The sequence below is a fragment of the Ixodes scapularis genome, unplaced genomic scaffold (assembly GCF_016920785.2).
Source record: "Ixodes scapularis isolate PalLabHiFi unplaced genomic scaffold, ASM1692078v2 PGA_scaffold9__187_contigs__length_104089568, whole genome shotgun sequence".
Lineage (NCBI taxonomy): Eukaryota > Metazoa > Arthropoda > Arachnida > Ixodida > Ixodidae > Ixodes > Ixodes scapularis.
Genome location: NW_024609884.1, coordinates 21,722,427 through 21,864,977, shown reverse-complemented (window position 1 = coordinate 21,864,977; position 142,551 = coordinate 21,722,427). Strand labels below are relative to the sequence as shown.

General features: G+C 45.9%; 8 protein-coding genes and 1 long non-coding RNA gene across 15 annotated transcripts in view; 7 read left to right on the top strand and 2 right to left on the bottom strand.

The window, feature by feature from the left end:
• Positions 1 to 7,701, top strand: part of LOC115331720 — a 35,950-nt gene extending 28,249 nt beyond the window's left edge. Inside the window, exons 2-3 of the mRNA XM_029993947.4 lie at positions 5,618 to 5,766; positions 7,253 to 7,701. Of these exons, the coding sequence (XP_029849807.2) occupies positions 5,618 to 5,766; positions 7,253 to 7,444 (341 nt within the window). The 3' untranslated portion in view covers positions 7,445 to 7,701. The remainder of the gene's footprint in view (positions 1 to 5,617; positions 5,767 to 7,252) is intronic.
• Positions 7,702 to 29,417: 21,716 nt separating this feature from the next.
• Positions 29,418 to 60,534, bottom strand: LOC8053274 (mitochondrial inner membrane protein OXA1L). 2 transcript variants are annotated; one of them, XM_029993937.4, is made up of 9 exons: positions 60,316 to 60,534; positions 54,781 to 54,930; positions 50,654 to 50,870; positions 50,252 to 50,395; positions 46,599 to 46,684; positions 35,006 to 35,170; positions 30,931 to 31,035; positions 30,445 to 30,610; positions 29,418 to 29,683 (listed from the first exon to the last, which is right to left on the bottom strand). In XM_029993937.4, exons 1-9 carry the CDS (start codon positions 60,397 to 60,399, stop codon positions 29,517 to 29,519), a joined length of 1,284 nt encoding a protein of 427 aa, XP_029849797.3. In that variant the 5' UTR covers positions 60,400 to 60,534; the 3' UTR covers positions 29,418 to 29,516. The 2 variants fall into 2 exon arrangements, with proteins under 2 accessions (XP_029849797.3, XP_029849798.3); XM_029993938.4 differs by having other exon boundaries at positions 54,781 to 54,922; positions 60,316 to 60,510.
• Positions 60,535 to 60,716: 182 nt separating this feature from the next.
• On the top strand, positions 60,717 to 64,427 carry LOC8052402 (probable RNA polymerase II nuclear localization protein SLC7A6OS). The gene is made up of 7 exons (XM_002434377.4): positions 60,717 to 60,831; positions 61,004 to 61,196; positions 61,394 to 61,693; positions 62,199 to 62,350; positions 63,066 to 63,211; positions 64,049 to 64,132; positions 64,258 to 64,427. Exons 2-7 carry the CDS (start codon positions 61,056 to 61,058, stop codon positions 64,281 to 64,283), a joined length of 849 nt encoding a protein of 282 aa, XP_002434422.2. The 5' UTR covers positions 60,717 to 60,831; positions 61,004 to 61,055; the 3' UTR covers positions 64,284 to 64,427.
• Positions 64,428 to 64,956: 529 nt separating this feature from the next.
• LOC8052403 lies at positions 64,957 to 96,314 on the bottom strand. Of its 4 annotated transcripts, none has more exons than XR_006076896.1 (3): positions 95,859 to 96,313; positions 81,265 to 81,412; positions 64,957 to 65,045 (listed from the first exon to the last, which is right to left on the bottom strand). It is a non-coding gene; the product is annotated as an uncharacterized LOC8052403 (long non-coding RNA). The 4 variants fall into 4 exon arrangements; XR_006076895.1 differs by lacking the exon at positions 64,957 to 65,045 and adding an exon at positions 75,065 to 75,678 and having other exon boundaries at positions 95,859 to 96,314; XR_006076898.1 differs by lacking the exon at positions 64,957 to 65,045 and adding an exon at positions 75,071 to 75,314 and having other exon boundaries at positions 95,859 to 96,314.
• A 1,166-nt stretch (positions 96,315 to 97,480) lies between these two features.
• LOC120838011 lies at positions 97,481 to 99,219 on the top strand (the record flags this gene model as incomplete). The annotated part of the gene is made up of 1 exon (XM_042287549.1): positions 97,481 to 99,219. A coding segment is annotated over one exon (1,728 nt), but the record flags the coding sequence as incomplete, so codon positions are not given.
• A 2,664-nt stretch (positions 99,220 to 101,883) lies between these two features.
• On the top strand, positions 101,884 to 115,643 carry LOC8052404 (putative sodium-coupled neutral amino acid transporter 7). Of its 3 annotated transcripts, none has more exons than XM_002434379.5 (10): positions 101,884 to 102,172; positions 104,337 to 104,697; positions 107,683 to 107,804; positions 110,806 to 111,004; positions 111,135 to 111,270; positions 111,362 to 111,454; positions 111,525 to 111,582; positions 112,126 to 112,388; positions 114,491 to 114,690; positions 115,265 to 115,643. In XM_002434379.5, exons 2-10 carry the CDS (start codon positions 104,364 to 104,366, stop codon positions 115,444 to 115,446), a joined length of 1,587 nt encoding a protein of 528 aa, XP_002434424.1. In that variant the 5' UTR covers positions 101,884 to 102,172; positions 104,337 to 104,363; the 3' UTR covers positions 115,447 to 115,643. The 3 variants fall into 3 exon arrangements, with proteins under 3 accessions (XP_002434424.1, XP_029849794.1, XP_029849795.1); XM_029993934.3 differs by having other exon boundaries at positions 104,330 to 104,697; XM_029993935.2 differs by lacking the exon at positions 101,884 to 102,172 and adding an exon at positions 103,814 to 103,832 and having other exon boundaries at positions 104,330 to 104,697.
• A 1,749-nt stretch (positions 115,644 to 117,392) lies between these two features.
• Positions 117,393 to 121,004, top strand: LOC115331719 (sentrin-specific protease 1-like). Its single transcript, XM_040207733.1, has 2 exons — positions 117,393 to 117,480; positions 120,568 to 121,004. Exons 1-2 carry the CDS (start codon positions 117,393 to 117,395, stop codon positions 121,002 to 121,004), a joined length of 525 nt encoding a protein of 174 aa, XP_040063667.1.
• A 3,749-nt stretch (positions 121,005 to 124,753) lies between these two features.
• On the top strand, positions 124,754 to 125,644 carry LOC115331718 (sentrin-specific protease 1-like). The gene is given in 3 exon segments (XM_002412559.4): positions 124,754 to 124,825; positions 124,827 to 125,269; positions 125,271 to 125,644. Coding segments are annotated over 3 exon segments (813 nt in total). The 3' UTR covers positions 125,569 to 125,644.
• A 14,587-nt stretch (positions 125,645 to 140,231) lies between these two features.
• Positions 140,232 to 142,551, top strand: part of LOC8052405 (putative sodium-coupled neutral amino acid transporter 7) — a 5,604-nt gene continuing 3,284 nt past the window's right edge. Inside the window, exons 1-6 of the mRNA XM_029993948.2 lie at positions 140,232 to 140,295; positions 140,585 to 140,736; positions 140,796 to 140,994; positions 141,089 to 141,224; positions 141,301 to 141,393; positions 141,458 to 141,515. Coding sequence (XP_029849808.2) covers positions 140,232 to 140,295; positions 140,585 to 140,736; positions 140,796 to 140,994; positions 141,089 to 141,224; positions 141,301 to 141,393; positions 141,458 to 141,515 — 702 coding nt within the window. The remainder of the gene's footprint in view (positions 140,296 to 140,584; positions 140,737 to 140,795; positions 140,995 to 141,088; positions 141,225 to 141,300; positions 141,394 to 141,457; positions 141,516 to 142,551) is intronic.

The following is a 142,551-nucleotide window of genomic DNA, read 5'->3' as shown; positions in this document are numbered from 1 at the left end:
CTCTCTCTCTCTCTCTCTCGAGGATACCAGTTGTTTTGCCACAAGGTTCCGATCGATTGAATGCGGTTTCCTCCTGTCGTTGCAGTGCCTCGCTTGGATAGCTGCAAACAAAATTCTGGCAGCTGTTACGTGTCTGTTAGGGTGCACTAGAATGGGGAGGTGTGCCGTTCAGCGTCCGTGAGAGCGTCGCAAAATGTGCAAGAACGCCGGTGAGGGCGCTGTGGGGCAGAGCGTGGTAGAGTTCCTGTATATGCTACCTACGCTCCCCCTTCGGGGGAGCTATAGAGGAACTCTAGAGCGAGGCCATCCGCGCAGACAGAGGCCTGGCGGTCGCAGCAGAGATGCTTTATTCGGAGTTAAAATGGTCGTTTTCTTTGTTCTTTGTCTTCTCGGTTGTGAGTAAGAATAAGTTCCATCCTATCGCACACCTCCGTGAAAAAGCACGACTTGGGCGAGAGGCAGAAGCTTATATTCAAAGCGCGAATGCCGTTTGAGAGCGATCAGTTGCTTACATTGTGTCGCTTCTTTATTTATTATTTTTGCTCGTTTTGCGGTTATAGAATAATAATTGTTTATCTCGCCTTACATACAAGCACCAGGAATGCGAAGTTTGAGTATGATATGATATAAGATGCTTTCCTCTCCACTTTAGTGCCAAAGCTCTTCTAGTTATTTTGCGAAGTAGATAGTAAAAAGAAATTGCCTCCTTGTGCCTACCCCCCCCCCCCCCCCCCACCTTCCCAGGCCCTTGGAGATTTAGACCCCCCCCCCCCCCTTTTTTTTAATTCCTGGGGAAACCCCTGCACCTCCCAGTTCTAGTCAGACTTGTACGTAACGCGTTACAAGTAATGGATTACTTGTAATCGATTACATTTTACTGTAATTTTGTAACGCTTCAATTACTTCCCTTAAGGAGTAACTATCCTGTAATTGAATTACTTTTTGCTGTAATCGATTACAAAATTACCCATTACAATTTCCGCAATTAATTTTTTTATTTATCTTCTTTTTTGTTTTGGTGGGGGGGGAGGGGGGTTAGGTGTGCTGGAGCTACGCAGCTGTAAGCAACGGTCAATTTTTTTTTTTTTTTATTTTTTATTTTTTGTTTTTGAAACCACCGTAAGCACGGGATCTCGAGGATTAGTAGGCCACTTCACCAGGCTTCGTTTCCTGGGTACATCTTTTTTTTTTTTTTTTGGTACACCGGAGACTAGGCCCGGGTATGAAAAATGGCCTTATCCAGCCTCTTGTGAGTAATGTAATGGGGTTTGGCATTTCAGGAGGGGGGAGGGGGGGGGGGGGGGGTCGCCCCCGAACCCCCCCGCCGCCTACGCCACTGCTTGCATGTTTAGACAACCTTGAAGTTGGTACGCCTCAACGGGTGACCTGTCTCTTAGCTGTAGATGAGAAATTTAGCCACTGCAGTACAACCGCTAACCTGGGGTCTTTAACGTGCACCACGCAGTAGTGATTACACGAACGCGTGCCTGTACGAAGCTCATCCAGATCGAAACGGGCGGAGGGTGGGGATCGAACACAGGAGGTTCTGCAGCGCAAGCTTTTTCTCCACATTCCGAGCTGACATGCGTTAGCCCATGCAGAAAGAAAACACGTGGCTTGACATATATTTAGAGACAAGAACGAACACAAAGCGACGAGAGAAATATCAAAGTCGTAGTAGAGATTAGCTTGTTTTCTCCCGGACCTCGATGGGCAACCTGGAGGGGTCTACCATCGGGGAGCCGGAGAGGAGGGGGAGGAGGAGGGGGGGGGGGGGGTTCGTGGGTAGGATGCCGGTTGCTCATTGGACTCGTTGAAGAAGACTTCTCTCTTCTTTTTCTTGTGACGACAACAAAAAATCAATCAACTTTTTTTTTTAACCGCATTTTATTATGATTTATACCTTTGGCTTCGTGGCCTCACTTGGTGTGGACAGTAGGGGAAGCGCCGGGAGGCCAAAAGGTCAGGCCCTATACGGCTTAGAAGTTAAACATTGCCGCGGTTTGTTTACGAGCCGGGGAAAAAAATATACCGATTCCAACACAATCTCGGCGAGAATCGCCAAAACGTGCTTCGCCAGGGGCTCTAATCTGGACGCTTGGCGACAAAGTGTCCGTGATTGGCAAGCGCCGCGCTTGACCTTGGCGCCGACTGATCACGGCGATCGAATTCCTCGCCGACTTTTTCGCCAAGTGTCCAGATTAGAGTCCCAGGAGTCTTCCTCTCGGGCCAGAGATAGTGGACGGAACCATTGAACGATGCGCCAGGCACAAGGCACGTGTAGGCGTATCGTGAACTCGAGCGTCGCGGAGGACCTATGGACCCGTGTATTCTTTCGGCGTTCCGGGAATCGGAAAGCAACTTCGCGGAGATTCTCACGATGCCGATGTGCATGCATGGAGAATGGCACATAAACATCAGTGGCGCTCAAAGCTGCTAGTGTCTCGAACCCCCTGAAACTTGATCCGAGGTTTTCGAAGATGCCGAGCTCGAGCTCGGTCGCGTACGAAAACGGCCTGCCGTCGTTGACAGGAAGAGCACTTCGGGGCTCTGCTGGCCACGTGGATTCACGTGCCTGAAAACTCTCCATCGCCCTCGGGTTGGGAGAAGATCTGTAGCCACGACCCTCCGCGGGAGACATATATACCTCCGTTCGTGGTGGAAAAAGCAATGTTCAGCACGTACAAAACGCCGTCTCGACGGTGTTCGAAAATGCGACCACTTCTACAGTCGTTTCGTGTTTTTCCAGCGCTGTTGGCACCAGCCCATACCCACCTGCACGGAATGAGTGAAGTGCAGACGAGCGGCACCCTCGAGCGAGTAAATTTCAGCTCGGCCAATCAGCGCAACTTCCACCACAACACGAGGCAGTCTCCCATAGAGTTTTTCAGGCCTCGGGGGACAGCTCTGGTGGCGCACTTGGCAGCGGCCGAGTTCCCCTGTGTTAGCCGCCAGTACTCCGGATATGATCGGCCTGAGACACTGCCAAGCAGGCGCGGAGAAAAAGAACGAGGAGGAGCGGCAACGACCTTTCCAAGGCATTCGCCGGCGAGAACATATGAAGTCCCGCGCCCGTCAATGACTCGGCCAGTAGTGGGACAGACGTTCTGCCGTGCGCCAAGAAATATACGTTCAGTTTTGCCGCCTCACTTTTGCACCCAGCAGTCCCAGGGGCGGATCCAGGCACGTATCCAGGAAGAGGGGGGGGGGGGGGGGGGGCGCCATGGGGCCCGGACTTCCCCCCCCCCCCCCCGAAATCTTCCATTTTGCTGGGACCTCCTCTCCCCCCCTCCCCCTCATACAGCATTTTGTCATAGGCCAGCCCCCATGGGATCCGCCCAAGCTACGTGCCTGGGCGGATCCAAGGGGGAAAGGGGTGGCCGCCCTCCCCCCCCAAAGAAAAAAAAAAAGTCGACCTTTACTTTCCTTTCTTCTCGGAAGGCAATTTGACAAGGGTGGAGCCCCCGGTGCTCACGAAAGAATGGGAGAATAGTATCCTTACAAATTTTCCGCCCCCCAAAACGGAGTTCTGGATCCGCCCCTGAGCAGTCCGCAATGTCGCAGATGGGACTCGGTGCCACGTAGCGCTTTAGTCGCGCTTCTTCGCTTGATGTCACCAGGCAAGGTGACATGGATTACTTTAACTGCAAATGAAGACCATTTTACTCCGAAAGTAGTTAATTACAAACGGGAATTACTCTAGTGCGCAGGAAGTAATTACTAAATGTTAAAGATTTGTGCTACAAAGTAATGCAATCGATTTGTTACTTTTAGGCAACCGCGTGAATTACATTTCGAACCACCAAAGGAAGTAACCAAATTACAGTAATTAAATTACTACTCGCGCCTTTAGTCAGAACGCGACTGGAACACACAAGACCAAACCAATCTATATTTGCTCAAGAAATTATGAACAGACCATATGTATGACGCAATGTCTTCCGGTCCTTTTATGATGAATAATGTCATGCGGGTTACCCCAGTGTTTAGGTCACTGAGGAACTCTTTCTTTCTCGTATCAAACAAGGCATATCTTATATTGTGCATATGAATGCATGATATATCTTCCTTCCGTATGATCCATCATAAGGAAGCAATGCGGGAAAAAGTGGGCCATAAAAAAAGCTACACTCTAAGAAATGCCTGCACGTCTACTTACCCGCAAAGCACTCAAAGAGCCAATCTCTGCGATCTACGAAATGTGCTCAGCCAATGATGAGGCGGAACATCCGTTTAGACCGAAAAATGACGTCTGCACTGTGGCATTGCGTAATACGAAGCGTCATGCTTGCATTGCCTAATGCCACAGCGCAGACTAAATTTTGAGGTCGAAACAGATGTTCCGCCTCATCATTCGCTGAGCCGATTTCATAGATCGCAATGATTGGCTCTTTGAGTGTTTTGCGGGTAAGTAGACGCGCAGGCATTTTTTAGAGCGTATAATTTAAAAGGAATATTGTGGGGTATGAACGTTTTCCGCTTGCACTTGAAAGCGTACATAGAAGTTAAAACGCTACCATACGTCGTCTCACAAGTTGTGGGCTGCACTCTCAAACACGGGAGCGTGAGAAAGGTGAAAGTTTGTTTTTTAGTCACTCGGCAAAGGGGGGGGGGGGGGGGGGGGGGAAGGGAAAACATTTTCTAAAGTCACGAAAATCGCCCGTGCCTCCCACAACTCTCGATATGTGTCAAGTCCTTTAGTGCAACTAATCTCCGCTAAGTTCTTTTTTATATATATTTTAAGTCAGTGTTGGACAAAATACTCGATAAAAGTATTTAAGTTAAGTTACTAAATACCTGCTTCATAAAGTATTTAAAATACTACTCAAGTTACTTTCATTGTAAAGTATCTTGAGCAGAGTACAAATACTTAGAAATGTAATTCTATTACTTTCGAAGACACTTCCGCATCGCGTAATTTGTATCGACGTCAGTGACAACGACAATTATACAGCGTCGCAAATCTGGGTTACCAGGATGGTTTATTAGCAGGCAACAACACAAAACAGAAAACAAAATAACGTAGCTCTAATTTATGCCGTCCGACTATAAGAAGCAAAATGAGATCGTAAACATTTTTTTTTTTTTTTTTTCAGTCATCTCGGTCTAAAACGACAGTACAGTTGCCCTTGTCGGCTGGATGGAGCACAATCTCGTCATCTTCTCGAAACGCTCCAAGTGCTTTTACTTCTCCTTTTGGTAGGTTGTGTAACTTGTGTTGTTGATGTTGCGGTATCTTAGACAAGATGCCGATCATTTTTTGTCGGGTTCGTTCGCAAGAGCTTAGATTCATGTGCTCAAAGCCGTCTTCAAAGACTGCGACCGTTTTTGGCAAAGGCGGCCTCGGTGTGGTCATGTTAAACCCATGACTAATCTCTCACAAGGAGAGAGTAGCCTGGACGAGAGATCTGCGACAAAATTGGGGGTGTTGGTGCTGTGTTTTGTTATATGTCTGTTCTCCAGTCTCAAAAACGTTTTGCCTTGAGACACTTGCTTATTTTCAGCAGCAGTGGAGGCAACACTTTCGGCGAAAGACTGTAAGGATGGGAATACGTCTGGAATGCTGTGTTTTAGCTGCCGTCGAGTGAAAAACAGGTCCAGTTTCTTTTTCTTTAAGGTGGATTGGCACTCGTGGATTCGAGCTTTAACCAGACGGCTCTCAGCCTGCTCGAGGACCTTGTGTCCTTCCGGCGTATGTACGAGTCGCTTAATGCGAAGGCTTTGGGGAACCACGAGGGAGTCCCGGCAGGCCACCGTAAAGTCCAGGTGAGTCATAAACATAAGAGATGCTGCGAGCAACATTCACATACCGTTTAGTGAGCTGCGCTGTCTCCTCTCCGAAGTCAATGCGTAAAGACCTAAAAGTAAACATTTGACAGAGATCTAATATGTACAGAGATAAATATTTGACAGAGATCTAGTATTTACAGAGAGAAATATTTACAACCAACCATTCACACGGCAATGACCTCTCCAGCCAATGAGAGATGTAAGCACCTTGTAAGCACGGGGCTGGGCTTAGCCCCGGGCTGCAACCTCCGCCTTCTGCATCTAAATTGCCTCTAACGGCGTAGATATTGCGCGAAAGCTTTTCTCTTCGTGGAAAAATTATTTTGAAAATACGTGTCCCTTTTATGAGATTTAAAAAAAAAAATGTTTTTTTTCTTTGCAGTGTCCCTTTAAAAAGACAATGCAAGAAAAAAAATGTTTTGCAAAATCTTTCGACAGAGTCTAGCACCGGAAAGTACTAGATAAATTTATACGGGTACTAAACATTATTGTCTTTTACGATGAATTGATTCTTACCTTACGAATCGTCAGTAGTATGTTACTGTGGGTAATGCGGAATCTATAGAATTGCACGTTCTTTCAGGAGTACCCCAAGGCTGGGTACTCGGTCCTTGGCCTTTTTTGTGTGTGTTTATTAATTGTCTGCGGGTTGATAAACCGTCCGTACAATGTCGTTTTTTTTTTTTTTTTTTGCTGACGATAGTTTTGTTTTTCAAAATATCATGTCCTACCGATCAGAAATGTTTAGTCGATAGCCTTTATATGGTATTCCCCTGGTGCCAAGAGCCAGGCAAATTAATTTAAATATCAAGAAATGTGTGTAAATGACAGTATAACGCTGAAAAGATGTCCACTTTTTTATGCTATCAAATTTGTGCCTTTAGAAATCGTCATTTCATATAAATATCTAGGTGTGATCATTACGTCCAATTTAAACTGGCCTGTTCATATTGAAAACATTATATCTATTGCGTCCCGTAAACTCTGGTCTTTACGCAGGACAATGCGTCATTGTACTTCTGAAACGAAGCTCGTGGCATACACGCCTTCGATTCGTCATTTACTGGAATATGTGGACATTCTATGGGATCCACATTCCCAATTATTTATTGATCGCTCGAAAGGCGTTCAAAAAAAAAAAAAAAAAAAAAAAAGGCACTACAATTTATTTTTAATGCTTACGGCATGGAAATATCTGTATCATCCTTGTACTACACCGCCCCCAATCTGGGTTACCCCAGTTATCTACTGGCAGAAAAGTGAAGCCTTTAAAAAGTTTTGCACAACACAACACAAGATAAGATTGCCTTAAAGTTTGAGGACTATCTGAGGTACTATAACAACCAACAGCCGTGACACAAGGCAAAAACGTGATAAGCTAACCCTTGAGTTCCAATGCAAAAAAAAATAAAAATAAAAAAAATACATTTTTAAATATTCGTATTTTTTTGTTTTTTCCCAGGTCCGTTCGGTGGCGCCCTCTTCTGGTTTCCTTTCCCGACGTCACGACGACGACATCTGCCTCGCCGTGATTGGCAGGATTTGCCACGCTGCGAACCGGCGATTGGGCATGCATTATAAGAAACTGGGAGATTATCACAGGGCGCCAGGGTCACGCGACGAGTTTGAGCGCACCTCCGAATCGTCGCGTTGAGCACCAATACAGTTCCGTCAGATCTTCGCCTTCGCGCAGTGGTGCCAACGTTCTGGAATGAGACAACACTGGTGTGTCATCCTTTCTTTCACATACGTTTGACCTGGAATTTATACCGCGACGACCTAGCAAGTTTCCAGTGACAAATCGTTTAAGAATCCAGAAGAACCAACCAATCTATATAATTGCCTAAGAAATTACGAAGAAAATAAAACAAAATGTATCGGGCGATTGTCCTTTTATGATCAATAATGTCACGCGGGTTGTTTAGGTCATTGAACAACTCTTTCTTTCTCGTATAAAGCAGCGCTTATCTCATACTGCGCATATGAATGATATCTCCCTTCCTGTCGACATGACATAAGGAAGCAATGCGCAAAAAAAGTGCGCAGTAGAAAAAAAAAAAAAAAACCTGTAATGTAACAGGAATATTGTGGGGTATGAACGTCTTCCGCTAGCACCTGAAAGCGTGCATGGAAGTTAGAACGCTACAATACGTCGTCTCACACGTTGTGGGCTGCGCTCTCAAACACGCAGGCGTGACAGCGGTGAAAGATGCGTTGTTTTTCCAGTCACTCGGCAGAGGGAAAACATTTTCTAAAGCCACGCAAATCGCGTGTGCCTCCCACAACTCTCGATACGACAAAGTCCTTTAGTACAACTAGTCTCCGCTAAGTTCTTTATTATATATAACTTAATCCACCTGGCCGTTTTTTTTTTGTTTTTTGGTGGCGCTGCTGTCGGGACGCTTTGCACGGCGCATGCGCAGACGGTTCCGTGAGTCTGCTTTGTGCTTGCGCGCAGCAGAGCCCGGTGTGGGCAAACGCCGCCCCGGTGTAAACAGCTGGCCCCGACAACGGCGTCGACCGCTCCTTGCGGTGCAGCGGGCAATCAGAGCGAAACGCCGAGACGTTCCGTGACCGGCGGCAGCCCGCCCGCGTGTACCTGGGCTCTGCGATGTTTCGGCGGTCGAAGTCATTGAGCGCAACGAGGTCGTTTACCTGCTCCGGGGCTGCGACATCGCAAATAGCAGAAACGGCAACAGCGAGCGTTTCCCCCTCCCCGCTGGACTTCCCCGCAAAGATCGCAGCTCGGAGGCTCAAAGAGTAAAAATAAACAAGGCCACCCCGCGCACGATTCGGGCGGGCGAGGCTTTTCCGACAAAGGAGTCTCGCCGGGACCCCGCGTGCTTGTCGTACAGCTGCGCAGTTCGGGACCTTGTCATCGAGCGACGCATCAATCAGGGATGCCCAACGGCGCGCAGAGTTTGAAAACAACGGCCAAAACTGTGCCAAGTCGAAACAACACCCGAGGCTTACAGGGAGCCAGCAGTTGTACTCAACACGAGGCCTATTTATTACGTGTACATACGTAGATATACCTTCGAAGGAAGCTGAATATACACCCAGGATACATCCCGCACAGAAGGAGAAATGAGAGAGTTTCGCAACAAATATGAGCTGTATAGGGACGGGATAACAACGGCAGGGAGGCCTTTCAGTTGTACCGCTTCGAGCGCGAGCTCATCGAGTACATTTCGGCGTCTCGCGAAGGTGCAGCCAAAGCACGGTGGAAGGCTACGATCGAGGGCGTGCTGGAGGCTGGGAATCCCAAAGAAACTGCCTGCGCTTGTCTTGTCCTGGCCAATCTGGTACTGCGTTTGAAATAAACGTTTGGGGAAGTGTTCCTAAGAAATTCATTGCGTAACAACATGAAGGCCAAACACACCCCGTACGCCCCCCCCCCCCCCCCCCCTTTAAAATAAAAAAAAAGTACCGTTTTTTTTTTTGTTTATTGCAAAAATAAATAAATAACGTCTTGTAATTTTTATAAACACTCAAACAACAGGCGAGCTGGTGAAAATTCATCTTTGAAAAACCTCGAGAATGAGGGGGAAAAAAAGGGGGGGGGGGGGGGGGGACGCAGCATACACAGAGTCTCAGAATGTAATTTTTTTTTAACACCCTGTACACCAGAGTAACGCAGTAGTACTGACAATAGAGCTGATCCACCGTTGACTGCGTTATTTCCGCGCTGTGTTGCATGCAACGACATTTCACTTCTGCGAATGGCGCACACTATACACAGAGCGCACACCATAACCATGCAAAGCAAGTTTTATTTCTGCGGGCAAGAGAGGCACACCATTATACAAGGGCGGCGCACAGAGGTAGACGCGCATATGGCTGCTGACGTCACTGGTCTAATAAGCGGAAATGATCCATCAAACAGCGTAAAAAAAAAAAAAAAAAAAAGAAGACGAAGGTCAAGGTGTGCGTTTTATGTTCGCGTTCTGGACGCTATAGGCCGGGTCGCTGCTTCGAGCTTCTCTCTTGAGAAGCTGGAAATTTCGGGCGACTTCGAGCAATGCCACCTGAAGAAAAGGCCTTCGTCAACACAAATTGTTCACATGTCGGAGACAAGGCCTTCAACGTGGTGTAAGAAAAGCTCCGAACTTTAGAGTTCAATAAGCTGAGCATCAGCTTTGTGGTATGCTACTATACTGTTAATAATACAAATCTCGCAGTGTATGTTTACCTGCATCGATCGCCCTGCAAAATATGTTTTGGAAGTTGGAGTATACTCGAGAGGTAGAAAAAAGCAACAAGTTTAGAGGCATAGCGCATACGCGACGCAAAAGAATACACGATTTGACTTTCAAGTGCAAAACCGGTCTTTTTTGTTTGTTTTTTGTTTTGTTTTTACGCTTGAAACGTGTACGTTTTTTAATAAATAACAAGTAAGTAATCTGAAATGCGGACACAAATAACTTAGCTCACCGGACGCTTAAGACTGCAGTCGTGAACGTGTTTTTTTTGTTTGAGACCTTCAAATATGGTGCCTGCCGATGACCCGGAGTTGAGCTCGTGATTTGTGAAGAGAAGAAGGAAGACTGTGTCAAATTAAGTCATTGTTGTGCTAGTTCTGAGATGGTGTTGTTTTTGTCCTTTTTAGCTCCTTGTCTCTGGGTTTTTCTACTATGATGGTCTTTTTATGTGTTTTTTTTTTCTTTCTTGGCAAACAAAGCATTTTGCAGAGCTGCTGTTGACAGCGCCGAGATGGAGTGAAACCATTGAAACAGCTATAGCCATTATACGGTCTTGATGAGCCTCGCGACTGAAGTTTAGTTCCAAGCTCGGTCTTCTGCTTGCACTTCAAATGAACGATTCTGGTTTGGCTGGCTTCCAAGGAGCTGTCATTTATAAAATACCACCCCTCCCCGCTCCCTCACATCCGACATTGAAGGGACTAGTGAAACGAGATCACAAAGTACTCCGCACCTCCCGCGACACCTGCGATGGCCGACAGCTTTCGATTGAAAACAGGCACGCACATGTGTTCACGAGAAACACTGCGATTCGATTTTTTTCTTCTTCTCCTAACTATCGCGACTAGAACACGTTTAATGGAAGACTACGTATAAAAAAGATAAGGAAATTTGCAAGGACACAACAACAAAAAGTCAAATTGGGTCAAATGTAAATTACATTTTTTTTTTTAAATTCTTGTCAACGCTATACGCGGCGACGGTGTAGGACAAAATGGTACCGGACAAAAAGGCCCCAGACGAAATGGCCCCAGACGAAATGGCCCCGGACAAAATGGCCCCGGACGAAATGGCCCCAGACGAAATGGCCCCGGACGAAATGGTCCCGGCCAAAATGGTCCCGGACAAAATGGTCCAGAGTGATTTTTTTTTTTGTCACTTAGGGCGCTCTTTGATGGTTTTAGTTAACTTGTATTCTGAGGCTTTACTCAAAACATATGTAATACACATTTGACTGTATTCAAGCTGTTCATTATACATTTTAGGAAACAATTAAAGGAGCCCAAAAGTTTAATCTCGGCTCTAAGTAAGAGCAATGGTACAAAGCTGGAGCCTGAAAGTCATGACACACATACATACAGACGAAAAGCGCAAGGTCTCGACGCACGCACTCTCTGACCTTGGTTGAACTAACCGGTTACATCATACACGAAAAAGTCGACGTACGTCACTCGTACGTTTTGTTTTCAGTACTGCTTGCTCGGTCAGCGTCGGCCGTGCTCTGCCGTTTGTGAAACGCTCGTAGTGTGGGCTGAAAATAATCACAACTTGTGAAAGCATTTGCTTAAATTTCGAATAAGCGTAATGGAGCTCCGACTAGCAAAACGTACGCTTTGCAAACGGGAGCTCGTGCCAGTCGCTTTGAAGCATGGACTGAGCACGCGACCGCTGAGCTCGATCTCCGCAGCGAACGATCTATTGAGCCTAGTTTTAGCAGATCGTACGCTGCGGAGAGCGGGCCCAGCGGGCGTGTGTTCAGTTCATGCTTCGAAGTGATGGCAAGATTTCCTGCTTGCAAAGCGTTGCTCTAGAATACGGTCTACTAAAAAGCCCCTACTCTTTTCATCCGCGTTTTCAAGCCAGAGACTTGTCGTTAGGGTGTTATCGGGGTTTATTTTTCTTCAAATACGAAATTGTTTTTTCGGGATTTTTTTTTTTCTCCCAATAAATTCGGACGTTGTTCGATGTGAATGTTTGGCGTCGGACAAAGAATCGGCGTTTATTGGGGCTTATGTCGGAGCAAACAGGGCAAGGGATCTCGAAGCTCCAGTGAACATGCGCGTGATCCGAATGCTTGGAAAACATTCCGGTGCGGATAAGAGAAGGGCACGAGATAAGGAATCCCGAGGAAAGAAGCAGCCTCGCGGACAGTTGCGTTCTCTGGGCGCTGTGTTACGGGTCGACAGAAGCCCTACCTGAAGATTATTTCCAGCGAAGCTTGTGTCTTTCGTATTCAAGGACGCTTCCAATAGACCTTTCCGGGCGGCGGAGAAAAGCTCACAGGAGAAAAGCTTACCGCGAAACTGTCCGATGCGGAGAAAAGCTCACCTACGAATCTACGAATCGAGCGTTCACTCAAGTGAAATACGTTTACTCAACTGAAGTATGCTGGGATACCTTATGCGCATGCGGTCATTCTGCACTTCACTAGTAAAACTTATACAAAAAATAAATAAAAAGTAAAAACATTATGTAACAGGCCAGGCGTTGCTCGAAGAAAAGAAATATATATATTTTTTTAGAATAATTAAAAGATAACGGGGGCAATTATAGCTTGAGTAGTTTCTGGGTATTTATTTATAAAATTTCCTTTTATTCAGTATACCGACACCACATTTCCAAATCTCCGCATTTCACCATGAAGCAGTGGTTTGAATTCTTACCTCATTCGAACGGAAAATAAAAAAAAAAAAGGTAGTATTTCTTCTATCCCGGTTACGTCAGAAATAAATATGGTAACACTCACGCGAAATGGGTTGATAGAAAAGCGGAACGCGACATACAGTCAGTGTGGGGAATAAAACAAAATCAAGGGGACAATCAGACCGGTTTTACTGGAATGATTGAAATCGAACCTTTCCAGCCAAAATAATCCCAAAATTGTTTCTTTTTATTTACCGCTTGTTTATCACTTTACATTTTCACCATGCGCATATGTTCTGTATTTCAATCAAAGAATCACAAGAAAGATTTATATCAGACTGAACAGGAGCAAAAAGCAGAGGTGTTCGGAGAAAATCGATGCGCTGAGCTTTATTTCTACCTCCCACTTTATTCGTTAGTTACGTCACCTCTTTTTGCAATAAAATTAGAACGCGAAAGATAGAAACGAAAACTGGAATGGTAATGTCGTAATAAGAGAAAATCAGACCGCGAAAAAAAAAATACAGCTTTGTCGTTAAAAACAACAACTAAATACTAAACTGTTTTCGGCCAAGTATGGCGGGAATTTTATTAACAAAAAATTGTTAAAACTGCAGCTGTTATTTTTTCCGCATTGTTTTCAGTGATCGGAAGAATTGATAAAACAATATGCCGTGTTTCAAGATGCATAAAGTGATAAATAATCAATCTTTTCTAGCTTTAAATCAAATCAAATTAAATCAAGATATCCAATACGGCAGAGCGACCTGGTGAGAAGTGTGTACGCTGCGTGACACTGTCAACACAAAAAGCGAGGGACATTTTTTTCTTTCTTTCTTTCTTACATTTTAGTGTAAGAAAGAATTTTACAGTCAAACCTACTGTGGGGTGGAAATTGCCTATTCAGGGTACAAACTTATTCGATAAATGTTTGACGCTGGTAAAGTAATATCTAAGTAATATTCTCTAAGTAATATTCGAAAATTCGCTTCGTGCTTAATGTGATGCAGCGTGTGGCGCCTGCGTAAAAGGCGCCTAAGGCCTCGGTAGCACTAGTGCCATTAAATGATAACGACCACTTTCCATAAAACTGTTATTCGAGGTGAGCTTTTCTCCGGGTCTGTCAAAAGACGGGTGAGCTTTCCTCTGGACAAGCACAAAAGTGGGCGAGCTTTCCTCCGGCGAGCTTTTCTCCGGCGAGCCTTTTCTCCGCGGGATTCGACCTTTCCGGAAATATGTGGCGTACCCAGCACCTGCTCGACGTATTGTGACGTTCCGATGAATGGCACGAGAGACGATTCAGGAATTGAAGACGAAGCCTCGTTATAGTTTAACCATAGCCTTTATGGTTTAATATTTCCTGATTTCAGAACGCGGAGAAGGCAGAAGGAAAGCAAAACGGAGTATGTAAGCACCACGCCTTGTGTTAGCTTTATTATTTTGTGCGTTCTGAGTTCCTGTTGATAAGAGAAAATGAATCAATGCCGCTCGTGCCGAGTCGAATGCTGTTCCGATGTAGGCGTACATCGGGACAGTCCCACAATTCCCCTCGTCGCGACGCCGTCTGAGATTTTCCACAAGGGTATAATTTGGGGTTCTTCAGTTTTTTTCCCGATTTCGATAAAACGGACCCGAGGGCTATACTTTTGGGAGTTTATCGGTATTTACCAAGAACACGGAACCATACTTATCGTGTATCTCTCGCTAATCGGGATGCAAATTCGCCCCGAAATGCTTCATGCAAGCTCGGTATTTCTAAGGGGCTTTCGTTTTAATCAACTTCGGTTTCAAACGAACGCGACATTTTGCACGCGTCGGTGAGGTTTGCATTCCCGACGCCTGTACTCAAATGGCGAAAACACTCTCGGCTGCGGATTGTCCCCGCGACCGCGCGCGTCTAGAAAACAGGTGGAAAGGTGTAATCGGTAGGCGCACGACAGACTGTCACATCTCGAGCTCCGACGAGGCAGTACAGCGTGCAAACATTTCGCGTTTGAGGACACTGCAATCTCCCTCCACGCTATCGAAGCCCTCGCCGTTACTCCATATAACTCGGCGACTGCCCTTCACGCTTGGAGGAATTTGGATTCTTCTCCCTTTTTACGAGGGAAAGAGAGAAGAGAGGGCGCAGCACTGCTCTTATAGTCAACGAGAACGCTTTTAGTATGCAAACTGAAGCCAAACCGGCAAAAACAAGAGAGAGAGAGAGAGAGAAAGAGAGAGAGAGAGAGAGAGAGAAAAAAAATAGAAAACTCATTCGCAACTCTAGACCGCAAACAAGAGTACCAAAGGACAAAATTTAAAACTGGATTTCGCTCTTGCAAACGCCCTTCTCGATAGAGTATGCAGACTGCAGCGCGTACACACTGCGGTGAGGGGGCTTACACAAGCTGAGCGTGACTGCTTTGCTAATGCAAACAAAAAAAAAAAAAAAAAAAAAAAAAAAAAAAAGGAAGGAAGAGAAAACGAAGGGGAGGTGGTACAAAACACCCCCGGACGGACACCGTGCTTGGTTTTCTGCACTCAGCTCGCTTGAAGTGGCGTCGCGTCATTAAGCAGGCCTATTTCCGCCCGGCAAAATATATGTGTACCAGACTCGTCGGAAATGAGTAAATTCAATTCGCTCAGTTCGATAAAGTAATTAAGTTTTAATGATCGATCTCAGATGCACAGTTATGGTATATGCAAATTTCATTTCACTGGTACGGGGACGTCGCGTCGAGTCGAGATCGTGACCTATGTCCACATATGTGTGCAAGTTTGTTATGCACGTGTCGGTTGGTTTCCTCGAGGACGCGAGTGCCAATAGATGGACGTGGCGTGGCGCCCACGTTTGCGGCAGGCATAATCCGATACCAAATGAAGCAACGTTTGAACACATAGGGCACTATTTCGTCGGTAAACGAACAATTGTGTTGCGTGATGTTTGGACAGACGGTGTCTATGAGAAATTTAGCCAGTGCAGCACAAACGGTATAGTCTGGGGTCCTTAAAGTGCATCGAGCAGTACCGCACGCCGGTATGCGATGCTCATTCAGATCAAAGCAGGCACGGGTGGATCCGTAAATGAGGAAATTTTCCATGGTTTTGCACATGTTACAGCACAAGCACTCGGGCGGTAAGTGCATACTTTTCCCGTAGAAAAGACGTGCCGTGTTCAGGTTCCAGCTGAACGCTGTGGCACTTGTCGATGGGTTCCGTAGACCCGTTTTGGCAGCACATTGACATCAGTGAAAAACAAATAGTATGAAGATGTACAGTAAACGTATACCGCGTAAGACGATATACGACTCCATTATTTAAAAACCTACAGATAATCGCTGTTCTTTTTACGTGATTACAGAGCCGCTGTTATGTTGCCTAAAAATTAGTGACTAACACACTATTACCGTCAAGCACATATTCTCGGTATCGGGCAAAATCACTAGAAATGGGCTGTTGCACAATTTGAACATTTAATTATCTCGCAATGTGTACGGACAACGAATGATACACTGTACGGACACACAATGGAACTCTCTAAGCATGAGAAAGTGAAACATTAATTAGAACACTTAAACAGTTTTATGTAAATACAACGAATAAGACATTGCCATTATTTGTACGACACAAGCATGGGTGCTAGGAAACGCTCGCATTCATAATTATATGTTTACTTTCGAATGGGTCCAAGACTAACCAAATAAGCTACAAATGCGTTATGCAGTGTTTCTTTTTTATGTTGAAAAGTGAATGAAATGGATTGATTAATTCATTGATTATAATTTTATAGGTTTTGGCACGCTTAGTTAAACAAATAGACCTGACAGCCTATGTGAAACCGAGGTTACGCCCTGGTCTTCGAAATGATCTTGGACCCGAACCCCGGGGGTTCCAGACCCTTCGACTCTTTGGAGCACGGGATGCGTATAACCTTGGTACCCTTGTGACGTCAAACCCCTATATATTCCCAACAAATCGTGCCGCCTGCATATGTTGACAGCACACTGACCGTCCCTTAGATAGCAGGGTGTTATTGTCACGCGATTGTAAGTTCGTAGCTGCCCACTTGGGGACGAGCTGGCCACTTCCGTTCCCATCCGGGGAAATTGAATACGGCACTCCGCCAATATTCAATGACCCCTGTTGGGATAAACATATCGATACACTTGATACAAATCACGCGCACACTTAAGTACAAGTGACCGTATACGCTTAAAGGAGCACATCACAAAGCCGCAGCGTCGTGCTCGAATCCAACGAAATGGCCCTTGGTTTCCCCCCCAACCGCCTCCTTTCTCTCCGACAGAAACAATATCAAAGAGAGCCATGAATATGATCGGAAGGCCCTACGTGCATCGCTTGTCGCGCTGGGTTGAAATGAGAAGGTAAAAACGAGAAGGTAGAAATGCGAACGGGTTCAAATGTGAACCACCCTGTCGAGGTTTCCGAGAGCACGCCGTTCAAAATCACGACTCCGAGATGCTTTCGGTAAACACGCTCATCAGATATAAATGTACAGTCTTATGTCTTGACCCCGCTGCGCGTAGAACTGGGTTGAAAATAGTCCATCTGGATCCAGTCTAGACCAAATGATAACGGAAAGGAAATAATTAATCCCAGTTCTTCCTGCTTCGACGGCCGAAACCATTAATGTACCCGCCTGGCCAAACAAGTCGAGAGACGATTTCCTCGTTTCCACACGCTCCGGCCGGTGAAAACGCAAACACAGCCCTTGGAAGCGCAGGACCGGACATAGCCGAGGGATGGTGTGTTGCGTCAAAAAAGAGTCGCGACGACACGATTTGAATAAACGCGTAATTTGCCAATCGCAAAAAAGAAACACACGATAGAATCGCATAAAACCGAATTTAACAAAGTGATGCACTATTTCTGAGCCGAGTCAGACGAAAAGCGCGAACAGAATGTTGTAGTAGGTCTTCGTGCGCGCGTCACAGTCTCTGGCGCGCGTGCACACTCGCGACGCAGACGGCGCGAACACAGCGTCAGCGGGGTTTCGAATGTTGCTTAGGTAGATAGCTGACCGACACCGAATGTTACTGCTTGCTACCCAACGTTAATTAAGCACATTCCAGCGCACTCGTAAACTTCATTGCAGCCTTTCAGCTATAGTTTATATATATATATATATAAACGGACATATGCAGATGAATGAACCGTACTTAATCCAATGAATCAAAGAATCAGATATTTTTACGAACCGCCGAAAGCCAGAATAAACGGCGGAGCCAGGATCTGCGCAGGTGTAAAACTTCTCTAATGACTTCAAGTTTATAAGGTTGGGGGGGGGGGACGACTTTTAACTCTCGACCCCCCCCCCCCCCCCCCCCCTTCCCGATTAGTCGATCCTACATGCATGGCGCCATCCTTCACGCCAACCTCCCCCGCCCTCCCCCCCCCCCCCCCCCCAACCCCTCACACACACGCACACACACATTTGCAAAAGAAAAAAAAAAAAAATCTGGCTGCACAACAAAAATTTTCAAGACGTTCCCTGATGCCCCTCTGTATGAAGTCTCCCACACTTTCTGTACATCCAGCGCCATCTAGCGCGGAACGCACGAGGTGTCCGACAGAGCGGGAAACGCAGCGGGCCAGGAGGCTGCGCGCCACGCCAACAGGCCATGCGCCGCAGACGACGCACGCCTGACGCCATTTTGAGAGCACTGCTTTTGAGCGTCAACTTTGAACTTTGAACAGCTCTCGAGCTTGGCGGGAGGAAGGCATCTTGCACGTGTCAGCTAGGCCTCGGCGCGCCTAAGCTTGAGATAACAGCCGATAATCTATTTCTGGAGAGAAGAAACCGGCTATCGTGTTCAGAAAGGAAAAATACCAAAGCACCTAAAGGAGCTGCATGAAAGATGGAGGGGGTTTTAAAACTCCGTACAAAACCAGACCTAAACTAGCAGCGTCTTCGTAGGTAACCAAAGCTATGTAACTAGAATACAAAATGTTACGGGGTCGATTCACGTATAATCATGCACGCGAGTCTGGTGGAAAAGTTTGTTTTCGTTCATATTGTTACATGTTGCTTTCCAATGTGTGGAGAAGTAATCAACAAAAAGATTTTGCAAGTAACAAATTTAAAAACATAACGGCATCGGCAACCTTTTCTCTCTTTTTTTTTTTTTTTTTTTCAGTCTTGGCAAGTATGACAGTTTCATAAGAACGTCTATCGATGACATATAATGTATTCCTCTATAATGTAAATTTCGAAATCTGCGTTGTTCGGAACATGCTTAAAAGGGAAGATGTTAAATACATTCAAGGTGCAATTAAAAAAAAAAAAACACACAAAAAAAAACACACCTTGAATGTTATTTAAATACAAAGAAATTGCTCACTACCATATCCTTGCGTTGATATCCATTAGAAACATCGGGCATAATTTTGTCTCCCTCAAAGGTACAGCGCTTCAAAATAAACACCTCCCACGCCGACCTTTTTGGCCAAGGCCACATTCCAGATGATGTATCGCCCCGCCCTGTATTTGGTAAATCATGTTCTGAAATGTGGTGTTTGCTATTCGGGCGCACGTCCAAATATGATGCTTACCACTACATATATTGCACCAGTACGCGTGACTCCAAGGGCGGCTGTCAGCAGGGCAACCGTTCAAAGCATCAGCTGCGCAATGTCGCGTGACAAGAATGGAACTCAACGCCTGTTTCACAGGTGGGAAGCGCGTATGAAACAACACACCCATCGCCAACTGCACCTCTTCGGCTGCTCCTCAGACGATCGGGCCTGGTTGAGTTGCCGATGTCTACTGTTCTTGTTGGTTACGGAGCCCCGCAGGGCACATTGGCTCCTTCTTGGTGCCTCGTCAGGCATCCGAATGACCGAAAAAAAAATAAACAAAAATAAAGCCCGCAAACGTTATCTCAATTAAAGATTGCGTTTTTTTTTTTTTCTTGTTTAATTTTAAGTTAAGATTGGCTGTTCTGCGGGCGTTACCTCTGCTTAGAATTTCGTGTTTTCAGAAATTCTTACAATACAATTTTACGTTTCCTATTGTTAAAACTTATATATGAAATTTTCTAGAAGCTTAGTTTGAATATGTTATTTCATATTTATAATAAAAATAAATAAGATCCAAGCACATGCCAGCAAAACGCAGAAAGTAATTGCGACTGAGAGTAAGATTTACTACAAATCGGCGAAAAAAAAAAATTACTGCTCAGTTGTCTTTGTAAGAAACACATATGTGGCCTATACTTCGTTTCATGATATGGCCGAGCGCAGCTCGAAGGCACGAACAGATAAGACAACCACCACGAACCCACATACTAAAAGCGTAAGTCACAGCAACTCCCCGTGCACGATTGGCTTGACGAAAATGGAACACGTGACGAGCACCATGACGTTGCGCTTTTGACGATGTTTGTTCACATCGGTCCGTTAGCGTCGGCTGCGCCCGGCTAGAAAACTCGGACGCTCGACTGATTTTTGTTCTCACCCAAAATTAACAGCAAAACTGACCTAGTCGTCAGGCGCGTAGCAGAGGGGGGGGGGGGGGGGGGGGGGGGTGCCCCCCCCCCCCCCCCGGAATCTTTTATTTTGCTGGGACCTCTCTCTCTCTCTCTCTCTCTCCCCCCCCCCGAAACAAAATCCTGGCTACGTGCCTGCCAGTCGTCTTGGACGGAAAGCACTCGCACTAATTTTTTGTTGTAAATTTATAACGTATAGCCTAGTTTTTTTTTTCCTTTAAATTAAACTGCTTTAACATATTCAATTGACGCCAGAAAAAAAAAAAAAAAAACGAAATCATGCATTTTTGACGTTTTCGTGACATATATGGAGCCTCGTATCATATAATAAATTATACATTTTGTTTATTAAATACTATACCCATGTAGGCCAATACCTGTCCTATGGAGTGGTGCTACTCTAGTTTAATTTATTTTCAAAAATAATTTACCTCAATTTTTAAATTTCGCCAAAAAAATTAATTTAGCCATAATTTGAACTTGCTTTGGCCATTTTTTATTTTTCCCATTGTTCACAATAATGTTAACTTTCTGTGAGCATAATCAATGCCCACAGAAATCGGGCATTGATTGCGTGCGTCGAGTTGTGGCTCAATGTGCGTTAAGATTTTGTCAAGTCGTTGCTCAGTCGGGAGAGATTAAAGCTTCCGATACCCACTTCTCTCAGCGCTATGGTAATTCCAGATTAATTCCCAAAACATCGAAATACCTGCTGTGAAAATGGACACAACTGCAGACTCATTTTGGTGCGTGAAAATTGTGACATTTTCACCGTACGGGGAAGGTTAGCGTCTAGGTATTGAACTTGGCCACTGAGTGCTGCACAGGACGATCTTCATTGTTCTATTCAAATTCCAAACATGAAACATGCTGTGAAAGTAAATAATGATTGCAAGAATGATTGTCACTAGGAATAAACGGGATAAGGTATATTTGGGAGACTTATTTATGTTTCTGAAAGCCAAAACGGATATATGCACCCTGACTATAGTGTCCTAACTTAACTAATAATAATGATAATAACAAGAATAATAATATAAATGCATGTGCTGCCAGTAACGTTAGCACGGCGGAGGGGTAGGGGCAGACATTTTTTTTTTCATAATGGGGGCACGTCCACATAACCCTCTTTTCGCCCTCCTCTCCACCACCATTAAATGACAGACCGAGGACGCTAGACGAGTGGGCCCAACCCAAAGGCTCATCAGAACACAAGCCACCCTCAATTTAGTGGTGGATTAGATAAAATCTGGTACCCATCCCCTCATCTAGTCTTGACGTAATCAGCTACCCACCCCTATCTCTTTTGTCTCAGGATAACTCGACCAAGGCAGGCGACTCTTTGATAAAAATAAATATATCCTTTAGCTCACTCACTCAGTCGCCCTTTTATCTGCAAAACACGTCCGACTCCCCTGCCCTTATCATTTTAAAGGTAAAACATTTTGCAGTGAAGCCAACTTGCGAGATTACCCTTTTGCCCTTTCGGGAGCATGCACTTCTAAAAAAAATTCAAAAAAAAAGAAAAAAAAAAGAAGAGAAGGGGTGTTTTGATTACATGCACAGAAAGTTAACATTATTAGGAACAATATAAAAATAAAGAAGAAATAAAAAATACTTTTTAATGAAGCGGATTATAATCATGGCTAAATTTATTGTTTGACGAAATTCAGAAATGCATATAAATTATTTCGTGACAATAAATTAAACTACAATCGTACCAGTCGATTTGAAATGTATCGGCCTACATGCGTATGGTATTTTAATAACCAAAATCTATTATGAATCCCAACACACAAGGCCTAAATATGCCACCAAAATGTCAAAGATGCGATATGTTTGGCATTTTCTATTTCTGACATACGCCAAAGCGTTTAGTTTAAAGGAAAAGATAGGCCATGCGTCACACATTTACAAGAAAAATTACTGCGAGTGTTTTCGTTTTTACCTATTTACAACAACCGATAGAACTGGGTACAGAAATCAAGTAGCCTAAATGTAGCATTTCATCTTGCTTCACTTCAAAATTTTGTGGAGAATTTTGTTTAATATGTTAAAAAAGTTGTTTGCTTTATTACGGGAATGGGGCTAAATAGATATACATTTTTTAGGCAAATTAAAATACCACCCCGACACGCGTGTTAATTTCAAATGAAACCACCCATCTACAGTCGAAACTCCCTACCATATCTATACCATCTAATCAACACTGTCTGTTCATTGCAAAATGCATCGTCTCTGCGCTCTGCGTAGTGCGGGTACAGGGGAAGAACAGCACTACCTTTCATCGAGGTGTAAAAAATCATGATAAAATATATTTATTTATATCACTTTATCTACAAGACAGTGTTTTTTGTCACTAGGTGTATTTTAAACCAATTCTTTAATCCCCTCGATCAGTGAATACTGTAGAAAGAATATTCATTGTAGATTTAAATATATAGTAAAGTACGTTCGCTTCCGCCCAGAAAGGTTGTTTAAAAAAACACAGGGAAAAGTGTGTTATACCCGTGCCACACGGGCAACTCGAATCACATTTACAACGAATGACATTTGAAGGATCGGCCAATCAGCGCGCGACACTCCGAGCGTGGGGCTTTCCACGGGCGACAGATCGCGAGCCGAATGTCATTCGTTGTAAATGGCATTCGAGTTGTCCGTGTGGCACGGGTATTACATGTATTTCAAGTATAGTCTGCAAGATTCTCTTTTGATTGTGGGTTGTGCTATATAGTTCAAACGAAGCGTTGTATTAATGATAGACTAGGTGAACATAAACGTTGTGTAAAAAACAAGGATCGGTATTCTGAGGTATCCAAGCATATTCAGGAGTGTAGGAATTGCGTGCCTTTATGGAACTCTACAACCACAATTGTAACAGAAAAAAAACAAAACGGCCACAAGCGCCTGCTGCAAGAGTTAATCGCGATAATGAAGCACGGGAATGCAGTGAACAAGCCTTCCTTGTCTTTAAAAGCGGCATGGAAGCGATTTCTAAATCTCTAATGGTATTGTTAACATTATTTCCTTTTTTTCCCCCTTTTTTTGTATGTGTGTGTCTGTGTGTGCTGTCTTATAGCTGACTTTCTCAGTGAAAGGTCCAGTGCGATCTGCAGATTTCCCAGCGTGCTTTTTCTTTTTTTTTTTTTTAATGACGTGTCATCTTTGAGCTTTCAATTATTTTGTTGGTTTGACCCCATTGTTAGAGGTCCGGTGTCGTGTCTTTTGTGGAGAGAGGTGATGTGTAGAAGGGCTTCCTTTCCTTCCTTCTGTTTTCAACCCTATACAAAGGGTTCTTTCTTCAATAAATGTTTAGCTGTGTTTGAGACGTTCTCCTTCTCTTCCTTGTCGTCCTCTGTCTTCACCTCAGTCTCGGGTTTTTCACTAAAATGTTTGGTAAAGTACAGCTTAGTTAATGACGTCTTACTCTTAATGTAACCACAGCATGCTACAACAAAAACAGTCTGATTTTTTTTAACCAATCAAAACATCATTAACTTTTAAGTTTACATATACAGGGTGCTTCTCGAAACGCTGGCCAAATCTCATGCAAAAAATACGCATCGCCCCAAAAAAAAAAACAAAAAAAAAAAAAAACCTAGTAGTTTTTTGTCAAAGGAAAATTCAGAAAAATTAAGGACGTTGGCTATAATTAGGTTCTTAATTACTTTTTAAGGAATTAGCTTTTGAAATATTAAATTTAAAGGCGTGGTTTCAATTACAAACTTTCTGGGCACCCTCGAAAACCGATACATCAGCACAAAAAGTAAGGGCGCAAACGAGCTGGTGTACATTGCACATGGTTGAAAAAACCCCGAGACTGCGGGTAAACGACACAACACTAAAAAGTCTCTAAAATAGAGACTTTTTAGTGTTGTGTCGTTTACCCGCAGTCTCGGGGTTTTTTCAACCATGTGCAACATCAGCACACTTTACAAACATATCAGGCACGGGCAACATTTTACGGCGTTCCAAAAAAAAAAGAAAAAAAGAACGCTCAATTTGGACGCGGTTTGTAGTTCCAGTTTCCTATCAAAAGACATCCCCACGCCAGCAGTCCTATCCCCCGTGGCCAAAGCGCGCAACTAACTTATGTCGCCACGCATTCTTCGCATAGCGGAAATGAACCCAAGAACCAAGGTGTCGTCTTTTTGCAGTGTCATTTGAACAGCTCCTCGTCTCATTTTGCCGGCTCGGCTCGTGCCACACTTCTTTCTCTCTTATGAGGGAGGCGAGGCGGTAGCTGTGCGCTTTGGCCACGGGTAACTGCTGGCGCGGAGATGCGCTCAGAAACCGAAACCTGGAATTGTGCGTTTTTCCGGAAACGTCGCAAATTCCTGCGCGCGCCTTCTATTTCTGTAAGGTACACCGATTTAGTGGTTTTCGATGACGCCAAGAAAGTTTCCAACTGAAACCGTGCCTTCAAATGTACCAGTTAAGACTATTCACAATCGATAACCCAATTATATCGAACGTTCATAATTGTTCTAAATAAGCCTTTTGGTAAAGACCCATAGAACAGCAAAAACATTTTTTTTTCTTTTTCTGTACGATGCATACTTTTGGCAAGGAAAATTTGTGCTAAACTTAAAAAAAAAGCCTTCTTTGCTTTTTCACTTCTGTGTACCCGTATATGGTAAGGTGGAGAGAGGTTTGGGATAGCAAGTTTGTTACGCTCAAACACTCAACTAGCTATTTAGTTCTACTGAAAAGCACCAGCCAACCAATAACGTTGTAACAAAGCCTTATTGTTTGGTTGAAACAATGCCAATGCAACAGCCACTTTTGAAACTCATGTTAAATGTTGAACAAAGGGGCAACAAAACTCCTCCTCCTCCTCCCCCGGAAAAATGGTCTACGCCGTTGTTAAAGGGCACAGCATGGACACATGTCAATGCTTATTTTGGCTGTATCGAAAGCAATTCCACTAAAATGTTAGTAATAACATCCAATAACTTTGAGAACCCAATGGAACAATTTTCTATCTGAAAAAAAAAATGGCAATTCTTAATCAAGAACAAAGCTTTTGTCACACGTAGAACCCGTTTATTATTCAAACGCTTCCATTTGTCCAATGCTAAAGTTCCTTTAGCTTTGCACTTAACCGACTGCGCCTTGTTACAGTTGCAGGCTCGAAAGAGGCAACTGTACGAGGACTTTGGCACAGCCATGGAAAGTATCTCTTCGAGGTCATTTAGAAATCTCAACTTTCTGCGGCATTTTCGAAGAGAGACGTGCGCGCGCCCAGCTGTTAATCGGCGCCCAAGCACGCCTGCTCGCGTACCTTTGACTGCAGCCGCAGGAGGTTGTCCCCGCGGGTGAAGTCACCGACAGAATAAGGGCAGGGAGCTTTTTTTCTTCGATGCCCGGATTTTAGCACGCGCTAGGTGCCTTCCGTCGTACTTCGATGGAAGAATCGACCGACTGTGCGAGAATGTCAGGGAGGAGTATCACTTGTCTGACTTTCAGCGAGCGCCCCCTGCTTTCGATAACGCTTTGCCATCTGGTGGTCGTGCTAAAAGCCGGGCGTTAAAAAGAAAAAAAAAATCACCTTTTGTCACCTTGTCAGCGACTATATACACCATTCCAATGTCTACAAATGTACAGCCCGGCGTGCGATCTCGCACAGCCCAGCACGCGCAAGTTTGTCGCTTCGGAAGGCGAGCAAAGCGCGCAACGCACACTGCAAAGGCAGCCGGCCAGAAGCCCCTTTTCGGAGTGGTCTACAGGAAGAGCTTCATGTGGGCATTCACAAAGTTCCTTCGTTTTTGTTTTCGAATGACCGACGCGTGCGCCTGCACGAATACCGCATCGGAGTAGTGCCTTTTCCCTTAGCACACGGTTGCACTGCGGCAAAGCGAACTACGCAAAATTGCAGTGTCTACTCCGCAAGTGTGGCTTCTCTGCAGTGAATAGGTGCGCGGTAAGAAGCGCAGTCAACAGAGTTAACTAACCCCAAGCAACGAACGAGAGAAATATTGCGGAACTTCCGCATGCTTTCAGTGTGCGACACACGGATTAAATCGTATCGAATAGTACGATATTCCAACTTCCAAATGATAACCTAAAGTTTTCGAAATTCGCCAAAGCCTTCCATAACGATCTGACAGTTTAGTTGGGTCGGAATTATTCTTTTTAGTATTAAGACTCGCGTCTCGGTGAAATGCACCGGGATGTAGCAGGGTAAGTGATCGCACTAAAGAAACCGGTGAAAGTAACGGGTGTTCGGGAGAAAAGATGGGTCTTATCTCATTACAAAAACAAGCCACGCGTCGCAAAACGCTCAGTCCTTGTCCAAATGCAGCGCTAGCAGTTGGCAGCAGGTGCCAAAGTTTCAGAACTTAGTCATCCGATTCAAAAGTTATAAGCGACATTTGGAAATTTTCCACGAGGAAACGGCATGCCAACGTAATACACGGAGACAAATGGCGTCTGCTATTGGGAACGGACTCCATTTTCTCATTGACACTTTCCGAAAATGGCTTATAATAAGTTAGGACCTAACTAGGATACGAATAATAAGTTTTAAGACTTTGGCGTGTGGTGCCAACCATTAGCGCTATGCCTGGGAGACTGAGCGTTCGGTGAAGCATAGTTTATGTTTGCGGTGAAAAGAAAGAAGAAAAAAAAAACTTGGTAAATTGTTTCACAAACACCATGTATAACAACTGGTGTCATTTGCATTAGCTGAATTCATAATGTTAGCTACAAACATGCCACCTTTGCAGCAAGTGCCCGTCATCCACAACGCAGAACCGTCACGAATGACAATGTCATTAGCTGGGCAGCGTGAATATCAATATTATTTCTTTTTTTGCAACGTCGTTGTTCTGGATGTTAGTTGCGACTCGGTGACTAAAAATCTTTGTTCCACTTTTTTTTTTTTTTCTTTTTAATAAAACTGTTGCGACTGCGATACCAAGTTTCACTCCTGCTAGTACAAAAGAAAATATTTTAAAGCTTTGCTTTTTAAAGACAAAATAGGCTTGTACGTGCAAACACAGAGGACGAACACAAAGGAGCGGACAATGACAAGCACACGTCCCTGTCCACTCCTTACTGTTCGCCTTCAGTGTTCGCGCATACAAGTTTATTCAGTACCACGAACCAACTAGCCCAACAAGTCTTGCTAAGGTACGTCTTGAAGCGCTGCACTCTCGCGATCCACATGAAGATGAACGCGTGACCGCAGAGCGTAGCATGGCAGGCGCGACATGAGGCACGCACACCGCCACGGCTGCTGCTGTGACACCGTCAGAACGGAGCAGACCTTCATATGGAGTGGACTGCGACTGAACCTTTGACGGAGACAAAATGATAACATGTTTTCGATGGCTAAACACAGGCGCATGGCGGAGTAATTTTTTGTTGTATTTGAAGAAAATCAGATGGTTTGTTTTCTTCTTTTTAATTGCACCTGAAGTTGATAGACTTACTTTTGACATATGTTCGGAACACAGATGATTTACATACCGTAATATCGCGATAGCGCAACTAAAATCGAGAGCAAATAGGGTGAAAAAGAAAAAAAAAAGGAGTGGGCTAACTTTCAATGTACAATAATAAAAAAAAAGTAAAAAAGAAAAACAAAAATACTATTTTTAGATTATAGTACAGCGGAGTTGTTAAGAGCTGGTTTCCCCAGTTTCGTGTCCGGTACCAAACAAATGTCGACACAAAACTCTGGATAGCTACCGCCATCTATGAGCGACAGCGGCAACCAGACAACCAGTCTGGTTGCCGCTGTCGCTCATAGATGGCGGCAACCTTTCAAGCTATCATAGAAGAATGGATAGTTGGGCGAGTTGGTGGGAATTCATCCTAGGAATCAGTGCGCAAAACAGACGAGGACGAAGAAGAAACGCAGGGGACGAGCATGCAGCTTCGCTGGTCTTCCTTCTTCACCAGAGCGGAAAGGCTGAAAGTTTTTTTTTTTTTCCTGCCAAACTTGTTTAAAAGAAAATAGCACATCAAGCAAAAAATAGGAGTGGGGTATCTCAGGATATTACAGTACCAGAGGAATAAACTACATTTCATTTGATAGAACTTCTAAGAAAAATGCGAGATGCCTAAATGTTGCAACTTAAAAGCGTTGCGAGATGACTCACAAATATAGGGCCAAAATGTCAAAGTAGCCAAGTTTGTGAACATCTGACTGTGCTACGTAATGTATATTTACACAAGTTTATATTTACATTAAGTTTCAACACAAACATATTTCAGCTCTGTGATTTTCGTTTTTGTCTTATAAGCCGTTCAACTTGACAAGAATGACAGCACGCAAAAACGGGGTTGCCGTCTTGACGCAGCCGTGACCTTTTCCTCTCCAAAATATTTTCTCACAAAAACTTTTCTTTAGATATTGGGAAGTAACAAAGAAACGATGCCGAAATCGCTGCTGTCGCTACGTCGCTTCTCAACTAAATGCATTAGCATTTAGAGCAGGTGTTCCGAATCGGTGAAGGATGGGAATTCCAACCTCGCAACAGTTAGTATTCTGTTGTCCTTGAAGAGCAATCTTTACTTCCCGGTGTCTGGCAGTTTCGCGCAAACGGCGAAGTCGGTGGGCCTCAGTTTTACGTTGTTGCATACGTTGTCCCACCGTCACAGCCGCTCTATCCCCTCCTCTCCCACTCCCGTGGCACGTCATTAGAAGCGTGCTAGAAGACTCTTTCCCTGCTGTAGGAGGAAAGGTGGATGCAACAAGCGAAGGAACGAAGCAAAAGAAACCAGTCCAGTCCAGTCCATTTCCAAAACTACGACTGTCCAAACAAAAGACGGCTGCAAGCACCAGGGCAATAAATATTAACACATTTACAAATATTCGCAGAGAGCAAAATGTTCACATAGTCTTACACCAACAAACCCTACATACTGCTTTCACTCTGGCAAAAATGGAGTTTGTGCTGCTTCCAGTGTGAAACACTCCTGTCCAGATTGGCAGTGACACCCGACCTGGAAAGTTTATAACGTAACTTCGAGGTGGCTGCAGTGCGCCGTGTCCCAGCATACATCCTCAAACTCCGAGTGTTGTGGCCAGGTGCAAAGCAAGGCAGGGAGGCTAACGGAGCTTTAGCATCCCTGAAATGTAGTGGACCCTGTATGGCCCTATTCTTTGCCAGACTCATTCCCCGGCATCAAAAGTAAGATTACCGGCTATGCCACTTTTTGTTGCCGATGTCACAATAGCCATGGCAATGGGAACAAAACTGCAGGAGAATCTCAGCAGCTGCCACTTGATAGGTCCTGCATGCCAAGACCCCGGGAGCAACAAACTGCACTGGCAAAAAACTGAGAGTCATCAATGATTTATTTACAAACAGCTACAGCGAGGTACCAGAGGAGGACTCAATAAAACTATAGCAGCGCTAGCAGCTACTGCCGCACTGCGTTAATCGTTTATCTTGCGGCCGTCCTGAGCCCCTTTGGCAAAGGCCTGCTTGGTGGGGTTGTAAGGGTACGTTTTCACCACTGGTCCCATCCCAGCCCTTTTGAATTGCATCTCGTCAGCTCGCACCCGGTCCTCCAGCTCACGAGTTATCCGAGCATTTGTGAATGCTGCATAAATCGTAGAAAGTGCCAGGGCTCAGTGCCAGGCAAGCAAGAACAACTCCTAAGAAACAACAACACCCATTATGTTAGAGATGTTTGAGACTTCCCTGAAAACTTACAATTCTATGCATTCAGATTAACTAAATTGCACTACACCCTAGGAAAAACAATGGTGAATGCTTCACATTACTCTGTCTCACCCATAGGCGTGCGCAGAGAGGGGGGGGGGGGGGGGGGGAATTCGCTATGGCCTACCCCAATGACTCTAGAAAGGCACAAAGTAAGGTTCTATATTTGTTGTGTACAGTGCCCCTCAAACTTAACGCCGCCACTCGGTTGCGGAAATATTGATCTATTGCATGCTAGCCAAAAATAAATTGGTTGCTGCAGCTGCTGGAATACCTCCCACTGGTTGGGTTTTCATAGGGGACGCAAATCTTCACCAAATAGTTCGACCGCTAGGTTCAGGAATAGCTCAAAAAATGAAAAAAAAACCAGACCATCTCGTGGCGGTGTTAATTGTGGGGCGCACCACACCTTCGGTAAGGGCTGTGACGTGCTTTGCCTTTGTCGCTCTGATTGGCTCCAAGGGGCCGAACGTTGACTCTTTGCAAAGCTATGGTCAAACGAAATGCACTGTTTAGCAATATAAACAAGCTAAATTCCTCGGTAAAACACTCTCCATCATTCCGAGACTCTTTGGACAGGTTTCAAGCATGCAGTCCCAGTGTCCAGATGATTAGAGATAGATATGCCAGAAAACTCACAATCTTTCACTCCTTCCATGAAGCTCTTTTTGGACAAGACCAAGTCACTTTTCTTGTGCTTGACCAAGGTTGGCATATTCAGTGCCTCACGAACAGCACCCACACGCAGCAGGCCCACTTGGGCTAATGTAAACATGTTGCTCGTAGCCCAGTAGCATAAGAGGGCCTGCAAAACATGCTACACATAAATATGACAGAGCAAAAACAAATTCAACCACCTGACAGTTTCTAGCATAAAAAACAATGCAAACCTCTAATACATGCTGGTCTACTCAAAGAAATATTTGCTAAAAAAAAACAAAAAAAAAACACTGAAAGTATGTTGAAAGAGTTATGGGATTTGATCCACTTAAGTGGATATAATCCCATGGCATTTTCAGTTATATAGCAAATAGCGAAGTTATATCAAAACTACAGAGCAAATCCGAGCAACCTTTTCCATTTTATACTTGAGGCAACAACAAATTGGGTCAAAACCACACTCACCGCAGGAAAGTTCATTGTGAAGGGAAAGATGACGATAGGCATTGCTCGGAAGACGTAACGTGTCCACTGAAGGTTGTCTGCCCTCACCCCACTCTCAGCTCCTAGCTATAAAGGGAAGACACAGCAGAGAAAAGTTCACGTAACTTGATGTGTCCCATTTCACTATTAAGTGAGACCGTGGTCCGTGTTTATGAGGCCGTGACTACAGCTGGTCGAAAGCCTGCCGAATGCAGAAATGGAAAGCGGGACGTGCCTCATTAAAGGCTCTGTTATACTCTGCCGTCAATCATAGCAAACGCGGCGTAGCGCAGCGCACATGGATACTGATTGGTCGCAGATATCGAATTCCTGCTCGCCGCCCAATGAAAGGTGCACGTTCTGTGCGACGCTACGTTCACTGTGCTCATCATCGGAGTATAACAGACCCTTAAAGGACACATGCAAAGGAAAAAAAACATTTTTTTTAAACAGCTTAGATGGAAAAAGGATATCATAAAACAACTTTACAACCAAGAAAAAAAATTTTTAGAACTATATTTACGGTGCTATACGAATTTGTAGTTGGCACTGGCGGGCGCCGCGGAAAAGTGGCCCTTGACGGGCCCATATTTGTCATCTGGTGCTTGCACTCTTTCGGAAGCTTCCTATGGCCTCTAAAAGTAACTTATTCATCTTTGTTTGAAGTATAAGAAAAAACTAAGATGAATAAGTAACTTTTAGAGCCCAAAGGAAACTCCTGAAAAAGCGCAAGCAGACGTGATAGACCTGTGCGCCGGTCAGACGATGGCGGCGGCGCCCCATGGCAGACGAACTTGTGCGGCGGTGGTGACGGCGGTGTGGAGAAACGCGTTGAAGCGGCGTTCGCACAACGCTCAGCGTGCAGCGGCGACGCAGCACGGCGGCGCGCGGGCCTACCACGTGACCAACGGCGGCTCCCGCGAGCGCAAACTACAAATTCATATAGCACCGTAAATATAGCTCTAAAATTTTTTTTCTTCGTTGTAAAATAGTTTTATGACATCCTTTTTCCATCTAAGCTGTCTAAAAAAAATGTTTTTTTCCTTTGCATGTGTCTTTTAAGAAATCTTTAGGGAACTCCCGAATTGAATTGAAACAAAGACACAAGATGGAGATAAAATTCAAGATGATTTAAATCACGATTTTAATTAAATATAGCCAGTTGTACTATGACAATCTATGTCAAACCTTTCTTGCAAAAATAATTGCGAAAAAAGTTTTTCTTTACCATTGGTTTATCATTCCACTGGTCTGTCATTTGATGCCTTCTATGTGCATTTATTCTGTATTTATATCAAACATTCAACAAACAAGACTTGTATTAGGCTCAACAACATGCTGCACCCATGACACACCTACAACTGACGATTTAGAACAGATTTGTGGGAAAGTTAGTCTTGATATTTTTGATGAAGAGCGTAAATTTCGAAAGTGTGTTGAGACTATTGTTTTGCCCTAACGTTTCGTTTTTATCCCGTTTAAAATTTTACTACTAATTGATTCATTGATAAGTGCACCACAAAGGAGGCATTAAGCTGCTGCTCAAAATAAAAACAAAATAAATAAAAATAAGCACAAGCAAACCGGATCATTGAGCTTTCTTTCTACCCTCCACTTCATTTGTCAGTTACGTAACGTCCTATTGCAAGCAAATCTGAACATAAAAGAAAGGAACAAAAACTAGAAAAAGTAATATCTTATTGCGAGCAAATCAGAGTGCAAGAAAAGCTAAAAAAAATAATCAAGCTGTTTCTGTTCCACAGGGTGAGTAGAAGGGATCGACGGCTGCTTTAAGGGATGGCATAAATCGGTTACTGAATGTGTCGCACTAAGATTTTTCACAGAGGTGGCTGAAGAACGCGCATTAAGGGTGTAAAAATGTCACTGAACAAACTTATCCGAATATATAAAGTTAGAAACGAAAAATAAATCTCCACCTACGGTGGCCATGTGCTAACCAAAGGCGTCCGATTTACACAACAGCCGACAGATGTCGGCAGTGCTCTCCGTGTCAACAAGTGGGGGGTCGGCAGTGAAGGCATCGCGGATCCCGCATTTTTCAGCGTCAACTTCGGTGATGACACCGCTGCTGTTAGTGGCTTGTTTTGGAGGTTTCCCTCCTCATTGAGGCACACCTCACCCAGCGTACAATTGTAAGGGAGCTTAGAGGTCGCAGCTGAAACTCCGCACAAAAACCTTCGCTCGCTCGTTGGGAGCTCAGCACACCATGAACATGACTTACACCCCAAAACAGCAGGGATGAAAGTTGCAGACAAGAAAAATGACGAGGTAATAACCAGAGAGTGCAAAGCAGACGGCGACATGTAGCCAAAAAATAATTGCCGAAAAAAAAAAAAATATGAGACAACAAATCTTTTTTTTTGCTCTCATTTTTTTTATCTTAAGTTTTTTTAATGTTTTATTCGTAAAATAAAATAATTGTGCACCAACAATTCGTGCAGAAGAAGAATGTGTCGTTTCTGGCTCAGAGTCGTCGTCTGCTATTGCCGAGGTCGAGGACACAAGGAAGAAACACCTCTCGGACAGTCTGAAGGCCGTCTTTCGAATGATGCATCAGGAATGCGACCACGGCCCAAGAGCACGCCACCGAAACATCTCGTTGTCAATATCCCCGGAATCCCAAGGGGAGGCAGGTGGCCCCTGACACCGCTACTACACGGCTCAAGCGTACTGCCATCTCTCAGCTGTTGTGCCAATCACTTGCCCTTCTTTAGCGGATGGGCGCCAAAGGTAGGGATTTCTCATTTTCTTGTTTCTAACTTTTCCATCGGTTTTAAGTTTGTTTATTTTAGATTTTATACCCTTAAAGGGGTACTCCGGCGATTTTTTAAGCTACCCCAACCAACTATATATTTCAGAATCGTCGGCCTTTACCTTTTCCGGTATGCTATTTAGTGTCACAAAATTACCTAAGAATAGTTATTGTTAAATTGGCAAGTGAAAATGATGCCAAAATCAACATTCAAATATACCCACACTTTTCAGTGCAGTGGTCAGGGCAAGGCAGGCTTGCACGTCAGACTTTGTTCCCAACTGTAGACTTTGTTCCCAACTGTTTACAAGCAGTTTCATGGTGTCATATGAATGCTTTGGAAGCTAATGCTCCCCATAATCCATTTCGGACTGCCAGCTTGCACGTCAAGCTGGCAGTCCGAAATGGATTATGGGGAGCATTAGCTTCCAAAGCATTCATATGACACCATGAAACTGCTTGTAAACAGTTGGGAACAAAGTCTACAGTGCAAAAAGCAAACCCCTGCCTTCGGCTGACTTCACTTTTATTGTTGCCAGTAGAGACTTTCACCTTGAAAAACATGGCGAAGACCAAAATTGTAAATTCAATAACTTTGCGAATAAAATTTATTTGGGCCCAATATTTACGTTAATATTCCAGCGATGCTTGTTGGTATGTTTAGCAAATTTTTAGAAAATTTGGAGACTTCAAGAAAACGCCGGAGTACCCTTTTAAATGCATATTCTTTGGCCACCTCTCTCAAATATTTTAGCTCGAAACATTCACAAATCGATTTATGCAGTCCCTTCAAAAAGCCATCGATCCCTTTGACTCGCACTCTGTAGTATGGCTGGGGTTACATCAATAAAAAGTAGTTCATTAAACTGCACTTTAAATTTACAACAATTCTTTCTTCTGCATTGTTATCAGTCATCAAATGGATGGATCGGTAAATGTGCCAAGTTTAAAAATACATGTAGTAATAAAGGGTCACTATTTTCTAGCTACAGTGATTTAAACCAAATAATTGAGATTAAAATGAACAAATTGTATTTAAATAAAAAAAAACGATTGATTTAAAAACAAAGAAAATCATGACTTTTTTTTTTCACCCAGTAAAAACAAGATAAAGAAAAAACCCGTTCATAATGTCTCAAACCCTGTCGCTGGGCCCTAGAAGCACAAAATTAAACCAGTCAAGAGCAGAAACTTTGCTCCTCAGTCTCATCGTACAGTTGATTAAAGGTTATCAGACACGACCTTCTCGTCGCTACAAAACGAGAATAAAAAAGGGTCACACACTTCTATTGTGAAGAAGAGTGTGGCACTTGTTATGAGCGGCAGCAGACAGTAGGGGTCTGGGATGGTCAGGTCTGTGAACCACAGCATGCCGCCAGTCTTGAAGCTCTCCATTGGAAGGTTGGCCATGCCACGCAGAGCAAAGAAAAAGCTGATGAAAACTGGGGCCTGAAAAACATGCGGGTGTCACCACAAACTGTCCTTAAAGGAACCAGCTAGCGCAAATAATTCAGCCATCCGAAAGTGTAACCGGAAGTATGTACTCTAAAGGTGTCTGCAAAAATCAATGGCAAGATATAGCCCATTCTAATCACTCTCCTTCTTGCAAGCAGTGTTGGGTAAAGTACATCCAAAAAGTACTCGAAGTACAAAGCAAATGAGAAGTGATGGACTTGAAGTAAAGTAGTAAGTACACTGGGTGCAATGAATGTGAAGCAAAGTACTATGAATAGAATGTAATTTCGAAGTATACACTTAAAAAAAAAACTTTCACGATGCCCTTTCTTTCTCCTGTACAGTGATATTTTAACTGGTATATGCATTGCCCCAGCAGTAATCGGGGGTGCGTCGCGTGTTTTCCCAAATGGTGGTAAATTCAGAAGTCCGACTTCTGAATTTGGCACCACATGTACTGGCTTGTTGCACCGAAAGGGGTTAAACGTTCTAGGAGAGAGTGCGACGTAGGCCCTGTAGCTTCCGCAAGCAATCCTCTCGTAGAAAAGTGTACGCTCCTTACCTTTTTCCTGGCCACGGCAAAATCGGCAATTTTCAAAGGATCTGTAGAACTGCTCTTATTTTCCTAATTTGCGAGTGCATAAATATGACACATCAAAATGTGGCCAATTAGTTGTTCTTTTGAAAGAAGCAAAGGTTGGTATAATGTGGAACAGAGATCTTAAAACATAACTTCTTAAAAATACAATGTGTATGCCACAGGCGTAAAAACCTTAAAACTTCTACAGCTATGTTAAATCAAAAAATAAAAAAAATTCAGAACATACAAAACATGCCCCACACCTACGGCTAATACCTCTCAAAGTTAGTGTACTCTAACTGACGTTGTCTATTTCTGATTCGTCGGAGAGTTAGACTCTGTAACACGCATGCATTTCAATGAAGGAATGGCCACATTGGTGAAACACAGATAGTACACCTTGCAACCCCAGCAGAATGCTTTCTTTGTGTTTTACCTTCCTTTTGTCATAGCCTTGATTACAGTTCCTTTGTATTTAGCATTTTTGTTCGCCTTGTCGGGAACAAAAAAAAAGAGCACGCCGGCTCAGGACACCATTGAAAATTGAAGTGATGCTTACCAACAGTCATCCGTTATGCGAAGCATATAACATCATTTAAAGTGCCCCTAGGGCTCTTAAGGTCTAAAGAATATGTCACAATACAGTTAAATTATGTAAATATTGCCATCTTTGTTATGAAGACTGATGCAAGCAGTTAGCCATGTTAGGGAGGTGCAACTACCATTCCCAGGACTTTTTGACAGCTCACCAGCTTGTCATCACGCTGAAACCTACCTTGAAACCGAAATTACAGGTCTTCTGCTATCCACGAGAAATTGTAACATAATTCTCTGCAGTAAATTAAATTTTTTGACGGCGCTTGGAAACCATCAATCACCGGTGATCGATAGCCTATGGGCGCGGTCAGGAAAGAGTTAACGAAAGAACAATGAGTGTGTAGGCAAGCTGGTGGTAATTAGTCATAATTTGACACCAGGGACTGTTGCGGAAAAATTAAGAAACTTTCAAGTCGAAGGAAAAGAAAACGTAGGAGAATGACTCAAAACATTGAGACGCTCTCCTCTGTTGTCCCTTTCTTCGACTTAAAATTTTCTTTGTTTTCTGCACCACAGTCTCAGGTCTTACATCATGATTATTTGTTTTCTCCTGATATTCTCGCTTGTGCTGACCAAGCGAGAAGTAGCGGGTCTGCCAAGCTACGGGAAAGCCGCCCCCAGAACAAACGGAGTGATGCGTCGTCTGCTCGTGTTTCTGGTGAGAGTTGAATATCTCTCCCAGTATTTCTTCAGAGTTGACAAAGCATCATTTTGTGACGCAAATTTAACGACACCTAATTTGGGGAACGTGCTTTGCAGTCGGGAGTTGTACTTTCCTCAGAAGGCGCTACCTTTGGGCGGAGAATGAGCGTTCGGCAATGCCTAGTTTATTTTTGCGGTAAAAAAGACCGTGTAAATTTTCTTTTGTGACACCATGTACTTTAAGTACAACCCCCCTACTTCCCAACACTGCTTGCAAGGCATACTATTGTACTAAAATTCCAAGCCTTCATCAACCGTAACATAAGAATTATTTCCTCGTTCAACTAATGGTGCCCATTTTATTTTTTCCTGTGTTGAAATTATTGGGTGATTTCAGATAAGATTGACCAAAGGTTGGCAGTCGACATTTTTAAATCAACTGATGTTTTTATATGCCATTGTCTAATGTCCGGTATAAACAAATTCACACTTAGTTCTGACCAGAAAAAGAAACTGGGGGTCAGGAAAGGTTGTAAGGCATGAAGAGGTGGACTGTTGCATGGAGGGGGCATGTTTGAAAGTGAATAACTAAAACAATAAAATTAGATAATTCTCATACTTTTTAAAACAAACTATGGGTACAGCTTCCTTGTAATATATAGTAATAATATTTATTCACATTACATTTCTTTTTCTAAAAATAGCCAAACATGCCTGCTCGAACGACAAATGGCAAAATTTGGAGGCCTGTATCTCATGAAATAATTTAATCCCCATAATATACTTTTTAGACAGTATTCTTCTTATATATGGCTATTATTTAATATATATATATATATATATATATTAGCAGTCTTGAGTAGTAACGCGTTACTAGTAACGCATTACTGTAACTTTGTTACTTTTTCGGTAACTTGTAACTGTAACGAGTTACATTTTTAAGAATGTAACTTGTAACTGTAGTTCTATTACTTTTTTCTAAGGTAACGATGAAAGTAACGAAGTTACTTTTGTCGTTACTTTTCAGTTCTTTGTGAATAATATATCATTAAACGAGTATAATCTAGCTATTCCTTGCACTTTCCAAAGTGTCTGTTTCGTCATTTTGAGTGTCAGTTGGCCTTGCACAAACTTGAGAATACGTTCTTTCTCGCAGGTCACTATCCGAATATAGCCACGTGTAGATTTTATGAAGAAAAAAAAGAAGAATGTAGTTATCTTTACGCACTTGCTTGTACTTTGTGACTGAACACTTACATCTTAGTATATTGAAGCACTACCTCTGTTGCGGTTTTCTCTTTTCTGCGCACGCATTTTAATCGGGTGAATCAACCGTGAAACAACAATACACGCGGAGGGAACTTCGTATGTTTCGTATTTTGATTAGCGCCACTACTCCGCACTGTGCATGTTTCGTATTTTGATTTGCGCCACTACTCCGGCGTGGTTTCAACGGTGGAGGCAAAATTTACTGTTGTTTGCGCAGGGCTTGTTTCTGGTTTGCCGGGTACGAACTGAAATATATCAAAGGAGTCCACGAACACAGCGCAACCGTCAACGAGCGAGCAATGTGCTAGTGCTACAAGGATAGGGATGTTGAAGAGAACAGAACGAAGAACATGGCCGGCGTACAGAGTATTTTTCTGTGGTGAAGTTGGTTGCTAACTATTTGACCGCAGTATGCAAACTTTGCAACAAGGAGTACTCCGACAACAAGTCTTCGCGTTCAAATCTGAGAAAACACATCCAGTTCAATTTTAGAGCGCAGCTCTTAGGGGCCCGTTCCCGGCTTGAGCGGCGTCGCCGTCGCCGTCGGCGTAACCAAGGTCATCCCAAGGTCACGTGACCCCTCCAGGTCACGTGACCCCTCCCAAGGTCATCTCAAGGTCACGTGACCCCACGTGACTTCCAAGGTCACGTGGCCCCTCGAGGTCACGTGACCCCTCCCAAGGTCATCTCAAGGTCACGTGACCCCAAGACCCCACGTGACCCTTTGAAGGTCACGTGACCCCCAAGTCACGTGACCCCTGAGGTCACGTGACCCCTCCCAAGGTCATCTCAAGGTCACGTGACCCCAAGGTGACCCCCACGTCACGTGACCCCTCTGAGGTCACGTGACCCCTCTGAGGTCACGTGACCCCCCGAGGTCACGTGACCCCCCTCCCCGAAGTCACGTGACACCCCCCCCCCCCCCCCCCGAGGTCACGTGACCGCCCCCCCCCCCGGAGCATATTAAAGAATGAGGGGAGGAGGAGGGGTCTACCCTCCCCTCAGTACCCTTCACTCCTCCTCCTCAAGAGCTGCGCTCCAATTCGGCGTTACAGGGATTTGTAAACGGCTTTCACTTTTTTGTCTTTATTCTTTTCATAATATTGACTAATTTTCCAGCTAAATTATTAAGTTTGAATTTACTGCTATGGTGAAAGCCCGATTGATTCGTGTCTATATTTTTTTTCTTTCAAACATTAGTTTTTCCTTAATTTTTGTGTTATAGAAATGTAACTGAAAAGTAACGTCGTTACTTTTTGAAAGTAACTGTAACTGTAACGAGTTACTTTTTTGTTGCGGTAACAGTAACGGTAACTTCGTTACTTTTTTGTGAAAGTAACTGTAACTGTAACGAATTACTTTTTAAAAGTAACTTACCCATGACTGTATATTAGATATCTTAGTGATACGGTAGTCGTGATCAGGGGCAGATGCAGGAATTTCCTGAGGGGGGGGTCAGGTGTTGGTCAGCGTACCATATGTCTAGAAACCCCCTCCCCCTCTCCTTTGTTTTACGCCCTAAAATTTACACAAGCAGAAATCAAGAGGGGGGTCAGGACATCCGGACCCCCCCTCTAAATCCGCCCCTGGTCGTGATATATTTAGCCAAACATGGGGAAAAAATCAAACAACGAAAAAATCCGAAGCAAATAAAAAAAAACACCACTTTCGATTTTTTCTTAAATTTGGGTACCCTGTCATACTCTATTTCGGCCATTTTTATGAAATACATGTTGCATTATATGACTGAGAAAGAAGACGTAACTCTCCAAAATAGGGTCCTTTTTCAAAGCCTACACTTAGCAGTGCCCTATTCGAGAAGCGACTCCGAGTTCCAGTTTCATGAAACTAGCACACATCTTTTATATACTTTTATTCAAATGAGGTCATTCATAACTAGAGCAATCAGTCACACAGTAAAAGTGAGGAGAAATTATTGCATACAAAGAGGTATCATATTACGGACTAGTGATGCAAGAAAAGATCATGCAGCCATCGGCCACTGGGAACCTTGCTTACTTTATTGACCTGAAACACTATATGCTACTCCTCTTCCCCTCCTATCTCCATCTCTCTCTCATATATATCCCCGACTTATATCTAGAATAAGAACATATTTAAGCATTCCCTTTCTGCGTGATAGTGTTGTGTGGCTAGCAACAATCGTTTCCTTGCAAAGATCACGATTATGGCGCAATATATGCTGGAAGTAGCAGACGACACTCCTCGCTAGTTCTGGCAAAACGGCCAACATAATGTTTTTTCCCATTTCCCCGTTCGCTGTCAACGATAAGGGGGTTTGCTTCAACCAGAAAAATATGGCTGCCAACGTCTGTTTACTGAGCAGTTATGCCTGTCCCCATCCCACTCGCTGGCGTCACTGGTGATAATATCAGGCACAAAGGGGCACACCGACAGACAGCAGAATCCCCAAATACTCGAGCCCCACGTAAATAAAATAGAGCGTAAACACTGTCGCCCCATTAACCTAGTAAGTCCCCCCCCCCCCCCCCCCTTTCCCACCGGGGGACTGCAGTACGCGACGGCGCTTCCCGGTGTTGTGTATGCCCATCTGCAAGGATTTCAGGCACATAGTCAAGATAAGACGGTTCTCTGCGGCAAAAGCAATAGTATCACAAAAGCTTAAAGGCGGCGGCGATGCATGTGCGGTGAACGTTTGTAGTTTTGGTGTTGACAGGGTGTGTGTGTTTTCGTTACTGACACCAGCTGGCAATAAGGCACTACAGGCGGTAGCTTAGGACAGCAAAGGCTAATCTGAGGGGCCATCAACATAACCCGACTGCCAGCCCTCCACAAACTAGGCGACGGCATGGTTCAGGCAGTGGCATGAACCACGTAGTAGAAGCTAGGGTGCCTTCATATGAGCGTGTCGATAGTGGTGACGGTACAATTCCGGAGAGTCTTTTCCGAAGGCCACTGACAAGCATTTTCTGTCTGGAGACTTTCCCTTTCTTCCTTTGACGTGGATCAAGCTTTGCTGACTGCCTCAGTTGTGACCTCTCTTTTCAAACGTATGTTTGCAGTGGGTGAGCTCCTCAGCCTTAGACTTGTCACTTGTACACCCTTTTTCAGTGTCTGTTTCATTTGGCAATTATATGCCATCAGTTTGAGTTTTATTTCTATTATTCATGAGTATGTTATGAAGACGTTCTGGAGCTCCGAACTAGTGTTTTGTGCAGATTACTTAAGCACAAAAACAGGATACCAAAGCAGCAGAATTTTCCAAGCGTTGGAGAACTGAACCTAAACTCTTTGAAGCAAATTCTTCCACCTGACTGTTCCACCAAAGTGAGTGCGACGGACTACCTGTGCTACAATTGCTTCAAGCCCATCACTAAGGAGATCTCTATGCAAAGCTTAGAGCCATGCCCTGACATGTTTGCGCCACCCGAAGAAGCAATTGAAGATCTAAATCGAAGCATACTACCTACGGATGTGTCGCCGCTAAGACAACCAAGCGTCGTAAGAAGTCAGGAGAGGCCTGCCTATGTCAAAAGGAAGCAGACAGAACTGGAGCAGGTTGCTGTCAAGAATGTAAGTTCAAGGCTACGTGTTGCGTATGACAGAGATACACTATCGGGGTCGTCCGAACCAACATGCTCCACAAGCACTGAGAGGGTGGACAACTTTCGGCATGCCTTTAAAAAAGCCACGTCTCACCGGGAACGTTGTCAACTGCTCACGCTCCTGCCGTCAACAACGACGAAGAAAAAGGTTCAGAAGATGATTCCACAAACATCAATGTGCCTCATAAGTAAATCCCAGAAACTCAAGGAAAAGCATGGCGTGTGGTATGAGCTGGTTCCTTACACGAGGTGCAAGGGGAGCCCTGAGAATGTGTCTGCTGCCCTAGACTACTACACGAAAGAGGAGCTAAAATGTTAGTGCCAAAGTCCCAACCAGGAGGACGTCATCTCTGTCATGCTGGACGGGGAGAAAATATTCTTGCCAAAGCGCTTCATGACACGCTCAGTTCGAGAGGCTTTTCGTGTATACAAAGACAAGCATTCTGATTCCAGTGTTGGGCTAACGAAATTTTATTCGTTGTGCCCTAGATGAGTCAACTGTATTCCACACCAGGAAGTGTGCGTTTGTGAGCGCTGCGCCAATTATTACCATTTTGTTGCCGCTCTAGAGAACGTTAGAGGCTCAACATTTAACACTGATGAAATGAACTCAGCATTTCTGTGCGACCCACTAACAGGTCTGCGTCTTCAAGGAGACTGTGATCACTGCCCAAAAGGCCGGTCTCTTACACTCGAGGAACTTCACATCCCGGTGGATGAAAAGACTGAGCCTGCAACATGGGAGTCCGGCGACCTTGTGAAAAAAAACATTGGATCCTGAGACTTTCCTAAAAGTCAATCAAGTGACGGGTGGAAGTTGGTTATTTCACAACCACATCCGACAAACGCAACAAATTTCGTCTGCATGTTGTCTGCTTCCTTTTGCTAGTCGGCTGCGCCTTCGAACGCTGCTCCCGACGCCATCTATCAATATGAACGCCAAACACACCCCGCTACTGAACTTGGTCGTCTGCGTCACCGCCCGCCGCAGACCCTGGCAAGTTTCTTGGCCCTATTTTTTACAGAAAGAGAGCTACTCTTTGTAATTTTACAAGAAAAAACCGACCTGTGAAATACACCTTTGACGAAAAGCTTATATTGCTACGTGCAGGCATAGATTTTTACGGTCCATTTTAGATCGAGCCTGGCGACTTGGGTCACCCCTATATATTAAATAATAGCCATATATAAGTAGAATACTGTCTGAAAAGTATATAATGGTGATTAAATTATTTCATGAGATACTACAAGTCTCCAAATTTTGCCATTTGTTGTTCGAGCAGCCATGTTTGACAATTTTTCGAAAAATAAATATAATGTGTTACGATATATTACAAGCAAGCTGGACCCATACTTTGTTTCTAAAATGTATTAGAATTCTCCTAATGCTATCGTTTTAGTTATTCACTCTCAAACGTGCCCCCTCCATCAGTGCTCGTTAATGCAACTGTCCACCTCTTCATGCCTTACGATTTTTCCTGGCCCCAAATTTTTTTTTTATGGTCAAAACTAAGTGTGGATTTGTTTATACCGGACACTAGACAATGGCATATAAAAACATCAGTTGATTTAAAAATGGAGACCAGCCACCCTTTGGTCGATCTTATCTGAAATTACCCTACTATACAATGTGACTTTTATGTGAATCCTGCTGCATCGCACGATTTTCAGTGTTTATCTCTGCATAATTTTATTGTCTATTTTTTTTTTTATTTCCTTACTCCCTTACAATGTGTTTATCTTTGTATATTTCATTGTCTTTTTTTTTTTTTTTTTTATTTCCTTACTTCCTTACAATGGTGCCCAGGACTAGGCAATGTAGGTACCAGAATAAATAGAAAATAAATAAATTAGACATTACAGTCGCCGACCGATTATTCGGACTTCGCTGGGACCGAAAAAACATCCGAACAATAGAGCAGTCCGAAAAATCAGCAGATTGAAAAACTTGCCTTTATTACTTCCAAGTGAGCTTAAAAAAGCCGTAAATAGTGCCTTGTTTCAGGTTACGCCTGCGTGCCTTGTTTTAGCTTACGCCTCTGTTTCCGTTCGGCAACTTTCTGTTAGCCTGAGAATCGCTGCCATCTTTTCTAGCGTTATGGTCGAGTAGCAGAACAACAGATGGGACCACGACGTACAAGCCAGCGTTGTCCGAAAGAAACCAGAGGCGCAAATCCACAAGTGACGAGATGTATTAGGTGCACATAAAATAAACCCCACTGCTGACTCTGTTCATGCGGTACCTGCAACCCTCAAATTGCTAATCCCTAAATTTCACATCCCTGAAAACAAGCTATTTTATAGCAAGATATGATTTTGATTTCGCTAATCCTGGGGCTGTGGAGGAGGGTCCCAGACTATCCATTAAAACCAATGGGGGGTTACAGACCCCCTGAGACCCCCCAGACTTTAAGCCCTCCTCACACGAACACCAAATGTGTCTGATTACGTCCATGGTTCATTCCGACCACGTTCGGCGGTGAAACAATTACGCTGATGCACAGGAAGGATTACTATTATCAACGGCCGTACCTGTGGACACTAGTTTCCAGAAAAATAAATAAATAAGGAGCAGGACAAGCTCCGCTTCCAGCCGCTCCAGCAGGCGCTCGTTGCCTGCTGCCGTGCTTTGGCTGCGCGTGCACCGAGTGGTACGGCAGTTAGATAGCTCGCGCTCAAGTCAGAAATTATATCTGCTCATCTTATATTGCAACAAACTATAATGCATGAGTGCTTAGCGAAGATGCAGGTTAACAACATGATCAACAATGTGCTGAATCACGAAGAACAGATGAACGGACAAGTTTACTGCTCGACGTTTGGTTTTTGTGCACCAAGTTTTTATAAACTTCGCACTAGAAAAGTCTTTTATAAATACGTAGAGAATATACAAAAGAAGTAATATTGTCTCGTCCTGTTTCATTAAAAAAGAAATAAGTTAGAGAAATATTTCTATAGATCACCTAGGCTGACTAAAAAATTTCTTGAACTAAAGTACTCATTAACAACATTTCACAATATTGGCTTTATGAAATAAACTATTTGTTGCATGTATGGACATTTGCTTACGACGTTCTCAAGGTATAAGATAAGTGACTTGCCCTCAAATGTAGTCTGAAATTCATATCGCATAAAATTTCCCAAAGAAAATTAAAAGACGCAAAAAAGTGATATATAGAAAGTTTGGCTGAAGTCGAGCGCCAGGCGCCACGCGATGCATGGACCTATGCAGAGAGCTCTTTACTGGTTTGAGCAGACACGCTTTGTAGATTTTGGCGTCGCCAGCCGTCAGCCGCCAGTAAATCCCTATTCGCCGTCGACAACGTTGCATTCGGGCGATTTTCATGCAGACAAATTCTTTTTGGTGTCACATTTTGTGTCCCCCATGCACTCTCAAGCTGTCTGTAACAGTTCCTCACAAGGGGAGTCGCAATGTTTTTTTAAATTTAATAACTGAAATGAACTGTGTGGTTATCATTTAGGCAATTAAAAGGCGTATGGAACCAAGCACGGTATACAGTTTCTTGGAATTCATATATAAACCGATCAAGCGAAAATTTATATCGCAAAGACGATTAAGAACGTCAGACAGATGTAGGTGATATTGTAAAGAAATTGTCCGATGTTGACGTACCATTATTTATAGAATAAAAAAAATCCAAATGAAACGTTCATACTCTATCTTGTCCACGAGTTCCCCCACATACCGTAATCAAGAGAAACTGTTTTTGCTCTGTTATAAATACAAAACACAATGCTTTCAAGAAACGCACGAGATTATTTTTGCTGAGTAATTTTGTCCCCTTCCTTGAGATCCTAAATGCACTATCATATATATACTTACCGTATTCTTCCTATTACAAATGTTCCGCCACTATTAGTTAGCAAACCTGAGTTTTCATAGGTTACTGACTTTTGAGTCCTCGTGCTCTTTTAGAGTCATACATGTATTCAGTGTGCGTGAGCGGCAACGCTGATTCATGTGAGACGGTAAAAATGGTCAAATTTTGTTACAAAACTAACTGCAAAAGTTGTGCACATAATGATGTAATGCAATCACATGGTAAATATAAGTATCAGACAACACTTTCCGGAGTAAGGTAAGAAAGGCGGTGAAATGCGACGATAAACACAAATTTAATGCATCTCCCAAGGCGCGGAGTAGCGTGGAGGGGAGAGCGGAGCAACAAGTTTAAGCAACCTAATGGCGGCCGCATCACGTGATTCCAAGATGGCAGCGCCCATGTGGCGGAGGGTGAAAAGGTCTATACTCTATTTCTATGGGGTAAGTCACGGTTCCGCCTTTAGGTCCGAAATATCAAACAAGTCCGAATTATTGGAGTCCGAAAAAACGGTCGGCGACTGTATTACATCCAATATGATAACAGCTAACCAGAGTACAATTATAGGAGCACATGCAGTTATTCACCTACAAGAAGACAAGTCATCTTCCTCAGCAGCCTAAGGAAGATGACTGCATCTCACTGGGGCAGTGAGATGCATCTTCGGGAAGGATCACCGGGTGCTACACTGTCTTTACCTTGCAAAGGAGATTTTCGGGCGTAGGCTCTCCTTAGCAACAAATGACAGTTATCCAGGTAAATGTAAGAACCAACCAAGCTCACCACAAAGGGCATATAGTTTACAACCTAGCCCTTAGTGACCTCAGCAAATGTGATGGGCCCTTTTCCTCTGGTCAATCAGACAACAGCTGGAGCAACGTTAGGACTCAAATGGTCACACCAACCTGAACCATTGGTATAATCATGTTCTTGAGAGGGTTGATCTGCTTCTCCTTCATGAAGAGCATCAGCTCATTGGCATACCGGGCAGCTGCAAAACAAAAGTGTGAGATGTTACAAAAAAAAAAAGAAACTGTTTTTTCTTTTTTTACGTTACCGTGCAGTGATAACACACAATGTGATGCAGTGCCAAGATAGATGTGATCGCAGTGCTGTCGTTTCTGCCGCAACAAGAACTCCGGGAACGAGACATACCGGAACGGAAAAAAACAGAAAGAGTCGTGCCATGCGGCTTCCCCGTGGACTGTTCAATCCAAAAAATGCACAGAAGTCGTGGAAGAAGAAAAACAAGAAATCTTACCTGTATCAACAAAATGCACCCTTTGCTACCCCCTTCCCCTCTTTCCCCGTCTCAAAACGGAATCTGTAGCACCAATAACCAACAAACTAACTGATCAACTTGCCCGTTTTGACTGACTGTCGAAGGGCGGCACTGTAATTGAATCTTGCTGGTAGTGGCTGGGTTTTGGTGGACGCAAGGGGTCAGTGTTTCGAGGGACACGAGTTCCCTAGCTCAGCTGTTCTAGCAACATTGACGCGAGCGAAGCCGTAGCAACGAGCACAAGCATGTTGCCCCGAATGATGCCTGCACTGCATGAGTGCGCGTGCTTGGCAGGGATGCTGAAAGCCCCGAGCTAGCATTTTAAGCGTATGCTTCGCTCGCATTTAAAGTGAAATGGAGTAGAGTGTCGCTCTATGTTTAGGACATGATCTGACTCGTCGCAGGAGTGTGAAACTGGATACAGTTAAATGCCAGCCCTACAACCCATTCCGTATTAAAGAATCATACATTTTAACTAAAGCCTGCTTGCACCGTTGAAATGCAATAATGAACTGAAGGATGTGCCTGGGGCACAAAACAATTTTAGTAATTACACTCTCACAAAACAGCTCCAATTTTGAAAAAGTGAGGAAGTGCTCGTCTGTGGTTTGTGCCTTTTGTTTGGTCCTCATTTTCGTGCACTTCTCTACACACGAAAGAGGGCCATCAGTGGAACCCATGTTGGCAGCCTTCCAAATGATGTCATTCACCTGTTGCCACAATGCACTTAAGCTAGTTACGCTATCCCATGAACGGGGTAGCAATCATCACTAGCAGTAAAACATGTCAAAGCACAACAGTCCCAAACCACTGTCCCTATTATCATTGTAAAATCAGGCTAGAAACTACACAACAAAATGGTTTCAGTGAGCTACAATGGGAGTCAGACACTTTTGGTCCAAACAGCAAATACATGTCTAGTGTTTCCTACTTGAAGAAGAAACTCCATTTGTGGGTAACCTTTAGTCAAGATAGTAAGTGCATCACTTCCGGACAGTGAAGCAGTTTCATTTCTAGCTCACAAGGGCTGTTACTGTCACAAAATGTAGGTACCCAACTGAAAAGTGTGACATCTTTTGCAGGTCTGACTGCATAAAGCTTTATATCTAATAGGCAGGTAAGAGAAACCACCCACTGAAACATGTACAACTGCACACTGGCACTTTTCAGTTACTCCGATGTATAAGTAGGTGTGCCAACAAGAAATTTTGCCTGCATCCATGCCTAACTGTGCCTTAAAAAACTACCAGAGTACACGGTCAGTACTCTATTTTCCCTAGGTAACCTAATGAAAGCATCTAAACTGATCAACAGCAATCATTATGGCAGTCCATTCTGAAATGCAGTAAACAGCACTTGTGCATCAAATTGAATTACCTCGAGAATAATATACAGAAAAATACCATTATACATGATGTGATGAAACCCATTCTTTCTCAAACATAGATTACAACTGGCTTGGCCACATCAGGACATTCAACTGCAAGATAATGCTGTCAGTCTGAATTTTACTGGATTTAAAACTTTTTTTTCTTGAATCAACCAAAAAGGACCAGAGACTAAAGAGGCAAAGCCTAATGAAGGTTTATGTCCACTCTGCAAATCTTACAGACAATAGTGGAGGGAACATCCCACTCCCACATAATATGCAATTCAAGGGTAAAAAACACAGTCAAGGACAAACACCGATTTGTAATAACAAACGAAAAGGAACACATTCGAGTTGTACCATATAAATACTGGATGCAAATAATGAAAAAGTCATAAGGCTACAATTTATTCCAATTCAAGGAAACACAACTCCTTCCTAAATCTACAAATAAGAGTAATTGAAATCTACTAAGTCACTTGATATTCTTTTGTTTACTTATCATAGTTTTTCCAAATTTGTGGAGGCTGCCTGATGTGCACAGAAAAGTATATTTGTGCAATATGTCACATGCATTTGTCTTCCTGTCATAAATTTAATAACCCGTATGTTTTTTTTTTTTAAAGAGTGTTTCAGCAGTCAGATTCTGTGCTGAAGCGTGTTGAAGAATCCTTCAACACGCCTCTGGTCAGAAAACTTGCGCTGAAGATTGCTATCGGGACAAAAGCTGCTGCTAGAGCTGCCACAGTTGATAGAGGGGCTCACTAGGTCTCTCCACTCTGAGTGAGTGAATCCCAGTTCGCAATGACAAGTAGATTTTATTAAAACAATTTCTCGTACACCAACACTTTGTTCCGCCTGTAAATGATCACAGTATCCAAACACCGGTCATTCTTTATTGAACTCTAACAAAATAAGTTATAAATAAGCTTTCCCCAAGTGGTTTCAAACAAAAGCATGTTTTTTCAACTGCAAAAAGAGTCAAGTCACTGAGCACACATGTTCGCATTGTACGCACTAGATGCCGCAGATCGCGGAACTGTGTTTTGGCAGTGGTGGCATATTGAAAACGTCATTAACGAAACAAGAAAAAGGAATGAAAGATGGTATCATTTTAGGAGATTGGTGCAAATAAAAAAGGTTCAGCAGGTGATTGCATGTACAGAACCAAAGATGCTTACATTAACGAGAAACATTTTCAGTGCGATGATGTGTCACCGCGATCTAGGTGCGACTGATTCAGAGTACTAAGTTTGAAATTCCAATAACACGTCCTCGTTGCTACATTCCCAGTGGTGGCTGCTGGAGTGTCTGCAATGTGCCTCCGTCTCGACGCCACACCATGGAGTAGTCATGCTCACGGCGTACAAAGTGCTCTCAATGCATTAGGGTGAAGTTTTGTGACCAGGACTGTATCGAAGGACTTTAACCATACTAAAACATGGTGGTAGAGCTTGGAGTAAAAGGAATTAATATTATATCTTCTTTTTGAGCCACATAGGCATATTAGGTTTCCTATTTTATAAAGAAATCCAACTGCCTTGGAAAGCTCAAAGGTTAATTTATTCGTGTGTGTAATATTCCAGTTTAGCTCCTGATTAAACCAAACAGCTAGAAATCTTTGCTTTTTAACATGCTCTATAATTTAATTTTCAGAATATATATTTGTATTATCACATTTCTTTTATAGATGCGAATAGCCTATACTTTTTTTTTTCTAATTAAAATGCAGTTCCATTTCTTGGAGCCACATTGCTAGATTGGCAAGATAGCAATTTGTCATTGATTCTAGCAATGCTTTAAAAGCCGATGGAAAAAAACTGTCGGTGTCACATGTAACTTTCCAACCAATGAGGCGGTTTTTAAAACCGAACAGTGTCACAAAAGAGGAGCAAGAGACAGCTTGCCTTCCATTTGGTTGCCACAGCTTCTGGCTTCACTGAGCTTGGCCTGCAGAACCTGCATCTGAGGCAGATGGTTGTTCATGTGGATGGTGTTCTTCTGCCCCTTGAGGATTGCCGGAAACACCAGCAGCTTCACCACCACTGTCCCTGCGGGTGCAAGCAATGTGATTGCCGACGGCCGTCCTTCGTTCGAGTGATGAACTCTGAACCGAGGCACGACGGTTCATTTACAAGCTGTCTACAAAATGCAGCACCCTGAATCACATTATTAAGCATCTAAGGAAAGGCCCCCAAAACTTTTGCAAACAGGCATTTGCCAAATCCTCGGCAACCGCCTGGGCACTGGCCGAATCGCGCAGTGCCCAGGCGGTTCAATGGGGACCTGAGTAGCGAGGGGTGACCCACCTAGCGCAATGGTGGCCCACCAGGGAAGCCCCGTCGAGGAGTGCAGCAGGTCCAGACAGTGCTGTACCATGCCCGAGGGTGCCCAGCCACCCAGGCCCATCGACTGCAGAGTGCCCTCGCCATGCTCCACCAGTGCCCCAGGATCCACGACTTCGAGGACCGGAGCAGCGGGGACCGGAGCAGCGGGCACGGGCGGTACGGCCTCGACGAGGGTGGCCTGCCGAATCACAGTGCCATCAGCCACCTTCGACTCGTTACTTTTTATCACAATCGCAGTGATGCGATTGGTCAGTCCTTCTGAAGCAGCTCTTGGAGCAGCCAAAGGTCAATTCTGGAGCAGCAAAAATAATTTTTGAAGCATGAGCGCACATTTCATTTTCATCCACACCACTGCAAATATTATGTTACGATTAATGTATTGGCCTGTCGAACTAAAAGGCAGCACCTACTTTGCCATCTCACTTACGTGCAACCCTTTTTTAGCATCAAAAACACAGCAGGAGCAATGCCCTTAAACACAGAACTAGCATTTAGTTGCATAGAGAAGCAGCAAACACGATAATAAGATGACTGATGAAAGACAGCACAAACTGCTATGAATGGTTATTTTAGCTACTGAATCCCACTGAAATAATGTTAGAATACAATAATTTTGCAATAATGTTAGAATACAAAAAGTTTGAGCACCTAAATTAATGTTTCCTCATTCTAGAGGTTGTAATAAAACTGCCATTTATAATTCAGATAAAAAAACAAAGCACTTGTCACTTGATTATGAATGTCAATCAGATTTTATATGTAGAACTTCATGACAAAAACGGGCATGTTGACGAACAACATGCCCTCTTAAAAAATGAAAGACGTTTACAACTCCCTGTAATGCAGAATTAGAGTGCAGCTCTTGAGGAGGAGGAGGGGAGGGTACAGAAAGGACGGTGTGCCCATCCTCCTCATCCGTACCCCCTCCTCCTCCCTCCTCATCTACTCCTCCCCCTCTTCTCCTCCTCCCCCTTCTCCCCCCTTCCTCCTCCCTCCCGCACGGTGCATTATGGGAAACGTCCCATAATGCAACGCGCGTCACTGCGGTGCATTATGGGACATTTCCCATAATGCACTACGCAGTTACGCCGATGGTGAAGCGTTACAATTATGGCGACGGCGACGACGCTCAAGCCGAAAACAGCTGCCTAAGAGCTGTGCTCTAAAGCAATCCCACAGAACTCGTTAAGGTTCTTCCCAAGCTTCCATCCCTGCTCCTGTCAATTTAGTTCTAATTCACAACACCTATATAAAACTGATAACTAAACAAATGAGTTGGCATAAATAAATAAACCTACAAAAGAGTGCACGTAAATATCCTTGCAATACTGGAGTATCCTTGCTAAAATTTAGAATTGCTAAGAGGTACCGCCAGGATATCGTAGTCTATCACACAAGCCGAAGTTGTATTCAGAAATTGTATTGCATCTCACTCTGAAGAAGTGCTTTACCCTTAGCGCGCGGGTGCGCTGCAGTGAAGCAAGACACGCAAAATCGCGATGCCTACTTCACAGATGCCGCTTCTCTGTAGTACACAAGAGCGTGGTGAGAAGCACACTCAACGAAACTAACTAACCCTCCCGAACAGACCATGAACATGAGAATTATTGTTAAACTTCTGAGTACTGTCAGTCTTTGATACAAAATGCAATAGAATAGCATGTTATTTGAGGCAATAACCAAAAGCTTTGAAAACTTGCATCAGCATATTGCAACGATTCGGCCAGGTAGCAAGGCCTGAGCTATTATATATTACATTTTAGTATTATTAAAGTGAAATTAAGTTTTGGAGCAATGTTGCTGCAAATTCGTCACATTTTGGCAAAATGTAGCAGGATGTAGCAGGGTAAGCACTTTGGCACAGTGTGGCACAAAATGGTGCAGCAATCACATCACTACAATCAAAACAGATGTCACAGTTTGAGGGTTGGTGCCCAAGTATTCTGAAGTGTCCCTTGGATGAAATTCAGCCCAAAAGGAGCGTTAAAAACAGCCTACAAAAAAAAGCAGACCGAGGAGAGAAGTGCACAAGACGACACTGACTGAGAAGAGAAGTACATAAGATAGTTGGTGTTCGTCTTGTGTTGTTCTTTCCTCAATCTGCATCTTTTTGTGAGCTCTTTTTAATATTTTCTAGTCATGAACCAACTTACCTGTATCGCCACTCAGGTCTAATTTAAAAGAAATGCCCGACGAAAACACGACTACACACATCTCAGTCGGGTCTCTACATTCCTTATTAAATCCACCAAAAAGTGCTCCTCTTAGGTTGGCAGAAAAAGTTAATCCCTGAGGTGTGGTTCATACTGAATGATGACTCCATGATCATACTTTTCATGTGCCTCTGGTACACTGCGATAACTCCGACTGGATGGCAGCTAGTACAACAGTGTGCAGGCATGGATGTCAACCTTGTCCTCTCCTGAGACAGCCATTTCAATTTCATGCACAACAGTAATCCAAGAATGTTTGAGGCTAGATTTCTCAGAAAAAAATTTAGCTTTTTACTCCCCTCCCCCTCCCCTCCCCCTCTCCTCTCCTCCTCCTCCTCCTCCTCCTCCTCCTCCCCCCCCTCCCTCCCTCCCTCCCTCCCTCCCCTCCCCTCCCCTCCCCTCCCCTCCTCCTCCTCCTCCTCCTCCTCCTCCTCCTCCTCCCCCCCCCCCCCCCCCCCCCCCCCCAATGGCATTTTGTACACTCATAGGACCACGCCACTCAAATCATCCAAAGACCTGAAAATTTAAAACCTGAGCGGAGTTGCCATATAGGGCACCAAAGCCAGGAATACTTAATAGCTTAGGTCGCAAACTCGAGGATTGCAACAGAGAATTCACTTCCGGACGTTTCAATTTTAACGGACTTTGTACTAGCACATTTCTGTGCATGACCGTAAAGACATGACTGACATTTCAACTTTTTGACAGTCGAGTTTATCTTTTCCCCAAAAAATGTTCCAGTGGTCGAGTTTTGTTTCCAAAGGAATAATATAAAAAAAGGTCATCGTACAGGTTTTGTCTTATAATTGTCTCGTGGGAGCACATCCAGTGCTTGCAAGCTGTCCAGATTTAGAAGCATCATATGGAACTATTGAAGGCAAAAAATTGTCACCTTTCTCCATTCGGTTTAATTTTGGTGCATCCACTTCTGTGGACAAGCCAAAATTTGAATAAATTTGAGTTATGCAAAAGACGGTAGAAATAAAGACTCGGGTAAAAAGCAGCAAAAAATGTTCTAAGTAGCTCAGGTGACATAGCAATGGGTATGGGTATCAGATCCCTCCATGCTCATCCAACTTGCCCCTGCAATATTCCCAGCCATCAAAAAATGCTAATGTGATCACTGCCCCAATAACACACATGTATGACACTACAAAACTGTCACTTGGATATTCAGCCGCTACACTTTTGAAGGCCTAAGTTCATGTCATATTTGGATATGATTGACATTCTTTATTCTTAGGTTTTACATTCATCAGAATTGGGGGACACAAACATAGAAATGTGTTAGCAAACTAAACTTCTGGGAAACATATTGTTTGCATAAATAAGAGGTCCACCTCCAGATTTAAACACCAGGCACTGTACGTAGCGTTATCCATTCTAAAACCAAACTTTTTAACTTACTGGGCATGTGAACACACCTGATGCCTTGGACATGCGACATACGTAGATATGCCTTGGGAATAAGTGACCTCAACAAAAGAGGGCTTTAATATCTAGTCCGGCAATCAGTTTTTCTTAGTCCGGAAAGTCACGGAATGTACGGGTTCATGTCTGATTTGTTTTTGAAGATATGAAATGTTAAAAAAATGCCCCCTCAATCAATGCTTGGAAATAGAACAGGCCTACAGCCTACATCAGTCATAAAGCAGATTTAGTTTAACTAACAAGTCTACAAAACAATGCATTCGATTATAAGTCTGCAACAAAAAATACCGTATGGTCAACATGAAACCTGCATGTACAATGGGACAAACTATTTTCCCAGAACATCGCAGCAGGGACAAGCTAGAAGGCAGTAGAGCAGTCAACCAAAGGTTGTCTCAGAAGCTGAGTGCAACAGCTCAACTTCCAGATTTGGCGTCCACATACTTGCACGGAGGCTGTTCCAGGGTCAGTTCCTGAAGACCATCTTCTCTGCACAGCCAGTGGGCCCACAGAGCAGCAGTGAGAAAACTTGCCATTTCTCGGGTTGACAACCAACACTCGACATGAGCTCTTCGCTGAGAAGGGTCTGGAAAACTGCAAAAAGTTAGAAACCCCACAGAGATTTTGCTGTATTTTATAACCATCAAGTATCATATACATACACACCAAAATAATATTGCTAATAAAAAAAAAAGCCCCTTCTAAATAGGTTAAAACTTTAATGAAACTAGCTATATTTTTCCCAATATGAAATGATCCGAAAATTACATGAGGATCAATGAGGTTAGTGCTATGTACTACACAGTGTAGAGGACATTAGCAATAGTACCCTCTCTGCCAAAAGTGGCAAAATTTGCTGGGCTGACTAAAAAAGAGCTCTAAGAATGTATCAATCATTGTAACAGGAGATAAGTAACAAGTAATGTATTTTAAGATTTCCTGTGGCATTTGCTACTGTTCAAAGCTCAAACAGGAGTTTTGAGAACAAAGACATAAAGGGAAAACTTGACAAAATGGACCTATTGAGTGCCATATGCCAAAGGGAAAACAGAACAGTAGAACACACAATCATGAGGGGCAAAGTCCCCCACATGATTGTGGGGGACTTTGCCCCACTCTCCCTAAAGGGGAAACAGATCTTTTGGGTGCCTTGGGTTTGCTGACAAAGGTGGAGGAAAAAAAGGTTTACAATCACAGAAACGAGAGGTTAGAAGATTGGTAGAAAAGGTCTAGGGAAGTGCAAAATTATGCACAACTGATGGTTTAGATCAGGGGTGCAAAACATATGACCATCGGCCCATGCGCGCTTTTTTACTGGCCTGCGGCCCGCCCCGCACAGAAACATGCTTACTTTGCCATTGAATGCACCGCGCGCCCGCTCCACTCGGCAAGCTACAGTGAAACCCAATGACCATTGTTTCTCAAAGTCCTTGGCAAAGAAACTATGATTTCTTATTTAAAATATCTCTTTTCCAGTGGTCCCGCTGACAATAAAACAATGTGTCCAGCCGTCTGTTCTGTCTCAACATGTCTGTATGCAGAACGCGAAAGCTTGTTGTTCTCTCACAATCGCTCCCCGTTTCACCCTGGAGGCTACCACCCTGTTCCATCCTGTCTGGATGTGAACAATGCCAGTTAGAAGCAGAAGAGAAAAATACCAGATTGGTTCCTGCATTTGTTGAAAGTTGCACGTGTAATATGAGTGCTCCTCCAAAGAAGAGGCAAATAGACCAGGAGGGCTGGAAATTCAATCAAGAGTGGACATCGATGTATTTTTTAATTGAGAATGAAGTGTAAAAGCCTTGTCTGCCGAGAGTCTCTTGCCATGTCTAAAGGGTATAACATCCGATGCCACAACGAGACCAAGCACAGCCGTGACTTCAGCACCCTTCCCGACTCTGAGAGACTAACAGCTAAAGAGGATGTTACTTGCTAAGCAACAAATCTTTCCAAAAACAAGAAACACATCTGAAGCAGCTACGAGGGCTTCTTTTCGGATATCTCAACAGATAGCATGTTCAAGTCGTCCCTTTACAGATAGCGACTTCATTAAAGAGTGCCTTCTGGTTGCTTCTGAAGAAATGTGCCCAGACAAGTTGGTCTTCCAAAATCGAAGCTTATCAAAAATGACTGTACAGCGACATGTGCATGATACAGCAGACGACCTACCAAAATCGCTAAAGAAGAGTTGCGGTCAGTTTGTGTAGCACTACGCTCTTGCTCCGAATTAGAGCACAGACATCAAGGATAGAGCTCCGCACGTGGCAGGGCCTAACCAAAAACCCCGGCCCAGCCCGGTTCGCGGGCCGGTTATGAGCAGCGCGGATTGTTTCCGCGTCCAGTCTGAGCCTTGGCTAAGGCAGCGGTGTAGCACACTTTCTCCAATGTTAAGAAAATGCCAACGAATTATCATTTAGACTCGAAAGAAGCGAAAAACTTTAAGTACAAACTCGCTACGACGCCACTAAAAATATCTTAGAAATAAATAAAGCTGTCTTGGACTAAGCCCACAAGAAGATACAGTACAATCCACTTATAACAATACCACATATAACAATGTATCACTTATAACAATCAGTTTCTAGAGTTTCTAGACTGGAAATAACCAGTTTCTAGTCCAGATACAACGATAACCGGTTATAACAATTGAAATTCTGGGTTTTCTCATTAACGTTATAAGTGGGTTGCACTGTACGGAAAATCCTGGGGATTCCATCAGCATAGTGGGTCAGCCGCCAGCAGGAAAGAAAACGAGGGAAATCCAGTCACAGGGGACAGTACGATTGTCTTTCCCTTTTCTTTTCGAACTCTTGAAGAGAAAAAAAAAAGAATGCCTTCTGTCTACCAAAGATAAGCTATCTATGTCTTTTATATTTGAGTAAGCTTTCGAATGTTCACCACATGACTGCGATATGGCAGCATCTTTCATGCCAATTAGTAAACAAATCAAATGCGCCAACACCTTCACAGGGCAGCTTTAAATTTAAGAGATAAGGCACACCTTGGCCTCTCACCGGGCCGGGCCCAGGCCGGGCCTGATCAGGTAGGCATCCCATCGGGCCGGGTCCGGGTCGGGTAAGATAAGATTCAGCAGGCCCAGGCCGGGCTGGGCCTCATAAAGTAGGCTTGTGCAGTGCTCTAATTAAAGATAATGTGCAACCGCTTGTCTTCATCCGTGGCGTCAATGAAAACTTGAAGGTAACTCGGGAACTGGCAGAGCTCTGCTCAATGCACGGAGGGACTACTGAAGAAGAGATAAGCAAGGAGGTCAAAGACGTCATAGAAAAGCTCAAGCTACCAGGGGAAAAAACTAGCAGGTGTCTGCACTGATGGAGCTAGCCATTATTGAGAAAAGAAACGGAGCAGTTGCTTTGATAGAAGCATAGTAGCGTAGAATTGAAGCAATATCACTGCATACTGCACCAGGAAGCTCTTTGTGCCAAAGTGATCAAGTTTGAGTGTCATGAGTCGCTACTTAGGTCGTCAACTTTAGATGTGTTCGGGGATTTAAGCACAGGAAGTTTCAGGAGTATACGAAAGATATGGAGAACAAGCACACGGACATTCTGTAATACACTGAAGTTTGCTGGTTGAGCCGTGAGAATGCTCCGAGTCGCTTCGTCGTGCTCGAGGACGGCATCATCGCTTTCTTTGGCAAAGGGAAACAAATACAAAAGCTGGAAGATGAGCAGTGGTCAAGGGATTTGGCATACCTCACCAATATTTCAAGTCACCTGAATGCACTCAACACAACTCTCTAAGGAAAGGACAATTTCATTTCGGAAATGGTGAGCACAATCTTCGCATTCCAAAGAAAGTTGTGTCTGTTCACACTGCAGCTTGAATGTGGAAATTCAACACACTTTCCAGCCTGTCGGAAACTCTTGTCTGCCGGTGAAAACCAGAAGTCGGTGACTGTGACTTACGCGCCATACGTTGAGAACCTTCTACCGGAATTCCAACTACGATTAGAGGCAATCGAAGTCGAGAAAGCAAACTATTACCTGTTTCACAATCATTTTTCTGCGGCCCCGGGAGATTCTGATCCAACGGTGCAACTGGAGCTCATCGACCTCAAGTGTTCGCCAGTACTGAAGCGTATCCATAGTGAATCTCAGCTGTTGTGCAAAAACCTTGACAAGAACAAGTACAGAAACCTTGTGGGCCATGCTTTGAAACTGATGTCAGTTTTTGGGAGTACATATCTTTGTGAACAGACCTTCTCACTGATGACTCTCAACAAGAACCGCCTTTGATCTGCCATGACGGACACGACACTGCGAGATATGCTAAAGATGGCAATGAGTGTTATGACGCCAGACATTGGAATCCTGCCTGCAGCTAAAATGTGTAACACATCTCACTAGGTGCGTAACGCAGTTTTCAATAAACACAACTTTGGCCTGCCTCATTTTTTTAGTTATGCACCCCTTGTTTAGATGGTTCAACAGGTTCGACAATATTTGGGGTTAAGGTTTTAGGGGGAGATATAAAGTAGGCTAGGTGGCACTGATAGTACCGCATGGCCTGCGGTACTATCAGTGCCCCTTGGCGATTGCTCTTTGGAGTATAAATGCACCTTGCGGTCGAGACATATCGTCTCTAGCGATCGCAGCACCACTCTGCTCTTCCCTGGTCGTCTGCTAGCGAAAAACGATCGGCGAAACCGCGAAACTGTTCACTAACGACTAAAGCGCATTTTTCATTAGCAATTTGCGTCAGCAGAAATAACTTGTATAAATATTTTTAGGGTAACCTTTTTCATTAGGAAGTTCTAGTAAATTATTATTCAGATGACTCTGATAACAACACCAGACACTTTGCCGACGCCTTTAAGCATGCATCATATTGTTATCAAAGGTATCAAAACAATCAACTAAGACTGCCTTTTATTTACTTCGCGTGAGTTTTGCGGGAGCACAGGACCACCAATTCGCACAGGCAAGAAGCTAGCGCGGTGCGAGCGTCGGTGATACCCTTCATCATGGAAAACAGGGAGAAAAAAACGACGAGGACCTAGAAGAAACACACGAGACATCCTCCTCATTTTTTTTCGCGCTGTTTTGCATAATGAAGGGTATCACCCACGCTCGCACCGCGCTAACTTCTTGCCTGCGCGCATTGGTGGTCCTTTGCTCTCGCAAATGTATCCATCCACCCAAAATGAGCTGGAAATAAAGATTTTGGAGAACCACGAATCATCCCACGAATAAGGGGAGAGCAACAAAAAATACAAACATGGGACAAAACATGCTTCCAAGTGGTGGAATATGTCTTGTCCTGTCCTTGTTCTTGATGCTTTCCCTGATTCTTGTAACCCATAAGCAGCACGCTCTCCTTTATAAAAGGTATTTCCTCAGCTTTTTTCTTTTCAGTCTTATAGCAAATAAGTGCTTGTTTTCCAGGGCATGTGCATGCACTACATGGGGTCCTTAAAAGTGGTTCTGTTTCGATGTCTTTTAGGTTCTACCTTCTGGTAAGGAAGGAACCAAACACACTGCCATTTGAATTAAATACATATTCATGTCTGCCACATAGAAAGAAAAAAAAAAAGTACTTTTTCCGGGTGTTACTTTTGTGCAAAACTGGTCATGAATGTGCTAAAAAAAAAAAAAGAAAAAACAGTTTTCGTGGGAACTAAAGGAAGGTGCTTGATTTAATAACTACAAGCACGTCAAATGAATCACACAAAACGTGGCGTGCGTCAAACTGTTCCACAAGCACTGCGATTAATTACTACAGACGGCCGGGGACCCATGTCAAAAGTTCGTGCCGACGCACCCTTGACCTGAACCAAGCTGCTGGGATCGAACACGACTGACATTGCCGGGGCCAGATCAAGCATGCAACGGGTACCAGGATGTGCAACTCTAACCAAGAACCGGTGGTTCGTGAGAACACGTGCGTAGTTCTTCATGTTGAGACCGCCCAAAACTTCTAGGCGGCAGACGACCCCGGCAGATGATGACCCAACAGTACCTGTCTACGGAAGGACTTGCACAGGTTAGATCTCGTCGTCCATGTAATTTCAACGCCATAACGTAATTGGTTGCTTAAGTTCATTCTGGCCCACTTATTTGCGTTTTTTGAATTACTAATGAACGTAAAAGTTTGAGCTCAACAATCCCAGGACAGCTCCAACGAAGTGCGAAACGTGCTCGTCCGGTGACGCCGTAATCGTACACAGAGTTGCTTGTCGGTTTACCGTTTTCCCCTGTGTCGCTGTTTAGATATTATGTTTATATATTTATATAGACTTTACGCATTCGTTCGTTTAAGTTTTCTTCCAATATTTTACCTATATAAATACACTTATCTTACTTAAAATATTGGTCTAGTCGATATTCGAGACTGCCGAAATGTGTCGTTTCCTCATGTATTTTTTTTTTTTTTTCGGCATAATGGCGTTGACCGTCATCTTTTCGTTGGTTTCGCTCGTTGAGCTACAGAGGTACGGAAGCGCGGATACTTAGGGGAAGGCAGCGAAATTTCGAGGTAAGTTCTACACAAAAGATTGGAAACATTTGCTAGCAAAAACGAGGGTCATTTCTCAATCTTTCTCGTTTATCTAGGATAATGCTGTTCGCTGTTCGACCGACCTTTCGGAGGAATCGGTTTGCATCAGCGCTTGAGGTGCTGTAGCTGAAGTTTTCTCACTTTGTTCCAGCCGGATTGCCAGAAAGCTCCACAGCGCGAAACCATTGTGGAGAACGGTGTCGATGGCCACCGTCGTAAGGATCAAGCGCAAGGCCGATGAGAACCCAGCAGATACGATCGTGCTAGCCCCGAAGGCAGCCAAACTATGGCATGACGAAGACCGCGACTTCACGCTCACGTACGCTGGCACCTTTAAAGATCCGGTAAGTGTAAGGCACATTGCCTAATGGATCGATAACCTGAACGCTTGGGCGGGGCTAGCCTCGCATTCCTGTCTTGTTTGTATCAATTGCGAAGAGAAAATTCTCCCCCAATGTGATGAAAGAAAACACCGAATTGGAAGGGAGAGCCACCTCTCTCTGTATGAATATCACCGGAGTAAATTTGTTCTGCTTTGCAGAATTGCAAAGAGGCGGACGAAGCTATCCGTCAAGTGAAGGATTCTAAGAAGCAGTTGAGGACAGACCCGAAGACCCACACTGTAGACATTGCATCCAAAGTGCGCGAGGAGCACCGCTCAGCGAGCAAGAAGAGCAGGCTAAAGTTGCTGCTCCAGCATCGAGCAATCATCGAGGAAGTCCACTCTGAAGAAATCGACGACAAGGACTTGGAATCGCCACACAAGACCGTCAACAGCTTGTTCAGGCTGTACGACGTTGTGGCAGAAGACTTCCAAAAAGAAGAGAACGCCAGTCATGAGGCAAGCTGGTCCTTGCGACAAAGTCGTGAAAGTCATTTGTGCTTTTCGCTGTAGCAAGCAGAGAGGATGTCCGTTAGTGTGAACATGACATCACAGTCTTTTCGCATATCAATCATACAGTTTAGTCTCTAAAAATAAACTTTACCCCCCAGTTGGGTGCAAGACATAACCATATTCTACCGGGACAGTAGATTTGATGACAACCTTTCGTTTCTGAGATAAAAACTGGTGATGGAGTGTTTGTACTTGCGTCCTTTCAGTCGAGACCCTCCTCGCCAGGCACGTATCCAGGGGGGAGGCCCATGGGGCCCCTCCCAAAATCTTCCATTTTGCTGGGACTTCCTCTCCCCCCTCCCCCTCATACAGCATTTTTTCATGGGCGTGCCTCCCCCCCGAAACAAAATCCTCGCTACGTGCCTGCTCCTCGCACATGTTGCTTTTTGTGTCATACCTGTACCAATGGGCTTGATTTAGGGTACTAATGTGCTTACGTCATAAATTGCAGGATGCAGCTACAGAGAACGCCTCAACCATAACGTGCAACGACGTTGCCATGGTGCTTGAAAAAGTCAAACCACCGGAATTGGAAGAGGACTTTGTCTACGACGTCTACTACTCTCATTCTGAGCTGAACTTGCTTGACAAACCCGACCTTTCGTAAGTCTCCCTACACAGTTAGGCTCGTTCACACACGTACAACTGATTATGGCCGTGCGCCCTAAAAGCTCTTATAAAAGTCTTGTGACGAGAGAGTATACCGACGCCATCTATCGAATGCAACACTTGCAATTTCTATATTTCCACTTTTTTTTTTTTTTTGTAACTGCATGCATTATATGTTCTGGGGGCACAAATATGCAATGTGTGTGTTTGGTAATCGTGAATAGTGCATGACGCTGTCCCTCAGAACTTTTCTTGTGCTCTACCTGCCAGCTTTAGAACTTTTTCTATTTCACGAACTTCAGTAGATGCATAAACATGTTGCATAACAGTTGTCAGCAGATGTACCACATTGTTTTCAAAGTACTAATCCAACAGACATAGTCTCCAAGCTAATCCAACGGACATTGTTTTCAGACTAATCCAGTGGATATTGTTAATTTTTTTTTTACAAGGACCTAATTTTTTTTTTTTTTTACATGGACCTAGTTTTTGCAAAGTTGCAAAATATCCTAAGTGGGAATAGTGGAGGGCTTCACAGGAGGAACTTGTCCTGCCTTGGCAAGTTGCTCAGGTGGTGTTTTGCAGTTGCTCTCAATTTGTAAAAATGATTGCATTGTATAGTAAGTTGCTTACAGTAGCTTTGATCATTCTAATTGAATATTACCTAAGTTGAAGCTTCTGCTGGGGTTTCAAAAGATTTCTCTTTCAGTGTGTTCCAGTGTCTAGCCCCCGAGGACTTTGAACCAGAAGCTGCGTACGAGTCCGATTTAGGTCTCGATGATGATGACAGTGACAGCAATGCAGAGGACAACTGGAGAAACTTTTATCCAGATGAAGAAACAGACTTTGAGCGACGTGAGTTGCTCATTATGGCATTATTTTTTCTGCCACAATATGCTCGAGACCTATAGTCGGTTACCAGTCAAGAAGGTAGGAGAAGCTCCTCCCACAAGCGTGATGCGCCCGTTTCAAATCTCTCCGCAGTCGAAAGAAGAGTTCATTGGAAACGCTCCTTGTTCCGCTTCAATGGATTCCAACTTGTCTCCGATCCCACTTTTTAAGAAAACGACCTTTGTATTCATTGGAGGGGGAACCGAGCCCCTGAAAGCAGCCTTGGTATCCATCGGAGGGGGAAGCTAATCCCCGAAAGTCGTATTTGTTTCCATCGGAGAGGGAAAACTCTAATATCCCTCTCGTGGCTTTCACAATGCTAAGTCAAAGTCGAAAGATAAAGCAAATATGTACAGAAAGGCAAGACCCTCCTCGCGCGTTGGCCGCGACGTCACGGAAACGATGGGGCGCTATTGGATCCGGAGGTGGCGGAGGGATATATGATTTCCTTTGAGGGGCATTTGCCGCTACCTTCTTAACCTGTAACCGACTATAGTAGAGCATCTCAAAGCAGATTTTTTTTTTTTTTTTTTCAAACACATAGTGTTTTTGATTACGTAAATTTGGAAGAAAGTTAAATCTAAGAGCAAATTTAATACAGAAAGGAAGCTTGCTGCAATTGACAGGCAATTTTGACCAGAGCCTTTCAATCTCATGACGGGAATTTTTCATATGATAACAATTCATATCGTTGAAAAGATGACTGTGAGGCTGTAAATACATAAACCTCGGACTGTGCTGAAGCAAGGTTGTTCCCTCTTCCGGGCAACACTGAGATCACGAATTTGCACTTTTCTTCAGAACTTGACTATTATGGAGACTACTCGGATGATGGTGGGACAGACTTCGTAAGCGACAGGGTTCGCAGTCTCTGCTTAGACATTGGTAAGTGCACTCCTACAACAAGAGGATGTTTTCCAACTGTCCTTGGTTCAAATTGTTCTTATTTATTCAGAGAGCAGGCAGGCTTCAGCACATTGACAGAGTATACTTTTTTTTTTTTTTTTCAGATGATGACCTTAGCACAGAAGACTAACATGTGCACAAACAAGAATCACCTTCCCATTTATTTATATATCAATTTTGTAAAAAGGTGTCCATAATAGCGATTGTTTATTTTTATTTCGTAGGGTTTCTTGCGTTCAGAAGTCAGTAGCAATAAAATGTTTCTAGAAATATACCTCCTCTTTTGTCTAGGATGATATTGTGACAATAACCACACTAGCAGTGTAATGTTTCCACTCGAAAATGGCTAGACCTTTTCTCACCCGCTCGTCACACAAACTCTCATTTCACTCGCTCGTCCCACTTTACGAAGAGGCAGCTATAAAACTGAGTGTGCTTTAGTCGGGGTTTTGCATGCTTAATAAATACATAGGCTTCATCAGGCCACTGCCATCGTTGTATAATGCACTACACACAACTGAGTGGAGACGAGCACTAATTGGACCATCACACGAAAGCATTCACACCACACTGCTCATTTGGGGAGGACATGGCCACTTTTGAGTCCAGCTGCACAAGTGCATAGCACCAGCCCTTGTGGCATCGTGAGGCGGCAGTCCGCCCGGTGAGGCACTTGGTGGTGCTTTGCGCCGAGTTGACAGGTTCATGAGATTGCGAATAGCGTAGCTGAGACTCGCAGTCATACGTAGCCGCTCGCTTGAAGGCTAGCCACTGCTTCCTCGTAAGGTGGTGGCTCCAGTTCTCCTGGGTCTTTTTTAACCACTGCGTCGTAGTTTGGCGGTGGCCCACTCTGTGCAGCTTGAATGGACCGTGGTTGACTGTTGACTGCAACCTGTCAAAGGATTCATTCAAATATATATATACCGGTATATATTTTTAATAATTTCTTTGTCTTAATGCATACTTATAGTTTGTTCACACGTTGCCAAAACCCAATTTTGTTTCTTCTCCAATATTGGCACCCTGGGCCTTGCCTTATAAAGATGAAGTTAAACCTGAGTTCCTAGAATGAGCAAATTACTGCCTTGGATGTTGAGCTCATTTTTTTGACGGTGGGTATTGGCGACGTGTGCGGCCAAAAGCATCGGTGTGATGAGCCTTCTACGACTGGCCAAACGCCCACTGTGATGTCTTGAGTAGGATTATTCCTGCTCTCCTCGACGGAAATAAGAGCGAAGTCAGACTCTCAACTCTGACAATGTTGATTTATGAACATGATGACTAGACTTCCACCACGCTTTTGACACGCCATCAAACTCATCGCTTGCTTCTAATAGTCTTGGTTCTGATGTCTGGGATAGGAACCATAAGAGGGGCGCCACCGAAACATCTTGTCGCCAATAGTGCGCACAAGGAACGAACGCTGGAGAAAGAACAACAAACACAGTACTGTGTTTGTTCTTCCGTGTTCAACCTTGTGTGGACTATATGTAGGGTTCTGCGTTTATTTTTCATTGAATTCGGAGGGTGTTTTCCAGAGTTTATTTTTCGCCCAATATTCGGAGTTTATTTTTGTTTGAGTCCAAATTCTCCGAAATTTGGAGTTTAATTTCGCAGGGTTTCCCATTAAAAATAAATAAATAATATCCAGGTGTAAATGTATACGCTAGATAACAAAAAATGAAACATGCTTGTACCAATTCATATTTCTTTGACTGGATTTAGCATTGGTGCCACGGCGTTGGTCCCACGACAAAAGTTGCACGTGAAGAAAGGTAAAAAACACAGGCGAGCTGGTGAATGGTATCCATCATAACCCTGAGACGAAGGAAAAATAAAAAAACGGACAGTACAACGAAGACTTCGTTGTACTGTCCGTTTTTTTTAATTTTTCCTTTGTCTCAGGGTTATTATGGATTGCACACAAGTATTGCTTCAATAAATGTCGATACTTTAAAATCGAGAAACTCCTGGCGGTAATCGCTGGGAAGCTCGTATTTATCCCATTCTATTCCATCAACCTACCATCGCGGCCACGCGAGGTGGAGTGGTAAAGGATGCAATAGAAAAGTTTCAACTGCCTCTCTTCCCCATTTTATGCAATCTATGGTCCATAGCTTTCACTGTTACAAAAACACAACCTCTTCCTCTAAAGCACAAATAGTATGGCCCAAACTGGAAACCAAAACAGGGACTTTTGTTATGACCCTAAAGTACAATGCCCTATAATGCAATTAAATGCAAAGGTGTAAGCGAGCTGGACAAGAATGAGGTCATTCGTCGTTACAATGCCCTATAGTCCTCAATGAACCTTGATGAGATAAGCGGTAAGACCCCTTTCGAAAATGGTCCGAGATTTGAAAGATAACTGTGGTGGCTTTTTTCCAAAAACCATTGTTTATGTGCACTGATCAAACTTGCTTGTAAACTAGTTTTTTTTTTTTTTTTTTTTTTTTTTAGGAAAAGGGGGGGGGGGGGGGGGGCTGGAACTGACGCATCAAAATTCGGAGTTTGTCACATAAATTCGAATAGACCAAAATTTTACCGGCGGGTGTTTTTCAGGGTTGCGCATTTATCCAAAAACCTGTTCAACCAACTAGCCCAAGCTGCAGTTTCAACAAGTTTAATCTTTTTGAGTACCCCAAAAAAATTTGTAAAAACTTTACCCTAGCACACTACCAGGACTACGTACGAAACTGTCAGAAATCGTCATTTTCACGCAAGCAATAGAATTTTATAAACAAAATGCCCCCCCCCCCTTTTTTTAACTGTGGCTACACCAGTGCTGTACAATTTTTTATCAAAACTCGAAAATTTACAGTAGGCAAAATAATTTTGCGCACCGCTTTACAAAGCATTGCAATTGTAAATTGAAAGGCTATCAAATACTTTACAGCGTGCCCCCCCCCCCCCCCCCCCCCCCTCAAAAAAAAAAAAGTTTTGTTTTACAGCAAAAATAAGCCACGCATAGCGGAACGCTCATTCTCCGCCCAAATGTAGCACCAGCGGTCCGAACCAGGTGCCAAAGTTTCGAAACTAACCGTTATCTCAATAAAAAGTTATAGGTGATTTTCTGAAAATTCCAATGGGAAACTAAGGCCCGTTTGCAGTAGCTGGCGCCATTCAGTATTCGAGAGCCCCATCAGCCGCCATCTACCCATTCAAATTTCCAGAAAACTATTTATAACTTTTCATTGAGATGCGGTTTATTTTTGTGGTGAAAAAAACCCTGGTCAATATTTGTTTTGGGGGGACACCCTGTATATCGGCGATGAATTGTGGATGCTTGGGCAAGGACTTCCGGTAAATTACCTACCTGAGGATGTGTCCCCGATGGAATGCTATCAAGAGGAGCGAATGCATTTTCTCTCATCTTGCGTTGGCAGCAGTAACACAGAAGAAAGAGCAGGAATGTGCTGCCACCAAACATGGCCCTATACCAGCGTTCAGAAAGGACGGAATGTTGCATGTTATTAGCATCAGCCGAAACTCCCAAAGTATAGAAACTTGACCGTGCTGTAGATGAAGTCCAGCTATACTGCCATAGCATGCATTGCCTGCGGAGATTATGCAATTTAAATTATAAATACGAGGTAGTAGCACTACTTATAGATAGTGCTGCTAGGGTGCCTTCATGTGCACATGAAGGCACCCTAGCAGCTATCTGTGCTGATAGGGTGCTGCTATCTATAAGCTACTGTGACTTTCTTTTTTTTTTTTTTTACTATAGTCGGTGACAACTCAAGAAGGTAGGGCGAGGGAAAGAAAAGCGGAGAGGAGGAAATGGACGCAACGCTGGGGAGGGGAGGAGGAATCCCGTCCCCTCGCCATCGTTGCGTCCGCTTCCTCCTCTCCCACCTGCCTTTCGCTCGCCCTACCTTAAAGACCGACGACCAGTTCGCGCTTTCCACTTTTCCCTCGCTTCCTCCTCTCCCCCTTCTACATTGTCCATCGTTGCCTGTTTCCTCCTTCCCCATGGCGAGGAGGATCTTCTGCCTTGCAGAATTTCGAGTCTGGTCGTCGGCCTTTAAACATAAAAAAAAAAACGCAATATTCTAATTCTTTTTTTTATGGCAAGGGTGGACAGAATATGGCTGGAGCATCCGTGAAGTGATGCTTGTTTGAGATGTTGTGGTTGTCCTTTTTTATCTCCGTCTCAGGTCTAGTATGTAGTTGCTTCACTAGGCAGTAACCAATTTCATAATTTCAAGTGCCTCGGGTGGTGCAGTACTCACATGAACATGACAACCGAGAGCGAGTTGTTCTGCTCCATGATGACCAGGGCTTTGCTGTAAATATCAAGAGCACTACTGAATGCATAGTGTCATCGATCTTCGGGCGTATCAAAGAAGCCGAAAAAATCGGCGCCTGGGGTGAGTAGAAAGTTTCATCAATTGCGTATTCTAGTAGATAGTTTTATCTTGCGAAATTTTAAAGTCCAACTTCGTCCCCACGAAAAATAATGATCTCCTTGAAGATATGAACGATGTGCGCAGACGGATGAGTCGGGCCCATTGTCAGATACGCTGCTCCTATCGAGAGGTGGTGCGACGACAGGTCGTTGAAAGCTAAAGCACTCGGTAAACCGCAATGCTTGATGCCTTGAGGTCTACCCACTATTTTCTTTTCTTCAATCAGCCAATAAGAGCTCGGCGATTTGACAGCATCGCAACCCCCCCCCCCCCCCCCGTGCAAGAAGCAGACGGAACTTGCGCTCCACATTGAAAGTAGACTACGCGAGTGAGTTACGTGTCGGCGGCGGCATTGTACAGCCGTGCTTACCTTCGTTTCGTTTACTTTAAACCTCACTGCACACGTTGAACTTTAGGCAGAAGTTATAATATACGAAGATTAATTTAAATTCGATCGACCGCCGCCGCCGTCATGACATTTGCCATTCGTGACATGTCTGAAAAAAAAAAAAAGAGATGACGGTGTATTTTTATTTTTTTATTGCTGAAATAAATTACACATCGCCAAAAGCTCAATCTCCGCCTATACAGCTCTAGCGATTCGTATCAGAGGCCAACGTTTCAAAGCTCGCCGTTAACGTGATTAAAAATTTCCAAGCGATTTTCGGAAATTTTGAATGAGCAAATGGTGGCCGACGAAACCCAAGAGCTACAGTGTTCTGTGCCACGAACGAACACATGGAGATGTGCGGCTACCGGAAGCGGCGCCATTTTCAAACTGAAAATTTACGAAAATCGTCTAGAACCTTTGAATCAGATAACGACAAGCTCTAAAACTTTGGCTTCTGATACGAATCGCTAGCGTTGCATTTAGGCGGAGACTGGGCGTTCGGCAAGCGTATTCCATTTTCAGGTGAAAAAACATAAAACTTTTGCCCCCGGACACACGATATTTAAATACATTACAAACAGTGTAAAAAGAAAAGTTTTTTTTATTGAAAAAATAACTACAGATCGTCGAACTCTCGTTCTCCTCCCAAATGTAGCGCTAGCGGCCCGAGACCGATGCTAAAGTTTCAGAGCTAACCGTTAGGCTCATTCAAAAGTTACACGCAATTTTCGGAAACTTCCAATGGGAGAATGGCGGCCGACAAAACTCTCGAATACATGCGGAGGCAGTGTCGAACCGGAACCGAACCGAGAGCCGAAACCGAACCGTTATTTCTAGCCTAACCGGAACTGAACCGAACCGAAATCTTCACCGCCGCCTTCCGAACTGAACCAGAAAAAAATATATAACGGTAGCCGGTTCAAAACGTTTCTCGGGATTTTTTCTTTTCTGTTAGTATCACAAAAATGAATCTTTGAGAATAAAGAATTGACGGCTGCATGTCTATGTATTGATCAAATCGTCATATACAGAATTGCAACGTATGAAAATTTGTGGGGTTTTGTGGCGCTTTTTGATTGGCACTATGATTAATCATGTGTCATGACGTCACGTGGTCATGTGACGTCATAATGTCAAGACATGCTATCTAGTAATGTCACACATGTGGTCTCGTGACGTCGACGTGACTGGAGTCACTGTGTCAAGTCGACTTAAACTGAGAACGCCACTATAGTCCGTTGCAACCTAAGAACGAAGGGCGAGGGTAAGACGGGCCGGGGAGGAGGAAGCAGACGGAACGCTAAAGAGAGAAGGAGGTTTCCCCCTCTCTCCTCCAGCGTTCCGTCTGCTTCCTCCTCCCCGGCCCTTCTTACCCTCGCCCTTCGTTCTTAGGTTGCAACGGACTATAGACCTTTTCCGCTTACTCTCGCCCCCGACCGCCAAGTAGGCATATCCGGTATGGGCGACGAAAAAATATAAGAACGTTTCAACCTGCAAATAGTAAAAAAATAGAGGGGAGGCAAAACATGAATGTGTGACGGTTACCTTCATGCTCTAAATGCCTTCTATTGGCGTGGCGACGGCAAAACAATGTATCCGCCCATACTGGAAATGACGACAATTCAAGATGGCGGCGCCCTTGCGGAAAAGGTCTATAGACATTTTCCACAGGGGCGCCGCCATCTTGAATTGTCGTCACTTCCAGTATGGGCGACGACAAAATAATAAAACGTTTCAAAACGTAACTAGCAAAAAAATAGAGGGGAGCCAAAACGAGAATGTGTGACGGTTACGTTTTTGTCCTAAATGCGTTCTATTGGCGTGGCGACGGCAAAACAATGTTTTCGCCCATACTGGAAGTGACGACAATTCAAGATGGCGGCGCCCTTGTGGAAAAGGTCTATAGATGTATTATCGTTTTTGACACCGTGACGTCACATGACATCACGCCCTCCCTCCGTGAGTCACCTGACAACGTTGCATACTCGATTTTCATGAGCCCGCGTCGAGCACTCGGGTTCATGGTAATCAGCATCGCCAAATATTGGGGTAATGGCTCGTGTTCAATCAAAGATGAGAATAGCCGAACTCTAGCAGTGTCTGAAGCTCAGCCCATGCTCTGTGCTTTGCCATCCCCAGCGCATGACTATGATGAACACTAACGGTATATAATTAGCATCACATCACGCGGCCGCTTGTTCTAATAGACCTATTGCTAAATTACCCAAACATCAAGAAGAATGCTGAGATTATAAGTACATGCGCTTGCCTTTCCCGTATAAAAGATTCGAAGTAAATAACCAAAATAAGGCGTGTACAAACCAGTGTTGGACAAAATACTCGATAAAAGTATTTAAGTTACTAAATACCTGTTTCATAAAGTACTTAAAATACTACTCAAGTCACTTTCACTGTAAAGTATCTTGAGTAGAGTACAAATACTTAGAAATGTAACTCAACTACTTTTGAAGATACTTCCGCATTGCTTAATTTGTATCGACTTCAGTAACACACACAATTACACAGCTGCACAAACCTGGTTTACCAGAATGGTTTAATATCACGCAACAACACAAAACAGAAAAAAAAGTATCGTAGGGCTGTTTTATGCAGTCCAACTATTGGGCAGGAGGTCGAACTATAGGGGGAGCTTTATCGAGCTTGTTGTCCACACAGCGCGGTGTTTACTAACACAGCATAACAAAGGAATTGATCTTCGCCTAGCACGGTCTGGGCACGAGCGCTTCGCTTTGACCAGTGCTTTGGACGCACGAGGAGCGGCCTTCGAATCGTCATCTTCGATTTCTCTGATCAACAACAAACAAGAAAATTAGCTTTGTCGTCCATACAGCTGCAGCATGCCGCTAGTGGCGTGACTGTTCGATCTCCTCCGAATAAGGAGCAGGATATTATCACGAATGACAAATCATGAGGCGGCGAATAACTGAAAGAACTAAACGTTCAATGGGTCAAAATTGTGCCCAAAACAATATAGAGAAAGGCTAGCTTCCGAGGCGTCGATGTCGGCGAAACAGCAGGACCGAGCGCTGGGGCGAGACTGACTCCAGACTGCCACTCGGAGTACCTTATGTACTCGCGTGGGTTTCTGGAACATTCGGCGTAGAAAGTTCGGCGCGTAGAACATTCGTAACTCGATCAGACGATAAGGTTCTCGAACTTATGATAATCTCAAGTTGAAAGAAAAGATAAAAGAGGAGCCCGCTCCCTAGTATCGAACCCGGAGCCTCCGCGCGAGAGCCTCTGCGCGAGGGCCAAGCGCGGCAACCATTCGGCCACGCGCCCCAGTCTCAGGTTTATTTAACATGGTTAACATTCACCAGCTCGCCTGCACCTTTACTATATTATCTCTGATCACTGATAGATGTTACAAAATATTTTTGGACAAGAAAGAGGTCGCTTTAGCTATTAGAAAGGAGATCAGACCATGGCGCCCCAAGCGGTTAACTTTAGAACTACATAGATGGGGACAACAAATACAATGACTCAGCGCTCGGCTGACTTAATCGAACGCGGCGTCAGGGTTCGGCTGGGGTTCGTGTTCCCCCGTCAGGGGAAGGAGGGGCTCTTTTGTTACCACTCCGGCCTGCATGAACAATGCAGCATGCACGGTGCCCGGCTCAGCCCAAGTAGGTCAAGCTCGCATCCTCTGACAACTGCTTTTGGGAGAGATCCGGCACTTAACGTCAATTTTTTCGTTACTTCACTAATTGTTGGTATTTTTACATTACACTCTGCCACGCGCTCTATTAAAAATATGACATGGACATGCCCACAAGTCCTGTGGGCATGTGCACAGGCCTTGGTTGGGTAAACACCGAGGTCTAAAGACAACAAACGGGTTAGAGCGCTTCGCCAATAGTGACATCGCTGATTATCACGTCCTGCGCCGTACCACAATCCATATTTCCTATATGGGGAGTTCACTATAAACGAACTTGGGATACGGATATGAGTGAATGGATAACAAAGAGAACCCACATAATAGCCACGCCAGTGGTCGCACCTTCTCCAAACAGGTTGCGTTCAGACAGGCACTCAACGTTGGGGGACATTTTGTTGGCATTTTGAGAGGCCATCCAGCTCCTAGTTCGTTTCCTGCACTGTTCTCTGCTTACCAATGTTCGCTTACAGACAGTGTTCGCGAGAGAAATAATTGACGGACGGACGACAAAAAGAAAGGAAAAAAAAAACTTGACGTTTTGCCTTAGCGGGGTCAAATATACAACAAGCAAAACAAAAATGTATTTTTGTGTGTGTGTGTGTCCACTTCTCATTTTCTTCTATTTCTTTTTTTTTATTTTTTTTTTATTATTCTCTTGATTCTCAAGCCTGCATTGTTGTCGTAGGTGGTTTCCGGTCTGCGTTGCGCCTCAGGGTGGCATCTTTACTTCCGTAAAACCACACCTTTTGTTTGAGGATTTTTTGGGGGGGAAACTCCATGGAAAAATAAGGCGCCTTTGGAAAGGCGAGGGGAAAACCAAAATGTCGTCATCGTCAACCTTAAAAGTAAGAAGCCGCCTACACTGGATACCAACGTCACTAAAAGCGCCACCTTGTTGTGCCGGTGAATAGCAATAACTAAAAAAATCAGCAAAACGATTTGCAATTTCTCCTGGCACACAGTGATAACCAGCATCATCACGAAGACAGATATTTGATCGATTTTTCCGCAAGTGTTGTCTAGTGAAGCGCCAGAACTCCTTAGGAGTTTTAGTCAGACTATGTTCAATGCCATTTAAGTGCAACCGGTTATCTTGTTCGTAAAGTGTTTTGGCCAGACTACGATATATACTGAACTTCGGATACCATATCTGCAATCCTGATTTCTTAAACATGCGTAGTGTCGTTTCTTTCGGGGTGTAATTTTTAAATCTTTTGAAAACCAACTCGAATAATGAGAGGAGCGCGCCAGTTGTTTCGGAATAAATGTCTCGAGTGCGCCTTTGACAACTGAGGTCATTTTGATAGTAGCCGAGTCAACTTCACTATCTTTAAAGACATCTGACCCGTCATATTGCTCCAGATATTGGTACAGTCCAAGATAATTGCCACCGAAATACGAGTATTCAACCGAATTATTGTTTACTCTTTGCCTGCACGATATGCAGAATTTCGTAGTAAAAGGAGGGTGATAAGTATCAACAGGCCCTGAAGGGTTCAAAGCGGGAGTCGCAATCTCAAGCGGGGCGTTCGATAAACACATGTCAAGTAGATTTCCACAAGAATTCAAAAGTGTGTTATACTGACAAAAATCTAGAAAGCTTAAAAGTGAAAGCAACCAGTAAGCCTTTTTAGAAGTCACGCTTGCCGTAAAAGAAAAGGTACCCGCTGCTCGGTCAATCCCTGGCAAATTAAAGTCGCCATATATCTGGACGCGATACTTAGTAAAATCTACGGCTTTCTGAAGCGATTCGAAGTGTTCAATGAACGCTGCGTCATCATACAAAGGAGGGAAATAGTAATTGCCAACTAAATAGTTGTAACCATCACTCGCTGGAAACTCAACCTATAGACACACTCCGTATAAGATTCCAAATCCACCCTCCGGTGGGATTGAACTACACACTTCACTGCGATAAGCACACCACCCCCGAATTTCATGCCCAATCTATCGTAGTCTCTATCCTGACGATACACCGAATAACCTGAGGGAAAATAACTATTATCAGAAATGCCGACGCAGAGCCAAGTCTCCGTTAAACAAACGAGATCAAAGCAGCAGGACAGAATATTCGAAATAAACTCGGAAGACTTCGAACGCAAACTACGCGTATTCTGAGTACACTTCGAGCGTTTTAAACATTTTCAGCTACTAAAGGCCCAGCCGCAAAGACTCGAGAGCTGTCCAGCCTGCCGAAAAACGGGTGAAAGATATAGCCTTTTGGCCATAACTCCGGTATATACAAAATTTCGAACACTGACTGGTCACAAAAGAGGTGAAACGAGGCGTACGAGTCAAATTTGGGCTTTAGTTTGGTAACAATCACCGATTTGCTGGCTGAAAAGGGGGCCACTAAATTCTCAATGTCTGCCACAGACGTACGAGGGCCCAGCCTGGACACAAAAAGCGCCTTTGTGACCCGTTTGTGTGGGGCTGCAAGTACCTTGTCGGATTTCGCCGTCCCACTTGACGCTGGAGTTCGCCGTTTCTGCTGCACCCGTGTGAAGCCGTCGTCGTCAATCCAAGGATTAGCCGGGCGATCTTCATAAATTTCCCCAGTCGCCCGTGTAGAAGCAGAAGGGACATCGCAATCCGCCCAGGTGGTGGGCGACTCTACGGCTGCATCCGTGATCTCAGTGTATCGGCTCACCGCTCCAGACGTCAATGGCTGCTTTCCTGGCACGGACGTCGAGGGTGCTTCCCCAGCGCGGACGCAAATGATGCCGCGGCTGCGGCGTACCTTCCTCGAGGTCTCGTTGCCAAAGGCAACGAGACCTTGAGGAACGTCGAGAACCTCGGGACTTTGAGGATTCTCTTGTTGAGCAAGCTAATTTCCGAGCGCATAAAGTTGTTCTCAGCCTTGAGGCTCTTCACCTCCGCAACTGTGTGGCCATAGCATTCAGAAGACGGACAAAGTCAGTTGAGGCCGGTGGCGTCGACTCCAGATGCAGCATTTTCCGTAGATGTACGTAATCGCAATATATCGACCGCGTCATGGCTGTCATTGTCGAGCCGCTCATCCGACGAAGATCCTCGGTGTCTGGAGCATTTGTAAGCACGTTTGCCGTTTTGCATTAGCAATTCGTACTCGTCTTTACCAACGGCGATACATTTGCAATGGAAACGCCTATTACAAGTTCCCGAACAAAGCAGAAATTGTTGCTTGCCATAAAAACGCTCGGAGCACATATACCGCACTCTGTCGGCATCGTTATCAGGAGCTCGAATGCCAGTTGGGACGCTGATAATGTGCAGACCCGGTCTGTAAAGTACGGTTTACCCGGAATCCCACCCTGTCTAACTTACATTTTAACTTGCGTCTCCCTACAAGGGTTTTCCCGCATCTCATGCAGCGATCTAGTTTCTGTTATATGCAAAAAGGGCGATGAAAACAAACTACTTAATTATAGGCCCATTTCTATTCCGTTTTTTTTCCCCAAGGGTTAAGAAAAACCTAATCATACTCGACTTTCTAACTTTTTAAATAAACATAAAATACTCAATAATGCCCAATTTGGATTCAGAAAGAATCGTTCGACAGAACTTGCATTGCTTGAACAAAAATAATTTATCATATACGGAGTTTTGACGAAAACAATGTGGCGCTAGGCGTATTCATTGATTTCACTAAGGCATTTGATTATTTAAACCATAACTTATTGATTAAAAATATATATATAACTCGATATTTACGGTATTCGGGGTTCGGCACTTCTGCTGCTCCAGTCATATCTGGCTAACCGTAAACAGTATGTTTATTTAGATGGAAACTCGTCTACTACAAAGCCAGTTGTCCCTGGTGTGCCACAAGGGAACATTTTGGGTCCTTTGCTTTTTAACATTTGTATTAATGATATTTTTAGCGTAGATTCCCCACCTAAATTCGTAATATATGCGGATGACACGAGCCTTTTACTTTCAAGCAAAACTAGTGATGATCTAATTAATTACGCAAACGAGACATTAACAGTGCTGTAAAATTGAACTTCACACAATGGGCTCAATATCAATGCTACTAAAACAAAGGCAATCCTCTTTCTGCCCAAGAATAAAGAAGTCTTCATTACAAACAGCCCCGCCTTAAACTCAAATATCAAAAAGATAGAAAATTTCAAGATTCTGTGTAATTTTTAATCAGTACATGTCGTGGGGCAGTCACGTAAGCTATTTATTCACTAGATTATCCAGGGTCATTGAACTCGTCTTTCGTAACAGTTATATTTTATCTTCAAAAGTAAAGCTACCTTGTATATCAAAACCTATTCATTTCGGACGTAAATTACTGCCATCTGGTATGGAGCACAACCACTTGTTCAAATTTAGGAAGGATACATTTATTGCAAAATAAATTTGTTCGCCTCATTGAGAACGAGTCATACACTTCCAGTACCCAAGGCTTATTTACAAAATATAATTTATGGCGTGTTTTCAATTTATACACATATAAAATTATGGCCTCTTTAAGGCTAGGAAAGGAACGAAATGAGAACACCTTAGCAAATCTTTCTGAGCTAAAAATCATGCCGTAACCTATCCACCTCGTTCGGCGGAGCATTGGACTGTGCCGTTTTGTCATAATATCTATTCTATGCAGTCATCAAAATGCACACTTCTCACTTTACTTAATACACTAATAGATTGTGATATCGATATAATGTCTATAAGAATGCAAGATTTTCTGTAATTGAATTAAGATAATATTTCTCCTGTTTGACATGTTAAGTTCTATTCTGTATTTTGGTATATTTTGTGCTGCTGCTGTGTTCTCTTTTTTTTTTTTACATAAAGTCAAACAGCGTTTGACCTTGGCGCCGTCCAATCACGGCGGTCGAATTCCTCGCCCACTTTTCCGCCAAGTGTCCTGATCAGAGCCCCAGAAAACGTGGCCTCAAAAACTACTATGAAAAAAAAAATCTTTTGCCACAAAGCGCGTTTAGCATACATTTTGCGCCACCGAATTTGATTTTATAAGCACGAACAAATCGCAATGACCACCAGCATATACTGCGATAACGTAGAGCGATGCTCGCAACACTAGCAAAAGTAGATGTCCAAATTGTAAAGTTATTCAGTATATATAGCAGTCTCACGTTGATATTTGGCAGCCTAATAACAATTTAGAGCGCATGACTGATAAAGCACAGAGCTGTAAAGTGGTGGCCCAAAACAAGTGCACGTAAAACCGAACATAACATTAGCCTCCCGAGGCAGTATTTTGCGAAGTTTCGAGTTCAAGCAAGCTGATGCTCAAATGTGATTTATTTATATTAGGATTCAAATAATGTTCGTCTGTCCCTCACGCTATTTATGTGTAATTAGGAATACCACTACATATCTATGTATTTATTTTTGCAGTAATGCATCGTGTATCGGATTCTCTTGGAGAATTCCAGTTATTATCTCTCTCTTTATGCACATTGCGTCTACTTGCCTTCAAATTTATCGTATGAGCACAAAGTCCTTTTTGACATGACCTTAATATGATGCATCATAAGTTAATGCTCCCCCAAATTATCTGAAAGATGGTTTGCAACTTTTTACCTGCGTTTTTATTATCGATAGACACGCACATAAGTGATTTGGAAGAGCCATAAAGCTGAATTATATAACTATGTGTTCCTGACAGAAATGTAACTTCTCAAACATATAGAAGTGTGTTGCCTCTTTTATGTGATGAACAGCAAGTTTTTATGTCTGTGGGCTGAACAAAAACGAAATACACACGGGCGTGTGGCGGAACTACGACGATTCCGCACACAGACCGTTGGAAAGTAACCAATTAAATAGCTGCTATGTCGAGTAGAGCATGCATTACTACTTCGTTCTAGTTAACAAACAAATCATCAATTAGCAAGGGTGATGCTTATTTGCAAATTAAATTGACCGGCATCTTGTCAAGAACAAATCTAAACAGCCAGGCTATGCCAGTTTATCCTGTATAAGAAAATGTTCACCTTGGTACATGCTATTCTAGGCCAGATTCGATCTGAGTGCGAAGGTGCGTATAGATTAGGGTGAACAATTTTCATCATGTCTTTCTGCATTATTCTTCGCCTGCATCACAGTGCTGAGTGTAAACAATGTTGGTTTGGAGAACAAGGGCTTGTCCTAAAACTTCCGTGCCATTTTGAAAATATTCTTGCTTTTTGCTCAGTTGCGTCGGCATCATATATATTGTGCAACGTATTTCGTAAACTATATTCACAATTGTATGGTGAAGAGGTGGCCATTCATGATTTTATGCACTACAATTAACTTCTTAGTTCAAGAGCACAACTAGGATTCAACTTTCATTACTGCGACGCAAAGTTGTATACAATCACTGGTGTATTAAGCGACCCACCGCACTTCGTGACAATGTTTTCATGCAGGTAAAATATATGTGAGTGAGGTAAACAAATGAATGTATATTCGTACAAACACAACGTTTTATGTGTTATTCTAAATTCTCTTTTAAAGGTTGCGTCAAAATTAAATAACGCAATTTCTTATTTTTGTTGCCTGAAAATAAAAGTGGATTGTACGAACGATAAATAACTGTATAGTTACTCGTTTTACGGCGAAAACAATGTCTATTAAAAAAAAAAAAAAAACGGAAATATATATTCTCAATTTAGCGGTTCAAATCGGGTCGGACCGGTTTGAACCGTTATTTATTCTCTCCGGGACTGAACCGGGACTGAACGGGAAATGAGCCGAATGCCGTGAACCCGAACCCTAACCGAACCGATACAAATTTCGGTTCGACACTCTGCGTGGAGACGAACGGCGCCAGTTACCGAAAACGCGCGAAACGGGCCCCATTTTCCCCTTTGAAATTTTCAGAAAATTACTTATAATTTTTTCACGAGATAACAGTTGGTTCTGAAACTATGGCATCTGGCTTCAATCGCTAGCGCTATATTTGGGCGGAGAACAGGGAGTTTTCGTAGACCGCGTTTCCCCCTCCGCTAAGCCCTCTGCGGCGAAGCCGCCACTGCGCCTGCGCGCTGATGCCCTTGACTGTAAAGTTCCGGGTACCGTAGCGGGTAGCGGAGAGCGCTGCGGGACGGCGAAAACCATCTACGAAAATTCCTTAATGAGCGTTCAGCCAAGCGTAGTTTATTTTTGCTGCGAAAAAGAAAAAAAAAGGACACGATAATATTGCGTGCGAATAGCTGAGTCAGCAGCGTGTTCAACTCCTACGCCGCTGGCTGGGGTTAGGGTTTGAGGGTTTGATCCCCGCCAGCGCGCTTGTCCTTTTTATCCTTCTTCTGTTTGCATGACTGGAATGTTCCAAATGACTCGAGAATCTTGTTGTTTGTTCGAGCTCGGATACTTCTAGATACCCACGCGCTTACAAAAGGAGCTTCGCATGGCTGCTTTAGGCAGTCGTCCGTCCGTCGCATTGAAAGTATGTACGGTCTTTGTTAGCCATGTTGGATTAAGCTGAGACTGGCGTAGAGAACAAAGGTCAAAACGTAGAAGATACGGAATAGGAGACAGACAGAATATTAGCCAACATGGCTAATTTTCACCAGCTCGCCTGCACCCTTACGATATTTGGTCTTTGTTACTTTATGTTTCTCGGCACAAGTTCGCCGCATTAAACGTTCATTTTAAATTTTATTGATGAAGTTTATGTTTTTATTCGTGTCCATATTACTCAGCGCCCGCCCTAGTTTTGAAGGACTTTTGGCCATCTGGCTATAAACCCGACTCGCCCGTCAACGGTCAAATTTTCAAGGGTTTGGTTCTGTTTCTATTGGACTAGAACTGCGTCTTGGGGGGTTTCACATGGGCTGTCCAAGTTGAGCATGCCCACGCTTTTCTGCCATGGAGTTCCCATCTCCGTGAACTTGGCCCCCGTAAAGCCGAGGTGGACCCACGGGGGTTTTAGATGGGCAGCCCAACTCGGACAATTTCACAAATTCAAACCAAGTTGAGCGCTGCAACACACATTTGACGAAAATTTCCGCTTTCTACGTGCAGGCGCCGACTTTTTCCGGTTTTTTTGTAGGTGCTATCCGATCGTTCATGCCATCCTATATTATTTACGTAGGACTATAGCATCTCCTAATATTTAAGTATATGCACTACATGCCTAGGGGCTTTTACGATGCATTAAGCAGGAATCTAAGCATATTTTTACTCTGTGATTCTGAGCCTGCTTGCAGACATTCGGACTACAATGGCTCATGACTTTTTTAGAGTCTACGAAAGCCAAGTGTAAAGATACACATCTCCGTTTGTGTACCTCTCATGGGCAGCTGATTCCATGTTTGCAGGTTGCTCTTGCGTTATAAACTCGGTGAGGCTTTCAGGGAAAAATGGAATGGCTCATTAGTGGACCTTGTCGCGGAATTAACAGAAATGCTACAGACCCTCTTAACTGAAACACCAATTGACTACCACGTGCTCTCTAGTGAGGTCTACCTCTTCTGCTAAACAGACACAACCATGCTTAGGCGTCCGCAGAATTTTTTTTTTTTTCGAGGTTAAGTGAAAAAAAAGTATAGAATGCCCGTTTGGCCAATCGTGGCAAAGCCACGATTGGTCAAACAAGGGATCAATCAACCCCCCCCCCCCCCCCCCCCCCCCCCCCCCCTCCAAGGGAGTCGACAATTTTCCCCTGGACCCGACCTACCCCAGGGTGGCTTGGTGAAGCCGGCACTCCGGCTCGAACGTTTCGTCAGCAGTGTCCCACTCTAGAGCCGTCTGCCAGCTGGCTGCATCGCGGTATCCTCGTGAGCATCTCGGCGTTCTTCACCCAGGCCGCCACTCGCACACGACCCCTGCGAAGAAGAACCGCACTGGGGGCTCGTCACCGTGTCACCGTGGACCAGCAAATGAAGACGGCCGGCGGATCGTGCCAAGGGCGGTTCGAAAGTCCGCCCACCCCGACGGCGTGAGTGCGCTGTGCCGCCCGGGGAAAGCTTGCACGCCACCTTCACCGTGCACTCGTAAATAGCAAACAACTTTACAGCCCGCCTGGCACGCTTTACGAGCCCTTATCGCGGCCTCCAGCCACGTGAGCAGTCTCGACAGAAACGTGAGCTCTGGGACAGCACTCGTAAAACGTGTCAGATCTGCACAAACGCGCGCCACTGCATTTTTTTTCCCCTTGGAGAGAAGTAGAGATGAAATTCCGCATATCGCGAGACTCTACACCCCTCAGAACCGGCGTATTATGGGAGTATGTGACTTAATTGTCTTTCCAATGACGTCATCAAGTTTTGACCTCAGGTATGCCCAACAACCTTGCATGTTCCTATGCCCCTGTCGACCTAGAGGTCTAGGGATAACGACGCCCTCGATCTCATGGTCAAAGGAATTAACATTGGGCCGAGTTCCGCCGACACACTAACCGCCTTAACCGCGAGCTGGGAGCACAAACAGGCCGAGCCAGCAGTACCTCAGCCAATGCCCGCAAACAAAACCAGGTACTCGCCTTGCGACGGGACACGCAGCACGGTGCTCAGCTAGGCGCGGCGTGATCGGTAACAGGTAACGATGCTTCCATAACACAAGCAGCCTCGACACGCTCGCGCGCCTAACCCTCTCTGCGGGGGAATGTTATTTGACGCGCGATTTCACACCGCGCACGACCCGCAAAGCGGAACTCGAGGGACGCGCCGTCGGAGCGCGGAGGAGAACGTCAAGCTGGCCATTGATTATGACGTCAGAGCACCTCGGACCCGTTCCGTTGGGGACGTCATGAGGCAGCCGGATACGTCGCGGGTATTTGCGCTAACAGGATCATGCATCCAGGGCCCAAGATCGCCGGGAAAACAAGAAGCCCCGCAAGCGAGCCTCTGTTTACGCCACGGAGGTCGTGGTCTATGCGCGCAGGTGAAGATGACTCAGCATTCCTACGTGCGCAAAAAGTAAGAAGCATCTGCGACAAAAAAAAAAAAAAAAAGAAAAAGCAAGACGCAACTCGGCACCTGCGTAGTGCGAACGGCCCCTATAAACAGGCAGATGTCTTGAAGGTCGTTCAGCGATGTCTGTATGTGTCGCGAATATCATACTGAGGGTTTTAAGCAGCTGTGCAAAAACAACCGTATGCTTAATCTTCACGTTTTCTTTCTCTGTATCTCTTCAAGGTTCAATCACTAAACGGTCACAAAGGAGGTTATTGCACAACGGTGTTACTCGCTACTGCGGCTCGCAGGATATGAATCTGTCTGAAATTATGTACTTCAGTGGAGACGCGAATGCCCGTGTGAAGTGATTGATTTGGAAGCCCTTTGGACCAAAGGTAGTTGAAGGGACTATGAAATTAATGCGTGTCACGGTGACGTCAAGACAGTGCAGTTGAATGCGACTCGCGGTTTAGACAGGAGTACTGCGCCACTGCTCGGCTTGCCTTTGAGTACAATGAATCCATCGGCAAGCATTCGGGCTTGTGGCCAATGAGTGCGGCGACGGAAATCGCTGAACTGTATTACCTGTCCACGAGCTAACGATCACCCCAGACGCGTGATCTGTGAATGACTCACAGCTAGGCGCCTGGCAACCGAAATTACGAGCTGATTCGCCGATCGCCTGAATGATATTTGGCCCACTGCCAGTGAGGACGACCGTCTAACAATTAATCTTAAAGTACATTAGACGGCGGGTTGACGGGCGCTGTTTGGTGACTTACATTAACATCCATCTTTTAATTGCAAAATGAGGTTTTGTTGCATGGAACGCCCTTCATTTTGAAGAGTGTATAGAAAAGGGGGCTGCGGTAAAGTGAAGAGAACACCCTTCAAACGACCGTTTGAAACAGCTTTAGCGGAGGTTGTTCTAAGGACTACCTTGTTAAAGTGCAACTCGCGCACTCCCTCCCCCCCCCCCCCCCCCCCCCCCCGTCTCCCGCCCCCCTCCCGCTCATACGAGCATTTCCCTCAAAATGACAGGTTGCGGTTTGGTAGTCTTGCGCGACTGCAACCTTACGTACAGTTGGACTGCTTTTTACTCCGATAGATTGAAAGTAGTTCGAGTTTCGTTTATTGCTCTGGACAAAAGTTTGTTCCCCCCCTCCCCCCCTCTCCGCGGCTCTTGCAAGTTTCGTGGTTTTGTTTGCGGCTCTTTCGTCGGGTCAGCCTGGCCACCCCTGCTCTATACCAATACTTCTTACTTGGGGATACATTCCTTGAACTTCCAGATTTTATATGCTTCACGAGTAACCTTGACGAGAACACATCAACATACTTGTAACGTTCGTAATAGTCCCTTTCCGTAATTCAGTGCCATCTAGTGGCTCGTATTGCAGTTTAGGTTTTGCCATACCAATGGCGGTAATGAACTTGTATTTTATCTGGCACCGCCACTTTCGCAAGTCAACGGCAGGCGAGGAATTGCTCAATGCGTAGTTATTTCTTGATCTCTTTCAGTTCAATGGTGACGAAGAACCTGCAGTGAGAACAAAGCTCCAACCGACACAGACGCCTCGATAAAATTCTATAACCAAACGGCTTTAAAGCCGATTGTGTGCCGCCCACAGATTTCCTGAATCTGAATTAGAAATGAACACTTACGTAGCTGTTGTGTTCATTCCTACGTCGCATCGTACTAACCGGCGAATGTAAAGGCCTCGCATCATCCGCTTAGGAGCATCTTCAACATCTTCCCTTATCAGTCACTAGAAAGCCGCCATTGGTATGGCACAGATGCCGTTCCACAGATGATGATTGTGATCAAAGTGGCCAGACGGAATTCCGGGAAGGGTCTATTGTGGAGGTGATATGCAGTTAGTAAATTACGAACCCAGACCCAGTCATCGTTGTACGGTCTCTTTTAACTGGCACGACCGCGCGCACTGCTGCCGCAAGCAGCGGAGAGATCTCATTTCATTCCAGATCGTCAAACTTGGCCGTTTTTAATAGACAGTGAGCAGGTGCACTCGAGGCGATGGTACAGGGACAGATCGCGGACACCCCGAGGCACCATTGGGTCGCACGAATTTGCGCGCGCCAATGCGCTGTCTACGAACGAGCCGGCCGCGTTTGCCCACACAAGGTGTGATCTCTTGTTTTCAGACCCCCCGCTTTGAGAGTGCCACCAGGGCGCCCCCGGTTGACACCGGCCGCCCTGCGGCGCCACACGAGGAAACGCATTCCCTCGTTCCGAAGGCCGGAGTTCATTGAGAGCCGAAAACCCGGCGTCACGCACTTGTCGAGTATAGTGCGCGACGAAAAAGGTCGCGGGATGCATGCACGCGTTCCGCGTTTCCAACTCGGAAACTGGCGCCCAACCCGTGCTGTGGGGGGCCGATTGCACGCGTCGGGTTGCACAACGCGCAAGGTCGTGCGCCTAATAGTGCCGCGAGACGGCCCTCCGCCGCGGGAGCTGTTGAAACGTCGACTCGCATGCGTGCACGCGCACGGCCCGGACAAACACATGCGAGGTACACGACAAAACGTGCCACTGCGTCTCAATCTGCAAGATTCCGCGGCGGCGGCGGTGCGCGATTCCGCAGAAAACAAGCGCCCTTCCCTCATCTTGCCTCGCACACCCCGCGGAATCTCCGGGGTAAACACGACGAAGGGGAAACAAGACGCCGGGCTATAGTCGGTCGTTTTTCTTTCACCCTGTCTCAAATATTATGTTAGAGCGATCGCGCTCCTCGACCGGCAGCTCGCTCGCTTACATACTCCGTTTTACAGTAGGGAGTTGTAGTAGATCGTTTTTTCTCCTCCGCTACGGTATCCATAAAGAAAACGCCGCAGCTATACGCATGCGCGCCGCCAGCCTTGTGTGCATAGTTCAAGGTCTTGTGGCGGAGTATACGGAGCGCTATCCGGATGCTTAGCGGGCTGCGAAAACGGTCTGCCGCAGCTGTCGCTGCGATTTGGCCAACGAAGCAGCACCAAAAGTGCACCTTACGTCATAGTGCTCGGCTGTCTTTGTGCGATTGATATCATCGGCTAAACCAATCACGCACGAAAGAAAAAAAAAACGCAGGATTATAGGGTATTTAGCGCTCGTGATTGGTTTAGTCATGTGATAGGAAGCGCAGAAAGACGGCGAGCCATATGACGTCTACGCTTTTGGCGCTGATTTGATTGACTTGATCGGATAGCGTTGGCTGTTCTTGAACTTGGTGCGAAACAACAATCCTATCCCAGAACGTATAGAATACGCTTATGGCGGGTGTGGCTCGGGGAAACCGACAGACGTGAAAGCGAGACGCAGAATCGTTACGACCGAAAGGACATTTAGGCAGTTGTAGAATAGCGCACACTAAAGCTTTCCGTATGCGCAAAGGATAGCGTCGTCGCCACTGCGCATACGCCGAACGCTAACCACGTTTTGCTCCCGCCATTTTAGTGTACGTTATTATTTTCTTTTTTATTGCGTGCGTACGCAAAGAGCTTTTGCGCTCCTCCAAGGTGGATTTGCGATGCGCGAGAACTTGGCTGAAGCCAAGACGATTTGTTAACACACCTGAATAAACGTATCTGAGTTTGAGACGTCGTCTGACTGATTTCTTTCCCTGTCTCTTCTACATTTGGTTGTTTCGTGTTTTTTTTTTAATTTTTTTTTCCCACCCAGTCTCGGATGGTTTAACAAAATGGTAAGCTTACACCGGCTCGCCTGCGCCCTAGCTCACTATTTTTCCGCCTGCGCCCTCACTGTGTTTTTGCCGAGACGAGCAGTTAGAAAATGGCGTCTCCTATGGAGGACCGCGGCTGAGGCCGCTTCGGCGGTCGTCGAGAGCGCGACGTCGGCGGCATCCTCGCTACTGCGATGCTCTCTACAGGACGGCATTGCACTTCTACGGGAAGTGCACGTCGTAAATAGTTTGGAAATACCCAGCAAGGTGGGCAACGATCGCCGGCAACTTGCTGCTTGCGACGCGCAAACATTTCTCGGCGAACTCTACGTCGGTTACGTATAGTTCGCCGACACGACCGGTCGACCGCTCGCGTCGCATTCTCAAATTTAAACAAATCTAAAACGTTACTTAATGCCAAAAACACTTTTCTTTTCTCTCAAGTTACAGCATTTCACGTGAGAAATAAAATGGTTACAGTATCCTGGTGGCGTCGCAAGCGCGAGGTGCTCGTGTTTTTGCGTCGCGACGGAGGAACTCTATTTTAAAGCTCTATTCCGTAGCGTGCGCTAACGCAGGCGCTAAATCTAGCGCTCGCGTGCGCTAGAATTGCGTAAGTTATTCTAAAAGTCCCTTACAGATCGCCTCCGCAGCAGGGCTCCCTAACCTCGAGCCGCGCGGTAGCGCCTCACTTCCACTGGCATTAACTGGCCACGGCGTAACCGATCGTGTGACCGTATAGCAAAAGCCTCCTCTCCCTCGGGTTTTACCCGCATATTCTTTCTGCCTCTCATATGAGTTGCAGAGTGCGCATTTCGTTCGACCACGGCTCTGAGGTCGAACAAAGGAATATGAGTTTGAACTTCCGCGATGTGCTGCTTGTAGATATATGTTGTGCGCGACAGTAATTACTTTCCTTAGTATTCGCAACTTTCAGCGATGGTGGTGCCGCGGTGTGAGAATCGCGGCTCCTAGCTCCTGGATGGTCGGCTTCGCAACAAAGGTGCTTGCTCTTACACCTTCCTAATATGGAGGTATATGAAACAAGGTCCTTGTATCGCTCGTATTTCATAAAACTATATTTATTTCCGCGTTGCAGACCCAGCCCTGTACCGGTGTTCTACGACGATCATCCAGATGCGTGCGCGGTACTTCGCCGCAGTTTCGAATATCTATACTGCTTTCATTTTGCAGCTGGGTGGTTTCAAATGCATACGAATTCGCCCAAACTCTTCGGGAAAAAAGGGGCGGGAGATTTAAGCTTTTTTTTTTTTTTTTAATTAAATATATGTCATAGCTCAAGTCCTAGGATGAACGAAACTGTGCTTTAAAAAAAAAAATTAGAACTTAAAATTAAAAACACAAAAATCTAAAGTGCCACCTGCTGGATTGCGTCAAAAATTCAATTAGATTTTTTCACGAATTTGGCCTTTGTTTCCAAACTGCTGAGTTATTTCAGACTGCTAATATATATTTATTTATTTACTTCTCAAAACGATTACTGTGTACATAATGATGGCATGCAGTTAGGTAGTAAAAATAAGTATCAAACGACACTTCACAAAGCAAGGCAAAGAAGAAAAAAAAAGCGCGCTAAAACGCGACGAAAAGCACGAATACAACGCTTTCGCCAGGGCACGGAGGGGAGAGAGGAGCGACGATTTGAAGCCACATTATGGCGGCCCGCGTCACGTGATTCCAAGATGGCAGCGCCCATACAACGAAAAGTAAAAAAGCTTGACTTCTTATTTTTTTTATTTTTAAGACAACCAGTTAAACAGGCCTTGTTTTTGATCCGAACTTGTAAAGAACCTAACATTTTTAGTTATTTGGAATCGATTTTCTCCAAAAATATTCTATTTTTCTTCAAACTTGTTCCGTGGATTGTCCATAAGATACAGAATCACTGTATGTAAATATCGGTTGACATTTTTTTGTTCTGCCATTGGGGTAACCAGATAAATAAGCCGCCTTTTGACTCGACTCGCAATCTTCGGCTCGGGAATGCTGGCTTCACCGCAACATTCTTGGTGGGCTCAAGAATTACAGATGTTGCAAGAAGCTACTTTGGTATAATGTGTTCTCTATTATATCTTTCTCGCAATATCAGGTGTAACCCCCAAAACATCATCGGTAGCTAAATGAAGCACTCTTTTAACTTGGGTCTCCCGTACTCGCAGACAATATATGGCGAGTCAATGTTTCTACTTCTCCTGGCAGATTAGTATTTTATTTATTATAATAACCGCCGAAACATTACGTGACGACGAGAAATGCATAAAATAGACAAGAAAAAAACCGCAAAAGAATCGCCTATGCGACGGTTTACCATGCATGCTCGTCGATCGTTGTCGTGCGGCTTTTGCGTGCGGCACTTACGTGAACAAGTGTGATAACCCGGTTTGTGATATAAATGACATCGCATTTAAATATCATTAGGTAGGCCGTTATAAAAAAAAAAGAAGATAGTACGCCAAATTTGCTTGCATCCGAGGTTGACTGCATTAAATTTGAGTGACGAGATATAAGCTATCGGCTAAACCCTATGCCATGAAACACAGATCGGTGCGTAACTATAAATAAAAACTATCTTGTAGTATTTTGTTCCGTGTAGGTAAACCGGGTCGAATGAGTTAAATATTGCATCCAATCACGAAACTAATCCCTGGAGATGGGTAAGAAGGGGGACAAAGGACAAACACAAACCTCAGAACACAGCTAGGATGTGTTTGGAGGTTTGTGTTTGTCCTTTGTCTCCTTTGTTCTCCTTCTCGAGGGCTTATTTTCGTCATTCTTGTCCAGCTCGCTCGCACCTTTGCATTAAATGCATTATTATCATTGCTTCCAAGTTCCTAAAAAAGTTTTTAAAGTAAGCTTTTTGAAGTAGTATTTCCTCTCGAAAAACATTTTTGATTGAACCTTTTCTATCTATTGCCCGCTTTAACAACAGGCTGTAAATATTATTTGACCTTTTGTGTTTGCGTTCATTCTAACGGACACAACTCTACTCACTCCGGCATAAAAGCTTAAACGCAGCGTTGGAAACAATCTCGGGAAAAAAAAATGAAGGCACAAAAAAGCTGGTTACAGTACATCACGTCGTTTAAATTAGCTTGACTTTTTACATCGGTTCGAAAGGGTGCATCAAAGCCCCTTAACGCGATAGCCTTACGAGGCTTGTGTCGCAGAAAAGCCGGCCTCGGTGGCGTGACGCAAAAATCCGGATTGGTCGATAGGGTCATGACGTCACAGCCCCATGACCTCGCCCGGGAATTTCAAACGACTGGCCACAACGCTCACGTGAAACGTGACGTCACGCGTGGAATGAAAGTGATTAAAAACATGACATATATAATGCAATGCAGACATGTACACTTTATAAAGTGTACACTTTATAAAGTAGATGTGGATTCCGCCGCACTTCCTGCTCACTGGCAGGAAGAGCACGAGAAGCGAATGAGATGGCGATGCGAACGGAGCCCGATAACACTATCGCGTTCCACTCTTAAAGGCGAAGCTTATTTGTGTGTGCGGTTCACGCAAAACCCGGTAGACCTGCTAACGAAAACAATCTGCCCTCATATTTACCAACCCTCTACTCTCCTATTGTTGCATGGTTCTAAAGAACGTTTCTCAGCTAAATATTCCCCACGTGTTTTATGGAATGCAGCTGAGGGGCTCATTGACCCACAGCCCCAGATATGTAGTTTTTTCCTATATAGTTTAATGCTTCAAGACCATGCTTGGGTGTCACAATCATGCTTGTCATAAATTTACCATGTGCAACAATCTTTGCGACATAATAGTTCAAACAACATATATTCCTCTATAAAGCAAACTCTCAGGATCTTGAATCCAGGGGTTCTTCAGCACCATAAATCATACACGACATCATAATCCGAGCAGTCATGGCCCGGAAAAGATTGTCTTTGTTAAGAAATTGTGTGTGAAGCGTGCACTGGAAATAATATGAAGATGCTCATTCGAACTGATTTAACAGATCACACTAATTTCAAAGTCTTGATGTACAGTTATCAACTTTTTGTGGTGCTTCTAAAATTTTATTTTTCCCGTGATTATTTGCAACGCTGCGCTGAAGCTGTTATGCTGGAACCTGAGGCCCACAGAAGCACTAGAAAAACTGTATTTAAATGTCCGTCAGAAAAAAAAAAATACAACAAAAAGATTAAACAATATTTATTACTCGGAGTTTCTAACGAAGTGGGCCACAGCTGAAAAACGTTCCAAGAGAATAACAAAATTACCTTTTTGAGAAGAGAAGAAAATATCTTACATTTAAACCTTTTCAGGACTTCAAAGCAATATATTTTTAAAACTGTTTACCTCCACGAACAAAGTACTGCTAAATAGCGTTTATGTGCAGCTACGCAACAATGTGTTTGATGTCATGGTGCTTATGTGTGCAGTTTTCTCTGGATATTCAAATTTAATGCGAATCTTGCTCTTGAATGCAAGCAAGTTCGTCCTACGCAACTAAATATTATTTTTATTTTTGTTGTATCTCGAAGGACTTACAAAACAATATTTAATTTTGATGTAATTCATCTAAAAAAACAGGTTATGATGGCTTGTTCAAGCAAGTACACATTCAATGTTTAATCTAATGCGCGCAGATGGTGCACGGCCATGACACACGTGTTAACCTGCAGCATTGGTGATTGATTTTTACTCCATTTTATGCATTTATCGTTGTCACGTGACACTTCAGCGATTACTTTAATAAAGAAAATACTCTCCTGCCAGAGTTAGAGGCACGAAGACTGGCTCGCCACGGTCTGTAATTAGAGGCGTCCTAATTGCGGTGAAGTGCTTCATATTTAGAGGGATGATGTCTTGGGGTTACACCTGACATTTTGAGAAATATATAATAGAGAACATAATCAGATAGATTATGTTTGAAGCTACACAATGATGGTTGGTTCCTATCATCTCACCGTTGCAGTTTCTACGACATTCTGAAATTGAGACAAAAATGCTCGGGGTAACAAGTTTGCGATTTTGTAGAAAAAGAACCAAAAAAGCTAAACATAATTTTCTTCTTTCAGAAAATAGTCCGTAATCGTCTTGAAAAGTATAAAAGTATATTATCAGCATGAAATAACTCATCAGTTTGTAAACAACGGCCAAATTCGTGAAAAAATCAAATCGAATTTTTAACGCTTCTTACCGAGGCGCACGTTAGATCTTTTTTTTTTTTTTTGTCTGTATTGCAGCTTGGAGTTAACAATATAATTTTTTAACGCGCAGTTTCGTTCATTCTAGGACTTAAACTATTACATATATTGGTCTTTAAAAAAAGTTTGAATTTTTGTGTTTGAGTTTAGGACACGAAAATTAAACGGGTAGAATATTCTTGAAATTGAATGCTCATAAGCTACTTAATACGCCAAGTTTCGCGATTTTTAGAGCTCTAGGGCAGTGGTTCTCAACCATCGATGTTTTGGGGAACCCTTATGGATCGGCGGAGATGATGGAGGACCCCGTTCGGGGTGAGGGGAGGAGGAAGGTATAGGTTAAATATAATAATAATTGAATAAATGGATTTAAGTAAGGGCTAGTGTAAAGTAGAGCTTTCTTATTGACATGCACACGAGGAAACTCGCCCAAAAACTGAAACATTTCTTCTCGACCTGGAAAAAAATCTTATTGCCGGGCTTAGCTTATGAACGCGGACCTCTAGAGTGCCTACGCGGACCCCGAAGGGTCCGCGGACCCCCATTTGAGAACCGCTGCTCTAGGGTAATTGCACTAATCAGTTTACGAATGTTGATCGTTTTCATCTGGCGACCAGGCAACTTAGTCGCACCAAGGTACCCATAAACCGCGTGATCATGAACGCTCTCTCATTCTAGGCGCCTCCGTGATCGCCCAAGCTCGCCCCGTCACGTGGTTCGATCAAAACCTCCCACGAAACTCGGCAACTCCTACGCTACTCTCGCTCTCGCCCCTTTGACCTTCCACCCTGCATGCCCCTGCGAGATCGTCACGGAGGACGGTGACCACGGCGAGTTCGTCCGTGGCACTCTCGTCGTCGCTGGAGCTGGTCGCCAGCGGTTCGCGGTCAAAATGACCAGCTTCCAACAACTCTCGATAACAATCACTCTCATCACTGCTGCGATCAGTGTCGAAGACTTCGACGAAGCGAGCGATGCCGCAGACGCAATCGTCACGAACCGCAGGCTCGAAACGCGGAAGCTGAAGCTCGAGACGCCGAGAGAGCCCAGTCTGTGAGTGCCTGCAAGGGGACACCGCGCGTTGGGCGGATGACGTCACCGACCCAACAATCGCGGCGACCGCGGTGGCCTTTTCGAATGGGGCGGATCAGAGTGCCCCACTGCCAGGGCCGTAACCAGGGGGGGGGATAGGGGGTTCTGACCCCCCCCGAAATTTTTTTCTGGGTACGGCCCTGGTCGGTGCACTTGCAGCCAGCCGATTTTAATCTCCACCTCTGCACACACGCAGTGGCGCCGGTCGGCTACCGGGTACCAAACCGGGACCGGTTCTCCGGTTTGCTATAACTCTCCATTGTATGCCACCGATGCACATGATTCATAGGCGAAAATAAGACAACAGACATTTTCAAAATGGCCGCCGTTGTCCCCGAAACCCCCCCCCCCCCCCCCCCCCCCCCCGAAATTTTTTTCTGGGTACGGCCCTGCCCACTGCCACGTAGAAATCGATTTATACACGAAATTATCGCGCCATTTTCAAAACAAATGTAGCTGAGATATGGTACCGTACCATGGGTCCTATAGCTGCGTAGTTATCTTATATTTTATTTTTGGCGTGTCGGAACCCCTCATTTCAAGTATATTCGAGTAATACACGCTTTTTGATCGTAAAATAGGTGCTGTTGCATATGGAACACTTTTCATTTTTGAAAGGCGTGGAAAAGAGTGCCATCAAACAGCTTTAGCAGACGGAGGTGGGTTTAGCAACTATGCAAATAATTATGGCCCGTACCGATGCCTTTTACTTGGAGGTACATTCCTTGAACTAAGAAATGTGTTACGCGAAATGTCGGCTACAACAGAGCAACATTCAGTTGTAACCTTCGTGATTGCGGACACGGTCACGTGCGAATGAATGTCTCTGAATTCTCCAGTGTATAAAGGCGATGGAGTCCCCAAGCCAGGGTCGTGATTCTTCTCCCGTGAGTGATTCGTTGCGTCTGCGTTCACTGTGCATGCGGTATGATCTGCTCGTAAACAAAAATATCCTTAAAGAACGAAGACCAGTTCTCGCTTTCCACTTTTCCCTCGCTTCCTCTTCTCCCCCTTCTACCCCGTCCACCGTTGCCTGTTTCCTCCTACCCCATGGTGAGGAGGATCTTCTGCCTTGCAGAATCTCGAGCGTGGTCCTCGGCCTTTAAGAGGCTGCATCCTATTTTTAGGGTGTCGACAGCACTCTAACGGTGTTCAGTAACACCCTTAGTGTATTATTCCTTTCCTGGAAGGAGCTGATTGACACCCTTAGGGTGTAATTTTTTTAGTACATGTTAGCTGCTCCTCCGCGTTGTTCCAGCTCGAAGCTTTCTTACAGTAAAAGCTATTGGTGCAGGCGATAATTATTTGACGCAGTCGCTAATACAACCTCGTTGCGTTTCCAAGGAGGTATGTTGTCGCTTTCCCGCACTGCACTGTTTTCGCACCCTTTCGAGCAAATGGGGGCTTTGAGGGTGTGTTATGCAAATGATGCTGAAAGGCTGTAGCGACGGCTGCGAATCGTCGGTCGGGACACTCTTTTAACTCCCAGGAGGCTGTAAAAAGATTGATGTGGGGCATACACAAGGAGAAAAGCTGCTTCTCCGCAGTGCGCCCCGTGAAAACGTAGTAAAACGCCAAGACCTCATGAACCTTCTGAGAGACAGAGGACTCTCAGACCGTCTGTGAAAGGTCGTGTACAGAAAAGCGAAGCAATGTTTTCTTCCTGGGGGCCCCCATTCCTTACCCCGAGCTGTAAGTGCCTTGTCCCGTGGCATCTCTCCCTGCATACCCACTTTCTGTTGACTTCAGCACAAGAGGAAGAGGGTGGATAAGTACAAGCACTGTACAAATAATGAATAATAGGGCGCTGTCAATATAAACAGACCGATAGGTCTCTACTCTTCGAACTGGAGGCACTGGTTCAACGCGATAGAGGAACAATTTGTACAGTGAGCTATAGGGATTATCTCTGGGCTCTGCAGTGCAGGATTTAAACCCGCAACTGTCGATCCGTAGTGAGGCACTCGCGTCGGAAACACCGAGTCAAGGGCCAGGTCCCAGTGATCTAGAGATGGCGTGGGTTATAGGCATCTGCGAATTTACTAGACGTACCCGCCAGGTGTCAAGGAAGAGCCGAATACGCTGTATACTCTGCTATCTCCCAACCGGGACACGTACCGTGGAGGGGGGCATGGCATGTGACCGATGGTCCCCGTCACATATTCTCGGCCCTCCAACCAACAGGTCGATGGCGCAGGAGATAAACGATGACTGCTTACCCTAACACAACTCGCAAGAGAGAGCAGGAGAGAGTATCAAACATTAGTGATAACGCGCGCGCGCGCGTGCACGCACGCACGCACGCACGCGCGCATACCACCTCGGCGTCTGGGAGGCGGTCACGACGTGCTGAGAACCAAACAATCTGCGGCTAATCGCGGTGCTCACGCACCGTGGGCTCAGTTCGGCGCCGAGTTCGGCGTCGTTTCCGTGGACAGCTTTTTTTTTATCAGACACTGCCACGCCGAAGAAGAAGAGGAAGAAAAAAAAAAAAAAAAAAGGAACGCGAGATAGAAAAGCGAAACAGAGCCAGGGAACCGGGGAGGCCGCGCGGCCACGATAAGCCTCGAATGCACGTGAATTCCGTCCGCTATCTCTGCTGGGGTCAATCCAGGAGACAGCAGATAACCTTCCTCTCCCGGGTAATCCAGCGCACCATCCCAACGAGAGCGGGCAAAAATATGAACGCTCGCTGACGTCGGCTAGGACAGCGTGCACGGGTTGCCGGAAGACGGGGGAGGTTCGGACATTGTCTCGCAGCGTGTTTGCAGCAACAAACATGTCGGCACAATAGTGGGAACCCGTTGGCACCAGAACGGCGACACGCTCTAACGTCACGGCATTTACTCGTACCGCGCACGACATCGGCGCGACTGTGGCCAATAATTATCGCTGCAGCAGGTACCGGGGTCAACGTTTGCCGCCGCCCAGCTCGCGGTCGTTTGGAGTGCTGTTACAATCCCAACTTCACATCTGAATGAAGCTGAGCACACCGGCCGGCACCGCGAAGTGAAACATTGCTTCACAAATAGGCAACGAGGAGATTACAACCATTCTGTTACCGAACAGCGTAAAGCCAGTCGATAGGTCATGTTTCCCAAACGCACGACGAAATATGATATCGAGTCAACAAACGGGGACACATACAATAAGATAGCTTCTGTTACAGTCACACGATCCCGACACTAACTTCCCGAGAAACGAGAAAGTGTCGCGGAGCCACATATATTGGGGTGAAATATCCAGCGAACGTATGCGTTCGGCTGTCTATTTGTGCACCTCCTCTCCACGCACGACCAGTGAGTGAGCAAGGGAAAAAAAAGAAAAGGGGGCAAGTTATACGATGGGCAACAGTGGGCATGCACGGTCGAAGTCAACCGAGGCATGGACGCCAGTTTGTGTACTTACAGTAGCTTCTGTTCCGTCGTCGTCGCAGCAGCCGCCTGCACGCTCAAGCGGATGTAGCCAGGCGCTCTCGTCGGTTCCTTCGCGTCACAACAGTGTCTCGGCACGCCCCTGCAGACGGCAGAATCAAAGCCCGCACACTCCGCCGGCTCAAGTCAGGTTCAGCCGGCCCGCGTGCACGCCGACGTCAGGAAGAGAGGAAGGAGAGAGCGAGAAAAAAAACAAAAAACGCCGAGTTACGTGTTTGTGGGGGAGACGCTCAGGGAAGCGCGTCGGTCTTGCGCCTTTCAGCTCAACCGCAAAAGTCGGCGCGCCCATTGACGACTAGCGCCGCCTGCTGGAACGCGCTATCAAAAGACCCCTCGCGAGCTCTTCGGTCCCCACGACCGGTGAAATGAGAGGACCTCCCCCCACCAACGCTAACCACCCCAACTCCATGGCGCCGCCGCCGGCGCCGTTGACAACTTGTCGAAAAATTTCCCTTTGTCTGCTCCGTACGCTATCGAGCGTGTTAAGAATGGAACCTTCGGCGACCTTCTTCCGAGTTTCAACGCTGCGGAAACGAGTCAAGACGAGTCCGGGACCGTCGCCCGCTTGTCGGGGCCTGCGCGAAACGAGTCCCGACGAGTCTGGGACCGTCGCCTGCGTGACGGGGCCTGCGGCAACAAGTCTCAACGCGCCCGTGACGTTAGCGGGACGTGTGTGTGTGCGTGGTGGTTGGTGCGCTCGGGAAAGGGAGAGAGGCATGGCCTAACTGCGGAGAACTTTGGCTACGTCGCACTGGACGGCGGACTTTGCTGCATCGCACTTGACGGCGGGTTGCTGCATCGCACTGGCTGCCCTGGCGGGGAGTGAGGGAGAAACGGACCCTATATAAGGCGGAGCGCGAGGCTGCTCCGTTGTTCTCTCGGATTTGACGACTGTATCGCTACCATGTAATTAAACCGTTCGTTACGTTACCAAGTCTCCCACCTCCACTGAACCCCTGGGTTCTTCACTTCGGGGAATGGACGTCGTCTCGAGCCAGGAAGCTTCCGGACGTGCGGCCTAAACCCCGCCTCGAACAACTGGTTGGCAGCAGTTGGGGTCGGACCATGCGACATCGTGCTACATCTGTGGGTGAGCGTTTGGACTTTGCTTTGAGATTCGCCAGGCTTCAGATTATGGGTAATTAATTTTGAACTGCTGGGAATCCTTAGTGTTTGACTCGTGCGCTAGGTTTTTGTACAACCTCGCGACAAGTTTTAGAACAAAGCCAAAGCTAAGAAGCAGCGATCATGGATCTAATGAGGTTACTGAGAACAGATTTACTCTGTTTATGTGAGGAATTTGGTGTGGAGGTGGAGCAAAAGATGAAGAAATCTGAGATCAGTAAAGCAATTTCAGAGAGCGCGGAAGCATAGGATATTAAAATTGCGTGGGAATTACTTCAGAACGCTAAAAGTGAGGCTGCAGCAAGAGAGGAACGAGCGCAGGCTGCAGCGAAAGAGGAACGAGAACAGGAGCAGGCTGCAGCAAGAGAGGAACGAGCGCAGGCTGCAGCGAAAGAGGAACGAGAACAGGAGCAGGCTGCAGCAAGAGAGGAACGAGCGCAGGCTGCAGCGGCAGAGGAACGAGCGCTAAAAAGGCTAGAGCTCGAAATTGAACAACAGCGATTAAACTCGCAGAACAGTAGAGTTGGGGCTCCGGTACGAGCAAGTGAGGCCGAGTCGTATCAAATGAAGAAGCTCCTGCAGCCGTTTAAAGTTGGGGAAGACGTGGGCCTATTCTTAGTTAACTTTGAGAGGACATGTGAGAAGTTGAGCTTCGCCCCAGAAACGTGGCCGCAACGGCTTTTGACTTTGTTGCCCTGTGAGGCTGCAGAGGTTGTCGCGCGCCTTAGTACTATAGACGCGGACGACTACGACAAGGTGAAGTCGAGCCTTTTGAAGCGGTATCGCCTTTCTGCCGAGGCGTTCCGTCAAAGGTTTAGAAACGCATCCAAAAAGAGCAGCGAGGGCTACTCGGAATTCGCGTACGCGCTTAAAACCAACTTGATAGAATGGTTGAAGAGCGAGGAAGTGTACGAAAGCCGCGACAAGGTAGTCGAGTGTGTGTGCCTCGAACAGTTCTTTCGTAGCATTCCGCAGTCAGTCAAGCTCTGGGTGCAGGATAAGGTAGGAGTCGACTCTGTCGAAAGGGCCGCTGAGCTAGCCGAAGAGTACACAACGCGTAGAAAGCTGAGCGGAGAGGAAAGCGAACCCGGCCGGAGCGATCAGCGCAAGCCCTTCCAACAGGGAAACGGCTCGCGAGAAAAAAGGCCCGAGAAGCCAGAAACAGGACAAAAGGTCCCAGAAAAGAGCGGAGATCCCTCGAACGGAGACGAGGCACGGAAAAGCCAAAAAGGGCAGTTCGAGGCAAGGAAGCCGTTCCTGTGCTACAACTGTCAGGAGCCGGGACACACAGCGGCCAGGTGTAACAAACCGCGGGTTGTGTTCTCGTACGTGAGCGGTAGTGACAGGGACCTGGAGCTTCTTCGTCCCTATCTTCACGAGCTCCAGGTAAATGGAAAGCCGTGCAGGGTGCTTCGTGACAGTGCAGCGACGATGGACGTTGTTCATCCGTCGTATGTAACGACATCCGACTTTACTGGAAAGGTAGTTTGGATCAAGCAGCTGCTCGAGAAGCACAGTGTCTGTCTGCCTATGGCGAGAGTAAGCATAACTGGCCCGTTCGGAGAACTAGTGACAGAGGCGGCTGTCTCGCAAACAGTCCCGTCGGAGTATCCCTATTTGTTTTCTAACCGGTCAGATTTCCTGCTGCGCGAAAGGGGTCAACAACTGGGAGGAGGACTAGTTCAGTCATGTACGAGGTCCAAATCGCGTCAGCTCGCCCCTTTGTTGACGAGTGAGCCAGAGCCAAAGGCAGCTGACGGGGAGCAAGCACTCCCAGAGTTGGAGACAGAGAAACGGAATGAGGGGGTCCGGGTTGCAGAACGGCCCGACCTCGTAGCACTAGAAAGCGTACGCCGTCCCAACGCGCCGGCGAAAAAGGCGGAGGAAGACGGGATCATCAAAGGATCTCTCGTAGCTCCGGCGTCACGTAACTTTGGTCCTCTGTTACGAGTAGACAGAGTGTCTTTGACAGTCGAGCAGAAGAGCGACCCTAGTGTGTCAGGGTTTCGCGGTACAGCTCAGGAGATTGCTAGGACCAATGTGACGGGGCATGAAAAAGGCGGATTGTTTTATCGGCGCTATAAGGACCGCATTTTCACGTCTAGAAATCACGTGAAAATCGATCACTATGACTTCAGCGTAAGAAAGAGGAAAGGCAAATTTAGCGGCAATGCCGATGGGTTGCGCAGATTTTTCTGATATCACCAAAAAGAGTAGGGATGATCTCAGAGGTTTTCGTCATCCACGGGAATGAGGATCTGAGTGGGGGCACTTCGTTAAAACCCCAAAAGGACCTCACAAATTGCGAAGAGTTTTTTTGTCTTGTATTTTGTTCATAGTGACCTCGTTGGAAAAATGAGTTTGGCTTTGGGGACAGCGGGTCTCGATACCCGAAATTGTCCTAAGGTTTTAAATTGCATTGTTTTAGCAGATTTTGGTAATCCGTAATCCAGTCTGGCGGGTCTCTGGCGGATTCCGAGCGTTTGACTGCGGTGTGGCGTGGTGTTGTGGGGGACGTTTCCGCTGATGCCTCCGTTGTGAGAGGTTTGGGAGTTTGCTTAGTGCTTGCAGCATCTTCTCAAGGCCTACTCCAAGCCCACCTCTTCAGGCCAGCGATAGTATCACCGGCCATTCGAGGTTTCCCTGGCCCCGGAGGGGCTGTTAAGAATGGAACCTTCGGCGACCTTCTTCCGAGTTTCAACGCTGCGGAAACGAGTCAAGACGAGTCCGGGACCGTCGCCCGCTTGTCGGGGCCTGCGCGAAACGAGTCCCGACGAGTCTGGGACCGTCGCCTGCGTGACGGGGCCTGCGGCAACAAGTCTCAACGCGCCCGTGACGTTAGCGGGACGTGTGTGTGTGCGTGGTGGTTGGTGCGCTCGGGAAAGGGAGAGAGGCATGGCCTAACTGCGGAGAACTTTGGCTACGTCGCACTGGACGGCGGACTTTGCTGCATCGCACTTGACGGCGGGTTGCTGCATCGCACTGGCTGCCCTGGCGGGGAGTGAGGGAGAAACGGACCCTATATAAGGCGGAGCGCGAGGCTGCTCCGTTGTTCTCTCGGATTTGACGACTGTATCGCTACCATGTAATTAAACCGTTCGTTACGTTACCAAGTCTCCCACCTCCACTGAACCCCTGGGTTCTTCACTTCGGGGAATGGACGTCGTCTCGAGCCAGGAAGCTTCCGGACGTGCGGCCTAAACCCCGCCTCGAACAAGCGATAGCGTTGTCACAATCGCGCGAGGGTCTCGTTTTCTTTTTCAGCCGCCGGACTGCGAACTCCGGAACATCCATTGTTTAATCGCCCGCTTAGGAGCCAAAAGCGTCGACGGCGGTTCTCCGAGTCAGATTTTACGCAGAGAGCTGCAACCGTTCGACTTGGGTGTCCGTGTTCCTTCCGAGAGACCTGGAAACGTTTCAGTCTCCGATGTAGGTCGCCGGCTGTCACCGTTTCGCGGGCCCCGCTGCCTGTTCTCATTGCAGAAACAGTTACTCAACGCTTTCTTCCCGCCGAGGGCGACTGGCAGCTGAGACGCGCGAAGACGCAACAGGTCGTCCCAGCTGTCTCCGGATCCCGCTGACGGACTGCGAAGAGCCAATCGCGAATCGAATATCCGAACGCCGTCGGCGGCTCGCGTATACCGTTGCGGCACTTGAGGATTTTCCTCCAAGGACGGAGAATCGTTTCTGTGCGTGCAACTAACGGCTCCTCCCGTCGTAGTCAAACACTCTGCCTGTGACATCTCAAGCAACGCATAGGGAGCAATATATAGGGTTCCTATTACGGCCACAGGTAGTAACTGTACTCGTTTCAATTGCATTTCCGCACCCAGAACCATCACCCGCCGTAGTAGCAAACAAACGATAACAGATGGGATAAACTTTCTAGGAGCAATGGCGTGGCCACGGAGAAAGGGGTCCCGAGGCATTCGCTTGTTTCGCTGTAATTATATTTAAAAAAAAATACTGAAAATTAACAGTCACGGAGCGGACACCTAAAAAAGCATGTCCGCCACGGATGTCCAAGTTGGAGATCTCGCAACTGCAAGTTGTACGTTTACACATTAATATTTCATTGACACAGTATAGAGCATATTGGCCACTAAATATTACGAGGCTTCCTTCTTTCGAAATACCACTGAGATACCAGGACGCGGATGCTGCGAAATAATAGCCGACTTCCGGAAACGACGATTACGCGGAGAATTCACGTGCAATCCGTCTTTGTGGAGGCTATTCTTCTAGCTCAGTCAACCTCAAAGGCATCCCTTGCAAACGCAGATATTTATGTTAATCGCTGTCAGTGAGAAGTTTTTTTTTTTGTTTTTGTTTTTTCCCCACGTGTTGGCTGAATGCACCTTCCTTGCTGACGGCATAGAGCTCACGCAATACCGATAAAAGTGCACTTTCCCTAAGACAAATTCCCGGCCATTCCCTTTCCTCCTCTTTATGCTGGTCAATGATTAGACAATAGGATTAATGGCGACGCACCTGTCAATCATGTCGATTTTCATCGAACAAGAAATAAATGTAAAAATGAAGCAGAGGGCGCAAATCTCGTCCGAAGGCGGTGCCAGCTCTGTAGGCCGATATTTCGACACAGTTACTGGCAGCAGCTGCACGGAACAGAACAAAGCATACTCTGGAGGTTCAGCGCAGATCGTTGGTTTTGGCAAACGATACATGGTTACGGGCCCTCCTCGCTCCCACATCGAGGCGGGCTTCCAAGCGCGTACCCCGGAGCGGTATCGGTCGATTTGCTCTCTCGCTCGCGTTATCGCAAAGTCTATTCCGAGTACAGAGTGGGTGCAGATTATGGTGCAGGGAGGGAGAGTTTCCCACGAAGAGGGTCAAGGAGATACCAAAGGTGTCACAACCCCGAGACCCTTGATCGGGGCGGCCGGCAGCCCGAATAAACAGCGCCGCCTTGTCGCCCCTTTCCCCGAAAGCGTGCTTCTATCGCGACCCAAGGTGATTAAAAAATCGGCACAACCCTATATGGGTTAGAGATAACGCTATCCCGACCACCGTTTTATCCTGCATCACGATAAGCTAATCGCAAAATGGCACGAACGCCGAGGTTCGGGAACGAGGTGGCTATTGCCGGGAAACGTCCAGAGGTGCTCCAGAAGCACGGGCAACGACGGCGCAGTCCAACTAAAGGTAATTCCCCCATTTCAGTTTCCCAGTTTCCCCACCTTTTCTTTTCTGGGTTTGCGGGTAACGGTTGTCTTCCTATTATCTGCTACGCTAGAGCGCGCGACGTTGCGTGCTCATAATCCCGCCACCGATTGCGTCATGGACCTCGGAGTCTCCGATTGGTCACTTCCTCCGACGCTCGAAAAAATGAACTTAGAAACGACTACATCGACGGGTCCAGGGGAAAAGACAGGTTGATCTATTCGTTTTTGTAGTCTCAAAACTCAAAGCATTATTTACTGATGTGGCACGAAAGAGAACTGAGTGTATGTTACTGAAAACTGAAATGTGTTTTTTCTTCTTCTAACATATCAGTTGTTAAAAGAGAGTGATATGAAACAAAGATCAAGGGAAAAGAAGAACTGATCGCGCATCTTTACATTGCATGTGAGCATATGTTTTTTTTAAAGTTTGATAGTTTGGTATAGTGCGTATGCACTGGACTCCATATTTGAGGGCGCTGTTTAGAGCGCATGCTCAGAAAGAACTCACATTAATAGGCTGCTAAGACCGGCAATCTTGATGGTGTAGAATGCACGTTGCAAAAGAACTGTGGAAGCTCTACACCAGCGCGGGCTTAGCAGTCGTGCACACAGCCATGGCCTCCAGTGAGTACTCCCTATAGCCGTCTGTGTGTGACGAAACTGCGTGTGTGAACTTTGCTAGCTGATGACGTAATTAGCCAAAACAAAATAAATAGTCTTTCTGCGAGAAAAAAAAAAAAAAAAGAGTATATATGCTTTTCCAACCGCAAGCCTAGAGGACAACTATAGTTTATTCGAAAGAAAGAAAAATACAACTCTGTAGGCGTTCTTATTCTCTGCGTCACTTCAGTTGAACAGAAGATAACATGATAACATTGTCATAGGGTTAAGAAAAATAAAATTAAGAAAAACAAATTAACTCTAGGGTCTCGTTACCAGGCAACCCGTGCTATCTGCGACTTCAGCCCACAGACGCTGTTGGTTTTATCAAACTATCGATGCCTTGACGGTTAGGGCTTGTTTTCCTAGCCAGCTCCAGCCGCCTTCTGATAGCTGCGCATATTCTCTATTGTCCCAAGCCGGAACCGTAGCCCTCCTTCCCTCGTGGCGGACACAGCAGGCACCTCTCGGTCTTGCAGCTGGTGATAATAAACGAAGATTAAATAAAAAAAAAAGAAAAAAAAAAACAGAGAAAATAGTTGCGGAGACTTTGACATGTACACCCAGTGAAAAAAGTTCACCGTTATAAAGAAGTGTGGCACCCCTAATTTCTTTCCGCGATCGCGCGACACAGTGACACTGAAACACTATTCTGAGTTTCACCTCAAGAAGAAAAAAAGTTTTGCGCATTGTTCATACGCCGGGCGAAGTAGTTCTTAGAAGGTTTGGTTGTCGGGGGAAGAAGCGGTGGTTTTGGTGTTTGAAACGTGTACGTCTCGATTAGATAACATATATCTAATCTAAAATACACCCCCAGATATCTTAATTCGCTGCATACAAGTGGAAACTAGTAGTGCTCCGCGAGGAGCCGGACTTTTTTTTTTTTTTTTTACTGCGGTTCTTGAGTTGAAGACGAGTATATGTATCAGCACTGTGCTAACTCGTCTGGGGCCACGCCACCCAACTTGCTCATCTAACGGGTAAGCAAGCCAGGTGGGCAAGTTGGTGGTACGTTGTCTTGCACACCGAGTGGGGAGTGATCTCGGTGTAAAGACGTGAGTCTCATATCGTGCTTTCCCCGCCTAATCTAACCGATAACTGCCGAAAGAATAAATAAAAACTGACCGACCGCAAGTAGAAGAGGGCGAGGGTGGCTTCGAAGAAGTTGCGGCACTGAGTTCATCTACAGAGACCACATGGCCTCCTTGGCTCCTTGCTGCGCAGGCGCAGCTCGCGCAGTGGCAGATTGCCATTCGCGTGTCATTGTACTACGTTTCCTCGGTCAAAGGCAAAGCTGGCCAAGCTCAGAGCTGCCGTCAACAAGCGCGGCCGCAGATTCGAATTAGCAGCTTTTCCTGTAGCCCCCGCGCACAATTGGTTCTTCCTGCGCTAACCAGTAGCTCGAAATTAATCGAGAATTTGCTTCCGGGGAAAGTGGCTTGGGGTTCGGGTTTTGAACTATGCAATCTTCTTCGAGCTCCCAGAGGTTTCTGGAGCACGGGGTTCCTGCGATGTCCGGTCACCGGAAAAGCCTAGTCAGCTTCAGCGATGCCTTCGCCTCGATGGCATCGGTGGCGTCCGTGGGCGCCTTCCACCGACAAGGCCCGGGAGGCAGCTTCATCCAGGAAAGCTTCCACAGTTCTACCGACTATCCGACCTACATCGCCTGGCAAACGCTGTCAAGCGACCTGTCGGAACGAATCCGGCAGGGCTCCGTGCGGCTCAGCAGGACCAACACCCTCGAGTACGCTCCCATCTCCGAAGAAGTGGGCGAGAAGACCACCTTGCTCAATGGCCTTCGGGACGAGAAGCTAGAATCCCTCACCTCTCCCGCAGTTCAGCAAGGTAAGGCGTCCGTTTTTCAGATTCGCAATCAAAGTCGTACGAGAGAACGAACATCCGTGGTGGAACTTTCGGTCAGTTGTCTGTGTTTCGTATTGTAATCTTACGGGGTAAATAATTCCATCCGCATGTAAACTAAACATTTTTTTTTTTGGCGCAATGTTTGTGTAACGCTGAGAAAGTTGAGCCTTCCTTTAAAGCCACGTGATGTCCTCCTGCGCGAGGAACAAACCAATGTGCTTTCTTCAGAGATGTCCTTCTTGTCTTGCTATTCAGGTGTGTCTTCAGTTACCAAGGGATATACCTTAACGACGTTACGTAACCTCGTTACGGTATATACCCGGCCCGTACCCAACTTGAGCAGTGTTTCGCGCTTTCCGTTTTGACAAAGGCCCTTGGAACCGACATTTCCAAGGGCAAGGATGCGCACATGAAGCCTCCCAGAGAGTGCTTGTGCGGTTCGAATGATCGCCGTAACCGCCTACATATATACAGTCGGGGACAAAAGTCTCCAGAACGCGCGACCTGCGACTGAAACGCATTGCTCTACCATCTGCCGGCGGGTCGCCTGGTTTCGAGATCACACAAATGCGCATGCGCGTCCTACTGTGCCTGCCAAACATGTCTGTTTTCCCCATCTTCTGCGGCGCGTGGTACCGCCTCGGAAATAGCGCTTGCGGCTGACGAGCGTCTGCTACACATCCCGAAACTGGAGATACAACTTGCGGCATTGCGCCGCATTTCGCCGTGTCAGCGCATCTTGCTTTATAACTAGTTGAGCTTATCGCTCGGTTGAGCTGCCGTGACTCCTGGCTTTGCCGATGCCATGTCAGTTAGCGCTATCTCCGAGGCGGTACAACGCGCCCGATTCCGACGCCCCGCCGCAGAAGAGCGGGAAAACAGACATGTTTGCAGGCGCAGTAGGACGCACATGCGCTTTTGTGTGATCTCGAAACCAGGCGACCCGCCGGCAGATGGCAGAGCAATGCGTTTCAGCCGCAGCTCGCGCGTCCTGGGGACTTTTGTCCCCGACTGTACATCAGCTCCCATCCGCTTCCAATCCAATCGAAAGCATCGTGTCGCACAACTGAGTCTAGCCCCAACCAGTCAGCACCAGTGTGGCGTTTCCCAAACACGGCGGTATCAGCCGCCGACCTTCTCCTTCGGCCACCGGCATCCAGTTTCAGCACGTCACTTGGGGAATGTTTTCTGTTTTTTTCCTCAATCAGATCTCGAGTCTCGACATCTGCCGCCTGGCTGGCTGTGACCATGACATTGTAAAAGCGCCGAGTCTCGGCCTCGCTGCAACTTGCCGTCACGGCCACGTGCAACGTGCGCAGTGGAATCGCAAGTGCGCATATATGAACTGGTTTTCGCTGAAGCTGGCTACGCCGACGCCTGGTTACCCTAATCTACAAACGCAAAATTGATAAAAAAAAAAAAAAAGGAAACTTTGAGAATAACAAAGCGCACATTCTGTTCCGTCCGAGATGTGGTGTGTTGTAAAACTTTTTTTTTTTATTTTTTTTTTTTTATTAATTATTTTTGAATCACGGTGAATATAGTACATTGACGTTAGGGTGACGGCGACCGTTCGATTTTTTTTTTAAATTATGCTATTTATTTAAAATAGAAGTGTAAAAAAAAATACCGCAAAAATAAAATCTGCATCGTCGAACGCTCTCTCTCTGCCCAAACGTAGCGCTAGAGTTCTGACCCAGATGCCAAATTTTCAGCACTAACCATTATCTTGTTCAAAAGTTGTGATTTTCGGAAATTTTCCATGGAAAAATGTGGACCATTTTCGCCCGCTTTCGGTAACTGGCGCCCATAGAGTTCCATGTATTCAAAAGCTATGTCGTTTGCCATTTTCCCATGGAAAATTTCGGACAATCACTTATAAATTTTGAATAAAATAACGGTTAGTGTTGAAACTTTGGCATCTGGTGCGGACCGCGCTGGCGCTACCTTTGGGCGGAGAATGAGCGTTTGGCAAAGCGTAGTTTATTTTCGCAATAATTTTTTTTTTTTTTGGGGGGGGGGGGGGGGGGGGGGCATTTTTTACAGTGGTTAGCGACGTGAGCTAGAATGCGCGAACGGCGACCAGGCAGTACAGGCATTGCTGTCGCACGGCTACCGTGCGCGCGGCGGGTGAATATATATACACTTTTAAACACCTCTGCCGTTCCGATCCTCCACTCGCTGCCTGCTCGACCGCGTGGTCTGTACTGCCTGGTCGCCGTTCGCGCATCGCTAGCCACTGTACAGGTGTTTCTTTTCTTTTGCGTTAAGGTATATAAACTGGAACACATCTAGAGTACTCGGCGAAACGAAATGGACCAGCGGAGCGCGTGGCCTCGCGTACCTGTCGCACGCGCACACAGCTGGGCCAAGCGATCGGCGGCTGCCCGTGCTCGGTGCACAACCCCTGATAGCTGATCAGTGCTGGCCATAAACTTGCAACATGAACGAGTTTTTTTTTTTTCTCTCCTTTGCAGTAGCGCGCGCACATTTATATTTTCCCAAAGGTTAAAACTGTGAAAAAAAGCGACCGCCACTCTTCAATGAGCTCAGTTTATACTAAATAATTGTGGAGTGTCATGGGACGTGCGTTCTTTTTTCAGCCTGGCTAAAACAAAACGTCTTCCTTTTTCGCTGTTTTCTTTTCAGTGCCAACATAACTTGAGCAAAAATCAAAATAACAAGCATCATTCCCGTGAAATCGCTACACGTGGCATGATAAGCAAAATGCTGCGTACAAAAAAAAAAAAAAAAAAAGTAAATGCAATTGGACCAATCCAAGCGTTATGCCGAACCACATCGTATAATCAGCTTGGTACGAGACATCTCGGTTCACTTCTCTGCTCCTATATCAATACTTCACTGGCTAAATTCACATCTAAAGCTCTTCATCGAGCGAGGTGAAAACGAGGATGTGTCAGTTTCAATGGCTGCGCATGCAACTTCAGCCGCCGCGTTATTCCACAGGTATCGCCTGGACTGTAGCTACGTTCCTGCTCGTCAACTCTGCACTTGGAGCTGGTGTGCTCAACTTTCCCGCTGCGTACGACCGAGCTGGAGGCATCGTGTCCGCCACCATCTTGCAGATTGTGAGTGCCTCGTTGGGCTTGCCCATGGGTTACATGAAATCTTTTAGCCTAAGACACAGTATATCCTTTTGAAGATATATACTATGCCTCTGAAAAAGTTCAAGCGACTTCTCATCCTTTACAGTCATGTCTTAGTAAACTCGATACAGCGCACAAAAAGGGTGTATACAAGACAAGCGCCGACTCTCAACTGAAGGTTTAATGGAAAAACAAACACTGAAATAAACAGCAAACACCATCATGACCAATCAGCACGTCTCCAGGTAACTAATCTCCCTGCTATGCAAAAGGACAAGTTTGGCTTACGCAATGCTCAGTTTTTTCTTATCGATTGTGTCGCCTCTAGAATTTCTCTGGTCATCTGGTCCCCGCCCCCCTTCCGGCAATTGTGAAGTGATGGAAGTCGGGGGTGACATCCACAATCTGCACAATGAAGAGGCCAGTGCCACCTCGCTGTCGACCGCAAAGACCAAGCATCTGCCAGTTTGGCCAACGTGTATCTTAACGCATGTCGGCGGTTCACGACGCCTATCGCACACCCTACATATTTTTGTTCTTATGCTTTACTGAACAAGTACGCTTCGTTTCACCTCTGTTGGCTACCATGGACACAGTTGCGCCAGTTTGTACGGTGCAGAAAACACCATAAGTACGCCGTATCGCTGCTTTACTTTGTTTAGATTGTGGGATATTTTATGAAGCTATGAAATGACTATGGATGAGTCGGGCTCGTGGCAGAGACTGGTTAGCCAGTTCTTGCAGAAGCACCTCAGTTTTTTTGGAACTTTTCGATCCATATTTGGTGCGCATGCAGTTCTGGGTGTTACGTAGTGTTTTTAGCACGGAATCGCACACGGATTCACTAGGTTTCTCCATTGATGTAGAAGACCTGTTTTACTAGATTCCCCATGAGGCCATGTTTGTTTCGGTACGTGAGTGCATAGAAAAGAACGAGGCTTCCAAAACACTAGCGGCGTATGTGTTGAATGTATTTTGGAGTTGAAGTTTTGTCTGGATTCGACTTTTATTTCATGATGGCAGGCTCTACGTGCAAGAAGAAGGGATCTGCATTGGGTCAGGTGTGGTGCCTGTGCTTTGCGACATTTTGGTTGAGTGCGACTTGGCCATCCACGACAACCTAGATGATGAGTGTACGCAACGTCTTTATATACGTAGACGATTACTTGATTGTTTTCAATAGTTCCGGGATTTTTTCGAAAACCAGTACTGTCACGGCAGTTTTGGATGGTTTCGCACTGTGCTCTAAAGGGCTTAGATTCACTCACGAACTTCGGGATGGATGTTTTCTACAATTTTTAGACCTCAGATTGGAATTTACAGGTAGTCACATTTGTTGATCATATAACACGCGTTCGAAGAAGGGTCTTCTTACATTTAACTCTGCACACTCGAAACTAGTTAAAAGTAGTATAGACGTTTTCCATTTCGTTCTTAGTCACGTATGGTGTATCTAGTATGCGGGACGAAAAAATGATAAAGCAATTCAACCTGGAATATGCGAGAAAATATCGGTGAGACGAAACAAGAATGTGTGACAAGCACTTATTTTTTTGTGAAGACGTTTTAGCGGCGCGGAGAGATCAAAACGATGTTCTAACGCATACCAGCAGAAGTGACGACATTCAAGATGACTGCGCCCTTGTGGAAAAGGTGTATAACTTCGTCTTGCCTACAAGCTGCCTTGGAGGAGTCGTGCCAACATGCAACGCATGACAGTTTCGGTAGGCAGGTGGAGCGATTATAGCCGATTAGTCAATGCTGTCTGTGGCGGAGACGCTGCTTAAGAAGGCGAGGGGAGAGCAACAGTTTTAGAAAGGAAGAGACCGCTCATTTCATACCTTCATAAAATATCTCACAATCTAAAGAAAGTAGCGCGACGATACGACGTACCTGTGGTGTTTTCTGCACCTTACAAACTAACATAACTGCGTCCGGAGCCCAACAAAGGTGGGCCGAAGCGCATTTGTTCAGTATGATCATAAGAACAAACATATGGAGTGCCCGATAGGCGTCGTGTTAATGATTCTGCTGACGTGCGGTAAGATATACGTTGGTCAAACTGGCAGATGTATTAATACGATTGCGTGAACATGCTTGGTCTTTGCGGTCGACAGCCACGGGGGGGGGGGGGGGGGGGGGGGGAGGGGGAGGGGGGGGAAGGGGGAGGAGGGGGGGACTTGTTTATTCATGGTACAAATTGTGAAAGCCTCCCCCACCTTCCATCGCGTCATGATAGTCTGAAGGGACGGGGACCAGATGACCAGGAAAATATTAAAGGCGTATACAATCAAAAAAGCAAGTTTGGCTCAGTTTGGTTAGTTTAGTTTGGTTTGGTTAGTTTAGTTTAGTTTGTTAGTTTGGTTAGTTTAGTTAAGTTTGGCTTAGTTTGGTTAGTTTAGTTTAGTTTGGCTTAGTTTGGTTAGTTTGCGTAAGCCAAACTTCAGTCCATCTTCATAGCAGAGAGATCAGTTATCTGGACACGTGCTGATTGACCATGATTGTGTTTGCTGTTTATTTCAGTGTTTGTTTTTCCATTAAAACTTGAGTTGAGAGTCGGCGCTTGTCTTGTGCACATCCTTCATCTTAGTTTTTTTTTTTTTTTTTTGTGCGTCGTGTCGATTTTTTAAGTATGAATCAACTAGCCCGCATCGCCCCCTAATTCAGTCATGTAAAAGTACTTGTTGTTGGGCTAGTTGGTGATGATGAGCGTTTTGAACCATGCGCTAAAAAGACGAACACAAGAGAGAAGACAAACACGTGCGCTTTTAATTTTTTATTAAGCGCCCGAGTTTGTCTTCTCACTTTTGTTCTTTAGCGCTTTTAACCATGGTGCAAAATAATTGTCATGTCACATGCGCAGTTTTTCTGAAACTTTCTGCTTGTGCTTATAAGTATTTAGTAAGGAACGTAATAAGGAACTTGAAATTCCCACACGAACGTCCCGATCGAACGTAAACTGGTACCTTTCTTTGTGCACCAGGTGATGATGTGCCTGATCGTGATTACCATGCTTGTCCTGGGCTACTGTTCCGACCTGAACAACGACAACACGTACCACGATGTCCTGATGACCACCTGTGGCAAGCGGGCTCAGCAGCTGGCCGCCGTGTCAATCCTACTTTCGTGCTATGGCATCTGCATCACATTCCTCATCATCATTGGCGACCAGTACGACCGACGTGAGTGCGAAGCTCGGGGCTCAGTTCGGATGCGCAGCCGCGGGACCTGCGTTGTTGTGATTTCAGTCATAATATGCTACTTGTAACGTTCCTCTCGTCTTCTGACGGTTTCGCCACGTTCTCTGCGCAGTGTTCGCCTCCCAGTTCGGCCCTCTCTTCTGCCACGAGTGGTACATGAACAGGCAATTCACAATTCTGGCCACCGCAGTCGTGTGCATCATGCCTCTCTGCTACTTCCAGAGGCTGGACTTCCTCAAGTATGCCAGGTAACAACACCAGCGCTCGTCTAGCTCGCGGCCGAAGGGTGAAAGGTTTAACGGGAATGCCAATGACCCGAGCTGTTCCTCCTTCCACCAGTTCCCTCGGAATTTTCGTCATGCTGTATCCAATATTCTTGACGATATTCGTCTTTGCCACTGAAGATCTGGAGGAAGTCACGATGAAGACCAGGTCAGCCTCAGCCATATAGTTGTGCCGCTTTGGAATCGTGTCCGACTGCCCTCTTTCTCGTCCCAAACAGACCGTCAAGTTTGACCGACATCGTTGTCACTCTCCCCGTGATTTGTTTTGCGTATCAGGTGAGTGATCACACTCGCGCGACATTCAATCATTTCTTTTTTGTTCTAGAGTTGTGTTAAGGAGACCCCGCGAACCACGTTGCGGTAAGGGGCTGTTTATACTCCGACGTTGAGTGCAGTGAACGCAGCGTAGCGCAGAACGCGCGCCTTTCATTGACCGGCGACCAGGAACGCGATACCTGCGACCAATCAGTATCAGTGTGCGCTGCGCTACGCCGCGCTCGTCGACGTTACGTTGGAGTATAAACGTGCCTTAACTATCCAATGAGAGGCTGCAAATCACCGGATGGAGTCAAAAGATTTGCGCACACGGCGAGTTCCCTAGAATTCGTGGTACGTTTCCGAACCGTCCCGCTTTGAGAGGTTTCCTTGTTAGAAAGTTTAATCTAAGCCAGTAATTGTCACTCCACTGTGGAACTCCTTCAATTGTTAGTCATCTCTCGCAATTTTTATTTCACTTTCATGAGTGTGAAGTGTTTATCGGAGCTGATGAGATGAATCTCAACAAGCTGCGTGGTTGAGATTCATCGTACTTATTTGCAGGCCCACGAGGTGATCATCCCGATCTACTCAAACCTGCGCGAACGAACGCTGGCCAATTTGGCCAAGACCACCACAGCTTGCACGATTTTCCTCTTCGTCATCTACGGGCTCATGGGCACGTTCGGCTACATGGCCTATGGCTCGACCGTCAAGCCCGACATAATGCAGATGTTTGACGCCTCGAATCCCTGGGTGCTCTTCGGCATCGCAGCGCTCATTGTCAAGATGACTACGACCTATCCGCTGCTCGCCTCCTGCGGCAGGTAAGGACGCATTTCTAGTTTCGAAGCTTCCCACCAGAGCAACACAATGCGAAAAAGTTCACTTTGGTCTCTCGTTGAAAAGGCGATTCTGTTTGAAATATCTCGATTAGTGTCGCCTTTGCAAGTTATTCGCCACGAGAAACAGTTTGAAGCTACGAACATCGGAAGTCCAATAGCCACAACTTTATTGACTGCCTATTATAGAGGACTTCTACTTGGTTGGTGCATCGATACCTTACAGCAATGGTGGAATATAGATATACGAGGTGCGGTCAAAAAGTTCCGAGACTGATTTTGTGGCGTAAAAAGAGGGCAGCATACTAGATGCGCGCGCAGCTGACGGAGGAAGGGACCTTCATGTCTCGTTATACCAAAAGGCGTCGCTCTGCGAACATTTGGAGCTGCGCTACACGAGTTTTTGTGACCACGTGCGCGGGCACAATGGCGATTTCACCATATACTGGTAACCAGAGCGAGAGCTAATATGAATTCTGCGTCAAAATATAACATACCTTTGAAATGATTCAGCAGGCTTGTGTCAACAGGCAGTGAATTTTGCGAAGTTTCAAGTGGCACTCGCGCTTCAGTAACGGCAGGACATCGCTGGAAGACGAAGAGCGGTAAGGCGACCTTATCCGACCTCTCCTTGACTTCAGTGACGTTCTGCTATTCTTGAGGCGCGAGTTCCACTCAACACCTCGCACACCTCACTGTTTTTAGACGTAAGCCTTCTAAGTCATTTCGGAGGTCTCTGTTTTAGATTGACCGAGTTGGACGTAAAACTGATATCCCTCTCGCTTTGGTTTGCAGCCTATGGAGAGATCGCCATCATTTTATGATCGTGAATATAATTTTAAAAAAAGAAAACGCGTTTAACGAAGTTCTAGATGTTCACAGAGCAACGCCGTTTGGCATAATGACGCAGGAAGGTCCCTGCTTTCGACAGCTGCGCGCGCACCACTGTGCTGCCCTCCTTTTGCGCTACAAAATTAGTTTCGGAACTTTTTGGTCGCACCTCGTTTCTTCACGGCTGCGAAAAGGTTCCACTGTATCGGCTGCCAGATTCGTGATGTCGTGTAACTGTCAGTGCAAATGTGACAGTGCGCTAAAAACGTAATCTGCATCAAGTTTTCTTTTGATTAAATGACGCGTGTATGACAGTCAAATACCCCTGTCAAACGGGCACGTTAAATGACATTTAAGCAAAACGACATTACATGGCGGCCAATCCGCGTGTTTAATACGCGCCGCGGCGCGTGCACGCTCCACGTGCAGAACCAGGATCACGAGCTGATTCGCCGAGCGGTGAATGACATTCGATCAAAATGACATTTACTTTCCCGTCTGACAGGGGTATAAGGTGCACGGAGAAACGAGTACCATTTAACTCCAGGGCCGGCTTGCTAGAACAGTGTCTCAGCTGAGACTGGGTAGAAGAAAGCACTGCAAAGGCTGGGCCGTGCGATCGTCTTGAGACGCGGTTTGAGTCCCGCTCAGCTCGTGCGCTGGCTTTGGCTGTGCCTCCTTTCACCCAGTCTCAGCTGAGACGCTGCTTCTAGCAAGCCGGCCCTCTCGTGCTTATTTGTTTCCAAAATTAACGGATATCGCTTTTGTGTGTGTGTGTATGTATGCGTGTGTATGTATGCGTGTGTGTGTGTGTGTGTGTGTGTGTGTGTGTGTGTGTGTGTGCTTTGTTTTATCGGCACATGTTTGTTGATGTTTTTCGATCGAATCCGTCTGCGGACTAATATTAAGCACTAAAGTTGTATTGGAGTATGGCATGAGGAGGTAGATACAGGGCCAACAATGGTCGTACAAGGTAAAGAAACTGATGCATAACGTCGTGCTATATTAAAAGTTGTATATGTTTTATCTTACTCGACGAACTGCAAAAGCTACGGCCCCTTCAGTTAGGAGCACCGGGGGCACATGGTAGCACTCCTAAGAAGTGCGCTGCCTCGTTCCAGCGTTATTTTCGGCACACTGGGGGACGGTCGCTCTTGGTCACGCGGAGCGCATAGACTCGGAACGTTTTGGTCGTATTCGGCACAGCACTCCTTATCTCTGCAGGAGGCATGTATTTACGTTGGGTGCCTTTGCAGAGGTGCCTTCGACGGCCTGTATGCTGAGCTGCTCAAACTTCCGGCCAAGGAGTTCATCGAAGGAGAGCCTCGTCGGCGTATCATCATCACAACGGGCTGGTTTGTCACCTCCACCGCTTTAGCCACCTTCACCTCAAACATCGGCGTCGTCATCGAGCTGTTAGGATGCTTGGCCGCCGCCAACATCTTTATTTTTCCAGGTACGAAAATCTAAGCAAAAAGCTAGAAGGAAATCAAGCGTACTCTCATCAATAAAGTTGCTGTCACAAAGTCCTCCAGGAATTTAATTCGAGCCTCACCACGATGTCATCCTAACACCAGACCGTGGTCCGTTTATCTGAACACTTCTTATCCCCGAATAACGAATTCGGTAAACAGGGCGCAAGTGAGCTGGTGTATACTGAACATTTTTTTTTTTAAAGCAACCCGTTTAAGACGTTCTCTGTCTCTTCTTTTGGTGTCGACTTTCGTATTCCTCAGTCTCAGATTGCTTCAAAATTATTCGGGGACTTGTTAAATTAGTCGAGCATTGAAGCACCTTCATTCTCGCATAAAATCCTCCCGGAATTCGATTTGTTGAGTATGATTAGCGAGAACATGATCGCCACTTAAAACAAAAGTCACGGTATATAAGCAAATCGTTTCGAAACTGTAGGCGTCATAATGTCATATTGAACAAAGATCAAGGAGGAGAAACCGGTGATGCAGCTCAGCATATTACGACTCTATCGTAGGAATGTGCAGTTGACCTTACCCGTTTCTTGCCCGTTTCAGGCCTGTGCCTCGTGGGGATGTTCCACAAGCAACACGAGTTTCTATTAAAGCGACCAATGCTCGTGTTCGCTTCCGGGAGCTTCATGATAGTCTTCGGGACGTTCCTCTTCGGCGTCGTCCTCCTGGAGACCATAATGAACGACATCACGACCGGAGGAACGCACCACCTGCTCTGCACGTGACCTGGCCTCCCCTTCTCCACTGGCTGTTCCCCCTGGCTTCCAGATTCCCACGGCGCCAGCGAATTCCTCGCGCCCACCAGTTACCCCTTCTCGAAACTTGGGACCTTTAGTCACATTTGTGTACCGTGTGCCTGCGCCCATGTGTGTGTTGGGGACTTTATTTAAATGTTGTACATTAAACTTTTACCTTACCTTACTGTACGTCTGGTTGTTACGAGTGCTACAGAATAGAGGCCTTAGTCGCTTACGACCATACATGGGTAAATTACTTTCAAAATGTAATTTAAATACAATTACAGTTACTTTGCTTCAAAAGTAGTTTAACTACAATTGCTACTACGTGAAAAGAATTTAATTACAATTACAAATTACCTTTGGAAAGTAATGCAATTACTTTAAAATTACTTATTTAACTTTGAACGAGTTGTATAGAATGCAACGTATTTGTTCATTCCTCGCCCCAATGTTTGAGGAGGCTTAAAAAGCATCGCTGCATAAATGCCACGTTTTGAACTTTCCTTTTATGAATCTTGTTAAATTCATGATGGAACTTGACAGTTTGAGGCAATGAAGTACTACGTTATTATATATATATTTTTTTATAAATAACTTGGTTCATATGCTGGAAGACGCCAGATCGCCAAAGAAAAAAAAAAATTGGGTTGACAGAGTTTTGTTAGCCCGGCAAATAAAAATGCGACAATTAGTCATTTATGAATATTTTACAAGTGTTGATATAAAACTGAAATCCACACGCGCTGATATGACCGTATTCACATACAAACATCATGGTATTGTAAATTATTTACATTGAGTTGAAATTATAATGGCTCAGAAGTATATTAGAACCAAATCGGGGCTCCCGAATCATTGGTAACTATTCACAGGTGCGAGGTCAATCTCTAAAACGCTTATGCAAAAATATGTACGAAGTAAAACCAACTGGAAAAAAACTTGGAAATAATACAAATATGCGACAGAACCTATAGAGGGAAGTTAAAAAAAAATTATAAACAAATAAAGTTCCCTAGCTCAACTGAAAGTTGAAGTTCATTTTTTTTTTTCAATATTTTGTCATGTTTACGCTATTTTTTTTTTTTTTTTTTTCTGCTCGCACAGCAGACGGCGCAACACGGCGCCGTTGGGGTAGGCTTCAAGGAGGATTGCCTCCAGCCCGCAGTGTAAGCAACAAAACAACAAACAATGCGATGCTATTGATGTTGTGCGCGTGTGTGAGTGCGTGTCTTCGTGCGAGTGTTTCACCGAGAGCTAGGCCCCTTCTGCGAGTGCTGAGGCCTTCAGAGAGGTTCTGTCAGCGCCGCAAAGTTTTGCAAAAGTAGTTGTAATTGTGTATGAAATTTTGCAATTACTGAAGCTAGAAAGTAATTAAATTACAACTACTTTTGGCCGAAAGTAATTAATTACAAATTACCAAGGAAAGTAATTAAATTACTGTAATTGAAATACTACTCAAGTATGCTTACGACAGTTCTGCCATGCTTCGGAACTTCCTCAGGTACGAAGTGTTGCGTCAGTGTCACGGTGTAGTCAGTGTTCACGCCAAGTTCCTGCACGCTCATAAAACGCGGGATTTCAGTCAAACATGGCTACTGTGAATCTCCGTGCAACGTTGACGGCCCAGCAGCGCAGGACGAGGATTCGAAGAAGCTCTCCGACTGGAAAAACTGGGTGGTCGACCGCAGACGTGGATGAATCGGCGACATAAGCCCACTCAAGTCATATTGGTCGACGTTTCTGCGCACTCAAAAAACTGTCACTCAAGCTTTCACACACACAAGGAACACAACTCTCACACAGCGCTCACTAACGACTTTGTATTGCGTGGTTAACTTCGGCTTCTACTTCTACCAACTCGCCCATTCTGAAGTTCTAACACTCAAGTCAGCGGCCTACACGAGAGCTGTTGGAACAATCGCCTGGGCACAATGGCAAAGGGTAAGGAAGACGATGATTTGTGGAACAGACCTCCTCTAACACCCTTCAGGACCATCGCCGACCGTCAATTGGGCGACAGTGGGTCGGCAGCTACGTCGAGCGCGTTCAGGCACTGCAAGCGGTCATGCTACGAGCGCATGCTCAGCAGTTGCGATCTCATCCCCCCTTCCACCTCTAAACGTCATCACTAGTAGATCCCCTCAGCGCCTCCTAGGTAGCCCGGATGAGCTCCATCGTTTGCTACATCGTCTGCTCCATCGCCTGCTGCATCGCCTGCTTCAGTGGTCGTGCTCAGAACGAGCTTACATTGCTAAGATCGGCAATCTTGATGATGTCGCATGCACGTGGCAAATGAACTGTGATAGCTCGTTACCAGCTCGCGCTAAGCAGTCGCGCACGCAGCTGTGGCCGCCAGTAAAGGCGGCGTAATTCCTCCGAAAACCCACGAGAGCGGCGGCGAACGCCGATAAAGGACTCGGAGTCTACGTAAGCAGACGCTTTGCGAGCCCCGTTTCGTCATTCCAACAGCTGAAACAATTCATTACGATCAGTCCGCTTGCGAAGCGGAATCCACTGATCGCAACTGCAACGACAATCAAATAACGACGCACGCATGAACAAAGATAGGGCAGTCTATTTAGCGGCCTCAAACGCCACTCAGGGGATCACACGAGTTTGGAGCGCATCTGGGAAGCGGAAGTAGGCGTTTAGCTGCTCGAACTACGTCGTAAGAGGTTACTGCTGATCCGTTGCAGACTGCGTTGTCACAGTTTCTTACCTAAATAGGTGATCATTAAAACGTGCGCAAACAACATGTTAAGATTACCAGAGCAAGCGAACCAGCCTTTGCAGCACAACAAAAACAAGAAGGTAACGAGAAAATGACCGTGCAAACATTTTCCGAACTTTGCAGGAAAGATGGGTTCTTCTCAGACGAAAATAAAGAGAAATGGTGAACTGGTAGCGAACAACGGCGAATAAAACAAAACTTTAACTGACAATAGAAAGATACATAAATCACCCAGCCAAAAACTCCTTCAACGACAACGATCATTGCGGCACATAGGGGGAAAAAATGAAAAGCAGCAGCACAAAAAAAAAAAAAAAAAAAAAGAGCTTCTCTTTTCTTTTTGTTGTTTGTTTTAGTTTAATTTTAATGCTGCAGCAACTTAGTTACTCACGTTTGTTCGGTCTTCGGGAAGCGGAAGAAGGGCTTTCTAACACATCGCAAAAACTTGTTTTTGCAGTGGTACGCACCACATGACACGCCTGCCATCTCCAAGTATGCGCTGGTGTATGCCCAAAAGCGGCCGGTTGATCCACAAACGATGACCCGTAGCAGATGTTCCGGCGTAGACAAATAAAATTCGAATATAAATGTATAAGGAGCTTGCACATTTTAATATATTTAATAAATACCAAAAAGCACATATGAAGATTTGGTTTTTGGAACTCAATCGAAGGCGAAAATAGGAGGTTATCGCAGACGAGAGCGGAAGAAAACAACAACAACAACAAAGTTGCAGACGGCCCTCAAAATGTCCGGGCACAGCGCAGCAGACGGACTGGCGGAAGTAAGCGCCGAACTGAAGGAAACAGAGCAAAAACTAATCCAAACAAGGCAAAACAAAATACGCGATGGTTCGAACGTCAAGTAAACAAAAAGGAAAACTAAACACACACACACAAAGAAACACATAAAAGCAGGAGGAAGAAAGAGCGCGATGTCAAAGCGTCCCCTCAAAAAAATAAATAAAGTAGACGGAAAAATGGAAAGAGTTGCTGACGGTCTAAAGGGTGCCGGCTTTTATCGTAGAAGGCGACGAAGACGTTAGTCGTCCGGGCGCTAACAATCGGAATTTGACCGTCATCTTTTTTTCTTTTCTTTTCTTTTGGACGCGCAAAAAGTCTGCTTTGCTTGTACCTCCGATTTTATTAGTTTCAGTTTCAGTAATAGCGTCATATTGGCATGTGCACTGTTGAATTCTTTCAGAGCATACTGACATCGCAATAACGTACGTGGTTCGAAATTGCCTTTTGCTTCTTCATCCTATTCGCCTATTCGACAAAACAGTTATAATCAAGACATTAATGAGAAATGGGAACTGCAACAACAAAACAAATTGATTGATAAGAGCAGTAAAGTTGAAACGTAGCTACGTTCTAAAATGTTTGTACATTGCCCTTTTTTCAAAAGACAGTGTGAAGGTACATTCGTGTTTTATCTCGCTTACGTAAGTTGTAACAGCTAGAGTGTTTTCTTCAGGAGAGTCCCAAAATTGCAACCTGAAAACCCTAACATCTTTCCCACGCGAAGAAGATGTCCTTCACTTATGAGGAGGCACCTATTTTTTAACATTCAAAGTAACGAATACCCGTGACAATTTTTTTTCATTGGTCACCTCGCACGAAAATGGGCAGAACCAATGAGTAGCGGAGAATTCGTCTGCTAGCGGAGGCTCCGAGCTCGTTAGGAGCGCTGCAATCACTTTTCCCCCACGCTCCGCGGGGCCTCTACTCTCGTCAAGCTTCTTCGTGTTTGCCGCTTGGGGCGGGTCGGGGATCTACTAACGAAATGTCATGCGCACGCCTTGTCTTCTAGGTGGTATTGCCTAAGCTGACTGGCCCTGTGCTAGAAGAGATTGAGACTGCACTCAGACCAACGTCACCAGAACTCTCAGTTGGGAAACTCACCGCGGAAACCTGGGCCGCGGGCGTCCACCGAGACCGAGCTCGACGACAGCGCCACTCTGTATCATTCGTCTTAACTGTGGTCACCTTGAACTTTTAGAAAGCATGTTTTTGCGTAAAAACCAACGGAAAAAAACTCTTTTTGTAGTAACTTTTATTGGAGTTAGGACAGAATGAAGGGCCCGTGTTGTTTTCTAAAATCTTTAGTTTGCAAGGTTTTGCAGTACAATTAATATAATTTTTATACAACCGTGCCTCAGCGGCTATTTCAGGCAGCGCGTCCCGAGCTAGGCGCATATTAACCCCGGTAGTAATTCGCGGCGCGTCCGCTTGGGAGTCACGGGCGGCAATCCTGAAGCCCCTTCCGCTATATCTGTTCTGGCCCCAAGCTGGCCGTTAAAAACGAAATGGAAGTCACTTTAGTTCCCGGAGTGACCGCTGTGGGAGAAATTGAGGCGTTGTGATGGCCATTAGCTCGGTTCTCGAGGCGCTTCCTTCCCTCTGTCGACGGCCTCGTGGACCTCTTCCTCTACGGCATAATCCTGGTGCCGCTCCACTTCACGATACACTGGCGCCTCGCGACAATCGACCTCAGGAAGAAGCACATCGCCTACTATGACAGCATGGAAAGCAGCCGCGAGAGGCACAACTGCCTCCACAAGCTGCAGCTCTACCTGGAAGCAGAGAGCCAGTACAAGCGGGGACACGGCCTGGACTGGGAACCCTGGAAGCTGCAGGTGATAAGCGACCTGCCGCAGCAGCACAACGACAGCGTCTGTGGCATCTTCACCTGTCAGTACGCCGAGTGTGTCTCGCGCGACGCCAAGATCTCCTTCGGACAGCAGCACATGCCATACTTCCGCAAGCGGGTGGTGTATGAGATCTTACATGGGCAGCTTCTCCCTGTCTGAGCGGTGTTTTCTTTTAAAGCAATGTACATATTTTACTAATCAGCGTCGGCACTTTTTTTTTATTTTTTTAATGGTTCTCAAGCAAATCGTTGTATTTGATTGCCGGGTGGCCTCGGTCAAGATACTGGTATACCGCAGTGTCCGAGGGCAGCTATTGGTGTGGTGGGCCATTGTTCATGTATGTGGGGATATTGTCCACCTTCTATGTGTTTGGCAGCTTGACCCCACCTACATGTCTGAAAGCCTGCTACACCCCCTACTTTGCTTAATGCTGGTCCTCCCATATCCGTTTGAGTGTAACTGCATCGCAACTGTCTGTGACCGCTTAAAGGCCGACTTACGAAACCGTTTTCCGCACGGTAGGAAAGTGCTACCCAACGACCTCCGCTCCCTCCCATCTCGCACTCCTTCCTCCTCCCCTGAAAAGGGCGGGTCCGGAAGCTAGTCTCCGTGGAAAGGAGAAGGGGTTTCCTCCTTTCTGGGTGGCAAAGAGGAAACCTCTTTTCCCGCGGAAAATGGTTTTGTAGGTGGTTCTATAGGAGCTAAGCCTTTTTCTTTCTTTACTCTTTCCTCAGGTAAGTTCGCTCTTTGCAAATTTTTGCAAAAAAAATGCACCATCTGTGGGCAACGCTGCACAAAGTCGTAGCGCGATAGGTTAAGAAACCGAATTTTCCGGTCGATTTAAAGAGCCTGGCGTCTCCTTGTTTCACCCTGTAGACTCGTTGACACCAAGAAGTAATTATTGTTATACACTCTCAAGAAAAAAAGGGTGTAAAATGGAGTATCGTTACACCCTTTGTCCCACATAATACACCCCAAAACTTCAATTCGGCGTACAGCGCCCTACAGACGGCCCGACATTTTACGAGGGGCTTAATAGCCGAGTGGTACAACTTATTAAAATAGCTAATGTACGTTTAACTGACTACAAAAAATATAATCGGGGCTTTTCTTGGCTCTGCTGTAAAAACTCGGTGTTTTCTTTATGTGGTCTTTGATACGCACTTTAGCTATTTAAAAAGTTGTACCACACGGCTAACAAGCCCCTCGTAAAATTTCGGGCCGTCTGTTCGACTGTAGGGCGCTGTACGTCGAATTGAAGTTTGGGGTGTATTATATGGGACAAAGGGTGTAACGATACACAATTTTACACCCTTTTTTCTTAAGAGTGTAAGGCAGTAAAATGCAAAGGTGCAAGCGAGCTGGACCAGAATGACGAAAATAATCCCTCGAGAAGGGACAAAGGACAAACACAAATCTTTTTCGAAGGCCGCGTTCTCGCCAGGGAAAAAGCGGTGAATCTCCGACAGACGCCGGAAAGGTAGACAAAAACAACGCACCGCTCGAGTTATTTCGCCTGCCCTCTCTGAAAGGCGAAGTCGAGCTCGCTCGTAAAGACCTGCACTTCCGAAAGACGCAGGAAAGGTAAGACAGACGCAGACGACGTTGCGAGCAGACGACGTTGCAAAGAAGCAGACGACGCTCAGATAGGGGGTCACCAACGTTACTAAAATACTCAGTTGGGAAACTCGCCGTCGAAACCTGTGCCGCTGGCGTCCACCGAGACCGAGCTAAATGCGACAACAGCGCCACTCTTTATCGTTTGTCTGTACTGTGGTCACCTTGAGCTTTTTGAAAGCCTGTTTTTGCGTAAAAACAAACGGAAAAGACTTTTTTTGTATGAAATTTATTGCAGATTAGTACAAAAAGAGGGGCGCGTTATGTTTTTATAATCTTTAGTTTGCAAGGTTTTCCGGCACAATTAATATTGTTTTTATACAACCATGCCTCAGCGGTCCTTTCAGGTAGCGCGTCTCGACCTAGGTGCATTTTAACTTCGTTAGTTCGACGCGGCGCGTCCGCCGGGGTGACGGAGGTTGTCCCTGTAACCTCTATGCGCTGTATCTGTTCTTAAGGCCTAAATAGCAGTAATGTGCAGTTCCTCGAGTGGCCGCTGCGGGAGAAATGGTGGCGTTGTGTTCGTCATTAGTTCGGTGCTCGGAGACAGATTGGGGCCACTTTTTCAAAGTTGTCTCTATGGCAGTTTCCCAAGTGAGTGTTTTAGTAACGTTGGGGGTCACGATCAGTCGGCTCGGCGTTCTGACGTCACCGCTACCCCCTGCGCGAGAAGCAGCCGAACTTGCCCTCCAGGCTCCGCCAATGCCTCCGCATAGTCCTCCTGCGCTGAAACTTTGAAGGTATCGCGGCGCCCTCCGGTGGCGGGCAATAAAATGTCTGAGTAGTACAAGCAGTACAAGCCTACCAAGGCCCCGCGGCCTCGTCCAGCCTGTTCGGGCAGTTTTCTGCACTGCGTTTGTACCTTTCTGGTTAACGATATCCGATTTAGTTAGTGTTTGTTTCCACGTTAGACACCCATGTGTTGTGTTTCTTTTTCATCAAATAAAGTTCACGTCCACAAAACTTGCTGCCGAGAACGGAGAGACGACAGTGCGAATTAGCGACGTTTTTCTTCGCCACCGGTGCCGGTACGCGGTCGAAGTACAGGTATACTGACATACGCAGCTCTAGAGAAGGAGACGAATCATTTCCTTGCCTGAATATATTTATTATGCGTTGCGCCACATTATGTATAATACACAGCATTTTGCTACATTTTACCGATCACCGCGAAACCGCACAGAAACCGAGACCGTGCATTGGTTAGGCCTACGTCAACCACACCGATCAGCTCAGCTAGATCTGGGCGTGTGCCAGGGTTTAGAATGGCAGTACAGTACGTACCATACGTTGAAAGAAACAAAACGAAATCTGGTTTATGCAGCAACAGTACCTAAAAAGAAACAACTGACCGCGTCCGCGAGCTTTACGACAAGGTTCACGCTTCCGTCTTCAACCAGCAACGAACCGAACGAATCTCCGAATCTGCCGAATATTCGTCGCGGGAAGTTCGAACATTTCCGAATCTGCGAAGTGACCAGGCTTCTGACATTTACTGCACTTGGCATTTCGCGCTGGACAGTTACCTTTGGAGTGTTTCTTTCCGCCGCACCAGCATAACTGTTGTGGGTTTCCCTTTTGGGGTTTCTCTCTGAATAGGGCTGGTGCCTTGAACGATTGAACTCTGTTGACGTCGTCGGTTCCATGTAAAGCGTGTTGTTGGCTTTTGACTGTTTCCGACTGGCGCGCCATCGTGGTTGCTGACTCTAAGTTTAGTTTTGCATCAAGATGCATTTTCTCGGATAGTTTTCTATCTTGGCTCCCACGACGATGCGGTCACGTATATATATATATCAAGGTGTTCACTTGTACTGTTGCGGGCTAGTTCTGAAGTCCACTTAGGGCTCGCAATTGCTCGGAGCGCTGTATCCCTCGAGGCCAGTCTTCGGTTTTTGTGAAGTCGAAAGGTTCCGGCGGTTGACAGGCGAACACAGAGGTAGCCATCTTTGGCGAAGAGGTTGCCGGTGGTTCCCTGTGTATTTGCGCTTGCTTGACTGATACGCTTGGACTTCGATGGACTTCGGTCGGTGACTATGCCCTCTGGAGATGCTTGGAGGGTAAATTCATGAATGAATATTGTTAAATCCGCTGCCACCATGTGGTATTCGTAGCCGGTGAGGAAAGAAAGCACAGTCGTCCATGTTAGCTGAGTAACTTCTTCTCCTTCTTTCCCTAAGCCCCAGGGCTTATATTACAAAAGGCATTCGTGAGGCAAGCCGCACCATGGAGGAAGAGGATTTCCGTGAAGTAGTAGAGAGGACGGAATTCGTCATGCGGGAAAAACGCCGACGATGTCCCGTCCGAAATCCGCACCACGATTCAACGGGCGTGACAAGCTCAAGGCGCAGATCGAAAACGACGATGAAGAAGCGAATGAAGCACAGCTCCAAGTTAAGGCGCTTCCTTCCCTCTGTCGACGGCCTCGTCTTGCCTAAGCTGACTGGCCCGATGCTAGAAGAGATTGAGACTGCACTCAGGCCGACGCCCGCGCACGAAGCCCTTGCCAAGGGGTACGGACTGACCATCAGCCGCTCGGACATGAGCACTCTAGCGGAGTACCAGTGGCTCAACGACGAGGTGGTCAACTTCTACATGAACCTGCTCGTCGAACGGACCAAGCAGAACAGTGACCTACCCAAGCTGTACGCCTTCAACACCTTTTTCTTCACGAAGATGGCGGCCGAGGGACACTCAGCCGTGAAGCGGTGGACGAAGGAAGTGGACCTGTTCTCTTACGACATAGTCCTGGTGCCGCTCCACTTCACGGATCACTGGTGCCTCGCGACAATCGACTTCAGGAAGAAGCACATACGACAGCATGGGCAACAGCCGCGAGAGGCGCAACTGCCTCCACAAGCTGCAGCTCTACTTGGAGGCAGAGAGCCAGGACAGGCGGGGACACGGCCTGGACTGGGAACCCTGGGAGCTGCAGGTGATAAGCGACCTGCCGCAGCAGCACAACGACTGCGACTGTGGCATCTTCACCTGTCAGTACGCCGAGTGTGTGTCGCGCGATGCCGAGATCTCCTTCGGACAGCAGGACGTGCCATACTTCCGCAAGCGGATGGTGTACGAGATCTTACATGGGCAGCTTCTCCCTGTCTGAGCGGTGTTTCCTTTTAAAGCAATGTACATAATTTACTAGTCAGCGTCGGCACTTTTTTTAATGGTTCTCAAACAAAGCGTTGTATTTGATTGCCGGGTGGCCTCGGTCAAGATACTGGCATACTGCAGAGTCCGAGTGAAGCTATTGGTTTGGTGGGCCATCGTTCATGTTTGTAGGGATATTGTCCACCTTCTGGGCGTGTTTGGCAGCTTGTCCCAAACTACATGTCTGAAAGCCTGCTACACCGCCTGCTTTGCTTAATGCTGGACCACCCATATGCGTTTGAGTGTAACTGCTTCGCAACTGTTTGTAACCGTGCTTAACGACGAGGGATCGCTAGGCACCTGTCCGGTAGCCCTATAGAATGCTTCCAGTCTGTGTATATTTTACGCATCATTCTCCGTGTGCCTGAAATAATTTTTACAATGTTGTAGGCGACTATTTTTCATGGATAGTGTGAAGATTTGATCTTGCAAATACCTCGAAACCTTTAGTGTACACTCAGATGCAAGTTAAAAGTGCTCCAAATAAACACCACAATGTGCCAGCAGCCATGGCCTCGAATTGCTCCGTGAATCAAACAGGAAAGGCAATAGCCACGACGAATTGTATGACTTGTAGGCTCGTGGAAGAGACGGACATTGGCAAGGCCCAGAGCCCGCGAGGAGGAACACTCGATTTCTGGGCCTATTTAGATAAAGGTGTCTCCTAACACGGAATGCGTGTTATGATCCGAATTCTATACGAGAAAACTGTTGTGGAGAACTGTTGCGAAGAACCGTTACAGATCTTCTGTGTCTAGCTTGTATTGTCATTGTGGGTTCAGGACTCTCCCCAGAAATATTTGAGACGTGGACATGTGAAAATTTGTAGGGTATTGCGAGGAGGAGACGGGGCGACTGCTGCAACTTTTGGTGTTCTCTGCAGGGCTTATGGAGTTCTGTTGCGTAGTGCCACACAGGTGGGCCAAACGCAACAATCTGTGTCATCACGCATATTCAATATTAGTATTGTCTTGTCCAGCAGCTACAAAATATAGAGGTGGGCTGGACATAGTAGAAATGGGCAGTCAGCTAAACCTCTGGTTGGCAAAACCACTACCATCCAATATGGGGAGAACCCTGCCACCCACAGACGCCTTCCCTGGTAGCGGACAATTTGTGCATTACGGTTGGAAACTGGTTGGCGTTAATGAGGCCATTTATACGCATATCAAACTACCTGATAGACAACGCTAGTGTGCCAGCGTTTTCTCATGAGCAGCTACAAGAGGTAGCAATGCAGTTGCTCGCATTCAAACGGAAATGTGGGAACCAGAGTTTGGCCTTCTCGGTGGCTTCGAGGCAGAATGCTTAAATCTCGGCCAGAGTCAAACAGGCTCCGAGGAAGTCAGGCTCTGAGGCAGAATTCTTGAAGTTTGAGTCTTGGCCAGAGTGCTTCAATTTTGGTGGAGACTACTGTATTTTCCGGTGTATAAGACACACCTTTTTTCCAAAATTTTCGGCGGTGCGTCTTATACAACGGTACGTCTTATATATTAATTTTTACTTCGAAACTTGCGAAAAGTGGAGGGTGCGTCCTATACAACGATGAGTCTTACACACCAGAAAATACGGTGATTGCAGAGAACGTGCTGTGCAACAGGTTGTAGTAAGGATGTGAAGAAATTCCCATGAGGTCTGAATTTTTAACTCTTTGCTAGGGTGTGCCGATAGTTGGTTTAGCTTGTAAACACCCCTCCCCCCCCCCCCCCCCCCCCCCCCCCCCCAAGTACTTTCCAATCAACCAACAAGCAGAAAGGAGGAAACTCGCTTCCTCAATTCCTCCTTTCCATTTGAGAAAGAGGAAGACCCTCATTTTAGCAGGGGGTAGCTCCCGGGGGGAAGGAGGAGCAAAGAATGCAAGAGGGAATGAGGAGAAGGAAACTGGGAACCGGTTTTCTTCCCGGCAGAAGACGATTCTGTAGGTCGGCCATTAGGAAGCACCAAAAACATGCGCAACAAAGTGTCTGATGAGTTGTAAAACGTGTCAAAAAGGCGGCTAAATCCGACGAGACTCGAGTTCACCGTGGCAATGCGTGAATGCATTAGGTGCGTGACTTTTTCCTTGTATGTTTGGGAATGTGACAGGCAACCAGGTGCTGTTACTGAAGCAACTAAAGTGTAAAAAAAAATTGTCTATTAATTCACCTTCTCTCTATCTTTCCCTTTTGAATAGTGCAATTAAGCACTATGTAAAGGCCCACATACAACCTCCGTTGTCTGCAGGGAAGATAATCCTCTTGGCGCTCCCCTCTCCTAAGCTGTGAGGGAAGGCAAGTTGGGCTAAGGTAAAAAGTTGAGAATATAGGAAAGGAGAAAGGAAAAAGTGGAAAGCACACGTGTTTGTTGGCCTTTAAGAGAACCAGAAAAAAATTATGTTTCCAAATATTCTACATAGGTAATGCTTTGATTTAGAACCTGATTGTCGTGTATCGTGTATATAGTGAAAGAAGACAATAAAGTGAGGCTCGAGGACAGGATTGCAGAGGTTGAGGCAACGCCTCCTGTACTAAGATGCCTGTCATGAGAGGGGCTCGCGTCCTGCCGTGCCCTCTCCCTCTTTTCTCCTCCCCTTCACCGAAACAACCGCGAGGGGCGCTGCCAACTGACACTATCGCTCGCGGCCGCGAGAGCGCGGGAGATTTGACGTCTGCTATTGTGATACCAGTAGGGGTGTGTGAATAGTACATCAAATCGAATAGCGCAGTGCCATCCCTGGCGTTAACAGCGCAAAGAGAGCCGGTTGCATCGGCTTTCCTTTGCACCGCAAAGGCTATGAATGACGTGGTGTTGTACAGGCGGAACATCGCACCCGCAAAACAGTTACTCAAGTCCACGCACACAAAAGAAAGACAAACTTACGCAGCGCTGGGCTCGATCACTCTTTGGTATATTTACACTTCCGTCTTCGTCTTCTTTTGGTATTATGGACTAGGGCCATTGAGAATAATTGTTTTTTTTTTTCTTCAATAGGATGCTAAACCGTAAACCAAAAACTGAAATTAAAATTAATGTTAAAATGAATGAAATTAGCACTCAGTTGCGAGCGGCCGGCCGCGCGCCAGCGCGAGTTGATGATAATGTTGATGATGTAGCTGTTCCCTTTGAATCGGGCGATACCGAACCATGCTCGTGCCTAGCCAAAAAAATAGGGTCGGAGGCGAGCGCCACCTCGTGGCGTTTGGCTACAATACGATGGCAGACCGGCCGCAACGGGAGAGCGAGCCACCTGACAGGCATCTTAGTACAGGAGGCGTTGGTTGAGGCTGCCGTGATCAAACCAGAACGCTTGGTAGTCTTTATGCTCGTTCGTCCAATTTATAAGGTCCGCTCACGGTACGCGACATCCATCGGGAAATGTCACTGAGCAGCATCACATTGGAGGTGTTGCTACATTGTAATCCAGGAAAACTATTAGCATTTTATTGGGTTCGGTAGACGACACACAAATAAACGTGTCAGGCATATAGTGCTATTAAAATTAACTACAGTGCAATTCACTTATAACAATATCACATATAACAATGTACTGCTTATAATTCTAGAGTTTCTAGACTAGAAATGCTGAGTTTCTAGTCTAGATACAACGATAATCGGTTAAAACGATTCAACTTTCGCGTTTTCTCATTACCATTATAAGTGGATTGCACTGTACTTTACTTCGCTGGCAGCTTTTGCAGAGCTCAGGTGTGAGCTGTTGAGTGTGCAGTCTAAACTTTATTCAGGTTTAAGAAATAATAGGCAGCTAAAACTAGGGACTGCGCAAGCACATCTTTATGTCACGGAGGCATGAAATATGTTTTTGTGTCGTTGCTCGCTTTGTGTCTGTATTTATTCTTTTATCCGACTTTTGCCAAAACGCCAATTAGTTCATTCAGATTTCTTGCATCTTCTTTCACACACACACACACAACTGGGCATTTGTGATCGTGTCTCCCCACAATGCACAGGCATCCATTTCCCTGCAGGGCATGAACAAACCAGTCTGATCAAGGGAAGGGGCCCACGTAACATTTGTGGTCAAATGAAGCCATCTGCATTAGGAAACTGAACATAACTGCTTCATAAATAATTGCCAAAGTGTAAAAAGTGAAAATTATTGCATGGAGGCAGCAGGAAGTTGCATAGGCTCTTGAGGTGTACAAACGTAAAATAACGAGCATGCTCCCATGTCACAATAAGTGCCCGTCGTCAACTTTTGAAACGTTTGAAAGGGATGCAGCGGACATATCAAGCGCCCACCCCAGACTTCTGGGCCCACCTGGCTATCTAAGGCTCTAAGGCTAACCGAGATGCTCCCGCGCATCTGCCGCTTCTCCGAACGCACTGGTGCATAGTGACGAAACTGACGCGCACGCGCCGGTGCCAAGCGGTGAAGCCGGCCCTATCTCGTGCTTCTGGGTTTTTGTTTTCGTACCGAGCAACCACCCATCCTCGAGGTTTTTTCTAGATCACTTCCAAATTTTGGTTCAGCTCTTGTTCGGTATTTTACGGCATCTTTTTTTTTTTTTTTTGGCATATATAAATGACATAGTTAATATACCGCGAACCTCCGATATTATCCTGTACGCGGACGACACCAACGTTTTCTTTTCCGGGTCAAATCTCGATGAAATTGAACAGTGTGCAAATTGCTGGCTTAATGAGCTATCTCAGTGGTTGCGGTCTAACCAACTAGAGTTAAACACAGCGAAGACAAAATATGTTATATTCAGGTCCAAAAATAAACTTGTTCAGCGTAAGTTGAATGTTACATTTTTAAACTCTACGATAGAAAGCACTTCGGCTCATAAGTTCCTTGGGGTTTGGTTTGAGGAGTTTTTAAGTTGGACGAACCATGTAAATAAAATTTGATGTGATATATCACGTTCAATTGGTATACTGAATAAAGTCAGACACTTGTTACCAAACTGGCTTAAACTGCAGCTTTACTATACTCTTGTGTACTCCCGCCTACAGTATTGTCTTTTAGTTTGGGGAACCACGACAAAAACAAACATTGAAAAAGTTTTTCTTTTACAAAAGAAGGCCGTTAGGTTCATAGATAATTTAGGTTATATTCAGCATACATCGCCCACATGCGAAAAATACAAGCTATTACCCATCGGACATGTTTTTTTTATTAAATTAGCGAACATTATCTTTGACAAGATAAAGCGGGATAAGACCTCTTTCTTCAACGCCTACCTTCATAAGCCTGCCGATTACACTCTTAGACACACCTTTTACATCAAACAAAATGTTAGAACAAACTATGGAATTCAAACACTGCATTATCAAATCGCTGACTAACTAAATACTCATGCAAATATAGTTCAAATGGTACACAACTGTAGCAATCTCCAGATGTTTAGGAAAATGATCAAATTATATTTTCTTTCAATCGAATAATATGCACCTGCCACTTGTGCCATTAGTTCAAATGTGCAAATGTGATCAATTATATTATATGTAACAGTGTTTGTTATTTTTCACTAAACTTTGTGACTCTTCAAATGTTTTCATCCGTAAACTTATTTTGATGTGAATTAAGTAATTGATGTTCATTTTTTTTTTCGATATCCTTAGAAGTACGTGCCGAGTGCTGTAATGGGGGCTGGTGGCCACGTCAGAGGACTTCGTGTCTTCTTTTGCCGCAGCCTCCCAGACATATGCATGTCGAAATAAACTTATTATTATTATTATTATTATCTTTCGCACGTAAAAATGTTTGCACTGACTCTCGCGTAACATTAAATATTTACGAAGGACACGCCATTCAGCGGGCAACATCAAGGGCGTACAGGGGGCTAAGGCTGATGAGGTAGCCAAGCGCCCACCATCATTGGCTGAAACCGAGGGGAAACAAAAGCACTTCAGTGCCGTGGTCAGTGTGTTTGGGGGTAAACAAAGGCACGAGGTACGTAAATGGTATACAAATGTGCACAATATAAAAAAAAAACCCAAAAAAAAACCAAGCGAATTTGTTTGCGCGTGCACAGCTTTGATGGAAGCTCAACTTTCTGTTTCATTTCCGAAAAAGGGAAGAGTGCACGAGCATAACTTTGATGAGCGCTCAGGTTGCCCGAGCACACAGGCTCCGATACCTTTGAGCACGGATCCTCCGGAAGTTCCACGATTCCAACTATTGGCGACGTGCGCGATCGAAAGCGTCGTGGTTGCCGGCCGTCCACGATTGGTCGAATGCTGACTATGACGTGAGCAAATGAGTTCTCATGGACGGAAATAAGAGGAACGTGAGGGCTTCAATTTTGACGGTGTTGACAGTGTTGGTTCAAGAACACTATGATTTCAAGCTTCCGCCATGCTAATTACAAACACCATCGAACTTGTTGTTTGCAATGTAATGACGTCACGAAAGGTAACCACGCGAGGGCGCCACCGAAACATCTCGTCACTAATACTCCGTTCACCCTGAAGCTGAGAATAGAAGCTCCACCTTCAGCACGAGCTTTCTGCCCTTGCTAACACAGGGGGTTACGCGCATCCAAAGCCCTGCGAAAGCCAGCGAGGTCGCTCTGAAGGCGGAGCTCCTAGTCTCGGCTTAAGGGTGAACGGACGGGTATTGGGGAGGTGATCGAACAGTCACGCCTCTAGCGGTACGCTTCAGCTGTGGGGAAAAAGACCGAATTTTCCTGTTAGTTTTAGAGCGCAGCTCTTTGGGGCCCGTTTCCGGCTTGAGCGGCGTCGCCGTCGCCGTGGCCGTCGCCGTCGCCGTTGCCGTCGGCGTAACCGCGAGGACACGTGACCCCCCGAGGTCACCTGACCTCGAAGGGGGGTCACGTGACCCCCGAGGTTACGTGACCCCTCGAGGTCACTTGACCCCTGAGGCCACGTGACCCCCTGAGGTCACGTGAGCTCCCCTAAGGTCACGTGACCCCCCTGAGGTCACGCGACCCCCGAGGTCACGTGACCTCAAGGAGTCACCTATCCCTCAGTACGCTTCCATCCTCCTCCTCAAGAGCTGCGCTCTAACCGGCGTTGCAGGGAATTGTAAACGGCTTTCATTTTTTTTTATCAGGGAATTCGAAGATGACGATTCGAAGGCCGCTCCTCGGGTGACCAAAGCACTAATCAGAGCGAAGCGCTCGTGCCCACACCGTGCTAGGCGAGTCTTAATTTCTTTGTTATGCTGTGTTAGTAAACTCCGGGCTGTGGGGACAACAAGTAAAGCCCCTCGATAAGTTTCCGTTTGTCTTGCAAGTAGCGTCAAATGCGCGAGCGCACGTGGCCCGTGTCTCGAGCGGCTCTTGGAAGCAAATGGCGGCAGAGCACCCGCTCGCGGCCCGTGTCTCGCGCGTTTCCACAACAATGGTTGGCGGTACTTGCAAAAAACGCCTTTATCAAGGGGCTTTAACAAGAACCTCGATCAAGCGCCCCCTATAGTTCGATCTCCTGCCCAAAAGAGAATCCGTCTCTGCTCGTGTGAGCACGCAGGTTCTATTGCAATATGGAACGCCTATACAAAGCTACATTCACGCACATGCTGCACGCGTTTGCGCGCAGGGCCGGCCTTACACTATTAAGCTCCCTGGGCAAACTCCGACAGTGGAACCTCCCCCCCCCCCTTTTTTTTTCCTCCTATCTACAATACTTTGTCTCACCTTAGCATGGACTAACTGCGAAGGATGTGCAAGCGCGAGCGGCTAGTATTTACTGCATTGACTTGCAGCACGAGCGCTCATGCAGCAGCCGAGGGTTCATCCAAAGCAAGTAGCTCGCGCTTTTACCATGCGTGGCTAATAATACTCCATGCTAAGGTAAAGCGAAGTTGGTATGACATCACGTTCGTAGTAAACAATAGCGAGTTTTAGAATAGGGGGCCCCACAGCTTTGGGTACCCCAAACTATGGTGCCTGGATCGCGTCTCCGACTGGTGTGTTTAGCGTCCTATCCCGCCCATACATCAAAAGTGGTCCCGATGTGGCAACAAAAGACGCGAGTGTCATGCTGTTGCCTGTCGCGATCCTGGCGGTTGGCCGTAGAAATGCTGGCGAAAAGCAGAAGCGAACGCGAGTGTCGCTGTCGTCACGGCGTCCCGTTAGGCGTCCCAACTTCCGGCTGCACTAGCTTCCGTGAACTGTCACAGTGGAAAGCGACCTGCAGCAGAACAGGCATCTGCTACATACACCATAACTGTTGGGACGCCGCCAGGGTCGCGACCGGCGACAGCATGACACTTCTATGACGTCATCAGGCGGAAATCGAGGGACCACTTTTTTGGCCGCGGTAAACACACCAGTCAAAGACGCGATCCAGGCACCATACCCAAACAGCTTGGGGCGTCCAACTGCGCATGCGCAAAACTTCTGCGCATGCCCATTGCGATGCCCCGCACTGTTTGGGGCATGCACCCAAAGCTGTGGGGCCCCCTATTCTAAAACCCGCTATTAAGTGAGTAGTGTCCCAACATGAGCGTTATGTCAGACGAGAACCGCATTCCAAAAACGAACGGTGATCGATCATATAGCATTGTATCGGCCGCCGTGTTCAAAAAAATTAAAAAGCTAAAAAAAAAAAAAAAAAAAAACTTCTCGCAGCGGTCATTTTTGATGGCGCGTTTGGAGGGTGCTTCCCTCATTTACCCAAGTAGTAAGCGTGCACCTCGAGTGATTTTATCGCACTCTAGACTCTCACTTCCGGTAAACAGTAGAACGTTCCATCCGCCAATTTTGAAATCACGGTTTCAACATTTTTAGCGTTAAAATGTACCCGCGTTCCGCGAAGTCATGAACGGTCGTGACAGGCTTTCAAGCGAGAGGCTCGTGCCGGCACTCGTGGTTGCGCGCGCGTTCACTGCCAAAAACTCCAGAACCGACGATTTCTAAGAAAAGGTTCATAATCAACGAGTTAAGTTTAGATTGAACTTTCAAAGCGTGGCCTTTATTTGATTTTTAATATGCGGTAGACGCCAGCACGCGCTTCACTTATTGACGTCTACCGCAGTTTGTTCTAAGAGCACCTAAACGAAATTGAACTTTGCACGAGCCCTCGTCAACGCGTTATGTAATACGACTGTTAGCCTTAGGTCTTTAAAGGGGCACTGACACATCAAAATTATATTTTATTTTACTATCCGAAACGATTGAAAACGATGCCTGGACATTACCCTCAAAATTTGAAACTTGGGAATTCAGTATTTCTGAATTAAAAAAACCATTTCCAAATGCCGAATTTGAAGTTCCCGCGCGATCCGCGCCAGTGCAGTGAGTCAAATTTTGCGGTCTCCTGCGACTTGACCTTCTTTCGGACCTCCGCTGCACGCTGTGAAGCTAAGCGCCGTTGCTACCGCGGCCTGAAGCGAGGAGGAGGCGAGCAGGCGGGATAGAAGGGTGCCGGCGCGGGAAAAAAACCGGTTTCGTCCCCGACTCGCCGATAATCCTCTGCTCGAGCGCCGCCAAGTTTTCCGAGGGAGCATACAAATCCAGGAAGCGACATCCCACCGAAATCTTATTTTCGGTATTTCAAAAAGAAAGGCCATAGTGCGTTCGCAATTGCGTTAAAAAACATGTTTTACGATTGCCGTTATTAAATGTTATAGAAAGGTCGCCTACAAAGCTTCTAAATTTCCTGATTTTTGACGTCACCGATCAAAAGAAGCAAGGAGGTGAGCGCGGGAAATATAAACGCCAAAAATAAAAAGGCGCGCGCGCGCGCGGGAAAATTTTTTTTCGCGATGCGGTTTTTTTTTGCGTGTTTATGACTACAACTTGCATCGTTTTAGACAATAAAAAAGAATACGACCTTAGGGGTGTCAGTGCCCCTTTAACGGGTACCATGCAGTACTGGCACAACTGCACGCTGATACGATGTTCATTCAGATCAAAACGGCAAACTACTCACACCGCACGCCCGAACGACTTACTCGAACGACTGAGTTGAAGAGAAGAAAGACAGCGAAGGCCGATTGAAAGACAATTAAAACAAAAAAGGACATAAAGAAGACAACAGGCGACTTGCTGTTTCTAGAAAACCTCCACACACAAAATTTGTTTTTCTTCTAGCAGCACCGGTCTCTGGGGCGACTGGCATCCCGCGGAGACCAGCATCGCAGTGTCGCGCTTGTGGCGGTATCGCCTCTTGGCGCCTCCAGATTTCGCCTCCGCGGAACAAACGCGACGACAGCCGTCATGTTTTTGTCGCAAATATTCAATTGACTTCGCGCCGCCCTCGGCAAGAAGGCCTAGCTCACATTTTATTACGCCGAACAGTTTCCAATGAACCGATAACCACCACATAAAATTATGGTTCCGTTCCGGTTCGGGATCAAAATTTAAAAAAAAAAAATCGTAATTTCGGTTACATTTTTCTCCCAGTTCAGTTTAAAAAAGTTCTGCAGAGGTACTTCAGACTGCTTACGTGTAGGAATGCGAAAGCATTCCTACATGCAGCACATTCCTACATGGAGAGCGTCACGTCTCCCCTTTTCACACGGCGCTCCGGCGGTGACATCACGCTCTCCCACTGCGCAGGCGCGGCGAACCCCGCCAGCTTCACGACAGCTTCCGTAACGAAGCATCTGCGTTGCTGTGCTTTTCCTTGTTTTTTGTTTCTGAGGCGCGTCCACTTTGACATTGAGCGGCGCGTGCTTGATGACGTATTTTTATGCCCATCTTTTTGGGGCACAACGCCGACGCCTTTTCACGTTATGGGACAAGTAAGGCTTTCGCCTTAAGAAAGAGTTTGCTCCGGTTTTCGGTTAGGGTTCGGTTCGAGTACCTGGTTAAAAGGCTAAAAGCTACATCCTAATCGCTCATGATTACCAAACAGCCGCTTTGTTGCGTCTCGCGGCGGCAGAAACCACACCTTATCTGTCTAAAACTATTTTGTTTTGATTAATTCACTGAGGGCGCACCATTTTCATTCTCGAAGAAGTATAATGGCCCGAAAAGATTAGCGCCGCGGAGGCTTGCCGCGCGACGCTGGCCGCCGCGGGCTGCCGACCAAAACCAGTCCGGCGCAGGCGTCCGGCGCGCCGGACGCCTGCGCCAAGCCAACCGGTCTTTGCGCGGTTCAGAGCTCGCCGCTCCTCGCCGCAGAAGAAATGAGCCAATGGGAGGTGGCGTAGGTAGTGACGTTGCGATGCCATGGCAACGAGCCAAGCCGGTTCTCCGCGCGTCTTTCACATTGCAAAGGAGCGTACGTCGGCGAAGAACTTGAGGGCCTCAGCGACGGGGAAGAGGGAGGCATAGCGTTGTTTCGTTTCGTCTGCTATCCCTATTTCCCCCAATGCCTTTCCCAACGGAGCGGTTCCTTGAAACTGTGCGAATGTTTCCCTTTTTATATGACAAGACGCAGCCAGACTATTTAGATAAGGGCGCTAAGAACAACCGCTGAGAAATTATAGGAGAGAAATTCGGAATTACATGCGAGTTTCTCCGTGGCACTTGCTGCATGTCGCCGGTGCTGTGACGGATGTCGTGTTGATTTGGTGACACTCTCGAAAGTAGCCTTCATCTCTGGCGCGCAGCCCGGGGCAGAAAAGCACTGACCTGTCCTTCGGTGTTTCGGTAGCACCAACTCGGCCGGATCCAAAACCTGCGCCTCCTTTCCTTCAGAGCGCGGCGACGTCGCAAGATCAACGAGCAGGCTAGGACAATCACATTCACGCTGATCACCAGGTCATCATGGACACCCACCATGTAGGCTGCCAGTGCGGTTTCGATGCTGATATATGCGAAAGGTGAGAGCCGAAACGGAAGAATCTAACGAAAAGCAGACGACGAAAGAGCGGGAAATCTGACGGGAGGCGGGCGCGCGCGATCGCCAGAGCCAGTGCTGTCATGTGACGCTCGCAAAACGGAGGCCAATGTCGTCTCCTCGCTTTGAAACGCCGCGGACGGCGGTGCTAAGGCCCCTTCATGTTTTAAAAGTAGCGCAAAATGCGTCGGTGCACGAGGCACGTGCAACGTGCAGCCCTTGAGAAGATCATGGCGGCACAGCACAGCACAGATACAGTGGCACCGAACTCGATTTCAGACGCCATGTTCTTCTCAGAAGCGGCGCGCGTCACGTGTCTCGAGCATTTCCACAACAATGAATGGCGCCACTTTTCCCAGGATAGAGGGGCTTTAGGCGGTGCTAGAGTTCCTGTATACAGAGCCGTATATGTAGAGAGTTTGGCCATTCTTTGGGAAGTATAGGAGACAAATGAGGAGGCGCCATTGGCCGACAGCGGGCTGGGCGTGTTCCAGGGCGTCTTCAGAAATTCTAATGTGACCAACCAGAAGCCGGAAATAATACCCTGGCGGTGGTCGCGAGAAACAAACCTGATAACTGCATTGGAGTATACTCGATGGCTGAAAATAGGGTACACGTGATGTTTCAATCACGCTCATCCAAAATGATGGTGGAAGAGTGCGACTAGTGGAACGATCAACATAATCCGTACGCCAAACGCCGAGGGCCGGGAATCTGCCGTTCGAGCGGTCACACTCTGTCCGCGCAAAACAGAGTTGAGCGGCGCATTCGTTTCTATACATCTTTCTGCATGATCATGATCAAAACAACACGTGAACCCTATTTTCAACCACAAAGAGTTACTACACTTCCCTCTTACGCACTTTTTAAAACCATATACGAACATAGACCTTTGATCAGAACTGTTTCTCGCTACCACCGCTAGGGGATTCTTTTCGGCTTCTGATTGGTCAAAAGAGCATGCCAAGCCCTCTTTCTGAGTCTGCCGCACGCCCTGGCTCTGCCCGCACCTCCCATTGACGAAACTCTCTACATATACGGCTCTGCCTGTATAGGCTCCATCTAGGCGGTGCTAAAGCCCCTCGATATGTTTCCGTTTGTCTTGCAAGTAGCGTCAAATGCGCGAGCGCACGTGGCCCGTGTCTCGAGAGGCCCTTGGAAGCAAATGGCGGATCAGCACTAAAATGAGCGGCCCTTGGAAGCGAATGGCGGCGGAGCGCCCGCTCGTGGCACGTGTCTCGCGCGTTTCCACAACAATGGTTGGCGGTACTTGTAAAAAACGACTTTATCAAGGGGCTTTAGGCGGTGCCGCCCAGCAGCGCCAACTGGCGGTGCCGTTCCCGCTAGTGTGGTCAAGCCTTAAGCCAGTGAAACAATTAAGCCGTCAGTCACCCCTAGTGCAATGATTCTGTTTCAAGAGCAACTTTCCATGCGCTAGCGAATAGTGCAATCAGCCCGTAGGCCCCAGATGAAAATCAACAGTTTGTATAAGAACCGAACTTATCCCATTCCCACTTCGTTGAGGGCAAAAGGCCCCTAATTCCCTTCCCATTTCATTCCCCCCAGCGCTGCCGTCAATCCGTTCCCATTTTATTCCGGGGTCGCGAAAGTGCGGAATGTTTCCGGAATCCTTTCTACTCCGGAGGGGCAACTCCGCGACACTGATGAGCAGTGCACTCAAATATGATAATAATTCCTATAGACAATTTCAAGCAGGGCATCTGGCCGCCGCCATGTATTGCATGCAGTACTAACTTTTATAAATGGACTAGGTTATTTTTGTCGGCGCCTCCACAAATTCTTAACTTGTTCTGCGTAGAAGTCTTGTAACTGCACTACCGAGATTCCCAGCGTATTCTGCACGACCGTACTGGGTGTCCTGTAATTCGGTCGTATTTGTTTTCGTGAAATTATTATATATAAAAATTTGGCCCACGAAAGCAGAAACTGCTTATCGGTAGGACCAGACGTTGCATAACGCATCAATACGTAATACGCAAGTAAACCCTAGAAATAATAATCTGGAATGCCAAACATCCCGCTGCACAAGTGAACAAACGAGGTGCCACAAAAGATTTTGAGAAAACAAACCACGTTCAGACCTCTGACACTGTTCACCCATTAAATGGTCAAGGAAGCCTGTGAACAAGTTTATAATGTTCAATCTCGACTTACCTCGTGCAGTGATTTCTTCACGATTTCTCCCAAGATGTATACACAAGATAACAGTGACCGAGCGACTATTTCGTAAGCATTTTGACGTGCCTGATCTTCTCTTTATAAATATTGTATTAGATTTGATATAGCTTTTTGTTTATGTTCTGGATGCGTTGTTTCATTGTTCTGACGGCGCGTTTTCGAAAGTCAAGTAAATACTGGCGGAGCGCAGAAAATGATGAATAAGCAGCGGCAAAAGGCGCGGAAGTACACAATAAAAAAAAAAACGCCAAATGACGAAGAAAGGAAACGACAGTTGGTTGATTCTGCCACGCTAGCTCGTGCCGCCGAAGCTCTGCCCATGCAAGCAAGCACCGTTTGCCAGCATCAAATAAGTCGCGTAAAATAATAATAATAATAATAATAATAATAATAATAATAATAATAATAATAATAACGGAATTGCAGCTAGCTTCGGCAGGAACAGTGGCGCAGCAATAACAGTTACCGAGTCGCGCAGCGGCCCAATTTCAAAAACGATAGTCAACTGCGCGTGCGCCACAATGCAGCGCACAGCCAATGGTGATACGCCGAGGAGTTCCCGGCAGCACTGGCACGAGTATCAAGGCAACAAAGAAAAAAAACAAAAAAACTTGGAAAACTTGGGAAGACTGCCAGTGGTAGTTTCCGGGCATTACATCTCGCGCCCGTTCATCAACGTTTTCACCCCATCTGTTCATCACTTTTTAGCGGAGGGCATGCACCATGGTCGAATACAAGTTGTCTCAACTCGAGGACAATGGCGCGGTCGTACGCGACCCTACCAAAGGTAATCATGGTGGTCTCGAAGCGAAAACATGCGCAACGCAAGCTGTCCGTGTATCCCAACTGGTTTAAATACCTTTTTTCGTACACCGCGTGTTTATTCTCGAGCAAATGTTTGAGCAAGTATTCCTCAGCGTGGTTGCTACTCCTAACAGCGCTTCTCTAGACTTATCTCGGAAGCGTGACTCGTAACAGACAGTGCGACAATTCCCAAAGATTTGGGAATTGATGACAGCGTGTGCTATCATCAAACAGTGCGACTCTCAAGCTGCTTTTCCTGCGCGTCTTCGCAGATTCCACGCCAAGCTCCGCCGAGACCGGCACCTTGTCCTGGTACTCTGTGGCCGTCGTGCTGGCAACCACCGCGCTCGGGGCCGGTGTGCTCAATTTCCCCGCAGCCTATGATCATGCCGGCGGCATCCTGGTGGCTACTCTCCTGCAAATGGTTAGTGTGCTTTGGAGGAAATCGGCCTACGAACCTGTTGGTTATTGCTTGCCTTCCAGCTCATGGTTTTTGCCCTCGGTGTGACTGTTGTAGTCCTGGCGTACTGTTCCGACGTCAACAAGGACCGCACGTACCACGGCATCGTGCTGTCAATGTGCGGGCCAAGATGGCGCTTCCTGGTCGCTGTGTCCGTTCTGCTCACTTGCTATGGCGTCTGCGTTACCTACCTCTTGGTCCTCGGGGATCAGTTCGACCGCCGTAAGTCTTGCTGGCCTTTGAATGCGATGCCATATGGTTCGTTATGTTGACGTATGAAGGTAAACCAGCTGACCGAGTGTCTTCTTCGTTGCAGTATTTGCATCGTTCTACGGACAAGACTTTTGCCACAAATGGTACATGAGTCGCCAATTCACCATTTCCATTATGGCGTTCATTTTCGTCATGCCGCTTTGTTTTCTCCGCCGAATCAACTACCTTCAGTACGCCAGGTATGTCTGCTGGTTTTGGTTAGCAGGATTACATCCCTGCAGCCAAATTGATTTCTTGCATTCTCTTCACGTTCAGTTCACTGGGAATCGTGGCCGTCCTATACCCGTGTTTCTTGACTGTGTTCGTGTACTACACCACGGACGTCCGCGACGTTGTGATAAAAACTGCGTAAGCTTAGCAACTGCCTCCCTACTGCTTCGCATAGTGTGCAATAACTCAAATTTCTTATCAGTCCCACCAGCTTCATGGATCTTCTAGTCACCGTTCCAGTATTCTGCTTCGCTTATCAGGTATGTGGTCATTCAATTGGACTTCTATATCGGTGGCTCCAAAGGAAAGCGCTGGCCTACGGATCCCCAGGTAGCGGGTTCGAATCCCTACCGAGCTGCCCGCAATCTAACGGAGGCTTATTGGGGAGAAGGCGCCGTGTAACCGAGCTTTCGGTTGCACGTCAAAAGATCCCCAGCTGGTCGAAATTAATCCTCTGTCCTCCGCTGAGGCGGGCCAGATGCCCGTCCTTGGTGTGGCACGTAAAACCCCCAAATTAGACTTTTGGACAGCATGAAGGCCGTCACCCTCACCGAAAGCCGCCCGTCACCTTGCTTGTATTTTTATTTGCTGAACCTGTAGGTGCAGTTCCTTTGACCGTATACTATTAACATAAAAAACTGTTAAGCGCGAAACACATGTACGACGAAACCTTCCGATCCGACGTGCGGACTGCCGGAATGACCTTGGGGGGCGAGGGTTTTCGTAGCATCGGAGAGCGTTGAAAACCCTTGCCTCCGACCGTCGTATTGCCTGGTCGGACAACGGATCGGGCGGTTTCGTCGTACATGTGTTTCGCGCTTTATGCATATACCTGTCCGGAGACGATAACTCTGGAAGAGGGTACGGTTCCTGCTCAGCCCGTTTCACTTTCGTCCACTCTCTTCAAGTCGTGTGCACACACACGTTTTCCTCGCGGAGAGGGTAGGTTGTTTTTCTACAAATTAAGATATAAAATGTAAAGACCGTCGAAGCTTGATTACCCAGAAAGCAGTCAGCTTCCGCCGAACGTTAGCTTTGCCTGGGGGGCCCTCCATTCTCCGGATACAGTGGTAACGTGACTGATTTGGATTTCAAGCATCTTTACTTTTGTTTAATGAAACTTTAGTTCATGTGCGTCTGCTACAGCGTCAGAGTGATCACATGGTTGAAAAAAAACCGAGACTGCGGGTAAACGACACAACACTAAAAAGTATATTTTTAGTGTTGTGTCGTTTACCCGCAGTCTCGGGTTTTTTTCAACCATGTGCAATGTATACCAGCTCGTTTGCGCCCTTA

Coding starts and splice junctions, on each gene's coding strand:
- LOC8053274 (XM_029993937.4), bottom strand. CDS start 60,399: ATGAACTTAAGCAACCAATTACGTTATGGCGTTGAAATTACATGGACG. Junction 46,685..50,251: donor CTGTGGCAACCAAATGGAAG/GCAAGCTGTCTC, acceptor TTTGTTTTGCAG/CTGCCCGGTATGCCAATGAG. Junction 30,611..30,930: donor TCACAATGAACTTTCCTGCG/GTGAGTGTGGTT, acceptor CATGTTTTGCAG/GCCCTCTTATGCTACTGGGC.
- LOC8052402 (XM_002434377.4), top strand. CDS start 61,056: ATGGCCACCGTCGTAAGGATCAAGCGCAAGGCCGATGAGAACCCAGCA. Junction 62,351..63,065: donor CTTGACAAACCCGACCTTTC/GTAAGTCTCCCT, acceptor TTTCTCTTTCAG/TGTGTTCCAGTGTCTAGCCC. Junction 64,133..64,257: donor CAGTCTCTGCTTAGACATTG/GTAAGTGCACTC, acceptor TTTTTTTTTCAG/ATGATGACCTTAGCACAGAA.
- LOC8052404 (XM_002434379.5), top strand. CDS start 104,364: ATGTCCGGTCACCGGAAAAGCCTAGTCAGCTTCAGCGATGCCTTCGCC. Junction 111,005..111,134: donor TGGCGACCAGTACGACCGAC/GTGAGTGCGAAG, acceptor TTCTCTGCGCAG/TGTTCGCCTCCCAGTTCGGC. Junction 111,583..112,125: donor TGATTTGTTTTGCGTATCAG/GTGAGTGATCAC, acceptor ACTTATTTGCAG/GCCCACGAGGTGATCATCCC.
- LOC115331719 (XM_040207733.1), top strand. CDS start 117,393: ATGGCAAAGGGTAAGGAAGACGATGATTTGTGGAACAGACCTCCTCTA. Junction 117,481..120,567: donor CGACCGTCAATTGGGCGACA/GTGGGTCGGCAG, acceptor GATGGCCATTAG/CTCGGTTCTCGAGGCGCTTC.